We start from the raw sequence: 144,179 nt of genomic DNA, 5'->3' as shown, positions 1-144,179 counted from the left end.
TTCATTTCACATCAGGTGCCTAGCATAGTGTTTTGCATGTGGTATTGGTACAATAATTGTTCGTCAAATAAATGAATTTTAAAATGAATGAACAAATGTATTGTTATCCATCACATAGTATATGATTTGTTCTTTCATGAAAAAATTGCGTAGAAATTTATCTTTACCCTCCATTTGTCTGAACATATATGAGAGCTGTAGAAAGATTTGAATACAAGTCCATGAATTTCTGGCCCTCATTTATATGAATATGTTCATTTCTAGTGATAATATGTTAGTCATAATAATAATATCTTACTATTGTAGGGTAACTCAACAGTTTTCAAAGCACTTTCACATAGACTTCATGGGAGAAGTAGTTGGGGATCATTGTCATTATTTTACAGAAAATAAAAAATGTTCAACCAGATTGTAAATTAAATGAGTAAATGAAAGAAAGGGAAGAGTGTCCGCACGTGACTAGTTCTCAATACATGTTTCTTGGATGGATGGAATACATCTTTCACCATAACAAAACCAGTTATACATATTCTAAATCTACTGCTTTTTCTACTACATCAAAACAAAGAGATTAAAGAACTGTATCTTAGTGCTTGTATTTATTTCTAATTTTACCATCTTTTTATATGTTTATGGCAAAATTATTTACCATATTTGAAAAGCAAGTTAATCCATGCACAAATAATTTTCAGTACCTACTAAGTATTAGATATTGGTGATATAAATGTGGAAAGGAAGAACTTCTTCAAGGAGTTCATATTCTATTTGGGAGTTGGAGAGCACTGACAGGAAACACTACAACAGAAGCATAAATGTAACCTTTTCCATTATTGCTAATTTATGGAGAAGATAAAATGGAATAATATGATAGAGTCTAGAATATAGGACACGAGGTTGGGGAAGGTCAATGTTTTGCACAGTTAATTGAGAAGTCTTTTCTGAAGAGGCGAATGGGAAGAAGGCTGTTGTGAAGATGTTGAGAAAGAGTCTTAGTTTTTCTTTCAATAAACCTTTGTTTGTAAATGGCTTTAAGATATCTATAATTATATACTTCTTCATATATTATTCAACATGATTACAGAAGCCTATTAATTTATAAAATCTTCATACCTTTTTATTATTACTTATAAGCATTCTATATTAAATTTTAAAACACTGCTAATTCTCAGTACTTTTTTTTTTTTAATTTATTTATGGCTGTGTTGGGTCTTCGTTTCTCTGCGAGGGCTTTCTCTAGTTGTGGCAAGCGGGGGCCACCCTTCATCACGATGCGCAGGCCTCTCACTATCGCGGCCTCTCTTGTTGCGGAGCACAGGCTCCAGACGCGCAAGCTCAGTAATCGTGGCTCACGGGCCCAGCTGCTCCTCGGCATGTGGGATCTTCCCAGACCAGGGCTCGAACCCGTGTGCCCTGCATTGGCAGGCAGATTCTCAACCACTGCGCCACCAGGGAAGCCCTCTCAGTACTTTTAAAGCTACTTAATAATTATATTTTACAGTGAGGTTGTTTATGCATATATTTTAAAATCTCTTTTGTCTCTTTCTATTTCTTGCTCTCATTGGATTAAGTCGAATTTTAGGAACTAAAATTTTCCTTTTATCCTTTTTAAAAAATTCCATTCGGATCAAAACAGTCTGATAAAAATATTGGTACCAAACGATTTAAGACCAGCTGGAGTAAGATAAGAAGATCAGGAAGGCAGGAACAAATGACTGTGCCTTTTTTCCGAGATTTTGATTGGATGCTCGTTATTAGTTTTGATGTAAATAATGGTTAGTGAAATTCATGATTCAAGCAAAGCTCAAGAGATCTGGCATCTTTCACCATAACAAGACTAAATTTATAATAAATCTGAAATAGAACCCCAAGGAAAGTCTTGCAAAGAGCCTGTAACTTCACAGTTGTTGAAGATTTTTGCAATGAAAATACACAAAACAAAACAAATTGTAGCATGCATGGGATCCTCTCCTGACCAGCTTGATGCACCTCGATGGTTGCATCATGATGGCAAGTTAGGGGACAGAATCCATGGCCTGCTATCTGCTGTGTATTTCAGGCAGAGGAACAAGCTGCAGACGAGAGAACCCAGTCTGTCCAGTCCACTGATTCAATGGCAAATTTTAAGAATTCTGTTTGCAATTTTCAAACATACGTACAATATAATGCCTAAATTGAGAGTAAAAAATTAAACTACGGTGTTTCTGTGTTCAGGAGTAAACAAGGTAAAAAATATACAACAAGGATAATAAGAAGTGATAAAAGCAGCATGGTGGGAGTGGGGGGTAGGGGCTGTGAAGATGCAGACATTTATTCACTATATAACTTAAGAATTTTAAGCCACCAAACTCAGTCTTCTCAAAGGCATTTAATACAATTCAACTCAATTCAATATAATATTGAGTGCTTAGTATGTGCCAGAACTTGGATGCAGGTCAATTTTAGCAATATCTTCAAAACAAAGCCTAATGCCTAGTATATGCACCGTAAATACTTCTGAATGAATAAAAGAATGAGTGAATAAAACTGCATGGCCCATTCAAGGATCTGATTCCAAAACTAAAATCAACCATGCTTTTTCTTTTGATCTGATTCCATCTCTTATGTTCACTATCTCACTTAAAGATAGTCGTATGTTTCTAGTCACCCAAGTTGACTTTAGCTATTTCCTCACCTGGATTGGTTTTTCCATTACTGTTACAACACTTGACCACAAACTTATTGGCTTATAACAAAACCCATCTATTATCCCACTGTTCTGTAGGTCAAAAGTCCCAGTGAGCTCATCTGAATTCTCAGCTCAGGGTCTCGCAAGGCTGAAATCAAGGTACTTGCTGGGCTGGCTCTTTTTGGAGGTTCTGGGTGAAGAATCGCCATCCAAACTCATTCAAGTTGTTGGCTGAATTTAGTTGCTTACAGTTGCAGGATAGAGACCATCATTCTCTTGCTGGCTGATAGCTGGGAGTCACTTGCAGCTTCTAGAGGCAGTCCTCAGCTCTGCCATTCCATCTTCAACCAGCAGTGGCCAGTCGTCCAGTCCTTCTCATGGGTGAGTTGAGTGCTTCTCATTCTTTAAATCTTTCTGACTTTCTCCTCTGCTCCCAGGCAGAGAAAACTGTTTTTCAAGGGCTTATGTGATTAGACTAGCCCTATCTGGACAATCTCCCCTTTGTCATATAACAAGACATAATCACAGGAACAGTATCAGGGGGTGAGGGTTGTGGAGGCCATCCTGAAATTCTGCTTACTATACTCCCTATAACTTCTCACTTTGAATTGTCAAGGGTTACAGATTCTCACATTCACTCCCTTGCGTTACTACTACATACAAATTAAGGAAGTGGGCTCGTGTATTTGCCAGGAAGTGGTAGGAACTAAAGAACAGATGTCTCCCCTAGGCAGTAGCCCAATGTTAGGTTTTAAATAACAGCCTAAACATCCAGATTTGGAGAGAAAAGTAGCTATTTTAGCTATAGCAATGTATTTTTTTAAATCTATACAGATCAAAACAAACATTTTTGCTGGCTGCATCTAACCCTGGTTTATCATGTTATAATCTCCACACTAGACTCTGCACAGATTTTTAGCTGTCCTCAAAACAGGGGCTGTAAATGTATATCTCCAACATTTGGAATTTCTCTGACGCCTGTTAGGTGCTCAATTAATGTGTATTCAATGAATTAATGGTAACGTTAATCTTTTAGTTAAAATAAGGTAATGGTGTATGTCATCTGCCTCTTTCACAGGAATGTAATGAGAATCAGATATTTTTTTATCTCCTTAGATAATAGACACTGCACCTGATTTACGATCACAAGAGTTATTTTAATAAATGAGGAGTGTGGTGTGTTTCAATGTGCAACTCTATCACTGAAATTGAGATTGCTCAAGAAAATTAATTAGGCCTTTGACAATATTTATATCCACATTATTTAGAGATTGCCCAAAAGCATTTATTCTGTGTATGAAGCCATACTTTAAATACCCACAACCCCCTGAGCTAGTTTACTGGATACTTTACAAATGGACTTTTTACTCTACCTGAGGCCCAGCGTTTTGAGTACGTTATCAATCCCTGCTACACCAAGAATTTCTCACATGGCTCTTTACCAGTGTAATAGTCGTACCTAATATTATATTTAGCAGCAACTTTGATGTCTCTTCCAAAATTGAAATGTTATATGTTTTCAAAAACTAAAACGGCTCAAATGATTGAGTGGGTGCTGGGTAGGAAAGGATTAAGAGCATGAACGAGGACTTTACTGAATTATCTCAGTCAATGACATAGATAAAAGGTCCATCAACATGCAATAAATTTTGAACTCCTGGGACAATTATCATGCTTCATTTCCTTGGACCCTCATGCTATTTGTTTCCATAGCAAAGAAAATGCATCGTTGAGCTCAGAAGCTATCAACAAGGAAAGGTAGAAGAACTGCCAATGGTATTGCTACTGTACAAAGATTAATGGCATCCACTGGATTAGCCTGAAAATAAATTCGGAGCTAGAATGTTGTCACAGTGTCACTTAACTGTCAAAATTAAAGTGTATGGGCTTAGATAAAAGATTAAAAACAAAAGCTTGCTCTGGGTTCATCAATAAATATATGGCTTCACAGATGTTGTCTCCCAGCAGATACATAAAAGTGTTATTATTCTCTCTTTAATACCCAAATAGTAAGTTCCAAAGGGGCAAGGCACTGGATTCAGATAAATCATTAGCCATTTTCAGTAGGCAAGTCTTAATTTTTCATTTGAAGTTTTATGTGCTTTATGAAAAGAATGACATTTATAAACTGAAAGGAAACTTGGCATTCTTAAAAATTGTGGAGAAAGTTAATCTATACTTTGAGGTAGAACATTCTGATTTTTATTTTATGATTACCTGTACAAAACTAAATTTAGTTATCCAACCAATAATGTCTAGTATGCTATGCCAATTGAATTAATACTGAGTTCTCAGAAAAATGAATGAAACAAAATGAGTAATTTTAAGGGAAATAAATCTCAATCATATAAGATAGCTGCTTTTCAAATAATATCAGTTGGAATTTTAATATAACTTATGAGAATTTTGTTTTCTTCCTTTTGGAAGGGATGTTTTAAGTCAAATATAGTAACCAAAACCTACAGTTTGGCTTTCTTCCCTCCAGGCATTCTTATGTTCAATTCCCACTATTTTTAGCTTTCAGCAGTTGCTCCAAGAACATACCTTTTCTCAGAAAGCAATATTTTCTCCCTTCAAAGAGAAAAATTCAGGAGAAGTTCAGAAAATGCAGACGCCCTAAAAATGTACTTGGCCTGCTTCTTCTTAGAATTGAAAAACAATTGGGTCTCTTCAGTTCAGCCTCTCTAAAGAACAAAGGCAACAGCAGAATTTGTTGTAACTAACTTGACCAACGATAAACTATTAAACGACTTCAATACCTTCAAACCACTTATGTTCCCTACTGTTAGCTGACTTACCTTATTGTCACTGATTCTGACAGTCAAGACTGGTCTTGATAGTCTACAACATATTAGCCCAAAAGAGTCCACTGCCTTTTTAGATTTTCTGTTTAAGAAAATTGGGAGCTTGGCAGTATAATCATATCTGACTAGCATGTGATGATCAGGCAGGGTACGCAGTAATTGCATTTATGTCTTATTGTAGGGATGTGATATAATGATATATTATAGAGATGTGATATAACGTGGTATGTGATACAATGAGTTACAAATAAACAAGAACAGGTGATACTAGTATAAAAATACCTGGAAAAGTGTGAGGTCGGGCGTCAAGTATAATTCACAGGAATGAAAATGATTAAAAATGAAAACTGACTGTGGTGATTTCTACTTTCTAGGGGGTAGAGTAGTTGTTTGGATAATTAATAGTGAAAAAATAAATTTCTATTCTGTTCCCTTCCACGTACAGAAGCTGTTGCAGGGGCACGGGGTGGGGAGGGTGACGTTTTAAAGCCTCTGCTATATGATGAGGTCGTTAGGTGGATCTTTGTTGATTGCTGTGTATCAAGGAGTCCTTTGGAGATAAGAGGAGGCTCAGAGGTGAGTGGATTATGGAGGGTTAACTTGAAAGACACTATAAGGTGTTGGGCCAAAAAATAAAGGAGTAGAGTGAGGTAGGGGAGACCTTAAGAAAGGGATGGATCTGAGTACCATGACTAGAGTAGTAAAGGCAACCAGAAGACTTAAGAACAGAGATGGGCAATAATTAATTTTGAGTTATATGCATTCCACAGCTGTAAAAAAGTCACTGTGTCGTACATAAACTTGGGTACAATCTGAAATAAACACAGCGCCACCAGTCTGGTGAACGCAATCATTTTCAAGCATTAGCTCAAATGTCATCCTCTCTTTGTGACTTCACCTGACCCACCCATCTCCTGGGAAATCCACCAGAGAAAATTAACCGTTTCTCTTTTTTTAATCAATGTTCATTGAAATATAGTTCATTTACAATGTTGTGTTTAGTTTCAGGTGTACAGCAAAGTGATTCAGTTATATATATTCTTTCTTAGATTCTTTTCCAGTATAAGTTATTACAAGATATTGAGTATAGTTCCCTGTGCTATACAGTAGGTCCTTGTTGCTTATCTGTTTTATATATAACAGTGTTTATATTTTAGTCCCAAACTCCTAATTTATCCCTCCCCCACCCCCTTTCCCCTTTGGTAACCACAAGTTTGTTTTCTATGTTTGTGAGTCTATTTCTGTTTTGTAAATAAGTTCTTTTGTATCATTTTTTAGATTCCACATATAAGAGATATCATATGATATTTGTCTTTCTCTGGCTGACTTACTTCACTTAGTATGATAAATCTCTAGGTCCATCCATGTTGCTGCAAATGGCATTATTTCTTTCCTTTTTATGGCTGAGTAATATTCCATTGTATATATGTGCCACATCTTCTTTATCCATTCCTCTGTTGCTGGACAATTAGCTTGCTTCCTTGTCCTGGCTACTGTAAATAGTGCTGCTGTGAACATTGGAGTGCATGTTTCTTTTTGAATTAGAGTTTTCTCTGAAAAGTAACCTTTTCTTGCTCTGTGTTCTCATAGTACCTCATCCATAACTTCTAGAACTTACCTACCTGAATTATGAGGTATTGCTTTGAAAATCTGTCTCATCCATAATACCATGAACTATTTTAAGTCAGGGGCCTTTTCTAGTCATCTGTGTAGCCCTGAAATCCTAGCACTATGCCTAGCTGGCACATAATAACCATTCAACACATTGTGGCAATCTTCTACAAGTGAACTTTTTAAAAAGAAAGAAAAGGTAAAAATAAAAATCTTCAAAAACCACTTATTGATCAGATAGAGAGATAAATTAGCTTAAATAGAGAGAGAGAGAGAGAGAGAGACCAAAATTGTATTGTATTGTATTGGTACTTTAATTGTATTAAAGTACCAATTAGTGTGGCCCTCTAATGTTTGGCAGGTCATTGTCTAGGACACATGTCACTTTGTACATGAGTCCCTTGTAGTATTTAGAAGGTTGTATTGCTACTAATTGTTTTCAAATCTTTCACTAGACTGTAAACCCTATTGATGCCAAGACTGTTTTATATACCTGTAAACATCCCCAGCAGCACAGTACCTGACATATATAATAAGGGTCTAGAAAAGTTTGAGAAAGGAAGAAGGAAAGGAAGAAGAAAGAAAAGGGAAAAGTTTAAAAGGGTGGGAAAAAAAAAAAGACAAAGGGTAAACCCTTAAAACTGTAGTATAAAAATATTACAAAAGAATTTTTTGCCAGGTTGGGGGTGTCTAGGCCAAATAAGGCTCTCAGACATGTAAGAGTTTCCAAGTTGACAGTGACTGAGCCAAAAGAAAATCTGATTCTTTCCCGTCTCCTCTTTGTTCCTCAGGTGCCACATGTGTATCTGACTAACGTCAAAACAGAAAGCTGGACTCCATGTACAAAAATGTGCTGGCGAGCCATCCAGCGACCTTTAAGAATCAATCATTGCAAACGGGCATCGGGGCAAGAGGAAATGATCTTCAGCTGGGCCATTTCTCTTCTGCACACGCTGGCTGGCGAAGAGGCAAGCATACAGTTACAAGGAGCACAATTTTTGTTTTCAAACTGCCTGCCCAAACCTTCCAGTATTTTCCATAGCTTTACTGCAAAAAATAACACAAGTGTAACAGGATGTGAAAACTCCCTCCATGTCTTGAGACAATTCCCCTCCCCACAGCTCAGCCTACTGGCCTCTTCTTACGCAGCCAGTGTGATATGCGTCAATTGTTTTAGCAGCCAGATACCGAGAACAAATATTGGCCTTTCTCCTTCCTGTGTCCCTGAGTTCTCCCTTTATACACGTGCACCTGGCAATTCCCCAAAGTCAGGAGGTATTGCCTAGCTCGTATTTGCTAGCTCAGTGTGGATAAACACAGTTCATCAGTAGCTACCAGCCCTCCTTCCTTCGTCAACCCTCTTTTTTTCTTTCCCAGTGTAGGGTCCAGCTGCCTACCTGAAGCTCTTACCTGGGCCTCTTTTTAAAATACCTTGTAGAGTGGGATGATAGGCTCATACCTTTCCAGACCTCTAAAAACAGATAGAAAATATTGTTTGTAGAATAATATTACTCCTTTGACATTTGTTAAAGTTCTGGTTCACAAGCTTATACATTGTTTGCCATTGAATAGTTAATGGGAATCGTCAGTTCCTGTTATTCTTCTAATGAAGACACAAGTGCGTGCAGGAAATGTGTTTTGTTTATTTCTTTGTTTCTCTGTTGTTTGCTTTTGGAACAGAAGGAGGAGGTGAGGAAAGGAATTTGCTTTGTTTTTTAGAATACATTCTTTTAAGGTTAAAAAAAATCTGGTACGTCAGCTTTCAAAAATCATACTGTATCAGTCAGAACTTTGGTATAGGTCATTTTTTCCTAAAAGATAAATTTCTAGTTTAAGGAGGTCAATCAGAAATGAAGGTAAGCTGCTTCTGCTACTGCTAACATTTAAGAAGCAGTGTTATATTAGAATAATTCGACTTTGGATATAAGATTTTGTCAACAGCTGATGATAAGTACTTGCCTGGCTGAAGAAGTTTACATGATGTTCAGAAGTGAATCTAATATTGTAGACACAATACTGTTGATTAAAAATATTTTTCCATTTTGAACAAATCTGTAAACTATAGTACCTGTAATAGTCACTGTATATCTGGCTGTGAATAAAATGTGAAGATGTAAATGCTTGTGAAAGAAATTCATATTATATCCCCTGCTAAAAAACTTTATTAGCTTTGTCTTTTCTTTTTCAGATATCATATGGGAATACATTTCAAAATCTCTTCATCTTTGTCCTCCGCTGTTCTTATTTCTTCTTAGAAATTTTCTGTGAATGTGTCTTTTGAGCTTTAAGAATGCATTCCTATGAGCTCAAAGCCTACCTAAGCAGAGGGAGAGGTTTCTTTTCAACAAGCTGGTATAAAACTAGGTTTGTCATACAATACATTGGACATCACTCCACTGGTAGGAGACATCATTAATTAAGGAAGCTACTTTCTCCTGCAGAGTACAGATGAGACTCAACCCTGCCAAATACAGAGCTCAGACAGCTAAGGAAACCTAGCTCTTGGACTGGTTATAGAGCTGAAGGAGGTCAATTCGATTCTCTAAATTCCTTCTCAATGCCTTATACAAACATATTTTGTTTTATTCCACTTCACAGATACTGCATTTTTTACAAATTGAAGGTTTGTGGCAACGCTGCAAAGCTATTCGGCACCATTTTCCCAACAGCATTATTTATTTATTTATTTATTTCCATTGAGATGAGGCAAGCTCTTTGTTGTGACTCATGTGTATGTACAAGATCATATATTTATATTTCCACACTGTGAGCAGATCTGAATACTTCAGAAAATCAAAGAGGGAATAATAAACCCAAGATTAAAGTATTGAAATGTAATAAAATTAATCTTTTCACAGTTTGTACACGCACAGAAGATTTTGAATACTTAAAGTCTAAGTACATTAAGCTAAGCAGGATGGGTTTCCATATCAATTTATATTTTTGAATGTTGATGTTGAATTCAGTGGCGCTGTATTACTGAAATACAATATCACATATCCCACATAAAAGAGATTGAGAATCACATGGCAGTATATGCTTGTGATCTTTATGACCCGCATTACATGATGTTGCTAGATGGCAAATGGCATATGTCTATAGTCTCATTTATTTTCTTTTTTAAAATTTATTTATTTATTTTTAACATCTTTATTGGAGTATAATTGCTTTACAATGGTGTGTTAGTTTCTGCTTTATAACGAAGTGAATCAGCTATACATATACATATATCCCCACATCTCCTCCCTCTTGCATCTCCCTCCCATCCTCCTTATCCCACCCCTCTAGATGGACACAAAGCACGGAGCTGATCTCCCTTTGCTATGTGGCTGCTTCCCACTAGCTATCGATTTTACATTTGGTAGTGTATATATGTCCATGCCACTCTCTCACCCTGTCACATCTTACCCCTCCCCCTCCCCATATCCTCAAGTCCATTCTCTAAGTCTGCGTCTTTATTCCTGTCCTGTGCCTAGGTTCTTCAGAACCATTTTTTTTTCTAGATTCCATATATACGTGTTAGCATACGGTATTTGTTTTTCTCTTTCTGACTTACTTCATTCTGTATGACAGACTCTAGGTCCATCCACCTCACTACAAATAACTCAATTTCATTTCTTTTTATGGTTGAGTAATATTCCATTGTATATATGTGCCCCATCTTCTTTATCCATTCATCTGTCGATGGACACTTAGGTGGCTTCCATGTCCTAGCTATTGTACATAGAGCTGCAGTGAACATTGTGGTACATGACTCTTTTTGAATTATGGTTTTCTCAGGGTATATGCCCAGTAGTGGGATTGCTAGGTCATACGGTAGTTCTATTTTTAGTTTTTTTAAGGAACTTCCATACTGTTCTCCATAGTGACTGTATCAATTTACATTCCCACCAACAGTGCAAGAGGGTTCCCTTTTCTCCACACCCTCTCCAGCATTTATTGTTTGTAGATTTTTTGATGATGGCCATTCTGACTGGTGTGAGGTGATACCTCATTGTAGCTTTGATTTGCATTTCTCTAATGATTAGTGATGTTGAGCATCCTTTCAGGTGTTTGTTGGCAATCTGTATATCTTCTTTGAGAAATGTCTATTTAGGTCTTCTGCCCATTTTTGGATTGGGTTGCTTGTTTTTTTGATATTGACCTGCATGAGCTGCTTGTATATTTTGGAGATTAATCCTTCGTCAGTTGCTTCATTTACAAATATTTTCTCCCATCCTGAGGGTTGTCTTTTCATCATGTTTATGGTTTCCTTTGCTGTGCAAAAGATTTAAGTTTCATTAGGTCCCATTTGTTTATTTTTGTTTTTATTTCCATTTCTCTAGGAGGTGGGACAAAAAGGATCTTGCTGTGACTTATGTCATAGAGTGTTCTGCCTATGTTTTCCTCTAAGAGTTTGATGGTGTCTGGCCACACATTTAGGTCTTTAATCCATTTTGAGTTTATTTTTGTGTATGGTGTTAGGGAGTGTTCTAATTTCATTCTTTTACATGTAGCTGTCCAGTTTTCCCAGCACCACATATTGAAGAGGCTGTCTTTTCTCCATTGTATATTCTTGCCTCCTTTATCAAAAAATAAGGTGAGCATATGTGCGTGGGTTTATCTCTGGGCTTTCTATCCTGTTCCATTGATCTATATTTCTGTTTTTGTGCCAGTACCATACTGTCTTGATTACTGTAGCTTTGTAGTATAGTCTGAATTCCAGGAGCCTGATTCCTCCAGCTCCATTTTTCTTTCTCAAGATTGCTTTAGCTATTCAGGGTCTTTTATGTTTCCATACAAATTGTGCAATTTTTTGTTCTAGTTCTGTGAAAAATGCCATTGGTAGTTTGATAAGGATTGCATTGAATCTGTAGATCGCTTTGGGTAGTATAGTCATTTTCACAATGTTGATTCTTCCAATTTCAGAACATGGTATATCTCTCCATCTGTTTGTATCATCTTTACTTTCTTTCATCAGTGTCTTATAATTTTCTGCATACAGGTCTTTTGTCTCCTTAGGTAGGTTTATTCTTAGGTATTTTATTCTTTTTGTTGCAGTGGTAAATGAGAGTGTTTCTTTAATTTGTCTTTCAGATTTTTCATCATTAGTGTATAGGAATGCAAGAGATTTCCCAACAGCATTATTTTTTAATTAAAGTATATGCATCATTTTGTTAGACATAATACTATCACACACTTAATAGACTACAGTATAGTGTCAACAGAGCTTTTATATACATTGGGAAGCCAAAAAATTGGTGTGACTCCTACTATATTTAAAATATGTAACCAACAAGGACCTACTCTATAGCTTAGGGAACTCTGCTTAATATTCTGTAATAACCTAAATGGGAAAAGAATTTTAAAAAGAACAGATACTTGTATATGTATAACTGAATCACTTTGCTGTACAAATGAAACTAACCCAACACTGTTAATCAGCTATACTCTAACATAAAATTAAAATTTTTAAATAAAATAAAAAGCAAAAAATATAAATAAACCACAAAAAATTGATGTGACTCACTTTACTGTGATATCTGCTTTATTGCAGTGATCTGGAACCAAACCTATGGTATCTCCAAGGTCTGCCTGTCATTGTGGTTTCTTATCTCTCACGATCACTCTGGGCATTCTTCATGTCCAATTTGAGAAATATGGTCATATTATGATTACCTACAGCTTTTCTACAGTACTGTAATGGATAGAAAAGGGTTTCTGACCTCTCCAGTGTTAAAAGTCAGAGAACTTTCCAGAATATTAATAATGCTAGACAAGACCTTCTCCTGGAGCAGCCAGTGCCACGACAGGAGGGTCCTGCAGCTGTGGAAGGAGCACATTCCGTTCCTTTCCTTGATCAGCCAGATTAAACTAGAGCAGGGCTCCCCTCATCTCTGCAGCTGCATTCCAGCATGGACTGGAGAGGTGCCCCCGGCACACGGTGTTTCCTATTAAGAAATGTGCTAAAATTACCCAGAAGTTCCTCAAGTCCTGGCTCAGAGGATGCCACACAATCAGCATCACTCCCTTTCTTCTTCAGCACTGTTTTCCTTGCTATTTCTGGAGCAAGTTACCTTTGGCATTTTGGAGGATTTATCATTGTTGGTCTTAAACTTGGAACTCTCCAGTAATGACCAAATAGTGGAAATGTCAGTGAACACAATTTTTGACTATATGAATTCCAGGCATGAGCTGCAAGATTCTGTTTGTGGATTTTTCCTCCACAGGCCCTACCTGGCATTTGCAGCCTGAGTCCAAGGAAACCTCATGAAATAAAAGCTCCTGATGGTCACGTGTATAATCTATTGGGCCACCCCTTTAGTATTGTCTCTTTGGGCCAAAGGTGCCATTCTTTCCAATAAACCATCTGGGGGTGAGGGGGCCTGCTCCTCTGAGACCAAGTCAGAGGCACCACACACAACATGGCCTCATGCAGCTGAGGCAGGGAGCCTGCTCCCTGTGAGAGCAGCCATGCTTGGGCCAGCCCCCAAGCCCTCCAAGTGAATGTCACCTCGTCTCCTTGTTACTGCATCTAAGCCCTTACCCCACGAGAGGCCAATCAATGGAGAGACAAGGTGTGGAGGCAAGGAATGGCAACTTTATTCAGAAAGCCAGCAGACCTAGAAGATGGCGGACTAATGTCCTAAAGAACCATCTTGCCCGGGTTTGGATACTACTTTCTTTTATGATACAGAAAGACAGAAGTAAGGAGGTAAAGTAAAAAAGGCCATAAGTTGCTGCAGCTATTTCCTGGTTCTGGCCAGACTCCAGAGGGAATGTGTTAAAATTCTTCTTTCCTGCAGCTCTTCACAGGTGGACCTGGTCAGAATGTTTCCTGTGAGCTAAACAAAGGCATTTTAGCTTAACATGCAGGCGTGGTGGGCAGGGTTCCCGGAGATGGATCATTATGTATGTTTTAAGCTATAGGCAACCTTTCTTCAGGGATTCACTTGCAGCAAAGGCAACAGAAAACAAAGGTTGAAGTCAAAGCAACAGATCCAATATGGAGTCAGATTTGCTGTTTCCTATCATAGCCTCACAGAGGTGGTCCAGGCCAAGGGAGACAGCTGAGGGCTTCCTCTACCTATCCCAGGCTGACTCCACACCCCAACACAAACACTTGTTGGATTGCTCACCTCACCCCCTCTAGCTCTCACTTCAGCCTGACGTGACTTCCCACCCTCCACTCCAGCCTGCTTGGTGCCCTCACCTCGCCATGACTAGCTTCTCTTCTGTGTTCCTCACAGACCTACAGTCCTGCCTTCCTGCTAACAAGATAGACCTGTGCTCCAGGGCCCTTTCTCTCCAGGTCTCTAGTGTCTCTCTGGAACCTTCAAATCAAGATTCTGCTTCCCAGAAAGCGGGAAGTTGGGACAGAGCCCAGAAGAATGGCTGCTGGTGGGGTGAGGGGCCAGAGAGGAGTATGGTGCTGGGTGATGAGCACGGCCTGGAGAGCATGAACTCCTTGGCTCCCAACCATTTGCAGGTCTCTTACCTGCTCTGCGGCTTGGCTTTTACATCCTAAAAACGTGATCCTACTAATAGGCAAGGATGAATTAAACAATCTCTTCAAAGCCTTGAGTCCTGGCTTGGTACATGGTGCCTCTCCATATTAGTTTTTATTATTATAGGGGTACTTACCAATGCATCTCCTGAAGAAAGGAGTCTTGTGATTGGCCACACCAAAACATGTTCCAAGTTCAAATATGCCTGAGAAATGGTATGAACTGAAACTTACCCAAGGTCAAGGGAGGTTTGTAAAGTTCAGAGTCAGTTCTTCCACAGAGGAGCCTGGATAAGTTTCTTAACTGCTCTGCTTCCATAAAATGGGGCCAGTAATAGTCTCTTCCTCCTATTATTTTGTTAGCATGAGATCAGGGACCATATATTAAACATTTAGCAAAATACTTGATAAATCATATGTGCTCAATACATGTTAACAGGGAATATTAAAATTATTCTATTACTACAACTATTTAATGATACTGAGAATTCCTCAAGTTAAAAAAAAAAAAAACAACTTGTATATGTTGTTGAACCAAGCGTTTCCCAAACTTACTTGACCACATGGATCTTCTTTCTGGCGACAAGTAGAAAACACAGGCTAAAGAACTGAACCCTTTAGAGATGTGTGGTTTTCAACAAGAACCTCTGGACCCAAAGAACCTTTCAGGCTACAGTAATATTCACTGAACTCTTCTTGGCATGGATGGTTCATGCTGCAGAAGGCGAAATGTTGAAGAGGGCACAGTAGTGGCAAAATTATGAGCTTCAGAGCCCAGATGTGAGAGCATCCTAGCAGAGTGCCAGGAGCATGAGCCTGCAACTCAGCTGGAACTGACTGTAAATCCTCAGTGAGCCATTTTTTATTCTTTCGGGGGTAATAAAGGGGAATTACTTAATCTCCCGAAACTTCAGTTTTCTCATCTGCAAAATAAGAATGATAGTGCCTACTTCACAGACCTGTTATCTAGTATAATAAATGATATATAACTGAACCTCAAAAAAACTATATCTTCGGCTTCCCTGGTGGCGCATTGGTTAAGAATCCGCCTGCCAATGCAGGGGACACAGGTTCGAGCCCTGGTCCGGGAAGATCCCACATGCCACAGAGCAACTAAGCCCACGAGCCACAACTACTGAGCCCGTGTGCCCCAACTACTGAAGCTTGCGTGCCTAGAGCCCGTGCTCTGCAACAAGAGAAGCCACCGCAATGAGAAGCCCGCGCACCACAACGAAGAGTAGCTCCACTCGCCACAACTAGAGAAAGCCCGGGTGCAGAAACAAAGACCCAACGCAGCCAGAAATAAATAAAATAAAATAAATAAATTTATAAAAAAAAAAAAAAACAACTATATCTTCTTGTTATAAAAATTGTATTATTTTTATCTTTGTTATTTGTACCCCAGGTTCTCTACAGAGCTAGTGTATGACCTTTGGCATGATATATTTTTGTTAGGGAACCATTGACCAAAACTGCCTGCCTTGGCCAGGCATGATGATAACTACTTGCCTGAGTTGTCTCACAGCAGGAGGTCCTGAGAAGGAACATCGTGCTGCTGAAAACTAATCAGGAGATTTCGGGAGGGGCCGAAAGGAGAGAGGAGACACCAGCCCATAATATGTCCTAGCAACCTCCCAGAACCCTTCGCACTGGAATCCATCTTGTCTGAGAGATGCATGTGCCACTGGGAAGGACCCTAAGTCGGACCAAATATGGGCCAAGCAGGATGACTGGCCAGAGACAACCCAGAAACTAACCTCATCACCATAAAACCTGAGACTGCAAGCCACGTGGCAGAGCAGTTCTCCTGGATTCCCTTACTTTGCTGCTCTCCGCCATGGGCACCCTTTCCCAATAAAGTCTTTTGCTTTGTCAGTATGTGTGTCTCCTCAGACATTTCATTTCCAAGTGTTAGACAAGAGCCCACTCTCTTGGTCCCCCTTTCTATAACACTTTTATGTGTTGACTTTTGAGGGTTAAGTGAGAAAATGTGCGTGAAGAGGGTGGCACTGGGAAAGTACTTACTATAACTCTGATCATTCCCCCTGCCTGTACCTTCCTACGACACTGATTTTCATTTTCTGCTGGTCTCCATTGTTTCTTATATTGAGACTTTGTTGTTGTTTTTTTTTTTTTGACCAGACTATAGATCCTGAAAAGAAAATTGTAAATTCTCTCCCCTCACTCTACTCTTTTCTAAGTGCCTAGAATGTGCTAAGCATATAGGAAAGTGTCTGTGATTCTCTGTGTGAAAGGAATAATGGAATGTCAGGCATTAAACCAGACCAGTGTGGAAAAATTTTTCAGAGTAGCATCTTTTTAGAACACTGCAAATCAAAACCAAGGAGAAAATACCTTTTCTAGTTTTGTGTTCCAAAGTGAACAGGCATCACCTCTCCTGTGGAAAAGAGCAAACATAACTCTTGGTGTACTTTATTCTTCCTGAATTAAAGTATTATTATGTTGGATATGCCTTAAGTTCAATCGCAGAGTCCCCAAGTTGAGAGAAAAAAATCTGATAAGCATTTTATTCTGCAGAATCCTATCTTCCCAGAGCTAGTCTGCTAATTTCCAGGCCCTCTGCAGCTTCCAGAAAGCTGCAGAAGGTTACCCCTAGGGTAGAGTCAGTGGCCCCTACTTTGTTCTGAAGGGTTTGTGCTAAGGTAATTATATGGAAAAGGGAGACTCTTCTATCTGAATGTCTTGTGATCTCAAGTTTCTGTGTTCTATAACTATTCAAAAGGCAAGAATGGGCCTTGTTCATAATATAATAATAATATATATAGGCCCATAATGTGAACAAGGCCCATAATAATGGGCCTTGTTCACATAATATAATGTGAAGCTTTCTATTTATTCATTAAACAAAATTCAATGAAACCAGTATGTTTTTATCATGCCAGACCCCTGCTAAACATTCAGGTTCTTGAGATAGAAAATTTTAATTTAGTAGCATTTCTCACAAATAAACATTGACAATAAATTTGGGGAAGTTTTATTGTTTGTTTCTATTTGAAGTAGCTAGAAACACTTAGCCATGTCACTATTTTTAATGAACACCAGACCAGAGAAGACAAGGGAAGGAAACATTGAGTTCAAAACCAATACTTTATAACAAATGTTTTTTAACAGGCTGTATTAAGATGAACTTTCTTGTTCTTCTTACGTAATGCTAATAGGAAATCTGAAATTCTATTAGGATTGCATTCAAGGTATCTATGCATTTCCTCAAATGCCCACCCGCCCTTTTGGCAATATTTAAATCCTTAAATTCTTCCGTTGGGAGTCCATCCAGAGAAATTTATCACTCTTTGCAAAGTGACATATCTACCACAAGAGGGCAGTGTCCTTCTAATTCAATCTAAAAGAAGCTAAAACTCGAAACAGCACTCTGTCCTAGCTTACTGGAGAAGGTTTCAGCTGTTGCAAAAGAAACACTTGCATGTGTCTATTGTATTTGAATGGAGATAAAAGAGAGAAGTCGTTATTAGCTCAATAGTTCCAAAGGCAAGAAAACAAGTGGAATGAGAACTGTTGGTTTGTCAGCACTTCTGGTCATTTTTATTCATGCTACAAGAGGGCACCTCTTCCTCCATCACAGCTGTGCTGCCAGCCCTGAGCCGGTCAGTTTCTTTTACAAAACTTTGGGTTGGCAATCAGCACTGTCATTTTGAAAAAAGAATATTTCTTGTAAGTAGAAGCTTAATTAAGAAACTTAAGCATTTTTTTTCATCTACTTATGAAAATTTGCTATTTTTCAAGGATGGGTTTCTGTCAAAGATGATCAAATGTTAGAACAATGAAATGAAGAGATATTTTCACTCTACTTGAGGGATTTTCTCCAGCCCCTGAGCACAGCCTCATTTAATACAAGTAATGCTGGTTTTCACATGGTCCTTAGCTTCCAGTACAAGGTTAAAACTCTCTCACCAAAACCAACAGAAATACTTTGTTTAAACAATAGCAATTGATCGATGAAAAAGATAAATTATTTTTTGAGGAAAATGATTTCATTATTTAGTGTTACAATTAGGTTTTCAATTCTTTTGAGTTTAGCTGGATAATTTTCTAGCTGGAATGTCTGCCTTCATTGTGCCTTTTGACTTGCAGGGTCCATTATTAAAGTCCTCAAGCCTGAGGCACTTCTGGGCTCTACAGCAGCACCTGGGACTACGGTGTCTCTTTGTCACATTAGGGTGCTGTCTGCTCTTTAGGAAGAGGAATAAAGAGAGCAGCACGGGTGCAAATGGTTTAAGTAAGAAGTATAGACTGATATGATATAACAGTAAGAATATTGATGAGCATTTTTAAGTCACTGCATTGCTTTAATGAACCAACTGTGAATGTTCTAGAATCCCTGAGATTATGCTTCAGTAGGTATGATGTGGCGACTGGGACTAGGGATCTTTATTTTTCCAAAATTCCGCAGGTGATTCTGACACACATCCAGGTGTTGGAATCACTGACAAGGCAACTATGGCAAAAAGATCAAATGAGAGATAATAAGGACTTGAGTTAAACTCATAACAGTGAGAATGGCAGAAAGCATTCAAGGGTCTACAAGACATAGGGACAGACAGACTGTGAGGACTGAAGAAATGGGTGAAATTGATGATGAGTTCAAATTCCAGTTCAGGTGAATGAGAGGACTGTGTGACCAATTCACAAAAAAGGAAATAGATAAGAACATAGACGTTTTGCAGCAAGAGGAGTTCTATTTGGGATATAATAAATTTAAGATTTGAAATTAAAAGTATATAACTATATATACCATAATATATATTATATATAATTATCATATATATAATATGTAGATATTATATATAATTATAATTGTATAATATAATTGTGTATATATATATTTCTGTTGCTATGTCTAGTCCAATATGTTTGAGGCCAGGAATTATCATCATACAAACACTCGTGAACACCAGGGAAGACAGAAACCTAAAGAGCAGGAAGGTGCTAAATCACATAAATACATTTTGTAAGGTCTGCTCAACACTTTTTTAATTAAAAAAAAAAAAACAAAACCTTTAGTTGAGTTTTGTGTTCTCCGATTTGGACACAGACCTCTTCATTCCAAGTTTTCTTACGATCATCAAGTATAATGCTTATTTATATTACCTACTTCGTCACCATAGTTATGGCATTTGCCTCCTCAATTCAAGGATTGTGTAGGGTTTAAGATAAACGTCCAGGAAAGAACAAAGAGAGAATTGTAATGCACAGCCAAGGGGGGGAAATATGAAGAAGACAGAAGGAGATCATTGTGTTAAATGCAGCAGAGACATTAGATGAGATTGATCTCAGAAGCAACCTGACTTTTTTCATCTGATAATTTATGATAGAATGCATTTATTCAACAAATGTTTATTGAGTATTTTCTCTGTACCTGGTAGTATGTTAGGAACAAGTGAGACAACAAAGTTATAATTCTTGTCTTCATGGAATTCATAAGCCAGAGGACATAGAAAAATATATAAGGAACAATAAATCCCCCAATGATGACATCTTATATAATAATAGTATATTGTCAAAAGTGGTAAATCAATATTGTTACAATACAATTAACTCAACTATGGACAATGTTTATATTTCACCAGTATTTGCATGTACTTTTTTTTTTTAAGGAGAGGGGTGTATAGTTCTATGAAATCTTATTACCGGTACATATTTGTGTAACTATCACAATCAAGGGACAGAACTATTCCATCACCACAAAGAAACTTCCTCATTTTACCCCTTTACGGTCAAATCCTACACCCAGCCCTAATTTCCGGCAACCACTGGTCTGTCCTCCATCACTATAACTGTGTCATTTTGATAATATTATATAAATGGAATCATACATTATGTAATCTTTTGAGATTTTCTTTTTCACTTGGCATATGACATTGAGAAGTATCCAAGTCCTTGTATCAATAGTTCATTCCTTTTTACTGCTGAGTGGTAATTCATAAGCTGCATGTACCCAGTTTATTTTTCCATTCGCCCATTTAAGAACATTTGGTTTGTTTCCAGTTTTTAGCTATTATAAATAAAGCTGCTACAAACATTCATGTAGGGCTTTATGTGAACATGAGGTTTCCGTTCTCTAGTGTAAACACCCAGGAATGTGATGGCTAAATGAATGAGTTGTAGGCTAAATGAATGCTTTTCTTTATAAGAAACTGCAACCTTTGATCAAAGTGGCTGTACCACTTTACATTCCCACCAGCAATGTGTAAGTTTATATATTTTTGTTTCAGATCCTCATCAGCATTTTTTTCTGTGTTTTTGATTTTAGCCATTCTAATATATGCACAGTGGTATTTGTGTGATGGTTGTTCATGGTACTGCTTTCCCTTGAGGCTGTCAATTCTACAAAATCAGGAAATTTGTCTTGTTGATGACCCGGCCAAGTTTGGTGCTCAGTAAATGTGTGCTGTCTAGCTGAGAGTTTGCAAGAGAGAATGAAGACAGGAGCGGAGAAATGGAAGGTGGAAGGGAGGGTGGGGAGAGAACACGGAAGAAAGGAAGAAGAAAGATGAGAAATCTGTGGGACCACGGTGTCTGCTCAAACCCCAGACCATTGTTCCGTCTGCAAGAGCGGACTGCTGGACCCTCCAGGATTGAGAATATTTCTGTAGCTGCCTGGGCATCTGTCCCCACAGTGGCACCCATGTCCTTTAAAACCAAATGGGGAGTTCAACAACGTGTTATTCTTTCTATTCTTTGGGAAGGTCACACCTACCACAAAAAGGGGAGAAGGAACACCTGTTATCCTTTGGCATTTCACCCCATAACCTTTTTCTTGATTAATTAAGTCCATTTCTACTCACAGAAGATTGAAAGAAAATGTAGCTGTTGTACATGGGGACCCATTTTAAACTTTGCATTAGACTTTTCCTCATGTTAAACCACAGGCTCCTATTTTACACTGAAGTAAATATCTTGCTGCTTTTATGGATGACAGGAGAGAATGCATTAAATGCAAATTTCCTTGACAAATCCTGGTTGTGTGGCTTAGGCACACATATAGTGCTAACTGCAGAAATTGGAGAGAAGGTTGTCTTAGACTCTGTTTAGTGTCCATTACTTTTTTTGCAGGTAGTCTTGTTCATTCTTTCATCTGAATACTCGACCCACTTCATCTCCTCCAATCTTCTTACCTCCACCACATTCCATTAAATTCCTTCTTCCTTAGGAAGGAATAATATTTAATGTATTAGCTTTCCAATGACCAAATAATAATGTTCTGGTTTTGAAATTTTAGGCAGCAGGCAGCTAGGCAGAGTTTTTCTATTCATCCTCTAAGTATCTGAATTCATAACGCTAGATCACATGATGGTTATCCTTTTGCCTATTTACAAAGCAAGCCCTGCGTTCCAGACGTGGCCTTAAGCTAGTCTCATAGTTCTGGTTACTGTGTTTTTCTACCAACAGTAAGATATCCCATAAAAGAACTTTATATGAAAAAGTTTGATTTACTTAGTCTGACATTACGTGCTTTATGTCACTTTTGGTACAAAACAAATTCAAAAATTTTTACGTTTTAAATACTAAACATATTTAGCCTACTGGAAATTAGCAACCTACTTTTACAAAACTTTAAAAGCATAATTGGAGATACTCTAAAACTACATATTTCAGAATTCTTTAACTAATACTTATAATGAAATTACTATAGGCAGTTCACTGTGCTAAACTGTATAGGGGTTACAAAGGAAAATGATGAAAAATTTTCAGTTAAATCACATTAGACAGTCTAACGGACATGAATTTTAAAACGACAATTTAAAGAGGATTTTAGAAAATTTAATATCTTATTCTAGCTCCTTCATTGTACTTGGGTCAACTTTAAATCAATCTTATGTTCATTGTAATGAAGTAAGGCAAAGATTTAACGTCAAGTCATCACATCAGAATAAGTACTAAAAGCTGCTATGACCCGGAGACTAAGCATTGTGTAACAGTCCCAAGCAAAAGTGTTTTTCTGTAGATGTGGAATATGAGCCACAGAACACAGCCCAAGCTCTCCTCCTCTGAGAGCTCTCTGCCCGCTCATCCTACCCTTCTTACTCTTGTAAGCAGGTGCTCACAAGTATAATTTATACATTAAAGCTGAATGGATCCAAATCACATGAAAAATAATATTCTTATTAGAGATGCAGGCATATCTTACTTAAAGGAAGCCCTTTTAACTGTTAAATATACTCATCTGTAGATAATACAGAAAATAAGTTAACAGTCCTAAAAATATCACTCACATGGAGGGTAAATACAACACTTAATTGTAAGCAATATACAGGTCAAACATTACGATAAGTAAAGCTGTAAACTCTATGTAAAAAAAAACTATGTCCCATGGCTATCAGAATTGATGCTGTATTAGCTATGCAAAGAAAAATTAAAAATAAAAGATTTGTTTAAAGCCGTACCTACAATCTGTTTTTCTCCTGAGATTTGAACTTGAGCTTTCTTGTTCACCAGTGTATTTCAAGTCTGTAGCAGCATGTCTGGCTGAAGGGTAAATGATGGATGAAAAGTTAAAATTGTTTAAAGGCTGCACACGGACTTCCTGCAGAGCCCATATGTACAACCACATCTCAATTATGCGAAGGACAGACTGCAGGAAATCTTTGTTAATTGTAAAAATGGAAGATTTTAATAAAGAAAAAAAGAAAATTTCTCCAGCTCATTAGCAATCGCAAAAAGTGACAGAAAAAAACGGGCAACCCCAGGAGTAGGCCTAGTTACCATATTTGCTCATTTCTCCAAGTGCACTGCCCATATACGGCTCCTGGCTAGGGGAACGAAAGTGTCATAGTTTACACCAAATCCTGTGCTTTTATAATTTGGAGACTATGGAGTTGTAAAGAACAGAGTACTTCATAGGAGCACTAAATGGTCTGTGAAAAGTAACACTATCCTTGCAAATCCAGTGTGCCATCTGAGCGATAGGGTTTATGACTCTAGAAAGATTAAGCAATGACTTCAAGCACTGAAGACTTAGCCTCATCTGCCCTGGGAAACCCTTTACAGGGAGCCAGTGATGTAGATGGCAGAGAGTTCCAGGGCAAAATTTCCTCCACTTTTCCTTGTTTACAGAGTGCATTCTCGCTACTGCTTGCAATCCCACTTAAGGGCATCAAGCTATTATTAAAGAAGTGTATATATATATATATTTTTTTTTTTTTTGATAGAGAACTAATGGACTTAATAATAAAGAGATTGGGAAGAAATGATTAAGATGGTTAGATCAGAATTGAAACTGAGAATTAAATTTAAAAAACGAAAAGAAAACAGTGAGAGATGAGAACAGAAAGTTAAAGATCTAAATAATCCCAAAATCGAAGGTGAAGTATAAAACACAAGCTACAGTAAAATGACAATTTGGAAATTTTAGAAAGAGGCTTAGAATCATCACAGTAAAAGGTTAAGAAACTTAAGATTGACCTTCGAGCTAAACCCTCAAAAAGAAAGCTTAAACTTTAGGTAACTGAATTTAGAATTAGCAAGAATAAAGGTAGTATGGAAGGAAGTAGGAAGAGTCCAACATGTGAAGCCTCAGAGCAGTTGGAGGAATCCAGCATGTTTAAATCCTGCTCCATAGCTGACACGATTGACGAGCAGATACACAAAGCGCCCTCTAGTGGCGAATAGAAACACGTTCCTTGTTTAATATGGATATCTCTCTCACCCCACTCTTTTATTTCCCCCATCTTTCCTTATTTTTGGTTAACAGAGTACCATTATATTTAGTAGTATTATTTAGAAGAGTCCATTTTTCCAGAAATATCTTAATAAGAGAAGACAACTTATAAAATAATTTCTCAAGGTGAGGTGAAGGTACTGTAATCAAATGTGGAAGAAAAAGTCTCATGAAGCAATAAAAAATAGAGAACTTTAAAGCTATTCACATAAAAACTAATCATATAAAAGACAAGAAACATAGTTCATTTGAACTCTGAAATATCATTCGTTTCAATGAGAATAGATTATTTTCAAGAGGAAATAAAAGAGCAAAACAGTATTTTACCTCTTTGGAAACATAAAACATAACAAGTAGCCAGTCATTAAAGATTTTTTTTTTTGAGGGAGTGATTGCCAAATTCACTCAGACCTAATATTCATTTGATCAAGTATCATTCACTCAGTAAAAGTGGTTCGGTTAAAGTCAAATTTCAGTTGATTATGTCTGTAAGGTAGGCGAGAAAATCTGCATTTGTTATCAGATACTGTGCACCTTAAATGTGAGATCTTGCAAAGGGAGGAAAAAAACTAATATTGACAACTCATTGTGCCAGGTGCTATACCTTCATTATCACATTTAATCCACAAGCAATTTTATTAGGTTAGAAATTATTATCCCTACTTTACCAATGGGAAACAGAAGCTTAGTAAATCCAAGTAATTTGGATCTAATTTATACACATGTAGTTTGTAAAGTGATTGAAACAGGTCTGCTATGATTACTGCAGTACAACATGCTGTCTGCTTAGCTTTTCTGAATACAAATGCTCACTTGTAAAAGCAGTTTTAAACACTGAGAAATGTGAAAGCACTTTGCAAATTCCAAAGCATTGTATAAATATATGGAATTATTTTGGTTGTCAAGATTTAATGGGCTTATTTAAAAATATTAAAGGAGAAATTGGTTCAATTCAGGATTGCATTCTACATTTCTAGATGGTTATTCCCAATTTTCATTTTTTTTTCATTACATCAATTCCACACCATTAGTTTGTGTCTATAGGTCTGAAACTTTCCAAAAATATAGTCTTATTTGTCAACACTTCTCAGATACCTTATTCATGCCATGTAATTCATTTTAGTGTATTTTTTTAATTAAAAAAAAAGTAAATTCCCTTTTCTTTGTTCTCCGTAAATTGTACTAAGTCTAGATTAATAAAAAATAGTGTTTGTTGGCAAAAAGAACAGCAAATAAGGAATAGACCAGTGAACACACGTGGAAGGCCTGTGTCTGTTGGGCTATGCTTTGCAGCTAGCCATGAACAGGTTGCAATCTTCAGAAAAATTGTTACATAAACCTGGACATGCTCTGCGGGGAAAAGTGTGTGCCCCAAAGCTTGTTCCTTGGGGAACATTGCTCCACTACAACGTGGTAGAGTGGTCAATGAGTTCGGGAAATGTTTCATACTATATAGCTTGGACTTTCAAATGCACATTCATATATTCAAGACTCTGAAAAGTGCAACAGTAACCCTCTTTAACTTTGTATCAATTTTCCACCGCTATTCATATTTTCCATGGAACACACCTCTCGCCAGGCAGTAGGGGATGCTGCCATAAGTCTATTCAATTGACCATTTTCTTCTCATAAACCACCAGTTTGACTATGCTGGATTTGGATATAACTGTCAATTAAGATCTTGTAAGGCTAAGATGACCAAAAATAGATAAAACTATATAAACTATGTTTGTGGTCCAAATAATCTATGGAAAAGGGATGGTTCAGGATGAATAAGCATTTCATAAAGCTAAATTTATTCAGTTTGAAGGAATGACATTTATTCTGAATCCTTCCATTTAAAAAAAAAATAGATAGGAGATTTTATTTGGCTCAGCTATGAGCTTTACAGTGAGGCTATAATCTCCATCATGGCAGAGACAATATCTGTTTTTACTCACAATTATAAGCTCAACATTCTAGTAAGAGCCTGGCTCCAAGTAGGCTTTCAAAAAAATTGTTAAATAAATACTAATTATCCTGTTTAGTGACCTAGTTGACAAATATATATAGTTGACAACACTATACTGGTCTGATAATTGTCTCTAAAACTCAAAACTCTTGGAATTTACTGGATTAGATGGACGTCAATTTTGCCAAAAATATCTATTGCAGCAGAGCTTCTCTTCTGTAGTGCTATCATTAGGAGGCAGCTATCCAAACAGACATTTCATTCCCAGCCCCTTTCACATTCCAGTGAAGCCAGGTGACTAATTTTAATCAGCAGAGTGAAAGTGGAAGCCATTTATGTCACTCTAGTTCAGGTCTTTCTCTGGTTAGCTGGCTGAATGCATAGGACCCCCAGGCTCTAGGAATGATGGAACCGTAGGATCTTGGGTCCCTGAATCACCACAGAAAGGAAAGCCTAGGGAGATCTGCTCGGTGCTTTGTGACCACCTAGAGGAGTGGGATAGGGAGGGTGGGAGGGAGATGCAAGAGGGAGGAGATATGGGGATATATGTATATGTATAGCTGATTCACTTTGTTATAAAGCAGAAACTAACAAGCCATTGTAAAGCAATTATACTCCCATAAAGATGTTTAAAAAAAAAAGGAAAGCCAATTAGCAAATGAACCACACACATCAAACTAGTAAATGAATATGAAATAAACTTTATTGTGTTAAGCCATTGATATTTTGGAATTTGTTTCGGAAGCTAGTGTTATCTAATATCAAATATGGATTCACATAAATATATACTTTCACAGACACATACTAGAAAACCTCTTCCTTTTTTGTTTTGGGATCCTTTCCAAATCCCTAGATTTTTCAAGCCCTTTGTTCTGGACCTCTAAACTGGGAATATACTCCATCCTTAGTCAGAACTGGCAAATTGCCAGTCATCCCTGCCCTCACCCATGGGCATCTGAGGCATAATCACATTCCAACTTCTCTCTTTGCCACTGTCTAGGGAAGATCACCTGCCTGGATCACTTTACTATAGGTGGATCTTTCATTATTGCATTTGTAACTTTTTATTCTGAAATAATTTCAAATTTTAAAAAGTTGCAAGAATAGCATTAAAAAACTCCTATATCTTTCACCCACAGTCCTCAATTGGTATCATTTTACCATATTGAATTATTATTCTCTCTCTGTGGACAGATGATAGATAGATAGATGATAGATAGATAGATAGATAGATAGATAGATAGATAGATAGGATTCTTTTTTGAACCATTTGAGAATAATCTGAACAATAAGTTGAAGGCATCTGGCAGTATTCATCAAAATTCTCAAAAATATGCAATTATTAATATGTAACTCCACTTATAGTAACTTATAAGGCAATACTTATAGAAATGAGAGTTTTAATTATAAGAACGTTAATCACAGCAATGTTTATCATACTGAAAAACTGGAAATGGCCTGTATGTCCAACAATAAGAGTTTAGTTGAGCAAATTGTACAGTGCGGTTGTATCCTGCTTCCAAATGTCCTCCTATTTGCTATTCATCATTGGCCTCCGTAGCCGTTAAGATAAAAGTCCAGAACTCTTAATTCATCTGCCTCTGTTGACTGCATCACTCTAATCACTCTTATCACCCTTGACCCTCCTGAGACTACTCCAGTAGACCCTCCTGAGACTACTCCAGTAGACCCTCCTGAGACTACTCCAGTAGACCCTCCTGAGACTACTCCAGAAGACCCTCCTGAGACTACTCCAGAAGACCCTCCTGAGACTACTCCAGTAGACCCTCCTGAGACTACTCCAGTAGACCCTCCTGAGACTACTCCAGAAGACCCTCCTGAGACTACTCCAGTAGACCCTCCTGAGACTACTCCAGAAGACCCTCCTGAGACTACTCCAGAAGACCCTCCTGAGACTACTCCAGTAGACCCTCCTGAGACTACTCCAGAAGACCCTCCTGAGACTACTCCAGTAGACCCTCCTGAGACTACTCCAGAAGACCCTCCTGAGACTACTCCAGAAGACCCTCCTGAGACTACTCCAGAAGACCCTCCTGAGACTACTCCAGTAGACCCTCCTGAGACTACTCCAGTAGACCCTCCTGAGACTACTCCAGAAGACCCTCCTGAGACTACTCCAGTAGACCCTCCTGAGACTACTCCAGAAGACCCTCCTGAGACTACTCCAGAAGACCCTCCTGAGACTACTCCAGTAGACCCTCCTGAGACTACTCCAGAGAAAATGATCACCCAAGATACTTTCAACCTCACATGGCCTTGATGAATTTTGGTTTTATCATGGATGCCTCTCTGACCCTCCCCACACAGAGGCTCAAACCAGGGACCATTGTACATGGAGACTCTGTCCTCCCTTGAGTCTCAGGCACTCCTCCCTGATAGCCTAGGAAACAGGTACTGTGACTTGATCCAGGGCAGCAGAAAAAGCCTGGGCTGTTCAGGAAGGTCTGCTCAACTAAAGAGCAAACTAACTTAGAATATAATCAGAATCCTACCAAATATTCAACAGATAACCTATCCCAATTTCAAAGAAAGAGTCAATGCCTCAAAATTATATATATTCATGAGAATTCCTACGAGAAGAATGTCAGCTTTATTCTTAGCAACATCAAGTAGAAAAATAGATTCCCCTGGCTCCAAAAATTTGAGTTTCCAAAAGCTGTGTATCCTTTTCTAGCCAGTATGTGCACCTTCCTTACTAAGAACAATGAAAACAAATATAATATTACACAATTTCCAAAGGAAATCATTTTACTTTGATATCTCAGATTCAGAAATTCTGAAGTAAAAATAAACATGAAATTTCAAATAGGGAGTGTTTGGGATGATCATATTTCTTACATAAATATTTGGAAGGAAAATCATAGAATCTGATATAACACTTATGAAATAAAAAGAATTAAAGTTAACAATAAAATATTCCTCATAAACATTACAAATATTTCATTAGATGGACAAATTCTGAGAATCAAGAAGGAAAAACTCCGAAACACAATATTTATTTAAAAGACGATACAGTTTGTGTTGAAGACGTTGTTTGCTAGGGAGAAATGGCTTAAAAATGGAATGGAAAAATGCAACATTCTTAATTGATTGGACTGGCAAATCAAGCGGTATTGAACCACTTGCTTCTCTCAAGGAGTATGCAAGATACCACACAAAAATTTAATTTTATTTAGTTTATTAATATGATCCAAACAGAATTAGTTTAAGAAGTGAGCAAAAGACACAAAACAAGATTTGGCTTATCTATACTATACCAAGAGAACCAAAAAAGGTGACAAGATTTTCAGTTGGTGACAATTTTACGATGGAAAATTAGTTTATTAACTAATATAAAAATACATCTACAATAGCAACTGTGACTCTGATTGAGCCAGTATGCAAACACGTGTGACACCCACCATGGTCAGGGAGGTACTACAGGGACTTCACACCCTCCTCAGCTGGTTCACACTATCTGGCCTTTGCCCTGGAGCCCCACGAAACACCCCTCACAGCACAGAGTTTGCAGCCAATTACATTTTCTCCTCAGCCTACAATCAGTTGTGTACCATTTCTCTGTTTCCCATAGCCTCTTTCTTTTTAGATAGTGACAGAGCTCAAGGAAAAAACTCACCTGGCCAGTGCTAGCAAGGAAGGGGGAAAAAAAGTACTTTGAGATGGGTTCAGGGTAGTTTGGGACTCAGACTCAGATAAATGAGGGGACTAGAATGGGCACCATCAGAAAGCACTGAGGTCCGTGGGTAATTCACAGCAAAGGACAGAACCAGATAACGCGGAAGGTAGGAAGGACCACTGTTACATCTGGGAAGTCACACCAAAGAGCAATAAAGAGGAAGAAAACTGGAATGGAGAGTACTTCCTTTTACACCTTTATGATGAAAACATTAAAAAGAAAAAGGAATATAGAAACCAAATCAACAATTTTAAAAAGTAAAATAACAAAGAGTATTTCAATAAAATGAAATACAGAAGGAGATAAAGAACTCTTTTACTTCCACTTGACTTCATCCATAGTTTTTAAGAGGTTATATTAAATCAGGCCAGCTTTGCTCTATTTGGGGGTCGATACATTCTATCAGATGTTTCTGAGGAAAAGACGAGAACCCGACTGACATCTCTCAGGCAGCCTGGGAGGAGGGGGAGGGGAGGAAGGGAACGTGTGAAAGGAAAGTCTCCAAGAGCTTCACCCTCACCCTTCATGCCCAAAGTGTCTTTAACCTGCATGTTAAATGTCAGGTTCGGATCTCGGAAAACCATGGTCACGGGGCCCGACAGGATTACGGGCACAAGCTCGTGGTGCTTAGTGTGCCGCCCAGAACCATGAAGCACAGGAGCAGCTCGAGAGACACGTTTCCATGCAGAGAAGTGGAAGAAGCTCCACACACCAAAGGCTCTGCTTTATAGGGTCTTTCTATATCTGGAGGTAATGCTGTCATCCCTTGAATCTGCAAAGGAAAGAGCAGACATTGCCACTGAGTGTGTGATTTAAGAGCAGGACTGCGGCTAAGCTTGCTCGGCCCTTGCGCCTCTGCGGGGCTTAAAGGGGCGGTGGTATGGATGCTGAAGTTGTGCACCGTCCGGGTGTCAGAACCTTAAGGATTCCCAGCGAGGGGGCGAAGAGGGCCGGACACGCCTTTGGGAAAGAAGAGATAGAAAACACGCTCTTTTTTTGAAGCTCTCATCCCATCTTACTCCTTCTTCACCCCAACTTTAGTTTTAGAGTAGATTGCCTTCTTCGAAGGAAGTGGAATCAGGAGTTTTGGGCCAATCTAAGTAATCACTGAATAAATTCGCAGACAGATCAAAAGACAGCTGGACCACTGGGTTTCTGGATATCTGTCTGTTCCTTTGATTGTATCTGTTGTGGATTCAGGTAAGATGTAACATCCGGTTTCCCCGAAGATTAAAACAAAGTGGGGCTTACCGACCACTCCGCGTTGTCTGTCTTGGAACACCTCACGTTCACCGGCAGGCTAAGGACAAGCTTATTGAAGGCAAGACCTTCCTTTTTAGTCCATTTAAACTTATTCATTGCATCCATGAAAGAAAGGTTTTTATACTGCTTGGGGCTTTTAATAATGAAAGGCCAGGTCCTGAATTTAAAATAAATAACCATAATTAGTCATATTCAGAACAAAAGCATTACATGTTTCCATCACTTTTCAACATTCTAAAATAGACTTCATACTTGTTCATTTTTACACACATAGATAACCTAATGCAAAGCACTGATGAACTCTTAAGCAGTTGCTAGAAGAAATACATATAAAATAAGGAGTCTTTTAAAAAAAACAAAATTCCTCGGTTTAGTAACAGACGGGTATTACTTTTAAACAAATCGTTTTGGCTTAGAAAGCTTCCCCAGAGCCTCACAATTCCTCACGTACTTGTTTTGGTTCTAGTTAACAATATAACTGGTAAGCATTCAGTTCTGACGAGTATAATGCTAATGGTGTAATGAAGAAACGTATAGAATCTCAAAAGGTACTGAACAACGTTGGAAATTTCAATTCCATACTGTTGAAAAGTCTGACCCCTGCTGGCTGCCCTGTTTTAGCTTGCCTAAGTGACAAAAATTTTTTTTTAATTTGAAATTGAACCAGTGTTTTTAATATTCCACTGAGAAAAAATACTCTACAGATGATACACTCTGCTTCTACTTGCTGCTCTAAAAAAATATATGTTAAATGTCCAAGAAAGAAGGACGAAATCACAGAAGAATGACATGACCAGCTTCAAGAGGTACTCTTCAGGTGATGTCTTTCATTAAATATAAGTTTGATATTATTGATTCTTGAAAAAAGGAAAAGTGTAAGTGTTGGCATAGCTCAGAAATTTACATAAACTACTCCACGGACCTTCCAGGAGATTATCATGGGTAATCAGTAGGTATTTGGCTCCCTTGATACCCCAAGAGGAAGTTCCAGTGATTTTCAGTAATTAACAATGAATTAACCTCCAGCTGAGGAATCTACATTTTTAATATTTGATCTTCACAATTTCTTCATTTAATTATGTCACTACCGACTCTCTCTCTTACACACATAACCTACTCAGGCACATTGAATATTACCTTTTAATTAAATTAAATGTCCTTTATTAATCTTTTACAGTTACGAAGATACATTTTTAATGTTTAAAATAAAATCATTTCCTCTGTACTCTAATAAGTAAGACAATGAATAATACAATAGGTCATATATGAGAATCTTTATATTCTTTATTCCTAACCTTCTTTTTCCTTTAATTAAAGTCAATATATCTTTGTTGAGTTTTAAATGTACTATTTTGCACAGAGACCTTCAAGTGCCATAGAGAGCAATCACCATGATACTACATTAAACATATCTAGCAATGACCTTAGATCTATAACATTGCAAATTAAATACACTGTGAAGACTTGTAGAGATACAATCCAGAATTAGTATAAAATAAAACTTGTACATGTAAAAACTTGTATAAAGTAAAAATCTGACTTGAAAGGGGCCCATTATATTTACATACAATGTCCTTTTAAATACACTAAAAGCTTTATATTTCATTAAATATAAAATAACTTTAAATCAAATATTAAAAATCAAATTTACTTTTCAAAGAGATAAGGTATTTGTCTTGAAATAAGGAAAATCAACTTCATCACCAGGGAGATGCTGGGGGTTAGGGGGGTGGGAGTGGGGGAGGCGTGGAGATCATCAGCCTGTAATCACCTAAAACACCACAAGGTGGCAATGGAATCTCTGCTAAAGCGCTAAGGTGGACTAAATGCCCTAAATTTTCTGCAGCCTTGCTGGTAAGAGTGAATAGTGTATTACATACATAGATGAAATCTTAAAAAGTTTTACTGCTAAAACAAATTAGTAAACTAGTATCTGTTTGAGATTTCACAGTATAAAATGACAGAAGAGGTATAAACACATTTATTTACTTACTATAAATATATGGAAAAGGATGTAGGAAAGGGCAAACCCAATGAATCCTATGTTGGAGCCAGCATGACAGGCTGGGTGAGGAGAAGCATGTCACAGCCTCCCTGACCTGGCATCTTGTCTCATTTTTATTGTCTCCTTTCCCTTCCTACTAAATTTGTTCAGGCTCCTACTCTGTAACATCGCACCAACTAATCTCCTAACCTTTCCAGCCTGTCCTACACCACACTTCCAGATTACCATTGGAGAAAAGAGAAGGAAAAGACAGAATGAGGAGAAATCCTGGAAAAGTAAAGATTTATCCTGAGTATTTTTCCTTAAAAGACTAAGCTGTAAACCAGAAACAGGTAACGTTGAAGTAGCAAGTACTTCTGCTCTCACTGGGACTGGGACTTAGTTATTAGAAACATTAGGAATGTTCTAGAAATTAAAACAGTTACATTTCTGCACATCTGGGCAGTGTCCAAATGACTACCCAGATAAACATATAAATAGAAGGGTATTATTTATATATCACTATAGTTGATAAAAAGGAAGGATTTAATATTGATGAGTAATTTTCTTTTGTAAGCTTAATTTAATTGACTAGTTGATTTAAAAATACACAAATATGGAATAAACTTAGACTATCCAAAATAATTTTGGAAAAAGAAAAAGAAGGACAAGTTTGGAGACTTTTACACATTACACACTCTTATTTCAAGATTTACTATAAAACTATAATAATAATCGAGTGTGGTATTATAGTAAAGCTAAACATGTACCACAATGAAACAGAACTCAGAGTCCAGAAATTGTCAGTATATGGTGAAATGATTTTCAGCAAACCTTCCAGAGTAATTACATAGGAAAAGGGTAGTTTTTTTCATCAAATGGTTCTTGTACAACTTGATACCTGTATGAAATACAATGAACCTCAGCATATACAACACACAAAAAATTATTCAAAATGGATCATCAACCTAAAGCTAAAACTGTAAAGTTTTTAGGAAAAAAACCAGGAGAAAATCTTCACAACCTTGGGCAAGCAGCAATTTCTTACATGGGATATCAAAAGCACAAAACAAACCAAAAATGATAAAACAGACTTCAAAAAATACAGTTGAAAAAGTAAAATCAAGCCAGACTGGGAAAAAATTATTTGCAAACATATACCTGACAAAGATTTATATCCAAAGTATAAAGAACTCTTTAAAATTATGAAGGACTCTTACAACTCAATAATTTTTTAAAAAGTAACCCAATTAAATGGACAAGAATTTGAACCATTATGAAAGAACATATATAAATGACTAATAACCATGTGAAAAGGGGCTCTATATCATGCGTCACAGGGAAATGGAAAATAAAACTACAATAAGATACCACTGCATACACATTAAAATAGATAAAATTTAAAATATGGAAAATACAAAATACATTGGGAAGATTGTTAAGCAGTAGGAGATCTTATTAATCTGGTGAAAATGTAAAAAGGTACGCTATTCTGGAGAACACTTTGAGAGTCTTACGCAGTAAACATAAACTTAGTGTACACTCCAGGGATTCCACCACTAGGTGTTAACCCAGAAATTGAAAACATACGTCCATACAAGGATGAACACAATCATGTTCATCGCAACTTTCTTCATAATAGCCACAAACTGGAAAGAATCCAAATGTCTTTCAACTGGTGAATCGATAAATGAATTTGGGTATATACACACTGGGGAATACTACTCAGCAGTAAAAAGGAAAGGACTGCTGATACATACATACATATATATTCATATATATATGAATCTCAGTATAGATTCATCAGTGTAGATGAATCTCAGAAACATTGTAAGTTAAAGAAGCCAGGCACAAAATCGTATATACCATCTTACCCTATTTTCATAAAATCTAGAAAAGATCAAAGCCAATAGATAGTGACAAAGCAGTTTCATGGTTTCCTGGAGCTTTGTGTGGAGGGGGGATTGTCTCCAGAGGTGTGAGAGAAGTTTTGGCGGTGATGAAAATGCTCTATATCTAATTTGTGATGTGGTTAAATAGGGGTACACATCTGAGAAAACTTTAGAACAGTATACTTAACCATAGGGGCATTTTATTGTAGGTATGTTCTACCTCAAGCAATTTGACTTAAAAAAAAAATAAAAACATAACAAACGGACAAAAAAGACACAGCGTATACTTTACCAATCAAATTGTTAAAGAAGGAAACCAGGAAATCTGACTTAACAAGGCACAACTCCTAATCCTCTCGACACTCCCTGAGCCAGTGAATGTTGCGAAGCACCCAGTAAAGCTGAATCTCCCTGATAGAAGCAAAAGCTTGAGAGCTGCAACAGATTTGACAGCATGATATAAGGCCTGGGACATTCCCTCATGGAAAGGCATTCAGCCCTAACCACTTGTAAACATCCTCTAATAGATTTTTAATAAAATCTGAGGAAGGAATAACCCATGCATTGTGATATAGAGTTCCACCTCTACACACACAGCCCTTTACTCTCAAAATATAGAAGAGGAAGTACATAAAATACATCACCCAAACTTCAAACTGTGGTGTGGAGAGAAAGAAAGCTACTCTCAGATTTGCTTAGAAGGTAGTAAAAATTCACCTATATTTTACCAGAGCAAAGAGAAGTTTTAAACAGAACTGGCTCAGCGTAAGCAAGAAATGACAAATAACCATGCAAACTTAGGGTGAAAGGAAATTATATCACATTTCATATAAAGAGACAGAAAAAATCAATTCTAGAAGAAGATATAAATCAATTATGCTGGAGAGAATTCCCACAAGTGTTTCACGCTGTAAGTTTATTTAATAAGAACATGAATTCAATTAAACAAGAGCTCAAATAAAAGATGATAAAACAACACAATGAGATGAAAAGAGGGATAACAGACTAAAGGAAATAAATTTAAGACAAAAAAATTAATACCAAATAAGTTAGAAAAAACAGGAAGCAGAAGAGCACTTCTGAAAAATTATAGGAAAATGCTTGAGAAAAATCCCAAATAGATTAGAAAAGTTTGTAGATATAAGATAAAATTTCCATGAAGTGAATATATGTACTGAAAGAACACTTTGTGTTTCGGGAAAATTTGATTCACATGCTCAACACTGAAATATGTTCAAGAATTCTCCAGGTAGAGGAAGAATGAGCCCATTCATCCAAAGACATCTCCAAAGGGGGAAAAAAAACCCTATGACCCCAAAATATTATATCCAGCCAAATGCTGCCCAAATATAAATGCAGAAATTTTCAAACATAAAAGAACTCAGGGCATAAAGCACGTGGAAGCCCTTCTTGATTAAGCAACTTGAGGACAAAACCCTGAGGAATCAAATTAAAGAACTCAGAAATGCAGAAATCATATAAAGATTAGGGGTTATCACTGAATCTATAAAAGTTGCACTAAATATTGTGGAAATTATGTTTTAGAATTAAATGTGAAAATTAAAAATCTTGAGAATACAAAAATTCTAATATAAATAATAAATATTTGGAGGTACAAAAGGGAGGTTGGGAGAAAATGTGAAAGTGTGAATGTCCTCATCTTTATGATCTAAAACTGAAACATGTTTTTAAAAAAATGTGTTAATATCTTTTATGATCTATTTTCTCAACACTTGAGAGCTCCTTTATACAATATTATCTCTTGTAGTTAAAAACAATAGCAATGCTTATTTGTTCAACAATTATTCAATTTTGATTTAGTTTCTTTTTCTTCTGATAAATTAAAACAAAATTAAATTTTAATATTTTTGTTTAAAGCAGTGCACAAATTACAATCTTTCTAACGTTACTCTATTCATCTTCATATAAATACCTACATAGAAAAATGTCTGTAATGACATTCCATTAATGTTAGTGTTGCTTATTTCTAACAGAATTTGGGGTGATTGCTTTCGTCCTCTTTTTTTTTTTAATTTATTTATTTTTGGCTGCGTTGGGTCTTTGCTGTGCATGGGCTTTCTCTAGTTGCGGTGAGCGAGGGCTACTCTTCATTGAGGTGTGTGGGCTTCTCACTGCGGTGGCTTCTCTTGTTGCGGAGCACGGGCTCTAGGCGCGCGGGCTTCAGTAGTTGTGGCATGCGGGCTCAGTAGTTGTGGCTTGCGGGCTCTAGAGCGCTGGCTCAGTAGTTGTGGTGCACGGGCTTAGTTGCTCCGCGGCATGTGGGATCTTCCCAGACCAGGCCTCGAACCCATGTCCCCTGCACTGGCAGGCGGATTCTCAACCGCTGCGCCACCAGGGAAGCCCCATCCTCTTTTTTATAACCTTTTTCTGCATTACCTAAAATCTTTATAATAAAGCCTGTGTGACTTTTACACCTTATCAACATAAAGTAATTTTTTTCCTGCAAAGAAAAATACAAACACCTCTCTTGATTTTTTTTTTAAGAAAATGAACAAATAAGGCAGGAACTTTCCATCACATAAACCTCACTGGAACCACACAGACAGTGGTGATGTATGGTGCAGCAGAGAATACAAATTTATCTGAGCTCATTGTCTACTCTGTTATCTGATCTTTGGGAGTTTTTTGTTTTTCCTTAAGCCTTGCCAGATCTGTAGGAGGCACAGAAAAACTGCATCCCCCAAAACAGACAAATCCTGAGACAGGATGTACTTGTCTCTATCTTTCCACCAATGCACCCTTTAATCCTAGAATTGCTGCAGAATGTTTAAAACAAAACTGGACACCTAAATAGTCCTTACATTAAAAGCAAAAATAGGAGATTCTAGGTTATATGTTATATAATATTCCTGTTTAGTATGTGTCCTAAAACCAAATTAGCGATATTCTTATAAGCAAAACAGAAAAAAAAGCACTAAAACCATTTCTCTCTTTCTGATCTTTTCACCAGAACCTTGTTGGTTTGGCCTTTAATGATATTTATGTCAGTGTGATGATGAACTAGACTTGGAAGTCTGATTTAAAGTCCAAACATGTATTTTATAACAGAGGCTCTTTTTCACTCATATTTTTGAAGAATAACTATATTTAACCAAGTAGTTAAATGGTTTTATGTGGGCAATAACATCTCAAAACTGGCCTTGTTCTTTGAAGCAACTCTCCCTGTCTTTCGAAGTGATGAAAACCCCAACTTCAATATTTCCTGAAGGAGACCAAACGTGCGGACACTGGCAGAGCTCGTTGGGACACAGGAGCTGAGCGTTTCAGAGGCTTCACGCAAGTTGAACACACAAAAAAATAACTGGACCACAGAACACATTTCATTCATCTTGTAAATACACGGCTTTGAATGTTCATCCAACATTCACTCCAACATTCTCTTGATTAGGAAATGTTTCTAGTCAATACGTTAAAAATATTCTAAAGGGAAAAAAAAACTACTTAAGTCTTAGTAAGAGACAATATAATCTCAATATTTTAAAAACAAGACTACATCCTAGTGTTTTTAGAATGACGTTTTATGTGCTGTTTTGATTTTTATTGATATTTTATTTACTTATTTGCAATGTAGTTATTGATTGTGAACAAAAAGGCACATATATCAGCAACCACAATACAAACCCCAGCTCCCCCATTTAGTGTGTACTCTATGAGATTGAACAGATTTTTAATCTCTTAGCTTCCATTTCCTTCTCTAAACTGGGATTGCAAATACTGCTCTACCTATTGGAATTGTGTGAAAATAAATTAAATGAAATCATGTATGTGAAAATACTTCATAACCTACAACCTAATTTACACCAGCATTTTGTTATTTGTATTTTAGTAGATACAGACTTATTGTCTAGTGGTCATTGGGTTGTCTGGATAAGAACTCAGTAGAACATATCTATGAATAGCAGGTTTAATTTAAAAAGAAGAGTGTTTTTAGTTCCTAATTTATAATCCCTATAAAATTTTGGAACAAAAAGGAGACCATAATTATATTCTCCTTCAGAGCTGCATTTTACCACATCCTCATTAAGAGTTTATTTAACCTCTCCTTAAATACACCCCCTCAAAAATCTATGTGTATCTTTTGCTTAATTACATCAGTCCTTTTCATTTTGAAAAATCCTAATCATTAGAAAATTCTTCCTTGTATTAAAATAAAATCTACACTTCAAAATTTCTACCAGCCACCCTAATTCTTCTTTGTGGCACTATTAAGAATGGATAAAATCCTTTTATTCTACATCAACCTTAATATTAATAATAATAATTAATTAATAATAATTCTCAATTTCTTCTTCAAACATGTTTCCCTGCACCATTCACATATCATTACTTTCCCTTTACTCTTCTCTTTCCCTCACCATCCCCCAGAGATGCAGTCAATCAACAAGCCCAGAGAGTGCTACCTTCAAAAGCTAACCTGATTGGAACCATTTCTCATGAACATTACGGGCACCATCCTGGTCCAAGGCACCCTCACCTCTCAACTGGACAATCACAAGTCTCCAGGTAGATATTATTCTTTCCAATCTTGCCCTCCTAGAGTCCTTTCTCAATGCAGTAGCTAAATTAACATTCTTAATACCCTATACCCTATAATAGCTTCTCTTCGCACTTAAAACCCAAAGTCCTTATGTTGCCTATAAAGTTCTACACTATATGGTCCCACTTGCTCTTAGACCTCCTCACCTACTCTCTGCCAAATTTCACCCTGCTTCAGCCAAACTCACCTTCTTGCTGTTCTTTGAACATGCTAGCCTCATACCCGCCATCCATTATACTGGCTTTTCTCCCTGAACAGTATACTTGCATATCTTTCCTTGGCTGGCTCCAGATCACTGAGGTCTCTGCTCAAACATCACCTCCTGCTATGGTCTGAATATTTGTGTTCCGCCACCCCCCGAAATTCACATGTTGAAATCTTAATGTCCAGGGTGACATTATTAGGAGGTGGGGGCTTTGGGAGGCTCTGTCCTCATAAATGGGATTAGTGCCCTTATAGAAGCAGCTTGAGAAAGCTCCCTTGACCCTCTGCCACATGAGGTCACTGTGAGAAGATGGCTGTCTGTGAGGAAGTGGGTCCTCACCAGATGCTGAATATGCCAGAATCTTGATCTTGCACTTCTCAGCCTCCAGAACAGTGACAGATAAATTTTCTGTTGTTTATAAGCTACCCTGTCTATGGCAGTAATAAGAGTCCAAATGGACTAAGACACCTCCCGAGAGAAGCTCTCACCACCCTACTGAGAACAACTATATACTTCCTTCACTGTCTTGATTATTTTCATAACATCTTTTAATATCTGAAATTTTATATTATGTTGTTTATTTGCTTATTACGTCTTCCCCACTCTAGCACACAATCTCAAGGGAGCAGGAATAATATTTCTCTTGTTTATAATTTTATCCTAAGTCATTTCTATTATATGCAATTGTGCAGAAAGAGTTAACACAGCAGGCCTGAGACTGCCATCCTTAGGAACACCTGCTTGGAAGGCTGACCTTTGGCTGGCATCAGGGAACTTAAATAGCAAACAATTTCCTATAGGACATAAAACTTTCTCCAAATGATAAGAGTAATTTACTGTACCTAGACTGTCTGTACGAATGATGCTGTTTATGTTGAACACTTGCTTTCCTTCTGGGAGTCTGGAATTTTGGTATTTGCTAAGCAGAGGGCACCTATGTGACCAGCCCCCAGTAGAAACTCTGAGCACTGAGTCTCTAATGAGCTTCTCCAGTTGACAACACTTCATATATGTTGTCATAATTTGACATGGGTGGAATTAAGCACACTCTGTGTGACTCCACTAGGAGAGGTCTCTTGGAAGCTTGCACTTGGTTTCCTGTGGACTTTACCTCATGTGCCTTTTCCTTTTGTTCATTTTTCTTTATGTTCTTTCACTGTAATAAATATTAGCCATGAGCACAACTATAAGCTGAATCCTTTAGGTCTTCCTAGAAAACTACTGAACCTAAGAGTAGTCTCAAGGGCCCTGGACATAACAAGCAAGAAGGTCCCTTGGACTCCCCAATTGAAAATAATCAAATAGAACAGCACATAAAGGAATCCCATAACATGGTGATGAATCTAGTATGAAAATAAAGCCCATCCTTACCCCTACCATGAAATCTGTTTACTACTTACGTGACTGGCCTGTAGATCTCCTTAACACCAATGAACTGAAGTTGTTCCATAATGTCTGGGATACTTGCACATCGAGTAAGATTAATTCGTGGGTAATAAAGAAGGTATGAGAGACACATTTCATTCCTGGTGCTTAATCCTCCCTGAAAATGGAGACACTTTATTTAGAAAAGTATATGCTCCACCGACTCTGTTACTTATAGCACACAAGCTGCAAATGTTATGCAGTTTCTTCCCATATTGAAATGTCATAAATCTTAAAGCTGAAAAATAATCACTTAAAGGCCAATTTGGTTTTTCAACAGATAGCGGCACATTTAAAAATTAATAAAGTTATTTCCATCTGTTTAAAAGCTGCCTTTCTTAAATAACTTAATAATCTCCTCAAAGTTCAGTGTATGTGATGTAAACTTCTCACCACAGTGAACATTCCAGAGGATGTTCAGTAACAAGATACCAATCGGTCAGTTTGATGGAATCTTTGCCTGATTGATTGCACTGAATTTTCCATAATCTTGATGTCATGTATATAAACATCAGCAGCTGCATACCACAGGGGAGGCACAGGTCACAGTTTGAATCTAAGTAGTAAATTATGTACTAATTAAAAAAGAAGAACAGCATCTGGAGTTGCTACAACAATGTCCAATTTTCAACCAAAAGTTATTAAACATGAAAAGAAACAGGAAACTATGATCTGTATTCAGGACAAAAAGTTAGTAGAAATTAATTGTGAGAGGACATGGATGCTGGATTTAGCAAAGACTTAAAAACAGACATAAATATATGTAAAGAGCTAAAGAAAGACGTTCAAATAATTAAAGGTAAATATGTTAAAAATGAGTGAACAAATAAGGAATGACATCAGACAAAGGAAAACATTAGAAAAAAGAACCAAATAGAAATTCTAGAGTTGAAAGGTACTATAACTAAATTAAAAATTCACAGGATGAGGTCGACAGCAACTTGACATGGCAGAGGAAGGAAGCCGTGAACTTGAAGATCAATCAATAGCAATTTCCCAACCCAAAGAACAGAGAAAAAAAGACTAAAGAAAGTGAAAACACCTCAGAGATCTGTAGGATAATATTAAATGCTCCATGTATGTAATTTGAATTCCAGAATGAGAGGGAAGAGAAAAAAAGAATAGAAGAAAATATTTGAAAAAAATGATGGAAATCCTCCCAAATTTAGTGAAAAACATTAACTTACAGACCCAAGAAGCTCAATAAATGCCAAAGATAATTATGAAGACAGCCATACCTAGACACATCATAGTCATATTGCTGAAAGCCAAAGACAAAGAGAAAATCTTGAAAGCGGCAAAGAAAAACGATATATTGCATACAGGGGAACAGTAATACAGTGAACAACTGACATTTCATCGATGGAAGTAACAAAAAGATATTGGAATCACATTTTCAAGTGCTCCAGGGAAAAAGAAATTAACCAAGAATTCTGTATCCAGCAAATCATCTATCTTTCAAAAGTGAAGGTGAAAAACATAGTAGTGTTGTTCATAGTTATACATTAACGTAGTGGCTAATATGCAATGATTTTACAAATTGCAAAACAGAATGCTTCGTGCTTGATGCAAGACTGGGCAAAAGGAGAAGCTGATCTGCAAATGAGGTGCAGGTGACACCTCAGTAAATATATTTAATCTGTCCTTGAGCTGGGATGGCTATTCAGAGTTATACCAAATTGTAGGAAAGGAATTGGGCTTTTGTATTCTCACATCAACCAGTCATTGGCTGCTGGCTGCCCCACTGAAGAGAGTATAACTTTAAGTGGGTCATTCCTTGACACCGATGGCAATGTCCAGTGAGGGACACACTTCTGCTTTTTTTCTATTGTATGTTTGTCTTATGTTATGGACTTATAGAATTTATTTTATATGCTGGATACTAATGCTTTATGTATTGCAAATTTTTTTTTCAGTTTAGAACTTATCTTTTCACTTAATAGTGTTTTTTGGGTAACCAAAAGTGTTAAGGTAATCGAATTCATCAATCTTCTAATTTATAGTTTGCTTTTTATGTTCTGTTTAAGAAGTTCTTACCCCAAAGTACTAACGTTATATTTATATATATTTCTCCTAATGGTTTTAATATTTTGTTTTTCACATTTTAATGTTTAATCTACCTGGAAATGATTTTTTGTGTATTGTGGGAGATAAAGATGTAATTTTATTTTTGTCATCTGGATACCCAACTGTGCCAGTAATTCTTTAATGAAAAAGTCCATCCTTTCCACTTCTCTGAATGCCATTTCTATCTTAAACCAAGTTTCCATGTAGGCGGTTTGTAGGTCTGTTTCCAGGATCCCTATTCCGGTCCACTCTTCTAACCCTGGACCCAAACCACACTATTAATCACCATAGCTTTAAAATAAGTCATCAAATCTAGTAGCTTGTTTCCCATCTTGTTCTTTTTAGTAGTGTCTTGCCAATTCTTAACCCTTTGCTCTTTTATGTAGATTTTACAATCAACTTGCTCCGTGTAAAAGCTAAAACTGTAAAATTTTTAGAAAATTTTTTTTAAAAAAATAGGAGAAAACCTTTGGCTAGGTGAAGATTTCTTAGTTAGACACCAAAACCCCAAATCATAAAATCTCTCTGATCTTTCTTTACTGGAATTATATCAAATTTATAAACCAATTTAAAAAGAAAGATTATCTTTGTTTCACTGAGCTTTTCTATCCATGAACACAGTATCTCTTAATTTCTTTAGGTGATCTTTAATGTCTTGCATAATGACTAATAATTTTCTCCATAGAGATCAAACACATCTAATGTTATTTTATTTCTATAGGATTTATAGCCTTAAATTGAATTTTCTTGAGATAATTTATTGTATACTAAAATACAATTAACTTTAGATTTATCAGTTTGGGGGAGGTTTTGATGTGGAAAATTACAGTATCTGTAAATAATGTGTTTTACTTCTTCGCTTCTTCCTTTCTGATCTTTATATCTCATTTTTTTCTTTTCTACTACGATATTGAATAAAACCAGTGATAATAAATATCCTTGTCTTCTTCCTGACTTTAAAGAATTACTTCTAGTATTTCACTTAGTTTGATATTTGCTATAGATTTTTCACAGCTAATCTTTATCTGGTTAAGGCAATTCTCTCCTATTCCTAGTTTGCTAAATGTCTTTTATTCCCCCCATGACTGAGAAATTTTATGAATGCTTTTTCTGCCCCTATTGAAGTGATCATAAGTCTTTTTCCTTCAATCTCTTAATGTATAATGGCATTAGTGTATTTTCTAATTTGAACCAATTTTACATTCCTTAGTTAAGCCCAAATCAGTACTAACGTTACATTTTTATATAATGCTGGATTTGGTTTGTCAATACTTTGTCAAAGTTACTTCCCTCTGGTTCATGTTGCGAACCTTTCTCGTATTGCCCATATCAAGTTTCAGTATTAAGCTTATGCTAACTTCATAAAATGAGTTGGTAGAAGGTGTTCCCCCTTTTTTTGTGCTCCCTGGAAGAGACCGAGGAAGGCATGAGTGATTTATTCCTCGAATGTTTGGCAGAACTCCCCAGTAAATCTGTTGGGACCAGATTTCTCTTTGGGTCAGAAGCGCTAAGGTCATGGAATTTATTCTTCCTTTTGAAGTCTCGATTCATCTAAGTCCAGACTCACGTGCATGGTCATTAGTGACCACAGGTCTTTATTAATAATATTTGGTTTGGAAAAACCGAAAGACTAAGGATAGCTTTTCATGAAAGGGTCACTAAATTATACTGCAAATATTACCAAAGTATCATTAGTTAATCTGATAAAATGCTAAAACAGCTCTGATTTCACTTTTATGATTCATGTTCAAGACATTCAGGAATTTTGCTTCCAAATGTGAATGCTTTTCACTTTTTTCTCTTCTAAAATCAAAGTTTATTCCTTCTCCTCCACAAAAAAATTTTAATAATAATAAAATTCTTCTTACCCAAGTCATCCGGGATCTATCTTTTGTGTTGTAGCGACACTCAGTAATTAGATTATCTCCCTAAAACATAAAAGTAGAAGCTTTCAGATTGGAGTTTCATGCTGTTTTATTTATCTAATACATTTGTAGACAGTTTAATTTGCTATATGAATGCATGCATTAAGTAATTTGATTCATAAGAAGACCTTTGATCTATTAAATTCTAGGTTTGCTAGTATAATAAGCAAGCAAACAAACAAATAAGACTCTCTTTGTTCAGGCCAGACTCCACCATGTTCTAGCTGCATGACCTTAGGTAAGGAAATGACTCAATTGGGCACAATTTGTTCATCTAAAAAATAATGATAAAAATAGCACTTATCTTGCACAGCTGTTGGGAGGAGATTACATGACAGAACACACATTTAGTTCTTAGTACAGAAGAAACACTTCATAAGTGTTAGCCACAGATACTAGTTATTGTGATTATCTCCTCATTTACATTATTTTCTTGAAAGGTCCTTAGGTATTCATTTTCTTAAAACAGATTTATGAGGCAAATTACTAGTAATTTATTTTTCCCATACTTTCCAACCTTTTGAACAGTTCTGCACGTAATGAAAATAATTTTTTATGGCTCCCCAGTCAGGTAAGTGGACAGGCTATTCATCAGAGGGAGTGAGCTCTGGGTAATGGCCCCCAGATTTGTCCTCCCTGCCCGGATATTCAGAGAGCCCAGAGATCAGTATCTCAACATATTAATACCCTACTTATGGCACACCAGTTATGTGTCACAAGGAGTTCTGAGATAACCCAATAAAACTGGTTGGAGAGTCCCAAGACAAGACAACACCATAAAATGGAGGGTAGTCCTTAAGAATCTTGAGATCACTGTTTCTCAAATTTCATCTTCCTACTCTCAGGGTGAGTCAGGGGATTTCTGCATGTAGAAAAGATATTGCTATTACTCTCACTTCATTAACTAGTATAAGTATCTGACTTTTAAGAAGAGAATAAGGGGCTTCCCTGGTGGCGCAGTGGTTGAGAATCTGCCTGCCAATGCAGGGGACACGGGTTCGAGCCCTGGTTCTGGGAGGATCCCACATGCCGCGGAGCAACTGGGCCCGTGAGCCATAACTACTGAGCCTGCGCGTCTGGAGCCTGTGCTCCGCAACAAGAGAGGCCGCGATAGTGAGAGGCCCGCGCACCGCGATGAAGAGTGGCCCCCGTTTGCCACAACTAGAGAAAGCCCTCGCACAGAAACGAAGACCCAACACAGCCATAAATAAATAAATAAATATTTCTAAAAACCAAAAAAAAAGAGAATAAGGGTAGGAATTTATATAACTATTGAGCTTGATGGCCATTAAATTAAAAATTTGACAAAATGAAGCATCATAAAATTTTTTAAATTCTTCATTATTATAAAGCATAAAATTCTCTTCTGTGTCCTTCCACTAGAACCCCAAGTACTGTTGCAAGCTGGATTACACACAACAGAATAATTAGCTATGTCCAAATATCTTTGTCAAATGAAAGAATTACCTTATATTCATTTTTACTGAAATGAAACTTCCAAAAACTATCTTATGTTGAAAGCAAACTTCTGATCTTACCATTACCTGAACTGCAAGCCAACGGATTGTTAACTGGGGAGTCAAGTAAAAAAAGAAAAAAAAAAAAAAAGATGCTTACAGCACAAAACCCAAGCTTTTACTTTCTTTTTAAATCAACAACTTGAGTTGCCCCTGGGAATAGTAAGAAAAATGAGTTTCAATTTGGGAAAACAGATCAAACACATTCCATGTGGCTTGTGCAACAGCCATGGTGGGTGGCTTTGAGGATATGGATGAGCGATTTATTTCACCAATAGAAACCTGGCTAATTCTCAGCAGACATATGTCTCAGGACTTTGATGACATTCAGTGAAAAAGAACAAAACAATCATACTGGTAAGATTGTTCGTTCTTCCTTAAGGTACTGAAACTCCTGGAAATTGAAGTCAAAATCATCATCATAAGCGAGTAATCTCATTTCCTCCCCTTTGCGAAAATGACGCAGCCTGATGCCTCTGCCTGCCAGGTGAGCGTGGAGCAGAACAGCAAACACGTGGATGCCACTTGGCTTTTCGACTTCCAAAGCCTGCAGGGGACACAGGGGACACAGGGGAGGCCTGATTAGCCCAAGTAAGCTCAGACGGTTCACCTTAAAACACACTTGTAGGGGCAGCTGAGAAGAAAAGCTTACACAATTTAAGTGAATGCATGAGCTGCCAGACATTTTGAATTTGGATTTTTCCTGACTTATACCTAGCAGTGTTATCTTTGTGAAGCAATACTGGCTGGGAGAAAAGAAAAGGAACTAATGCTTGCTGAGGACCAACTGGACCACTTCTAAATATTACCTTTCTTTTTTCTTCTTTTAGTAGGTAAGAAAGCAGTCAAAGCTCCTGGCAAAAAGATTCCAGTATGTTGGTAGCTTGCACACTGAAACTCTTGAAAGGAGAATCTATTCCCACTTTTCCAGATAAGAAAACTGAACTGGGAGAGTGAAATTAAATGAAATGCTCATGGTCCTACAGCTAGCGGTTGATGTCATGGCAATTTAATTCATGGTCTAAATGGCTTAAATAACTCAGAAGAGCACAATCTTTCCACTCCACCAGTCTGCCATACTGTCTACAACCACAATATCCTATAATTCATAAAGAATACTATCCATGTCGAAATACTTTAATTCAAGAAAAAAGAACTATAAGTGGAAGCAGCCATTATGAAATACTTATATATGGTTTTCTCTTATCCAATATGTATTTTTATATTAGTTATTCTTGCTCTTTGGTTAAAGAAGGGAAGGCAACTATAAATCAGAGAAAATGAGAAAAAATGAAAATGAATCATGGAAAAAACAAATATGGATAAAAGATAAAGTTGAGAAAGGAGAAGGGGACTACACAAACAAAGGTCGAAATTGTAAAAGAGAAAGTGAAGTATCCACTATGAAACAATCAAAGGAGGGGAAAGGAAGGAAAACACCCTGAAAATTATTCCTGTCTTTAGAATTCTACACCTGTAGTCTTCAAGATTTAAAAAAGCAATAAAGGTCTTGCTAAAATTGTAAATAATTGTTTTACAGCATGACAACAAGAAAAAGATTAATAATAAACTAACTTGGAATTTTCCAAATATAGTTTCTAAGAGCATAGATGAATCTGGAAACAACAGCTCATAGACTCAGACATAGCATACCTCTTCCAGGCATTCCAGGGTACAGTGACCCTCAGACCGGAAATCAGGCAGGCCTGGAGGGATTGTGTGGAAGAGGCTTACCCAGAGGCCAGCCTCAATCACCCCAGCGTCGTATTTCCTTATATCTGTCGTGTGAAATAACCTCAATCCAGAATTATCTATTAAGCCTGGAACGAGCATTTAAACAAGAATAATTAAAAGTGAGTTTAAGTTCTTAAAAAAGTTTTCCATATTCAGTTGAAATGGGTTCATTGGCTTTTCTTAAAAATCTCACAAGGGAAAGGAATACAAGCAAAGATTAATGGACGGCAACATTCAGCTTCACAAAGAGGAATTAAAAGATGAGTCACCATATGGTCCACAACCATTCTTGACTTACACAGCATACCATGGGAGACACATTTGTGTTGACTAGCTGATATATTCCACAATTACCTAACATGAAGACAGAATGAAAATTCTAAAGTCATTCATTAGAATATAGAATAGCTCAACAGGAGTTTTATTTTATATTGTTTTGAGGTGAAGTTCAGTAACATTTACATAGAGGTGAAAACCCCTTGGTCTAGAAACCACCTGGTGATGGAGAAAAGTACTAATGGTTAACTTTCTTTATAGTTTATTACCAGTCTTTTAATAATTCATCAGTCGTTCGATCAACAAACAGTTATTAAGAATCTATCATGTGAACAGCACAACAGCAGGCACAGTGGGGAGGAAAGATGAATAAGACACATCTCTTGCTGTGACATAGTTATCATAAGGACGGACAGTATGAGCCCCAAACACTTCATAAATCCGTTCCACTATAAATTGCTTCTTCTCTGCAGTGGTGACTTACCTACCTGTGACTACCGAACTGACCTTTGGATCAATTAACATATATATAATTTTGTATTAATTGTTGTGATTATTTTATTGTTTCTCTTTTCCACTACACTATAATGTCCATGAGGGTGGGGACATTATGTTGTTAAACACAGATCCAGCACATCATTGGTGCTCAGTATTTGCTGAAAAATTGCACGAATCAGTGTAAAATAATAACTTTAAGTTTCTTCTGTTGATAATTTCATATTAAAACCTTCAATTTTTTGGCTTTGGAATATTACATAGTGAATTCAGGCGTAAATACTTAACTCTCTTCATTCCAACATCATATTACACAGTGTCACTGCATAAATATTTTTGAGTATATTTATGGTTTGCCTATCACACAACAAAATGCTTAATATTTTCTAGTGTGATGAACGATAGTTTTTTATATATGCTTTTAGAAAGAAAATATTTTGTAATCACCATGTATTTGGGACTAATTGACATCATAAAGGGAAAAGTCTATTATTCTACTTCCTGGTAAGTAATATGCAAATTGCTTTTTAAAATTAGTGATCACATGCGCCCATTTGCCTGGTTCATCGCTGGTTAATGACTGTTGTCCCAGTGTAACTATTAATAGTGCCCTTTTTCATTCTAAAAAAAGTATCCTAATTGGATGACAAATGTATAGGTTAATTCTTTCTACCACTGGATGTTATTTTATTTTAAGTCTGTTTAACTCTGTTAAAATTAAAAGTTACAAAACTTTTAAAATCATAGGTAGAATGTATACAGAATACACTCACCTTCCTTATATGTTGGATTGTCGTAATGGACTTCCAGGAGCACGTAATGAGGGTCTAACGGAGTGCCAAGGGATAATCCAACATGAGGTGGATAGGAAAAACCCTAAACAAGCAAAATTCCATGACATACTGTCCTGTGAAAGTCCCTCAGAGCTCTCCTCCACCCAAAAGCCAACCATTCTCAACGATATTTCAACGTTCTTCAACTCCATTAATCTATAGTTGATCAAATAAAATGGCTTAAGGAAAGAATTACTTCCTATGGAAAGAAAAATAAACCACCCTCATATCAAAAATAGTATATAGGGTCTCCCTGGTGGCGCAGTGGTTGAGAATCTGCCTGCCAATGCAGGGGACACAGGTTCGAGCCCTGGTCTGGGAAGATCCCACATGCCGCGGAGCAACTGGGCCCGTGAGCCACAACTACTGAGCCTGCGCGTCTGGAGCCTGTGCTCCGCAACAAGAGAGGCCACGACAGTGAGAGGCCCGCACACCGTGATGAAGAGTGGCCCCCGCTCACCACAACTAAAGAAAGCCCTCGCACAGAAACGAAGACCCAACACAGCCAAAAATAAATAAATAAATAAATAAATTAAAAAAAAATAGTATATAGAGTTTTACATGTAAGTGTTAGACTCGTAGGGGGAAAAATGATCAATTAACTTCATTACATCTCAGTAATCATTGGCCCACCTCTCCACCAATGGCCCACGCAAAAATGACAGTCTCGCAGGTGAGGAAGGCATCGGGCATGTTAGGGTGGTAGCACTCGTGGCCGTGGTCCAGGACGCTGTCGCTGAAGTTGCTGCTGCACTGATAGAGCAGGATGTGATGGACCAGACTCTCGTGGCCTCTCTGTATCACGGGCTTAACCTAAGCAAGCACAGGTGAGAGGGAGGATGCAATGAATAAAAACACCCTACAGTAAGCATGAAACTAGCATAAATGATTATTAGTTTTTCAAAGGAATAGTTTTCTCAACTATGTAACGGTTATGTGGCTGAAGCATAATTTGTTCTGGAGATGACGACAGTGATGATGATGATGATGACGGCAGTGGCAAAGACAATGGCAACAGCAAAGATGCGATAACCATTTACTCCGCCAAGAATCCTAGGACTTCACTAATCTGTTGTTGGCTTTTTAAACTCACTGTTGTTTCCCTTAACATTCTGCATAGCAGCTGTTTCAAAACTTGCTTGCTCTCTTCCAGGTTTTACTTTGCCCTGGCACTCTCTGTCTCTCTCTGTCTCTCTCTCCATCTCTCTGTCTCTGTCTCTCTGTCTCTCTCTTTTTCACATAGAAAAAAAAATCACATAGGCATAAACGCCTTCAGTCTCCCTCTCCACCACCTCAAAATGTTATCTTTACCCATCCCTACTGGCAGTAATAGATCATGTATCACCTATCTATCTATCTTTCTATCATCTATCATCTATCTATATGGTACAGAGCATAGTGCTAGGCACAAAGGAGGGCTCAATAAAGGATATTTTTATTTTAGTGATTAAAATCAAATTCTAACATGAATTTTACCATTAGAACTTAGGAGAGAAAAAGTCACTGTAGCGATGCGCTCCTGTGACACTGCTCAAAGTAGAAGAAGGAAACTGGTGAAAATAGAATAAGTGGTAAAGTTTGTCCTGAAAGCGTGATTTAGGTGACTATGCTCCTTCCATTGTCCCTTCTGTAAGTTCCCTTCAGAACATGGTCCAGGAACCCAGAATGAGCTAAGCACATCCTAACAACCCAAAGAGCCTTATATCCAGAGGAAGTGGACGAGCCCTGTACTTAGCTTAGCTCGGCTATAGGTGTTGCCATTAGTTACAGGGTTCTTTGAACCTTCTGTTCATCTGCCAAAGAAGGCCTGGTGTGTTCCTAAATTTCCAAGAGTTTAGCTGTCTTAGAGCTCATCCACATTTGTGCTTTTAGCCCTAACTACTCAAATGCAAACAATTCATTTTAAAATCCTTGCTTTAGACAGTCATAAAGATGAAGTGTTTTCAGCTATTTTCCCCTAAGTGTCTCCATTTTGATTTTCTACATAGTTTTCTTTATATATATATATATTTATATATATGAAAATCTAAGCAGCCAAAGAGAGAAGCAGTAGGCAGTGAGTAGAGATCTGAATGGGCAGCCAGGGGTTCAGGTTTTTAAATCCAGCTTTTCTTTTGTGCTGCATAGAGTCCTGCCACACCTAACGCACATGTACATTTTTAAAATCACATTCACAGAAAATGACGTTGCACATGGTTTTGTTTGCACTTGCCTCATCTCTAGAGGATCGTGTGCCCTGAAGACAGAAACTATTTTCTATTTTGCTTGAAAATGACAGTTATTGTTCAAGCATGGTTGCGTAATATATAACAAGTACACAGAAGGACAGCCCAGGATTTCTACGAGATTGTAGTTTCCACATTTAGTTTGAGCTTTTTTGCAAGCACTTATTTGGGCGCCTCAGTACTCCAAGGGGGACAGGAAACTGCTAGTATGTCCATAGTAAAATATTCAGGCACACGTGAGATTTTTGCTCTGTGCCTTCTAAGTTCAGGCAGAACCTGTAGGTTGTACCGAGCTCTACGAGGTAGGTCCTGGATAGGAGCCCTTAGGGCAAATGAGGGTTGGCTGTTGCCAAGGCAGCTACATAAACTAGAGGCCTTCATAATGGCACAGCAAGAGGGCGCTAAGAGAGTGTGGGGGGCAGAGTATGTGAGGCTGGGTGGTGCCTGTCTTAGAGGAGCTTCAAATAAACTTCTTAAAAAAGAACTCTTTAAGAACAAGTCCCTTTTGTATGTATAAAGGAAGTGCTGAAGCCAACACCAAGTTGCCAAGCTAACAATGCATTCTAGGAACAATAATAGTAACATCTGTCTTTTATTTAGCACCTACTAACTACCAGCCACTATTGAGTCATTTCACATATTTCATTTACTATTTATAACAAATCTATAAGGTAAATGTTATTGTCTCCATTTTACAGATGAGAAAACTAAGACTCAGAGGTTTAGGCAGCAAGTTCAAAGTACCATGGCTAGGAAGTAGTGGATGGGGATTTGAAACTAGGCTGGTCTGATCCCAAGGTCAGTACCCTTCTGCTGCAACACGCTGTTGAAGGAAGATACGTTGGAGATGCACCAATGACCTTGGGGGTTGCTACCAGTGAGCGGGCGGATGAAGGGTTTCACATAAGGCAAGTTGCCGACAGCTGTCAGGCAGATGTCAATGCCAGGAGGTGCTTTCAGAGCCACTGCTGAAAATCCCCATGCAGTACTGCCATCAGGGGAGCAGTGCCAGACTGGGAGGGAGCGTCATGCCTGGGGAGTCTCCTGCCCTCCTTGTCACCCAGTCCAAGTACCCTTAGCCTCTAGGGAGAGGAGACAGACTGTGACCTTTAACTGTGCTCTCTCCTAAGGAGAGCAAATAACAAGGTCTCTCCTCGAAACCCAATGAAGGCTTTAAGGAGAATTAAATTGCAATCCAAGCCCCAGGTTACAAATGGATAGTACAGCCTAGAAAATGAGGATTTCCTAAGAAAAATACACTCATAAAACAAGAAGGAAACTTACTGCAGGCAAACCTAGGTACTGATCATAAGAAAGCATAAGAAGCCTTGGAAGAAGTGAAGCCCTTGGAAAAAAAGAATTTTTTTTCTACTGTGAGACGAAAGAGACAAAGAAAGAGAAGTGCCTGAGAATGATTCGTAAGGATAACTACTGAATGAAGAGGCCACAGACGTGGGAGGAAAAATATGAGTTATCAAACTCCTGAAAAGAGGAGAATTTCTTGATAGAGAATTTTAAGTTGACCATGGGGGATAATTAAGTGAGACACCAAGAATATCCCCATGGATGGGAACAACCCGGTAGTGCAGGGTCCAAGTTCCAGGGAATGTGAGCTCCTTGATGAGAGCGGGACAGGGCCACTGGCTTATGGTGCCCAGCACAGGAGAGAATTTCCCACAAAGCTTCCTGTCATGCTTAAGAGCCTAGTGACGTCAGTGCACGGCTACCAATCACCAAATGACGGCTGCACGTTATCTTCTGCTGCCACGACCAGTTCCACAAACATCTGAAGCAGTCATAGCACTTGAGTTTTATCCCCTGTTGTGATATCCTTCTCTTCTCCCAAGTAAGGCTGAGGCAGAGACCAGCGAGTACATCTGAGGAAGGAGAGTGAGGGGCACAAGGGGTCCACGCCTCACACTGCTTGCTGGCCGAATGCAAGCACTCAACACTACCCTTCCTTGCACTCTTGGTTAACAGACCCCAGGAAAGAATCTTCCTTTTGCATCACTGCCTTGTTTGAAACAATGGTGGAGTTCTATACTTTTGTATTTAAATATTTCGGAGACAAATAAGGCTGTAAGGCTTATTTGTCTATCAGTGCTATAAGGGGCAGCACTTAAAAAGGATTTCCTATTTTGATTACTGCTTCATAGGTGTCACGTTATTATCACAATCAAAATGGGAATGCCAAAAGTTGCCTCTATTCAAAAAAATATTACAATGATAGAAATTGTCAAAGAAGGTCATGGCAAGATAAAAGTACACAAATATAAATAAATTGGTATTCCTGAGACTGTAATGAACATTTAATTGAATTTTGCTTTTAGTTGGCTATATGCCGGCAGAAGAAATAAATAAAAAGAAATATTTTTTTAAAGTGCCTGTGGAAGTGGGTGGCAATGACACCCACCTGATGACATATTAAACTGTGTGATTGATCAGTGTTCTTGCACCCAAATGGAATTTACAGACCTAGAACAGATGGTAGGCCTGTATGCCCACCTTCATATGCAAAAGAAGCCAGGCAAGGATGGCCTGGCAGCTGCGGGTTATCTGTTAGCATGGGTGAACACTAAAACACAGCCAGAGAACAAAAACGCAGATGAAAAAGAGAGGGAAGTCTTCAACCTGAAGGATTTTAGCAGGTAAAACAATCCCTTCAGTTAGTTCAAGAAACTGGAACTTTGGGATACTCTTGAGAGGACTTAGCAGTAAAAAAAGAGAAGAAGAAGAAGAAAAAACAAGAGCTGCTAAGCATAGCCAAGACAAAGATGAAAATTAACACTGATGGTAAAATAACCTAGACATTGAAAAGCCCCAGATATTTATACTGTTTCTCATGACCCCATCTTTTCTTGACCTCTTTAGTCAGGTCAAAGCAAAGTCCCTGCAACACACAGATTACTTCATAACTACTTATTGAATGGAAATGAAGTGACTACTACCTTTTTCATGAAGCCAGCATTAAGGAGGCTGAGTCATCAAACGCAGTGCCTCCTAACTTCCTGATCATCTCAACTCCAGTGACTTATGCTGCATCCCACTTCCCTCACCATCTCCCAGAGATGCAGTCAATCAAGAAGTCCAGTGAGCGCTACCTTTAAAAGGTAGCCTGATGCCAAGGAGCAACTAAGCCTGTGCACCACAACTACTGAGCCTGTGCTGTAGAGCCCGCGAGCCACAACTACTGAGCCCGCGTGCCACAACTACTCAAGCCCACGTGCCTAGAGCCCGTGCTCCGCAACAAGAGAAGCCACTTGAGAAGCTTCTCCGCAATGAGAAGCCCGCGCACCACAACGAAGAGTAGCCCCTGCTCGCCACAACTAGAGAAAGCCCGCGCACAGCAACGAAGACCAAACACAGCCAAAATAAATATATTTATTAAAAAAAAAAGGTAGCCTGAATGTAACCATGTTTTCTCAACTTTCAAATATCAATTACCTTAGTACTAACACTTGCAGAAAGAAACCTATTTTTTGCTTAATTCCCCTACACTGGGTTGAGCAATGTTCCTCCAAAATTCATGTCCACCTGGAACCTGAGAATGTAACCTTATTTGGAAATAGGGTCTTTGCAGATGTAATTAGTTAAGATGAGTTTCCACTGGCTTAGGATGGGTCCTAAATCCAATGACTAGTGTCTTAATAGAAGAGAGAGGAGAAGGAGATTCAGACTCAGACACACACACACACACACACACACGGAGATGGCCATGTGAAGACAGAGGCAGAGACTGAAGTCAAGTTGCCACAAGCCAAGTAACCCCAGAAAGCAGCAGAAACTGAAAGGGCCCAGGAAGGTTTCTCCCTTAGAGCCTTCTGAGAAAGCATGGCCCGGTCAACACCTTGATTTTGGAGGTGCCAAAATCTCTGGCTTCTGGCTGCCAGAGCTCTGAGAGAATAAATTTCTGCTGTTTCACGTTACCCAGCTTGTGGTCATTTATTATGGAAGCTCTAGGAATCTAATACAGCCCCCCATCTCTATTTTTTAAAATAAAAAACTAACAATTCTCAGATTTTTACACTTGTACCTAGGCCATGGTTGTCTCTACATTTGTTTGTGATGTGAACTTATCACAAATATACATTGTTTCCTCTTATTTGAATAGATCTGTAGATTAGTTAATAATATTGTATCAAGGGTAATTTCCTGGTTTTGATCATCAAACTAAGTAAATGTAAGATGTTAGCATTTAGGGAATGCTACTATTTCTACAACTCTTTTTGTAAGTCTGATATTATTTCAAAATAAAAAGTGTAAAAAGTAAAAAAAAATAAGATTCATTATCTATAGCTAAATATATGTGTTACCTTGCTTTTGTTTTTATTTTTGGCGGGTAAAAGAAAGGGGGATAAAATGCCCTTCTTGACTGGTCTAAGTATACCGAGCTCAGTGAGAAAAACAGGAGGTGATTAGAGCTCTTATGAGCAATTTTCCTATACTTCTTCTTCCAAGTCTACCCATTTAAGATGTGACTTGTTGGAACATGAGTGGAACATAGCTCTCCAAAACCAACTTGCAGTCTAATAAATTAAAAATTAAAACAAAAGGAAGGAGGTGATGGGTGGAATCTGTAATGAGCTGGAAATTTTGTAAATCCCCATCACCACTTTTCTGCCTGCCCGTTCTTGTTCCTGGCATCCCTCTTTTTATTTTTTTTTTTTTAAACATCTTTATTGAAGTATAATTGCTTTACAATGGTGTGTTAGCTTCTGCTTTATAACAAAGTGAATCAGTTATACATATACATATGTTCCCATATCTCTTCCCTCTTGCATCTCCCTCCCTCCCACCCTCCCTATCCCACCCCTCTAGGTGGTCACAAAGCACCGAGCTGATCTCCCTGTGCTATGCGGCTGCTTCCCACTAGCTATCTATTTTACATTTGGTAGTGTATATATGTCCATGACACTCTCTCACCCTGTCACATCTCACCCCTCCCCCTACCCATATCCTCAAGTCCATTCTCTAGTAGGTCTCTGTCTTTATTCCCATCTTGCCACTAGGTTCTTCATGACCTTTTTTTTTTTTTTTCCCTTAGATTCCATATATATGTGTTAGCATACTGTATTTCTTTTTCTCTTTCTGACTTACTTCACTCTGTATGACAGACTCTAACTCCATCCACCTCATTACAAACACCTCCATTTCATTTCTTTTTATGGCTGAGTAATATTCCATTGTATATATGTGCCACATCTTCTTTATCCATTCATCCGATGATGGACACCTAGGTTGCTTCCATGTCCTGGCTATTGTAAACAGAGCTGCAATGAATATTTTGGTACATGACTCTTTCTGAATTATGGTTTTCTCAGGGTATATGCCCAGTAGTGGGATTGCTGGGTCGTATGGTAGTTCTATTTTTAGTTTTTTAAGGAACCTCCATACTGTTCTCCATAGTGGCTGTATCAATTTACATTCCCACCAACAGTGCAAGAGTGTTCCCTTTTCTCCACACCCTCTCCAGCATTTATTGTTTCTAGATTTTTTGATGATGGCCATTCTGACCGGTGTGAGATGATACCTCATTGTAGTTTTGATCTGCATTTCTCTAATGATTAATGATGTTGAGCATTCTTTCATGTGTCTGTTGGCAATCTGTATATCTTCTTTGGAGAAATGTCTATTTAGGTCTTCTGCCCATTTTTGGATTGGGTTGTTTGTTTTTTTGTTATTGAGCTGCATGAGCTGCTTGTAAATCTTGGAGATTAATCCTTTGTCAGTTGCTTCATTTGCAAATATTTTCTCCCATTCTGAGGGTTGTCTTTTGGTCTTGTTTATGGTTTCCTTTGCTGTGCAAAAGCTTTTAAGTTTCATTAGGTCCCATTTGTTTATTTGTGTTTTTATTTCCATTTCTCTAGGAGCTGGGTCAAAAAGGATCTTGCTGTGACTTATGTCATAGAGTGTTCTGCCTATGTTTTCCTCTAAGAGTTTGATAGTGTCTGGCCTTACACTTAGGTCTTTAATCCATTTTGAGTTTATTTTTGTGTATGGTGTCAGGGAGTGTTCTAATTTCATACTTTTACATGTACCTGTCCAATTTTCCCAGCACCACTTATTGAAGAGGCTGTCTTTTCTCCACTGTATATGCTTGCCTCCTTTATCAAAGATAAGGTGACCATATGTGCGTGGGCTTATCTCTGGGCTTTCTATCCTGTTCCATTGATCTATGTTTCTGTTTTTGTGCCAGTACCAAACTGTCTTGATTACTGTAGCTTTGTAATATAGTCTGAAGTCAGGGAGCCTGATTCCTCCAGCTCCATTTTTCGTTCTCAAGATTGCTTTGGCTATTCGGGGTCTTTTGTGTTTCCATACAAATTGTGAAATTTTTTGTTCTAGTTCTGTGAAAAATGCCAGTGGTAGTTTGATAGGGATTGCATTGAATCTGTAGATTGCTTTGGGTAGCAGAGTCATTTTCACAATGTTGATTCTTCCAATCCAAGAACATGGTATATCTCTCCATCTATTTGTATCATCTTTAATTTCTTTCATCAGTGTTCTATAATTTTCTGCATACAGGTCTTTTGTCTCCCTAGGTAGGTTTATTCCTAGATATTTTATTCTTTTTGTTGCAATGGTAAATGGGAGTGTTTTCTTAATTTCACTTTCAGATTTTTCATCATTAGTATACAGGAATGCAAGAGATTTCTGTGCATTAATTTTGTATCCTGCTACTTTACCAAATTCATTGATTAGCTCTAGTAGTTTTCTGGTAGCATCTTTTGGATTCTCTATGTATAGTATCATGTCATCTGCAAACAGTGACAGCGTTACTTCTTCTTTTCCGATTTGGATTCCTTTTATTTCTTTTTCTTCTCTGATTGCTGTGGCTAACACTTCCAAAACTATGTTGAATAATAGTGGTGAGAGTGGGCAACCTTGTCTTGTTCCTGATCTTAGTGGAAATGGTTTCAGTTTTTCACCATTGAGGACAATGTTGGCTGTGGGTTTGTCATATACGGCCTTTATTATGTTGAGGAAAGTTCCCTCTATGCCTACTTTCTGCAGGACTTTTATCATAAATGGGTGTTGAATTTTGTCGAAAGCTTTCTCTGCATCTATTGAGATGATCATATGGTTTTTCTCCTTCAATTTGTTAATATGATGTATCACGTTGATTGATTTGCGTATATTGAAGAATCCTTGCATTCCTGGAATAAACCCCACTTGATCATGGTGTATAATCCTTTTAATGTGCTGTTGGATTCTGTTTGCTAGTATTTTGTTGAGGATTTTTGCATCTATGTTCATCAGTGATATTGGCCTGTAGTTTTCTTTCTTTGTGACATCTTTGTCTGGTTTTGGTATCAGGGTGATGGTGGCCTCGTAGAATGAGTTGGGGAGTGTTCCTCCCTCTGCAATATTTTGGAAGAGTTTGAGAAGGATAGGTGTTAGCTCTTCTCTAAATGTTTGATAGAATTCGCCTGTGAAGCCATCTGGTCCTGGGCTTTTGTGTGTTGGAAGATTTTTAATCACAGTTTCAATTTCAGTGCTTGTGATTGGTCTGTTCATATTTTCTATTTCTTCCTGGTTCAGTCTTGGCAGGTTGTGCATTTCTAAGAATCTGTCCATTTCTTCCAGGTTGTCCATTTTATTGGCATAGAGTTGCTTGTAGTAATCTCTCATGATCGTTTGTATTTCTGCAGTGTCAGTGGTTACTTCTCCTTTTTCATTTCTAATTCTATTAATTTGAGTCTTCTCCCTTTTTCTCTTGATGAGTCTGGCTAATGGTTTATCAATTTTGTTTATCTTCTCAAAGAACCAGCTTTTAGTTTCATTGATTTTTGCTATTGTTTCCTTCATTTCTTTTTCATTTATTTCTGATCTGATCTTTATGATTACTTTCCTTCTGCTAGCTTTGGGGTTTTTTTGTTCTTCTTTCTCTAATTGCTTTAGGTGCAAGGTTAGGTTGTTTATTCGAGATGTTTCCTGTTTCTTGATGTAGGCTTGTATTGCTATAAACTTCCCTCTTAGAACTGCTTTTGCTGCATCCCATAGGTTTTGGATCGTCATGTCTCCATTGTCATTTGTTTCTAGGTATTTTTTGATTTCCCCTTTGATTTCTTCAGTGATCACTTCGTTATTAAGTAGTGTATTGTGTAGCCTCCATGTGTTTGTATTTTTTACAGATCTTTTCCTGTAATTGATATCTAGTCTCATAGCGTTGTGGTCGGAAAAGATACTTGATACGATTTCAATTTTTTTAAATTTACCAAGGCTTGATTTGTGACCCAAGATATGATCTATCCTGGAGAATGTTCCATGAGCACTTGAGAAAAATGTGTATTCTGTTGTTTTGGGGTGGAATGTCCTATAAATATCAATTAAGTCCATCTTGTTTAATGTATCATTTAAAGCTTGTGTTTCCTTATTTATTTTCATTTTGGATGATCTGTCCATTGGTGAAAGTGGGGTGTTAAAGTCCCCTACTATGATTGTGTTACTGTTGATTTCCCCTTTTATGGCTGTTAGTATTTGCCTTATGTATTGAGGTGCTCCTATGTTGGGTGCATAAATATTTACAATTGTTATACCTTCCTCTTGGATTGATCCCTTGATCATTATATAGTGTCCTTCTTTGTCTCTTGTAATAGTCTTTATTTTAAAGTCTATTTTGTCTGATATGAGAATTGCTACTCCAGCTTTCTTTTGATTTCCATTTGCATGGAATATCTTTTTCCATCCCCTCACTTTCAGTCTGTATGTGTCTCTAGGTCTGAAGTGGGTCTCTTGGAGACAGCATATATATGGGTCTTGTTTTTGTATCCATTCAGCCAGTCTGTGTCTTTTGGTGGGAGCATTTAATCCATTTACATTTAAGGTAATTATCGATACGTATGTTCCTATTCCCATTTTCTTAAATGTTTTGGGTTTGTTATTGTAGGTGTTTTCCTTCTCTTGTGTTTCTTGCCTAGAGAAGTTCCTTTAGCATTTGTTGTAAAGCTGGTTTGGTGGTGCTGAACTCTCTCAGCTTTTGCTTGTCTGTAAAGGTTTTAATTTCTCCATCAAATCTGAATGAGATCCTTGCTGGGTAGAGTAATCTTGGTTGTAGGTTTTTCTCCTTCATCACTTTAAGTATATCCTGCCACTCCCTTCTGGCTTGCAGAGTTTCTGCTGAAAGATCAGCTGTTAACCTTATGGGGATGCCCTTGTGTGTTATTTGTTGTTTTTCCCTTGCTGCTTTTAATATGTTTTCTTTATATTTAATTTTTGATAGTTTGATTAATATGTGTCTTGGTGTGTTTCTCCTTGGATTTATCCTGTATGGGACTCTCTGTGCTTCCAGGACTTGATTAACTATTTCCTTTCCCATATTAGGGAAGTTTTCAACTATAATCTCTTCAAATATTTTCTCAGTCCCTTTCTTTTTCTCTTCTTCTTCTGGGACCCCTATAATTCGAATGTTGGTGCGTTTAATGTTGTCCCAGAGGTCTCTGAGACTGTCCTCCGTTCTTTTCATTCTTTTTTCTTTATTCTGCTCTGCAGTAGTTATTGCCACCATTTTATCTTCCAGGTCACTTATCCGTTCTTCCGCCTCAGTTATTCTGCTATTGATCCCATCTACAGTATTTTTAATTTCATTTATTGTGCTTTTCATCGTTGCTTGGTTCCTCTTTAGTTCTTCTACGTCCTTGTTCAATGTTTCTTGCATTTTGTCTATTCTATTTCCAAGATTTTGGATCATCCTTACTATCATTATTCTGAATTCTTTTTCAGGTAGACTACCTATTTCCTCTTCATTTGTTAGGTCTGGTTTGTTTTGACCCTGCTCCTTCATCTGCTGTGTGTTTTTCTGTCTTCTCATTTTGCTTATCTTACTGTGTTTGGGGTCTCCTTTTCAGAGGCTGCAGGTTTGTAGTTCCCGTTGTTTTTGGTATCTGTCCCCAGTGGCTAAGGTTGGTTCAGTGGGTTGTGTAGGTTTCCTGGTGGAGGGAACTAGTGCCTGTGTTCTGGTGGATGAGGCTGGATGTTGTCTTTCTGGTGGGCTCGTCCACGTCTGGTGGTGTGTTTTGGGGTGTCTGTGGCCTTATTATGATTTTAGGCAGCCTCTCTGTTAATGGATGGGGCTGTGTTCCTGTCTTGCTAGTTGTTTGGCATAGGGTGGCCAGCACTGTAGCTTGCTGGTCGTTGAGTGAAGCTGGGTCTTGATGTTGAGATGGAGATCTCTGAGAGATTTTCGCCGTTTGGTATTACGTGGAGCTGGGAGGTCTCTTGTGGACCAGTGTCCTGAAGTTGGCTCTCCCACCTCAGAGGCACAGCCCTGATGCCTGGCTGGAGCACCAAGAGCCTTTCATCCACACGGCTTAGAATAAAAGGGAGAAAAAATGGAAAGAAAGAAAGAAAGAGGATAAAATAAAATAAAATAAAACAATTATAATAAAAAATAAGAAAAAAAATTATTAAGAAAAAAAATTTTTTTTTAATTTTTAAAAATAGATTTATTAATTTTTTATACTAAAAATAAGAAAAAAATTATTAAGAAAAAATTTATTAAGAAAAAATTTTTTTTAATTTTTTATAAATAGAAAATAAGGAAAAAATTATTAAGAAAACATTTATTAGGGAAAAAAAAGTTTTCTAAGTTAAAAAAAAAAAAAAAAAAAAAACGGACGGACCTAACCCTAGGACTAATGGTGAGAGCAAAGCTATACAGACAAAATGTCACCCAGAAGCATACACATATACACTCACAAAAAAAGGAAAAGGGGAAAAGTTAATATATCCTGCTCCCAAAGTCCACCTCCTAAATTTAGGATGATTCGTTGTCTATTCAGGTATTCAACAGATGCAGGCACATCAAGTTGTTTGTGGAGCTTTAATCCGCTGTTTCTGAGGCTGCTGGGAGAGATTTCCCTTTCTCTTCTTTGTTCGTACAGCTCCTGGGGTTCAGCTTTGAATTTGGACCCGCCTCTGCATGTAGGTCGCCTGAGGGCGTCTGTTCCCCGCCCAGACAGAACGGGGTTAAAGGAGCAGCTAATTCGGGGGCTCTGGCTCAGTAAGGCCGGGGGGAGGGGGCGGTACGGAGGAGGCGGGGCGAGCCTGCGGCGGCAGAAGCCGGCGTGACGTTGCAGCAGCCTGAGGCGCGCCGTGTGCTCTCCCGGGGAAGTTGTCCCCAGATTACGGGAGCCTGGCCGTGGCGGGCTGCACAGGCTCCCGGGAGGGGCGGTGTGGAGAATGACCTGTGCTCGCCCACAGGCTTTTTGGCGGCGGCAGCAGCAGCCTTAGCGTCTCATGCCCGTCTCTGGGGTCCGCGCTGATAGCCGCGGCTCGCGCCCGTCTCTGGAGTTCGTTTAAGTGGCGCTCTGAATCCCCTCTCCTTGCACGCCGCGAAACAAAGAGGCAAGAAAAAGTCGCTTGCCTCTTCAGCAGCTGCAGACTTTCTCTCGGGCACCCTCCCGGCTAGTTGTGGTGCGCTAGCCCCTTCAGGCTGTGTTCACGCAGCCAACCCCAGTCCTCTCCCTGGGATCCGACCGAAGCCCGCGCCTCAGCTCCCAGCCCCCGCCCGCCCCGGCGGGTGAGCAGACAAGCCTCTCGGGCTGGTGAGTGCTGCTCGGCGCCGAGCCTCTGTGCGGGAATCTCTCCGTTTTTCCCTCTGCGTCCCTGTTGCTGTGGGATCCGCGCTGATAGCCGTGGCTCGCGCCCGTCTCTGGAGCTCGTTTAGGCGGCGCTCTGAATCCCCTCTCCTTGCGCGCCGCGAAACAAAGAGTCAAGAAAAAGTCTCTTGCCTCTACGGCAGCTGCAGTCTTTTTCCCGGACTCCCTCCCGGCTAGCACCGAAGCCCGAGCCCCAGCTCCCAGCCCCCGCCCGCCCCGGCGGCTGAGCAGACAAGCCTCTCGGGCTGGTGAGTGCTGGTCGGCACCGCTCCTCTGCGCGGGAATCTCTCCGCTTTGCCCTCCGCACCCCTGTGGCTGTGCTCTCCTCCGTGGCTTCGAAGCTTCCCCCCTCTGCCACCCGCAGTCTCTGCCCACGAAGGGGCTTCCTAGTGTGTGGAAACCTTTCCTCCTTCACAGCTCCCTCCCACTGGTGCAGGTCTCGTCCCTATTCTTTTGTCTCTGTTATTTCTTTTTTCTTTTGCCCTACCCAAGTACGTGGGGATTTTCTTGCCTTTTGGGAGGTCTGATGTCTTCTGCCAGCGTTCAGTGGGTGTTCTGTAGGAGCAGTTCCACGTGTAGATGTATTTCTCATGTATCTGTGGGGAGGAAGGTGATCTCCGCGTCTTACTCTTCCGCCATCTTGCCCCTCCCCCCCATCTTGCCCCTCCCCCCCCTTTACATACCCACCCGAGGCACAGGTTGCTGTCCCTGTAATAGCAGGTAAACCAGCTCTGACAAAGGTTATCCAAAGGGCACCTGGCTCGTAAAGTGATGCAGCCTATGAGAACATTTCAGCCAGAACTAGTAGTATAGATAGATGATTATAATGTCATGTGACTATTTGCTTCCCTCTCTCCCTTTCTCCCTCTTTATCTTCATCCCTGATGGGGAGAACTCTTTGAGAATGACAATATATCTGACTTTTAAGAGGCAACCAAATTGAGCAAGAGAATGATATCACTGTCCCACAGGTAATCCACTCTGAAAAAGTTCAGGGTTCAAAGTAAAACCCGACTTATTGATATGGCATCAAGAGGTCACAGCTTGAATGGACTTGGCAGCTAAAGCCCAGGAAATCATGTTCAAATCAGATGGAGACGACTAAAAGAAATGAAGAAAAGGGAAAACCTGAGGGAAAGGAGATCTCTGGGAAATAATTCACTCCGTACTGCAATCCTGAATTCTCCTAGGAACTACCATCTTCATGCATGACCATGCCCGTGCAGCCACAATTGACCAGTTCAGGGATGGGTGCCCAATGCATCAATCCTTTTTGGGGATTTTCAAACTATGAAAAAGAACCCACTGCCCTCTAGAAGGTGGAGATTGTGGAAGAAGCCAGCCTGTAGTGAGATACAATAAAGTCAGCACACAGAAAAGTGCCAAAGACAAGACAGTCTTTGAATACCTAACTTAAGCTGTTCCTGAAACCAGCTGCATCTCTGCCATTCTGTGGCTTATTTATTCAACCTTTCCTCTTATTTCATGAGTCAGTACATTCCTTTCTATTTCCTAAGCTAGTTCAAGTTGGGTTTCTGTTACTTGCAACCAAGAGCCCTGATTAATAATCACACAACTATATATCATCAACTTATCAATATGTTTGTGCATTTATGTATGTGCTATCTGAAAATATCTTTTTTTCTCTTAGGAAACTTGCCATATAAAACTGCTTTGTTTTTGTTTTACTCTTTTATTTTAGTTATTATTCTTAATTGGATCTGGGTAAGTTAATAACAAAGTTACTTCAATAAAATGCCCTTAATAGGCAATATGGGGAAAAAAATCACCCCCTCTAACACACATAAATGTCTCTCTCCCTTGCTTATTGATTCCTGAAATTCCACATAGGCACTTAGTACTAATGCTGTTTTACTTGGTGAACATGCAAGTACCCTTGAGCAAGGTAAAACATTATGATTTACAGTCATTAATTTCTGCATGTGAATTAATGAGGTACTTTTGCCAAACACTTCAAGCATACTTAAAAAAAACAAAATAAAACAGAAAATTACCTTTAAGAAAGTTCATCACACAGCATGCTTAGTATATGTATTGTTTTTTGAATTTTTAATAGACTATTCATGAACTCTAAGATAGCTTCTGGCCCTATATTTATATATTAATTTTTGGTTAACTGAGATATTTAATAAGCTAGAGATCACCTACCTACTCTAAGAAAATTTAAATTAACACCTATATGCAAGGAGTAGTGGAATGACCTGGAGGTTTGGAGACCAAGTTCACTTCCTGCTGTGCCACTAACCAGCTGTGGGACATGACCTTGAGCAAGTCACATCACACTAGTTCTTACTTTCCATCAGGCTCTAAGGCTCTAGTTTATATACAGACTAGACATATAAACATAAATATTACATTCAATAATCCTCAAAACAACCTAATGAGCTTAGGTAATAGAATTTTCACACATTTTATAGAAATGGAAAGTAAAATACATATAAGTTAAGAAACTTGCCCAAGTATCAGAGCCCTGATTTGACCTCTGGTGGCCTGCACTGGGAGTCGGTGCTCCTAACCACCACACTGATGTACTGGCCTCTTTATTGGCAGGGTAGTAGATGGGGCAGTGTCTACTCCACCCAGATCACTTCAGGTCCCTGTAGCCTTTACTGTGTACCCATCACCCAGGTTCTGGTGCCTAATTTCTAGGCACCAGAGGCATGATTCTGGATTCACTTTGCAAACAGCAAGAAATACCAGAAAATGTACATTCCTCTAGGGAAGGTGAAAGGTAAGAGAATATAAATGTCTGGTAATCTTGTGTTAAATAGGACAACTCTAAACATACTTTATATTCTTCATGGGTGCTATGGACTGAATATTGGTGTCCCTGCCCCCCAAATTGATATATTAAAGTCCTAACCCCCAAGCTGATGGTATTACATGTGAGACCTTTGGGAGGTGATCAGGTCATGAGGGCAGATCTTCATGAATGGGATTAGTGCCCTTATAAGAGACCCCAGAGAGCTCCCTTGCCCCTTCTTCCATGTGAGGTCACAGTGAAAAGACAGCCATCTCTGAGGAAAAGGTTCTCACCAGATAGCAAAGCTGCCAGCACCTTGGTCTTGGCCTTCCCAGCCTCCAGAACTGTGAGAAATAAATTTCTGTTGTTTAGAAGCCACCTAGTCTATGGTATTCTGTTAAAGGAGACCAAATGGGCTAAGACAATGGGATTAAGTTAAACCTGGAACTACAAGGCAGTCACACCCTTGCTTGGCTTCTTCCCCTTCCCTAGCCTTACTCTGCCCCCTACTGTTTTCTCCTGGTACTTCCTTAATCAATCCTTTGTACATAAAACCTTGTCTTAAAGGACTGAATCTGGGAACCCAACCTAAAGCAGGTAGCATAATGGAAGAGCATTTTTGGACCACATTTTCTTGGGTTTGAATCTTGCTCCATTACTTTCATATTTACTTATTTTCCTTGAAATATATTTGACATATAACATTGTGTAAATTTAAGGTGTACAACATGCTGATTTGATACATTTATACACTGTAATATAATTGCATCAAACTTGTTAAAGACTAGATTTTAATTATTCCCACCACAAAAAAAGGAATTGATAATTACGTGACTTTCTATCTCTGTTTCCTAGGTACTTAACGTCTCTATCTCAGTTTCTTTATAAGAAAATCAGTGATAATGAGAGTTACTCATAAGATTACTTGAGAATCAAATGGCTGGTACATATAAAGCAACAGACACCTTGTAGGTGCTCAAAAAGTGATGTATTATTATAAATTGGGTTCTGGGTTTTTAAATACATTTTTAACATTGTGCCCACATAGATAACAAGCAAAACTATGCAAATAATTTATTCACAAATGCCAGTATTTCAAAATCAAAATTTAAGGCTTTATGTTATAAATATTCAAGCAAAAAAATATCACCATGGTCAAATGTTTTATTGCAAAATATGTCATCATATGAAATACAAATTTATGTGTGCCTTGTCTATTTATTTAGGATTTGAGTTTCAAATTTGTAGATATAAGACTGAGATGTATTTTCTCGACAGAGATCTTTTTCTGAATTACGACCACCCTCCTTTCTCCAAAAGAAACTTAGCTACATTGACACTTATGTGTGTTGATGTATAATTTTGAATATAAACGTTCCTTATCATTTTGCTCTGAAAATCTTTTCTCTCAAAGAGATGCCCTCCATTCATTCATTCATGCACTCAACTAATCAACTAAAAAACAAAAAAACAACAAAAAAACCCACACACACCTATATCTACTCTACTGTTTGCTCTTTGTTAGGTGCCAAGGGGGGAAACAAAGATGCATCATACATGAATCTGACAGTCATATGGTTCATATTCTAGAACGGTAGAGAAGCAAAGGCCAGAGAATGATCATTTTTGGTTGCTTTCCAGCACTGATTCCCCCAGAAGACTTTCCTACCAGAATCCTGAACTGCTTAACTACACCATTGGGCTAAGAATGATTCTTACTTCCCCTGAGTGGCCTAAACCCATTTATGTGATCCCATCCTTGACATGAACTTAAATTTGTCAAATCACAGGGACTTTTCCACGGTGGCTGACAGAAGAGCTGTCCTCTCCCTTCCCCAAGATGTGAAAGAGAAAGTGTTACATCAGGAATTGAGGCTGCCATTTCCCTACCATGAGGGAAAACAGCCTAAGCCTGAAGACAACACAATGGTAAGGGCCAAACTCAAAATGAAGCTGCAGCTCTTGAAACATCACAAACCTCCGGACTAACAGATTTGCCTGAAATAAACGCAAGCAATGCTCAGTTGAAATAAAAATGGGTTTGATGCTGACAGTAATTATCAATGACAATTATTTTCTTCAGTCACCCTTCATTTGTTTCTTCCCTCGCTTTAGACAAACAATGCAAACTGAGATGAGCACCCAAATCTGGATAAAGTCAGAAGCTTTGTTAATTAAGACTTCTGAAAAAAAAAAGAGTTCCCCAAATATTAGCTAATGGCTGAGTCTCTGGTTCTATAACATATTTGAAAGCTGATTTTTTTTCATGAGAACACTCAATATTTAGAATATGCCACAGCAATATGGCCTATCCTATTTCATATTTCTCATCTTCAAAATATCCTTCAAGCTATTTTCCAGTCACAGCATTCATCCTACTCTACACCTCCTACACATCCTACCTGAATTATACCAATAGCCACATACTTATCTTCTTAAATGTTTAGGAGCTTGCTTTCTGGACCACACTCCATATCCCAGCCAAACCATCTTCACAGATTACTACTTTTCACATTGTAAATCTGAATAACATTCAATGGCTCCATACCACCCATCTGGTAGCTGATCAAGTCCACACTTCTTTTTCTGACATCCGGGGCCCTCTGTCATTGGCTGCGTGTTAGTTACACAGCCCTACATGCATGAATTTCCATCCATAAGAATCACTTCTCTTTATGCATCATGTTCGTTCTTACCTCCATGATTTCATTAGCACTGTTTTCTCCACCCAATACATTCCCCTTACTCAACTTTGCTTGTTAAAATCGTACTCATTCTTGAAAGCCCAGCTTTTGTTTTCCCTGGATTCCTTCTCTGATTATTTTGGCTCACATTTGCCTTGTTTCTCTGAACTTCTTTTGGGAGGCAATACTCTGTGGTAGCTTGAAGCCAAAGACTTGGTTTAGAAGCCGGTGTCCAGCGCTTACCAGCTGTGTGACCTGAGGCAAATTGCTTAACCTTACTGAAACTCAGTGTTCTTATTTATAAAATGTAAATACAAACCAACTTTTAATCCATTATAAAAGTAAAGGAAAATATGTGTCTAGCACATAATAATTCATAGTAAGATGTTGAAAACTCTACTCAGTTCTGTATAACTTAGCCCATCTATCATTTTTTCCTTATTGGATGCAATAATTTCATACATGGGCTTTTTTCTCCCTACTTGGAGTAGCAACTCATTGTCCTACCACTTGCTGACAATTCATTACATGGAGCAGGCTTCTTCAAGGTCTTTATTATTTCTGTGCTTTAGTTAAGAAAACAGAACATCAAGACTAGTTATTGCTAGTTACTCTCTGACATGCAATTTCTAACTTACTTGTAAGTGTGAGCTGTTTTTAAACAATGAATTGAAGTTTTAGGTAAACTTGCATTTCAGATTCTGGCAATTCATGGAATCAAAAGTACATACTGTTTATATAAAATAGATATGATTTGCTGTTTCATACCGCAGAAAAACGGTTCAGAGAACTTATCCAACAGTGCTATTAGTCAGTGCAGGCTATTCAGTGCAGCAATACATATATCAAACGTACGAGTAGATCTGGATTTCTGCCAATCCTATGCAGGGTAGAGAGACACACGCGGACCAACACGTTTCATGAAGGATAAAAACTGCAGAAATGGGGGGTATCTGATAGGAACATAGCGCAACATCACAGAATGACAGGGGAGACAGAACAGTGCAATAAAAATGCATGGACACTCCAACTTTATCTAAAGTGACCCATCCTCCTACTGTGGAGAAGTGGACTATAGGTTAATAGAGGAAAGAACTGGAAGCAACACTCAGCTGAGCAAAGATAAGTAAACATTAAATTACCAAAATAATGAGGAAAATATTCGCAACATTTATGTCAAGCCAAGGGCCAATTCCCTTGATATAAAAAAGCTCTGATATACAAACAAAAAGACAATAGTAGAAACAGGCAAAGTTACATGAGTGAAAAGTATATAGCAAAGAGATGCAAGTGGTTACAAATAGAGAAAAAGAGGTTAAAAGTCATTCATAACTAAAACAATGGAAATGAAAACAATGTACTCTTTCACCTATCAGATTGGCAACATGTTAGAAGTTTGTTACAAGGCAATGTCGGAGAGTGGACTGAATGCTGTATCCCCCAAAAATTCATCCATTGAAGTCCCCATCCCCAAAGTGACTATATTTGGAGAGAGAGCCTTTATGGAGGTAATTAAGGTTAAATGAGGTCATAAGTTTGGGCCCTAATCCAATAGGATTAGTGTCTTTATAAGAAGAGACAGGAGAGTGCTCTCTTTCTCTTTCTCTCTCTTTCTCTCTCTGCCATGGGAGGACACAATGAGAAAAGAGCCATCTACAACCCAAGAGAAGAGGCCTCAGAGTGAAACTTACCTTGCTAGCATCTTGCTCTTGGACCTCGTAGCCTCCAGAACTGTGGGAAATAAATATCTGCTGTTTAAGCCACCCTAGTCTATGATATTTTGTTATGGCAGCCTGAGCAAACTAATGCAGACAGGAAGGATGTAATAGCAGAAAACTGAAAATATTTAACGTTATTAATTAAATTATATTAAATTCAGACAATGGACTACTACACAGTCATAAAAGAATTAAATAGATCTGTACATACTGAAGTGAAACATTTTCCAAGAGATAGTTAAATGTAAAAAGCAAGTGTCAAAATATATAGTTTAATTCCTTTGAAGTCTAAAAATAAAAACAAGAAAAAATATGTATGTAAAGAGAGAGGACTTAAAATGTAAACAGAAATAGACATAAAGGTGTATGATTGCATATGTATAGGAAATTTCAGAAAAATACAAGAAAACATTAATGATGGCTTATGAGAAGCAGAACTTGCATGGTAGAAATTAGAACTCTTTGCTTTTCACTTTATGGCCTTCTGTATTTGAGTTGTTTACACTGAAGAAATATTAATTTTATAATATATTTTTAAAATTCTGGGTTCATCACTTATTAGCTGAATGGCCCCTGACAAGGTAATTAATTGAGTCTTTTTTTCCTACCTCATAAGGTGATTGTGAGAATCACATGAGATATTAGAAACTCCTACACAGTGCATGGTATATACAAACATCATCAAATATTAGTTCTCATATTTCCTATCCATAATCTATCTAGGATACTTCCTTGAATGTTACATATATATCGCATTTGTGTTATGCTATTACACTTGAATATATAATACAGAGTCCCCAAAAATGTAAAAAATGTTTATTTCCCTAATCTTGAGTCAGTGCAACAATAGTTTGTTTCCTCTCATGATTTTTTAATTTAAAATTAGTTATTTACAGTAATAATTGACCAGGATGGAACAACATACTGTTCCTCTGAAAACCCAATTATAGCGTCCAAATTTTTAAGCCCTTAGAATAAAAGCGTTTTCTTCCCCAAACCTGCTGTTAAGACTTTCCAGCCCACTGGCAGATGTCACTGAGTTGGCTTCACCTCTGAACAGACACAGATCCTGCTGGGAGGGTCCCAGCAAAGACACCGAGACCTTTCCTTGGTTCTGCATCAAACATTTCTGTCTCCCTGGATTGTTTTTGCTTTTTGGTCTCCTTTGAAGCTACAGTTGCTGGTCTGCTTTTTGTTTTTGTTGTTGTTGTGTGTGCGTTTTTTTTTTTTTTAATGGTTTAAAGGCCTAATAATTCCATCCATGAAAGGACAGAACTCAATTACTAACAGATGATCCACATGATAAAATGCCATAGCCCCAAATTAGGGGAAAGAAAAAGTTTAGTTTTTCATTTAGCCCAATACAACTGACATGTAAAAATAACTGATTTAATTCTGCATATTTTAAAACTAACTCTTCAAGACTTGTTTCCACATCCTGAAACTTCTAGTACCTGTGTTTATATATAATTTATCATAATAATTTTGGCAGATTTAAGTAAAGTGTACTATTTTAGCATTGATTCATCATAATTTAAGGATTGTTTTTCCTGGAGAAATTTAACAGATGGGCCAACTTTTTTTTTCCTCTAGGAGTACAGAAATAATCATTACATGGCATTTTTTATTCCTTCAGGCATAGTTTAAAGATTAGATGTAATTGTAAGCAATACAAATGAATAACACTGCCTCGTGCAGAATTCTATGTTGGCTTTTATCCAGAGGTGTAGAATTCACTGCTCTTTAAATTTAAATTAAATTTAAGTTTAAGGCATAGTCTATTTTTTTATCTTGTAATCAAAGTAGGAGAAACTGATGTTAAGTATTTTTCTCTAAGATACAAAATAATGTCGCTTTAGAGCTGGTAGTAAATGTAGGTTTCCAAATCATAATTCACTTCATTGAATTTTGGCCCTTTCTATGAAGTGTCTACAAGTAGCACAGCAGAACTGTTCAGTTCAGCCTATAAATTAGATACATAATCCACAGTGCCACACATTCAAAGCTCATTTGTTTCAGGGATAAGAGATACTTTACTGAACATTGTTTATAATTCACCATCACTGACTTGAATTTAGATTTGAGTCATTCATCCAACAAGCATTCATTAAGCACCATTGTCAGGACCTGTACCCAGAACTGAAGGTCTAAGGATGAGCATGGCACAACTGTCCTGGGGCTTAACTTCTAAGGTCAGGTAAAAAGATGCGTCCCATAGGAAATATATAGGTGCTATAGCATCAGTAATAGCTATCATTTGTATTTATGTGTACCAAGCACATTACACATACTATCACATTTAATTTCATTTCATCTTCATACCATCCAGAGACAGGTATTATTGTCTCATTTTATAGACAAGGAAATTGAGGCACAGTTAAGTCAATGGAACAAACTCACACAGCTGCTGAGTAGCAGGCTTGAATTTGCACCCAGGGCTGACTAGCTTAAGTCCCATTCTCTGGGGGACAGTTCTTGTCTCCCTTTCTTATCCACACAGACTGCAGTGGGGATCTGAAGGGGGAGCTATGGTTAGAAAAAGAATTGGAATAAGGCTCAAAAATAATTTTGTACTTTAACACTACAGTACTGTTTCAAAGAGTCATTTGATTTTATTTATGGAACTTTGCCCTCTGGTTGGAAAAAGGATGATAAAAATAATAAAAAAGAAGGTGAGGGCTTCCCTGGTGGCGCAGTGGTTGAGAATCTGCCTGCTAATGCAGGGGACACGGGTTCGAACCCTGGTCTGGGAGGATCCCACATGCCGCGGAGCAACTGGGCCCGTGAGCCACAGCTGCTGAGCCTGCGCGTCTGGAGCCTGTGCTCTGCAACAAGAGAGGCCGCGATAGTGAGAGGCCCGCGCACCGCGATGAGGAGTGGCCCCCGCTTGCCGCAACTAGAGAAAGCCCTAGCACAGAAACGAAGACCCAACATAGCAATCAATCAATCAATCAATCAATCAATAAAAATAAATTAAAAAAAAAAGTTTAACCTTAAGTCAATATAAATATGAAAAAAAAAAAGAAGGTGATCTCACAGAATTTGTTATTAGCCATCACTACAATTAAGAAATACATATGGGGACTTCCCTGGTGGTCCAGTGGTTGAGACTCCGTGCTTCCACTGCAGGGGGCATGGGTTCCATCCCTGGTCGGGGAACTAAGATCCCGCATGCCATGCGGTCAAAAATTTTTTTTTTTAATTTTAAATAAAAAAAATTTTTTAAAGATTAAAAGAAATACGTATGTATAGTCTTTACATTTCAGGAAAATTAAACAAATACCAGCGGATGGCTTTTATAATTCTGGCTCCCCTCTTTGTTTCTTTCTTATTCTCTACATGTTTAAACATGAGGCCTCCATAAAAAGAAGTCCTCATTTATAGGGCAATTCCATGAAAAGGGGAAAACAACAAAACGAAGAGTGTCTCACTCAGGCTATGGCTGAGTTAACACAGCTCTTCTGTGGGTGAACCTCCACTCTAGATGGATAACCCCTCCTCCACGAAGCCTTCGCTTGGCTTAGTAAACAGGATCACACTGAATTCACCTTTTCAAAGCCCTTCAGTCTCCTGCTGCCTTCTAGCTATTTGAATAAATAAGTCTTCTCCTCTAGATGTAGGTTTCTGGAAAGCAAAGCAAGTATCTCATTAATCTTTTAAGTTATTTGCTTGCTTCTGATTTTAAAAAGTTTATACCTATAGAAAATAACATCATTTATAATAACCACCCAGAATTAATTAGCATATTGTCATTTTTACTTTGTTGTTCCTCTTTGCCCCCACTAAATCCAGCATATTTCTCTCTTCTCACTAGGCACTCAATGGTGACCTGAATGACAAACTCAGGCATTCAGAGTCTCAAGGAATAACTCACGGGTCATTAGTCTTAACAGGTCTGATCTTCTTTTTCCTAAACATGGTCTCCATCTTCTTTAAATTAAATCTCAAATAACTTTTGCAATCAATACTTTTTATCAGAGCTTAAATATTCTTAGGTCTGCTGTTATAGTAATTACATACAAAATGGATCTATTTATGAGAGAAACATAAAAAGCATGGGTGATTTATTCCATATTCTTCTCAATCAGATAAAAGCCACACTCAATCTAAACTTCATTATTCACAACCTTCATAGGTATTCATATGAGAGGAATGTGCAGTTTCAGAAATGTGGCCAATCTCCTTTCTTGGCAGTTGAAAGAAGAAACCTAAAAATGATCTGATAAATCGAGTTATGATAATGGTTCCAAGAAAGAACTCGTCATCTTCTCTCCCCCATGAACCATCTCTTCCTTTGGATTTTTATTAATCTTAACCCCTAACATCAAGTGAGCTGCCAAGTGTTTCAACTTCCACCTCTACAACAACACTTGTGTGTATTCTCTCCTTATTTCCCAAGCCACTCTCCCAGTGGAGGCTGTCTTTTCCTCTCACGTATACTTGTCCTAGATTAGAGGCTAAACTCCTATCTCTAATCTTCTGTATTCTAAAATCTCAACAAATCATGCCATTCCTCTAGTCAGAATGCAACACTTCCGCTCTGCCTCAAGAGAAACTCACTTTTCAACCTCCTACCCATGCTCCATAGGATTCTGTCACAAGATCCTCAAACATTACTAGGAAGATCTGTTCTCTGCGCCTGTGGTCATGGCATTCCAGCCTCCTCAATCCTGAATCTGGCAAAACTGAAATGTATCCGTCAGAGCTTGAGCTTTCAGTAGGATAGCTAGCTGTTTTAAACACCCCTCAGTTGGAAAACATCTGGATTCTCAAAACTTAAACATACCTTCAAATGTACTGATAAGCTCGGTAAGAAATTAAGGGAAATTTCTCAAAGGTAAATTTATATGTATATATGTTTGGAATCAAAGTGATAAACAAAAACAGAAACTGAGGCTCCTATGAGAATGTATGTCTATACTATGATCCTAGAGTCTCCAGGAATAACGGTGACAGGATAGGCTAATTGAATGATAGGAGAGGGGAGCCTGAACTTGACACATATCTCTTCCCCCTCCCCCATTTAGACATAGAACCTGGACCCCTCAATTTGATACAACTCCAGTGAAAGGTAGGCTAGAAAAATCTAAATGCTACCAAAGGCAGCCAATGAAAAAACCTGCTTCTGCCACAAATCTGGGTTAATATGTCCTCCCCAAATTCATATGTTGAAGTCCTAACCTCCAATGTGATGGTATTTGAAGATGGGGCTTTGGGGAGGTAATTAGGGTTAAATAAAGTCACAGGGGTAGGACCCTCATGTTGGAATTAAAGGCTTATAAGAAGAAACACCAGAGAGTTTGCTTTCTCTCTTTCTTTCTTCCTGTGCTTGCACAAAGAAGAGGTCATATGGGCACACAGTGAGATGGCAGCCGTCTACAAGAGAAAAGAAGAGGTCTGGGAATGAAACCCACATTACTGGCACCTTGATCTTGGATTTCCTAGCCTCCAGAACTGTGAGAAATAAATTTCTGTTGTTTACCAGTTTTCTATCACACATCTATATGAACAGCTTAAAATTAAAGGGTTGGCAAGATGTGAAGTAACTGGAATTCTAATACACTGCTGATGGGAATATAAAATGGTACCACTACCTTGAAAAACTATTTGGCAGCTTCCTAAATAATTAAACATACACACCATGCAGTCCAGCTATTCTACTACTAGATATGTATCCAAGAGTAATAAAAACATATGTCCATACGAAGACTTGTAAAAGAGCGTTCGTAGTAGCTTTGTATGTGATAGCTAATCCCAGTGTGGTTTTAATTTGCACTTCCTCAATGAGTAACGCTGTTGAGCAGTGTCTCAAGACATTGGACATCAATTATACCTCAGCAAACCTGTTAAAAATCACACCATGCAACACCACTATACTCCCTCTAGAATGGCTAAAAATGGAAAGCACTGGTAATATCAAGTATTCACAAGGATACAGAGCAACTAGAACCATTACACACTTTGAAAAACTGTCCTGTATCTAGGTTGAAACTGTATTCTTGGGGCAAGAGTAATGGTATGCCAATCCCAAGGGCAGACATCAAATGGCCTTATAGTTTCTACTTTCTTGCTTGGAACATTGCCACCATCTTTGAACAAGCTCAATCTAGACTTCTGGAGAACATGCTACTATAAAGGAGAGCCCACGTCCCAGCTGAGGACTCCTAGACCAGCCTACAAAGAGCTGACTCTCAACCACATGCGACAGCCCAGCCACCATTAAAGAACCACCTACACAACCCAAGCTGGTTACAGACCTATGAATAAGCAAAGCAATAAACAGAAGAACACCTGCCAGCTGATCTGTAAACTATAATAAATGTGTATTTATTTAAAGCCTTTGAATTTCGGGGTGGTTTGTGACACAGCAATAGCTAACTGAGACAAACAAATAAAGAATCTGGAATATACAGACAAACACTGTATCACACAAAGATGAAAATGAACACATGATTTTCTACACGCAAAAGCATGGCTACTCACACAGCATGTTGAGGAAAAGAAGGCAGACACAAACGAGTCTGAATATCTGATTCTCTCTGCATGAAGTTCAAAACAGGCAAAGTTAATAAACAATGATTGAAGTCAGAATAGCGGTTATGTCTGGAGAGAAAGAGTACCTGGAAGGGATCTCAAGGGCCACTTCCAGGGGAGAGGTCATGTTCTCATTTCTTGATCTTGACTCTGATTCCATGAGTCAGTTCACCTTCTGAAAATCAAGTGAGTCATATACTAGTGTTTGTACACTTTTATATATGTAATTCAGTAAAAGTATTTTTTAAAAAGGAACCTTTTTTTAAAAGGTAAGGAATTGAACAGCAAATTCACCAAAGAGGTAATATAAATAAAAAGAGCATCAGTCTCTCACTGAAAAAAGCAAGTTAAAGCACTCATAAATACTAGTTTTCATCCATTAGTAGGCAATGAACTTAAAAGACTGAAATATTCAGTACTTGAGAGGGAATGAGGAAATATCGGCACATTGCTAGTGTGTAAACTTTAGAAAGTGATCTAATGAATAAATTAAAATTTGTAATGCAGATAACCTTTACTCAAGGTTAAAGTTTATGAATCTATAAACTCATTTATTTAATCTATAAACTATTTAATCTATAAAGTAGTTAAAATCTATAAAATCTATAACTATTTAATCTATCTATAAACTATTTAATATACAAACTCATTCATTTATGAATCTATCCTACAGAAATGAAACCACTAATACATAAGCATATACTTACAAGAATATTTATTGAAGCACTGTTCATAGCAGCAAAAAAAATTTAAATCGCCTTGAATGCACATCAATTGTGGATCGCTGCAAGAATTGTGGTTTATACGTAATAGGGAACTTAATTATATAAATATTAAAGTGTATGTATTATTATAGTTTGACCTGCAATGATAAGGGTGGTAATTTGAAAAAGCAAATTTCAAAGTAATATATATATATAGTGATCCTACTTTTGTTTCAGAAAAGAAGGGATATTAACTCAATAAAATCCTATATAATTCTGTAATTTTTTCCTTGAGCATAAAGTTATAGAAATTAACAAATAAGTCTGTTAACATTGGTTACCCCAGAGAAGTGGAATTTGGAAGAAGGGGGACACCGCTATTGTTTCTTTTATACAGTTCACTTTTTTCTTGTTGTAACAAGTTTTCATTACATCAAAAATGAAATATGTACACATGTTAGAAAATACTTTTTTAAAAAACTCCCAGCATTTAAATTAAAAATAAGAACATCTATTCACTTCATTAAATGCAGTTTTCAAATTTTATATCCAATCAGCACAGGTAGACACAAACATTATACAAAATAGACCCCCAAAAAGAAGAAAAAACTAAAGCATTCTCTTGAGAAACAGTGCACAGAACAAACTCCTTAATCTTTCAACTAATGAGGGATAAAATTTTAACAGTTGTGATCTCTTTTCAAGATTGTTAAATGTCAGTCCAGGAGGACATCATATCACATACAAATTTCATATGATTATTAATTCAAGCTGAAGAAGAAATAGTCTTTAAAATATCTTTTAGCACTTGGAACAAATACACTTTGAAATAAAGTGACCAACCCAAAAATCCGTTGGAATTATTTGCTATATGAGTGGAAAATATTACTCAGAGTACTGACATTTCCTGTTTATCATTTAAAAAAAGAACTTAGTTCTCTAACCTTGTAAATTTAATTCAGTTGTGAATCCTACAACTTCTTGCAATGAGAGCTTGCCTTACATAACAAATAAGATACGTTTGGCAGGCTAGTTCTTAGAGGAACCAAGCTTTATCTTAAAAGTGAATATAGAAACAAAAAGCAAAGATAGTAGAAAGAGTGAACGGCAAATTATAAAGAGCTAATATACCATATGAAATCCAGTTGGATATAAATATATTTCAATGTTTCCCTCTTTTTTTTTTTTTTTTAATTAATTAATTTATTTATTTATTTATGGCTGTGTTGGGTCTTCGTTTCTGCGCGAGGGCTTTCTCCAGTTGCGGCAAGCGGGGGCCACTCTTCATCGCGGTGCGCGGGCCTCTCACTATCGCGGCCTCTCTTGCTGCGGAGCACAGGCTCCAGACGCGCAGGCTCAGTAATTGTGGCTCACGGGCCCAGTCGCCCCGCGGCATGTGGGATCCTCCCAGACCAGGGCTCGAACCCGTGTCCCCTGCACTGGCAGGCAGATTCTCAACCACTGCGCCACCAGGGAAGCCCCAATGTTTCCCTCTTTTTAATGTCTCAGAAAACTCAATGAGATCAAAGTGAGTTTCACAACTGCTCTAAATTACTGGACAATTACATTTAAGTAATTTAGAGCTTTTCCAAAAGCTCTAAAAGTTCTTTCATTAGAGATTATTAAAAGATGACTGAGTAGAAAGAGATATAACTCTTGGGTATATTTTTTACCTTAAAATTGTTTTGTATTTCATATACTGAAAGACGCAGATAAATAACAGCAATTTGGGATTTATGACCTAAATTGGAATCATAGTTTCAATTAATTAACTGGATGAAGAAGGCAGTTTTTTTTTCACAAGACTTCATTTTCTGCAACCATGAAATAAATGATGACAAAAGCAAACAGAAGGTTTAGAGTGTCAGAGTAAAATATATCATATGCCTTTAGAGCAGATGCTGTACAAGCATTTTCAAATAATTAATCTGTGAATAGGTAGTGTCTCCATTTTGCCAATGAGGAAAGTGACATGCAGAGAAGTTATGTTTAAGTCACCCAAGGTTTAAGTCACCCAAGGTCACACAAGTGGCAAATGGGAGAGCCAGGATTTGAAACCAGCTCTAAGTGACCATGAAAACAAGGTCCTCGATACTTAGGTTCATATAAGTTAAATAAATTGTGTAAGCTCCCACTGCTAGACTACAGGAATATATTTTACAATATTAAATCCTCTGGGACATTAGGAAAGTCATCTAATTTTTCTGAGCCTCAGTTTCCTCATCTGCAAAATGACATAAGTAGTAAGTAAAGCACAGTGCCTGGTACCTAAAGAACAATCAACAAATATTTGTTTTCGAAAATTCAATACTCTTAAAGCACTTTCAGAGTAATCTTGAGAAGACAGGAATTATTACTTCCATTTTGCATATGGGTATATACTGATACCAAGATCATAAAAGGTAAGAGGGGCATATTCAATAACAGGCCACGGTATTTACTGCTGTGATGAAACTGTGTTCAGTTTCCATTCAAAAGGACTAATTTGCCTTGAAGCCATGAAGTTAAAATCAGCTATTATGGAGGAAATATCCAATTTCATTAATAAAGATAAATTTGGAAAGTCTATGGAATATTTTAATAATTATGAGAAACATTCATCTTTGGAGGGTGGTTTTAAAGAAATATTTTTTCAAAGCTCAGGCAATAAATAAATAAACTATCTCTTGAGATCTTTTCTGGGTCCATGATTCAACAAAATGAACAGCTAAGTGATACAAACCGCTTGTATAAAGAAGGCCACACACATTACATACTTGTATACTTCTGGGAAAACTCGACTGATGTTGACAATGCGAATGGATGTCCAACAAACTCAATAGTCAAGTCACCCTACAGTGAATAGAGCGCTAGGGAAGACCTCTCACTTCCATGAGAACTGAAAGGCCATCACTCTCTTCTGAGGAAGTGTCTGCAGCATTTCTTTAGAGAACTAAATGGTTACATGCATATGTGTGCAATTAAGAGGTAGCCTTGGTTTCTATTTTGGAGTACATGATGCAACTTGCCAGAGTTCTAACATTAAGTAAAACTATAAGTTCATGACTGGGGATAAAGCTACACAATGGTATCATTCAAGATAAAATCAGTGACCCCATTTAGGTAGTGAAGGCCACAGTCTACAGTCCCTTTCAATATTTGACACTAGGGGCTTTGGTGTAGTATGCCTAAGGCATTCTCTGATCAAAAAATGCAGTTACCCTGACAACAAGCAACTGCAGGGATTCTGCATTCTAATCTGACATGACTATGAATTTAAAGTTCAGCCAGCCGCTGCTGGTTAGCTCTAGCATAGGCAGATGTTGGCTGGAGCATCAAGGATTCTTTGAGACATTTCTTCCTCGGGGAAAAGTATACAAACAGGAGAATTATCAGCAATGAGTAAGTTATGCAACTTCTCTGGGTTTCAGCTTCCTAAAATGAGGATAATACTACTACCTACTTCCAGGGGTTTTTTTAATGAGGATTGATGACTCACAGAATGTACAGTGTTCTCAGTAAATGTTGTCTTTCATCTAGTTTTATGTTGGCGCTTAAGCACATCAACAGGGAGGCTGCCTCCTAGTCATCCTCACCACACCTGGATCCTTACCTAAGATCCATCTGGCTGTACTTTCCCCAAATGATTCTTTCCACACAGCATGGGACTGTGCCCAAAACTTTACTGCTCTCTCCCTTCTTTTTGCCTCAACTGCCTGTACTTTGTAGTTTGACACCATGTTCGCTTGCCAGCTCTGGGGTTTCTCTGTTATGCATGTGTGCATCTCTTCTCCCCATCTAGATTGGAAGGTCATTGGGGTGAAAGGTTATGTCTTATATTGCCTTGTATCTGACAAAAGACATAGAATTTTCTGAAGTGGACACTCACTAGACACTCATTGATTCTTCTTTGCGATTTAGAGGATAGTATGAAGGTATATTTCTAGCTGATTAAGCATATTGTGTATTAAGTACACATCTGATTTCTGAAACATATCACAAACAAAGTGCCTCTCCTATATTCTCAGGACTTCTCAGGTCAAGGTAAAAGGCTGAAAGGCTCTAGCATTTATATACTCAATAACAGTTATTTACATGGTCTGGCCGTTAGTCAATATTTAAGATTCCACATAGAGCAATTCAGTGGGATTTCAGTGATGAAAAGATGTCTCTTTGTTGGTAGTGGAATGCATTCAAAAGTCAGGAAGGTGGTCTTCCGTATACAGTTTCCAAAATGGATCCATTACATTATAAGCATAAATGTATAGAGTTAACTTCGAGGTGTATATTTCCCTAGAACATAAGTCTTTTTTCCTTCGTAGAAGAAAGTATCCCTTATATCTGAATTAGTTCATGTTGAAATTTTATAATGAACGTCAGCTGTGGCTCCAGGAAACAGCTGGTGTTTTCACCTCTCCACTTCCACAAAAAATGTGCAATGCATCAGGAATAAACTATCTCAAAACCATAAATTGCTTAAATCTTCATGTGCAGACAACTAACAGTGCATTTCAATAGTAGATGTTTGATGTGTGTTCAATTTTTACAACATTTGTTGAATAAAACAGTGTATTACTATAAAAATATGCACCGATGCTATGTAATATGAAGAGCATTTTACTAGGTGCTATAAAATATAATTTAAGTATGGTCTCCTGGGAAATTTTAATACATATAAAACAGTGATTCTCAACCACAGAGATCTTCATATCAAGATCATTTAAGGAACTTTTCCAAATGACAGCAACAACTGCCACTAACGTAAGGGCCTGGACTGCATCCCTAAAGATTCTATCCACATGGTTCTAATGTGTACCCTAGGTTAGGAATCAAGAAAAATATAATTATTCAATGAAGCAAGACTCAACCATAACTTTTTTGATATGTGAGTGTAATATTCTTCTTCATAAAATAGATATATTATTAAACTCTTAAGTATAATCTGAATTTTTGATGTAGAAATACATTCATTTTAAATGCACTGAGAGGCTTGATATTTTAAAGAACACAACTGTGCAGCCTTATAAACTTGAATAGTAAATAACTGATTTATTTAAACTAAGTTTCTACCACATATATACTTTTCTCTACTAATTACTAAAAGCTCCATTCATAAAAACTATAAGAAATTTCAGTGTTGCATTAAAAAGGAAATAATGGATGTCATCCTGTTTTGAAAAGTATAGAATTTTTTACATTGAAAATAGACATCAAAATAAAATTGGCATGTTATATCCCATGAGAACACACACACACACACACGCAAATTATCTTCATTCCTTTTATAATTTTTAGTATAACTTTTTATTAGTTTATTTTATAAATTGTATGAATGTGTCGATTTATTTTATACATTTCCAGTTTTATCAATTTCAATATTTCACTAAAGTCATAGAATTTTAAGGGTTAAAGATCACTTAGAACAACCTCTTGGTTACATAGATTTATAGTCTTTGAATTGTGTTATTAACATGAATTCAATCTCTTGAGAAGCACTGTGGTGCAGCCACATGAATGATCAGCTGACCAATGGTTACTGCAGGATTAGAACCCACACTCGGTCTGGTTCTTGGGCCACTCGGAGATATCAACACTTCAAGACCTCTCTCCAACAACATGGCTCTTCTCGTTTTTAGGGTACTTTTCTCTAGGCACTTTGCCATACATTTAACTTCCAAATGGAAATGTTAGTATTTTTTCTCACATTGCCAGTGAAGGGCAATAAAATAGGTCATTGCTGTTATTTTCACTTAACTCCAAAGAGGATTGTAACTCAGCTTATAGAGAAGGCTATGGGCTTGTTTCCAATGATCCTTATGCTACAAGACATGTCCAATAAGATTAGCAAGCTACCTTCTTTCCACTCAAGTTCCTGTCTCCCTAACATCATCTCTGAGATCTAACGTTCCGTGCCCTTTTGTATCCATATGCATAATCTTTCACCTAATCAGCCTAACTCGAATCTTATTTAAATGACTTCCTAAATCACAAATGAAACTTTATAGGTGTCATCTCTTGTTCGTGAGCATTTCCAATCCCCAAGAGTAAAAACAGTAGGCCTCTGTGTACTCAAATGCCATCCAACCAGGTCTAAGTCAGTTCCCAGGATCTTTATACTGACATTTCTGGAAGGTTCCAGTGGGATCTGCTCATGTAGCCCTCTGTCTATGCACTGATTCTATAAGACATAAAAGTAGCCTGGGTACTGAGGAACTTATTCAAATTATGTTTCCTTGATATATATCACCTAGAAAAATCATAAGTCCTGGGCTAGTAGTATTATAGAGAGAAAGATCCACTAGTTTTGCTATAAAGATCTGTGTTCAATCTTGGCTCTGCTTCACAGAATTTGTGCAATGTTAAGGAAGTTACTTATGCCTGCCATGCCTCACTGCGTTCATCTGGAAAGTGGTGGTAATTCAACTTACCTCAAGGGAGGCTGTGAAAAATCCAACAAGATAATGTATTTAAAGTAGCAAAAAAATAGGTAAGTATTTTGCTTACATACTTACCTGTATGTAAGTAAAAGTCATTCATATCTTAATATTACCATACTTCTTAATCCTATAGTGCCATCAACATCTAGAATCCAACCTAAACATCTTAGTACTCTTTCAATAGAAGTGCTATTATTTACCAATTTTTATAGCCAATAATTATCAATAGATGGGCTAATGCTTTTCAATTTTGTCATCCAACCTTTTGAACTACTTAAAAAAAAAAGATGTACCAGATTGGGGGTAGAGTTGGGTGGTAGAAGAGCAACAAAGAAGAATAACTATCTTTTTATGTCTGCTGAAAATTATTTAAGGCCATAGAGAGGAAGGCTAATGGGTGATCTAAGAATGTGAAAGAATATTTCCCAGAGGTTAGTCACCAGCTGGTTTTTATCCTTACTTAGCCAGAACAGGAGGAAATTAGCTTAAATTTCCTTTGGTTTAGAATAATGGAAACAAGCTATGAAATCTAATTCCCAGGGAATCTTTTCGTCAAAATAAAATAGAGACTTACTGCCTACCGTGGTTTCAGTGCGGTCCTGACTTTAAGTATGAGAAAATACTAGATGAATTTATAGTCATCCATCTCTATAATCCCCATCAAGAGAAGAAAACAAGCAATTATGAGCCGATTGTGCAACAGGTGTCTTCACTTGTAACCATTTCATCTTCACTGGAAATTGTTTTTCCTACCTCACAAGGGAAGATGCACACTGAGAGTTTGGTTTGCCCAGGGTCACTGAGCTAGTGAAAAGCAGAGTTAGAACACAACCCCTACCTGTCTCTAGAGTCCATCCTGTGTGCTGTGCCAACCTACAAGCCTTCCTCACCCTGGCACTCTTAATTCTATCCTTATTTTAAAAGGACATTATTCCCAAGATTTAGAGTTATTTAGTTGTTTGTCTGTTTATTTAGATTTATTTTATTTGGATTATATCCAAGATTTAGAGGTACCTGAACACCCATGTAAATTGGGAATATAGCTAGTACTTATTAAGCTATCTAATATATGCCAAACATATAAGAACTCTACAGATATTATCTCATTTGATAATGACAGTTACCATTTGAGACGAGTACTATTATTATCCCCATTTACAGATGGAAACCTAAGCCTCAGAATGTATGCTAAGACAGCCTATGACCGAGGGACTAAAGAAGGAGACTTTTAACTTCAAGAAGGAGGACTTTTAACTTTAAGGGAGGCAGTGGGGTCCTAAGCATTTTCACCCTGGCATGCCCAGGGATAGTGAGAATGAAGCGTATCAGGAAGTCACACCACAGGGCATCCAAACCCCAGCACAGATTTCACTTTTAGTTTTCAGCAAGTCATAGATATTTAGAAGTAAAAAAGAGCCAACTGAAATCATCTGGTCCAATCCCTTTATCTTACAGACAAGGAATTTGAGGATCAGGGTGAGGTTAAGTGCTTTCTCTAGGGTCAGAAAGCTAATTAGTGACAGAGTTAGCAATAAATCACTTCCATGAAAAGACATGCTTTCAAAGTGAATTCAATTACCTCCACTCTCAAGCGGCTACTAAGAACACCCATGTAGCTAGACAATCTCCAATGTTTCAGTGAAGTCAGTATGACCCAAGAGGATCTAGAAAGAACTTGGCAGCACTGAACAATCTAAGTCAGCAATTTTTAAAATGTGCTAATTTGAATCAACTCATTATTGTTAGGGGCGGTGCTCCTACCAACTTCTCTTCTGTTCAAAGTTATAGTTTTAGCCACAGTAAATGCCCAAGTAATTTCATCTCTTCTCTGGTAGATAAAAGCTGTACAACATTTCAGATATTCTTAGATATACTTGGACATAAGGGTAAAATTATTTTGGTATTTTGGTATTTATAAATTTTGGATGACAAATTCCCAAAGAAGAAGATTCTTATGTTTTTACAGCATGATTTTTTTTCTAGAAGGTCAAAAATCATCCGTTTTGTCAATCAGTGATAAAATCCACAGGTGCCAGTGGTCATGCACTGGTATTAAGAATTTAAGAACCACATATAGTGTTGCAAAGTATTTAAAAGGAATGGAAAGTATTTTTACATGAAGCATACTTGGAAAGCTAATTTCTTTCAACATACTAAATAGATCTACCGGAAGAGCTAAAGTTTGCCTTTAGGAAATATGGTTGAATTAGTAAAAGATAAAAGGGAAACATCAGGAAACCCAAAAAAGTACTATAGAGTTGGAATGAAAATGGGTGAAAATACAAACAACTGTTCAGTCAACAGTCAATAACAAACACCTACTAGTCTGCCACAGAGTAAAGTGAAACACACAATGAAAGAATGAGAACTAAAAAATGGAGTCTGTGAAAACGCATCCTGATGACAAACCAAAATGCTATTTCCATCAGGGGGCAAAAAATCACATCAACTAAAATATATTTTGAAATATCATTTCAGGGAAAAAAGGAAGAAGATACACTGACCGAGAAGAGATCATTCTAATAGTTGTCAAATCATGTAGTTTGACACTGAGAATTTCCAAGTTTTACTAAATTTAATCCTGAAGTCTTACACATTTTCAGAAATAGAAACCCGCTATCACACTTGACGTTTCAGAATGTGTTAATGCTAAATTTCTGCATTTGATGGCGTCCTTTTATTTCAAAAAGAAGAAGGAATGAACATAATAGGGAAACTGAACAGCAGTGTTCATTTAATTTAGTATATAAAGTCAAAGGTTCATGCCGTGTGTCTAGCATAGGAAAATCAATTTCTGAGTGACTATTTCACGGCTATACAGTACTCTGGCTTCAAGGACATTTCATGGTTATTCAGTGTCAATTGTGCTTAGATTTTCTTACCCTAGGAAACATTCCCCAAATTAAATCACTCAGATTTATGAATGCCAGCAATGGAAAAGAACAGCGGCATCTAATTTCATGGCAGGAAAGATGTTCTGTCCAGTAACAAGTATAAAGCACAGCATTTCACTTCTTGTGTAGATTGCCGAAGAGGAGAATGATGAGTGTTTTTTTCACTCAACTTCACGTTTCTCCTGAGCAGAGAGTTCTCAAGGTGGCCTCCCTAGATGAAATGAGCAACAATCTCTGTTTTATTTGGAACTCTGACTGTCTAGAAAGGGTTGGGTGGTTTGGAATCCCTCAGAAACTCAGAAACCTAACAAGATGTTTAACAGATTAGCAACTGTGTATCACTAGTGATCAACATAATTTTATTTAGTTACTTTATTTAACAAACACTATGTGCCAGGCCCTGTTCTAAATTACAAATATTAAATGCCTTTGATTCATTTAAGGGTCATAACAACCCTATTAGGTGAGAACTATTATACCCATTTTTCCAGATGAGGAAACTGAAGTACAGGACAGTAAATATTTTGCCCATGATCACACAACTAGTAAAAGTAATCCTCTCTTAAAACTCAGCAATAGTCAACCTTCTAGCATGATGTTTGTCCTTTTCTGGGCCTTCACACAAAATAGTAGTTTTCAATGAAAAGTCATTCAGAGAGCAAAACTGAAAATAAATGGACTGATAAGAGTAGTTGAATTTATTAAGACTCTTCTGTGTTAGATACTGTACTAAGCGCTAATAAAATTTTTTTTAAACCTGCTATTTAATCTTTAGTCTAAACAATCCCATCAGGAAAGTATCATTCCCATGTAAAACTGAGTTGCACGTGATTAATAACTTTCCCGCCGTTCAGTGACTAATAGAAAGAAGGGATTCAAACCTGGCCCATCAAAGCCTAGAACCCACCTACTGCCTCCCTATTAGGGAGTCATCTCTTTTAAGGGGAGATGACTAAGGATGGTGATTCAGCCTGGCTGTTTTCCTTTTTCCTCCTCTTTAACATAATAAGCCATCAACAACTATTTATTAAATTGATTAAGACACATCAGATTTAACCAGATGAATCAGAAGTTTAGTTCATCTATGGGGAAAATCCCCTGACACTAAAAGCTCCTCAAGAAAAATAAAAAAGTGTGTTAAACCAACTGACAGCCCCAGCTTCTAGCAGAGTATATCCAAGCATTACTATAAGTTGGGATAATGATATTATATTGACTAAAGAGAGTGGAAAGAATCACTTTCTCTAAAAATTTTAAATTTGGGGTAATATCACATATTTGGCAAAGCTCAAATAGGGTCATGCTTAAATATGAAGAGATAGGCTGGAGGGTGGGTCTCAAGAGGGACTCACAGAGATGATCTCATGTGAGAAGTATGGTTTTAATATAATTTACCAAGAATTTTCTTTTCCACAATCTCCATATCTGTCATCTGACAACATCAACATTTTCAAGTCATAATTTTAGACATTTTTTGCAAGCATCAAAATACAAATCAATAAACTGGAATCACAAGTAAATTGGAATGACCAATAATTTATATCATAATCCCATCTTTCCTACAGATAAAATTATTTATCTTTGTTATAATTTTAGAAATTATTTACCTTATTATTTTGTACTTTAGTAGTAAATCATTTTTATCATTATATGATTAAAATTTAAGCTGTAATTAGTATTTTGAATTTTAGTCATTTCTATTAAATGTATTCATTGATCAAACCACCGATATATTTTATTTACCTGCTTAGTTTTATAGTTATTACAACTAATAAATGTATACTAGGCAATACTATCAACGTTTAAACTTCAATTACAAACATTTGCTTTGAAATAGAGTCCAGAGAATACAACTGATTTCTCATAATACTAGTGTAATCAATATGTTCTTAAAACTCATTGCAAATGACACACAACATAATACAATATACAAGCAATGTTCTTTTTTCTGAGAAAGCACTTTTTGTTTATATCAGAGAAGGACTGAGGCTTTTTCATGCAGCCAATGTGTGGGATATAAAATAAGGAATAAGGAGAAGCACTTAGCCAATGGATTTTTGAAATATAGTAGTCTTTGGTTCTATGAAAAGAAGATACACTTTTCTTAAATTATTAGAAATCATCTCTGCTAAGGAAAAGAGAATGGAAATTAGATAATTTCTTAAGGTAAATTAGAAATCTATGAATTCTACTTTAAACATTTATTAAAATTTTATTGTAAACTGGCAGAGGCTGCAAATTAAAACTGTTTTTGAAAGACTATCTCAAAATTTATACAACCTAAATATTTTCAATTTATTTTCCAATAGAGCTTTCTCTTGTTTTTGTGTTTGTTGTTTTTTGTATATTATCCTATTTGAGTTCATTTGCGAGTTAAATGTTTCATAATACTTAATGACTTAAAATATTTTAGGGATTACCAACAAGCTCAGGAATCTAGTCTATAAGTGGTATTCATGAGTAATAACAGAGTTTAAAATTTTAGCCACCAACCCTCTGCCCTGCAACAACGAAAGTCTGTATAAGCCTTGCTCTCCAACCTGCCGCCCCTCCCTCAAATCCCCTCTTGTTCAGGGTAAAGACCTTTTGTCATCTTACAGATCTCCAACCACTGCAAAAAAAAACCAAAGCAGAACAAAACAAAAAAAACTCCAAAGCCTTTCCAGTCACTGAGATCCCTCTTGATACCTATGAAGACAGCAACGTGAACCCGAAAGTACTTAATTCCAAACACACCCTTGGATAATAGATGCACACATATCTGAGTTTTACTATGATATGCTTGTGACGGGAAAGCTAGCTAAGACTTCTTAGATGAGGTCCTAAGCAAATACCCTACATAGAGGGTCAGAACATATACTGCCATCCCTTAAGTGTAGACAACTGTTTTTATTTCATTCAACTTAATTATTAGCATTAATAAAAACAAGAATAAAAATGCATTCATGTAAGTGGTTAAGGACTTTACATCCTATCAATTAACATTTGCTGAAAAATGAATCAAGGACCTGGTTTGTGAAACATTTGCTTAACCTACAGTTTTACATTTGACCCTTAAGCCAGGTTCCAGTTAAATTTACTGCAAATGACACATAGTAATGTATGACACACAGTATATATAAATATAACATTCTCTTTTCTGAGAAAGACTTTTCATTGATTTAAGGGAAGGACTCAGGCACTGTATTAAGTATGTAAGAATAGAATTTGCATTCCCCTTTCACATGCAAGAAATAGAAACTAACATTGCATGGAGGGGAATTGACTCATCCACAGTCACACTGTTGGTAAATCTTCTGATTGTAAAAATATCCTACAAATATTTAGGACTACTTATTAATTCAATAAACATTCCCTCAACCTACCCCTCTTGCTTCTCTAAGTAGTTTTGAATCATTGTGTAAACAAAAGGCAGATCTATGCCACTGGAGAAATATATTAGAAATTAACTAATTTAAATCACTTTATAGAATGTGCTCAGTGTTTCCATCTTTACCAGAATGCTTTGAGGTTGGTAGGAAAAGTGGGACGAATAACCCTCTTTTACAGATGAGGAAACGGGGCCTGCAGCGTTACCCCAGAGTGACTTATCTGAGACCACATAGTTAAAGAGCCAACTTGCTATTTGAACCTGCATATTTCCCTCTAGATTTCAGAATCTAGAAGTTTCCCCCTTTCTCACATCCACACTACTTCATTACGTAGTCTGGGGGAGGACAAAAAGCAATGTCTGGCCTTCTGAATGTCTGCAGTATTTTGTGTGCACTATTTAATTCTATCTTATTCTTTCTTGTGTCTTGGTCATGTCTCCTACAATTTCACTGTAGGTTCTTTGAGAGCATGAAACATATATTCAGCCTCCGTGGAACTGCCCAACAATTCCTAGCACAGAGCCAAGGACCTGTAAATTTTTTTAAATACTTGTTCAGTCACTAACTAGATGCAAAAGTTTTGGGAGACCTATCCCTAGAGGAGGTGGGAGGGAATTAGATGCCACAGGCAAATTCGGCTTTGTTTATTACTCCATTCTGTGTTTTTCAACTCTGTAGAAATTCACTACAATTTTCTTGTTTTCCTGTTTTCAAAAATATACTGTAACAGTTATTTTTATGACAATATCCAGTATTTTCAATGAAGCAGATATTCTCAAACAATATAGGGGAATGTGAACTTCCCAGATAGAATTTATTGATACATAAATATATTATTTTAAATTGCAATTCCAACCATTCCAAATGTTGAATTGTTGCCTACGAAATAACCAGAGGTATACAAATGCATCCCAAAACTTTAACCTTTAAACATATAAAATTAGGAGACAAAACACAAAATACTAGCTACAATCCGAGCTTCTCACTAAATTCAGTGACTTTTAGGACAGTGTGTGGGTCAGATAAGCCAGTTCCTTGTTCTCTAGGTAACTTTTAAATAACTGAAAATCATTTCTATAAATTTTATATTATTTTCATTTTAAGAACAACAATTTCTCCTCTGTTCATACAAATTAGGTTTAGCCTGTGAGTGAGTCACATACCTTTACTACATGATGCTTTTCCTGGAGCATAGGAATCTTAAACATTTGGCACCAATATGTTGTACCTTTGTTTGGGATGGGGACCTGTCTTAAAAAAAAAGAGAGGGGGACAAAAGTCACATTCTCTTGACATTCTATTAAAAACAATAATTTTAAAACTATTATGCACTTTCAATAAACCCACCCCTAGAACCATAAAAACCTGAAAAAAAACTTACGTTCTGATTTACCAGGTCAAAGTATGGTACGGCTGTAGACAACACATTGGTTTTCTCAGGATTCAATAACCGCAGACTCTTGGTACCACGACTGGATTCGTGGTACTTGGGACCCGCTTCTCCCACATCTTCATGGTGGTAGGCCCAGATCACCCTCACCGTGCTCTCCTGGTGATCAGACAGGGGCATGATTATGTCTCATGAGAGCACTTTCCTTACCATTGAATTGAGTTTAAAGAACTCTATTCAAAGCAGGATATAGAAGCTCAAAAAAGAGAATAATGACATTTGGAGTTATCAATATGGTCTCTCACATGAACTGTGTAAATCTGATTAAGTCATTAAAAATCCAAATAGATGAGTTCCTTTTTGGAAGAAATCATCTCTCCCATGCAAGATTATGTGTTCCAAAATAGAATGAAGGACAACTGATTTAGTAGTTATGCTTTCATGCTTATGGCAACAGTAAATCATTGTCATGCTAAACCTCCAAACTAGCAAACTAGTAGTTACCAGGCAAATACTCTTGTTAAGCAGCAGGGGTTTGGGAAAATTAAAACCTATTTTTATGCCATGGAACATTTCAGGGAAAACAAATAAATACAATGAAAATTAAAATGACTTCCCAGGTCAGGATTTTTATTTTCACAATAGATTTTTCCCAGACACTAGCCCACTCACATGTATGAATTTACAGAAAGTGGAAATACAGCAGAAACTTCTGATTCTAGGTTTGTTTATTATCCTAGAATCTATCTATGGTCATTTTATGAATCCTGGGAATTTCCTAGGGACTGGGGTATCCCAACTAGAGAAAGCACTGTCAAGTGAAATCGGTTTCCATTTAGTAAATGAGAGATTGCCCAAAGGGCAGTGGGGCAGTGGGGCAGTGGGGAGGGTTTGCTGGGGTATAAACAGTTCAGTCCCCCCACAGATAAAGATGATTTTGCCAGATCTTTGTAATAAGAACTTTGAAAATAAATAATAAAACAAAAGCTATTTATTTTAAAAGCTATATTCTTTCTTAAGTCAAACAACTATAATTATTACTCCAATTAAAGTATAATTGCACTGTATATTACATAAAAAAGTGGTCCATGTCTTCGCATGTGTTTTTTTTCTTCCTCTTTTACGCTTTATGCTGAATGTTAATCAAATTTGCTTCAGATTTTTACATTTCCATTTTTAAAGCTTTGACTTACCAAATAAAAATGATAATTTTGTTGGTCTATACAAAATGAAATTGATTCAAGAAATTCATGGAAACCTTCAAAGTACCACATGAATTTTAGAACCTCTAAATACCTAATTTGCATATGCACAAAGATGTTAATTTTTGCATGATGTCTGACAATAAGAAATCTTGTTTAATATGTTGACAGGCAATTTTCATCAGTCTACTATTCATCTTGACTTTAGAAATTTACAAAAATGAATCAGTTACAATTCAGATGAATTACAGCCTAATATTCAGTATCATAATTCTCTCTTGTGTAATACAATTTTTTCCAACCTTTATCTATTACCTATTTTCAAACTTTATAAAGAAGCTAAAACCTTTTACAGGTAAAATCTCACACACTTTAAACAGCTCTTCAAAATTTTAGATTCACACAAAAATTGCCTTCATTGAAATTTATAGCCTTAGATTTTTCTGTGGCTTCTAAAGAGAATTCAAAAATATTCCAAAGAAGACTATGCGACTTTGTTGTTAAAGGTTATTTTAAAATATTTGTTTCTTTTTATTCTGTAAAGTGTTTCCCAATTGTAAATGTACAATCTATTCATGCATGCATTCACTGATAGACTCCTTACCGTTATACTCTTGTCATTTATGTCACATGTATGCAGTTCTCTGGTAAATTCAATTATTGTGTGTGTACTATTTTCCATGGCATATTCTAGGTGGTAATCTTGCTGAACATCTTTTTTCAATTCTCTATTTGCATTTGTAAAATAATCCTGTGGAAAATATGAAAAAGAAAAATTAGGATGTCCTAAATTCAGGGTGAAAATAATTTAGATTGAGTGCACATATATCACCTTAAAAAATTAATTCTCAGTTTGCTTATTACAAAACCCTGTATTTATAGTCATTTTTTAAGTCCTGGGAATTTCCAAGGGACTGGAGTATGGGATACTCCATAGTTGGGACTAGGGACAGTTCCCTAGGAAACTGGTCCATATTTGAACTTCTGGCCCTTCAGGAAAAGGCAGTAATGGATTTATAGTATCACAGAACATTGAAAGAGATGGAATGAATGAATATTCGCAATCGCTGAGTACTTTTTCCTCATTCTGCAAATGAAAAGAACTTCAACACTGGGAAATGGCTTGCTCCAAATGAAATAACTAGTTCATGGCAACACAAGGACCAGGGCCAGGATCAGCACTTTTCCACTGTTATACCTTGTGGTGCTTCCCTTCTGCACTCCTAAAAGCAAGGAGACCCATCCTGAGATTATAGGTTGTTTTAGTAGGAGCTTTAATGGTATATGTTTATTAAAATGAAATGCAATGGGAAAATATGGAAAGAAATGACACTAGTTGAATTATAAGATATTGAAAAGCTAGGGACGTTTTGTTTTGGTGGTTCAGCTATAATTTTCATACTAAGCTTGTTCAATGGTGTAAGATCACTTCCGGGAGGCAGACAGATGCAATGGAGAGGGCATGGGCTTTGAGATCAAATGACTAGGATCTGACCCACAGCTCTACTCTGAAATGTCCTGACGAATTGTTGAAGTCAAACTCTGAACTTCTGTTCTAACATTAATAAAATTGAGATGATACACGCTTATTTTGTGGATTTTGAAAGATAAATAAGTGAAATAGTATATGAGGGAAAAAACTGCCAACCATGGTTAGAGCTCATTCAATGCCAATCTCCTTCCCTCTTCTGCAATTAGAGTTTGGTTTTTCCCGAAAATATTCTCCATGCTTTTTACCATTAGCTCTCTATGTTGAGAGTTATAAAAATCGCATTGTTAATTTTTATTACTTACAGAAGACACAAAATTTGCCATAATTATACCGGTTTTTCAGTACATAAGGGGATTTTATTTTTGATAATCACAAAGACCTGATTTAGAATATACATGTTGAAACATAATTATAATTAGTTTTTCTAACATTAAAATTACATTTGAAGAAATGATTGCATGCTTGACAGAGAAAATACAGTGTACAAGAGAAGAACTTTAAATTGTCTATAACCGTCATACTCAAATGGATGGCATTTGGCATTTCTATTCCTAGCATCTATTTTCTTTTTTTTGGCCGTGTGGCATGTGGGATCTTAGTTCCCCAACCAGGGATCATACCCGTGCCCCTTGCAGTGGAAGCGCGGGGTCCTAACCGCTGGACCACCAGAGAATTCCCTCCTAGCACCTTTTTAAATTAGTTATCAAGTGTGTGTAAATTTGATATCCAGGGTACCAGATCTAGATACTGTTCAGACCCCACATTATCGGTAATGCACAGAGCCTAACTAACCTCTTTCACTCTGGTAACAACTACAACTTACTGTGTACATTCTATAGTTTAATCATGTTACACGTATTAACTCATTTAATCTTCAGATCAAGTGTATGAGATAAAATGAAGCACAAAGAGGTTAGCGTCTCGCCCAGGGTCACACAGCTGATAAGTGGCAAAGCCAGTATTGAAACCTAGGCAGTCAGATCCAAGCCTGTATCCTTCTTTACTGTTCTACATCATAGCAGCCACTGCTGGAAAAGGACAGGTTAGTTTATATCTTTCTGGCTACAAAATCATCTTATCAAGTTTTTTTCACATAAAATGTTACTTTTTCTACTGCTGAAGTCAGGGTTTGTCCAAAATTTTTTTCTGAGAACCAGCTGTAATTGTGAAAGCAATTCAAATGAAATATTCCTATGATACTATGGTTTTCCCACTTTTGATCATATAGATTTCAGTATGTAAATGAAATAACAATGCCTGTGGACAACAAGGGATTTAGATAAACTAACTGTGCCTTTACACCAAGCTCACATTTCATTACGTGATTCAAGTAGTCACAGTTTTTGCAAACAAAAGGAATACAGTACAAAATGTAATCAGTTCAAAGAGTAGAATAATTATCCTAGTCTTGCAAATATGTTTCCAAAACCTTAGTCCCACAAAATATCCAGCTGGCTTGCCAATTTTCCATTTGTTTTATTTCCACTAACCAAAACCAATTCCTTTCAGCTATTCCACCTTTTTCTGGCTTTTCAGATAACTTAGCTATGAGAAAGCAGGAGAAACTTCATTCAGGACTTACTGAAAATCCCTTGAGCTCATCTGCCTCATGTAAACCACTGAGTGTTCAATATTCAGAAAAGACAGATGCCAATTATGTCAAAGTTCTGGACTCCTGGAAAAATGTGGTTGTCTAAAACAAGCTGATATCTTCAACCTCATTGAGGGAAAATATGAATGGGTTTGAATAAAACTAAAATTGAAATGTGAAATAGCCTAATCACCACTGTAATTCCATAAGTGTTTCTTTGCATTCTCCAATTTTTAGGGTCTATTTGGAGACATCTTCAGATTTGACCATTGTACACCTTAGCTATCCAAATAGTGTTATCAGTTACCTGTTTAATTAGCTGTGCCCTTACTAATGCTTGGAAATCCACATGTTAATCTCTTGCTTTTCCTGGGAGACCTCCCAAGACAAATATTCTAAACCTTCTCTATATAAGATGCCAACATTTCCCCACCCTCAGCTTATGATCATACTTCTCCCTTCATTGAGAGAATTTCAGTTATGATACATGAGAGCTCACATCTTGCCTTCTTTCTAGTCTAAATAATGTTACTTAATGGAATCATAAAAAAATCAATCTAAAATAAGGCAGGAAAAGAGAAATATAAAACAAAGAGTAAATGGGACCAGCAGAAAACAAATAGATGTAATTGAAATGAACAAGAAATATTACAGTAGATCCTACAAACATTAAGAGGTTAATAATTTTATGCACACCTTGATGTAAAAAGCTTGAATAACTTAGATGAGAAACAGGCAAAATACTTGAAGGACACAAACCAGCAAAACTTAGTGAAACAGATACTTTGAATAGCCCTATAGTCTACCTATGGGTAAAAATCTTCCTACAAAGAAAATTCTAAGCCAAAGTGTTTTCACTTGGAATTTCATCAAATATTTAAGGAAGAGGTAATATCAATTCTTCACAAACTCTTCCACAAGATAAAAGAGGAGGGAATACTTCCTAACTCATTTTTTGACACCAACATTAATCTGATACCAAAATCAAAGACACTACAAAAAAAGATCAATATCTCTCATGGGCCTAGCTGCAAATTTTCTTAAAAATACATATTAGCAAATAGAACCCAATGATGTTAAAAAAAAAGAAAAAAAGATATTATGACCATGCAGAGTTGATTTAACGTTAGAAAATCAATCAATGCAATTCATTATACCAAAGTCTAAAAAGGAAAAAAATCATACAGTCATCTCAATAATGTAGAAAATCCATTTAAAACATTTATTCATGGTAAAATCTGTCAGTAAACTAGCAACAGAAGGTACTTCCTTAACCTTATAAAAGGAATCTGTAAAAACCTATAGCTAATATCACACTTAATGATGAAAGGCTGAATTCTTCCCCACTAAGTTTGGGAACAAGTAAGTCCTGGGAATAAGGCAAGGATGTCCATACTCCCCACTTCCAGAAGGTTCCATTGTTGGTTGTCTGCCTCTGACAGTTTGTCTCTGTTATTCCCATTCCCTAACTACGGTCATGGAACTTCTGTCCTTGACATTATACTACACTGTCTTCATCTTTCATCCTTTGGGAATCTCATCTACTCCAGGAGTTTCCAATCATCACCTTTATTCAGGATTACATACCTAAAAGTCCATTGGATACCTTCACTTGGAAGTCTTACCGTCTTTTCACGTGCAATGTATCCAAAATTGTATTCACCCTTTATCTATAAGGATTTTTATTTCCTGGTACTGCCATTCTCCCAACCATCCAAATTCAAAACCACAGTTTTATTAACTTCTTCCTTTACTACTCACACCTCCACAGATAATCTCTGCTCCTATCAGTTCCTCCTTTAAAAAAATAACCCAGCTTTCACTTCTGCTCTGTTCAGCTTCTCCTATCTCAGTTCAGATTCTATCACCTCATACTTTTGTCAAGGTCTTCCTTGAAAATCACTCTCAATGTGTCATTACATTTTATTCAACAGTATAGAGTGCAAAGTTCTACAATTTAGATTCAAGTTTCTCTAGAATTTAGCCTAACCTGGTTTTCCAGAGTGTCTATCATTAATCTCACCACATGGGACTTCCCTGGCGGTCCAGTGGTTAAGACCTCACCTTCCAATGCAGGGGATGCAGGTTCGATCCCTGGTTGGGGAGCTAAGATCCCATACGCCTCGTGGCCAAAAAACCAAAAACATAAAAACAGAAGATATATTGTAACAAATTCAATAAAGACTTAAAAAAAAAAAATCTCACCGCATGATCTCTATTATCTATTTATTATTCCCCTCAAATAATCTACGTTTTTCAAACCCTTTGCTTTTGTTCATTCTTCCTCTTTATCTCCCCACTCTCTTCATCCCACTGAGATATCCACTCCACTACCTCCACCCACAGAAACAACTCCACTGAAATGCTTCCTTCTCTCCAAGACTCATGATTCTATCTCCTCTACGAAGTTTTCTTTGAGCATTCCAACTGGAAGTGATCATTCCCTCTCTGAATTTTTATTCCTCTATTTCCATTCCCGTTTGCATGCAATATATTCTAGGCACAGCATTATCTTCTCAACCAGTGGTAATTGCCTAGAAATAGACAGCTAGTCCTGTTAATCCAGTTATAAATTTATACCTTTAGAAAAGTTGTTTACATTGTAAATGGAACAAAAAAAGGGAACAATAGATTATTTTCCCATTTGCTCTCAATTATACTTACATATGGATAAGACCTGGTGTGGAAGGTGTTTAACCAGATGCTAGAATGAGTTTGGGTCTGCATGACCTGTGATGCAGACACATCTGGCACTGAAATTTGGGAACGCTGTTATGACCTTTTAGCCCCTAAATGGACATGAATCTTATGCAACTGACATCAACATTTAGAAAAAGAGTTTACACATGCAACAGCTCTTTGAAATCCTTTTACACTAGGATGGTATTCCCTACCTATTTTAAAGAAATTTTTTTAAAAAAACATATCTGAGGAAGAGAAACCCTATTTTAGAATGTTTTCTGATGTTAATTTATATCCTCAGTGCCTAATGGAGGGACTTGCATATTGCAAAGCCTCATTAAATATGTGCAGTTTTGAAAGAAGAATCCTGCCTTTCCTTTTGCTAAATCTAAACGAGGGGATAATCTTGAAACTAAAAGATAAGGACCCATAACCTATCCTCCGATATTCACATCTTTGTGGTAAAGGAACAGTTTAACTTGGTGGGAGCAAAATATCCGGCAGTAGCACCTACTTTCTTCCTGCAGCCTGTATTAAGAAGATACATGAACTATAATCAAACAGGATTGATGGTGTCAATATTATACCGTAAGAAATGGCATATTGGCAAACCTTAAAAGCACAATTAAATGAGGCAAGAGGAGAGAAAAAGGCAAAACAAATCCGGGTCTCAGATTTCTTATCATTCAATTATTCTCCCTGGGAGGGAGGAAAAACGGAAAAAGGAAGGAGGAAAAGAAAGCGAGTCAGTCAGAGAACAATCTTGAGAATTTATCCTGCGGATTGGCCAAACCAAAAAAAAGTATATTTAGTGAGTTTAAGGGTTTCCTGACAGTTTGACAAAGAGATAAATGTTATACAAGGGGATAATTAAATGGAATACTTATTTTGTTACTATCATCTTCTAGGGGAAAAAAATGGAGAATGAAATTAACAGCAAAACATTGACCAACTAAGAATTTGAATACTGATAACATCACCTAGAAATTTACATTCACAAAACCATACAGTATAGTACTTATGGGCTATTTAAGGAAATTTTCCAGATCACTTTTACTATCAGATTTTCACCTTTAGAATTCGACCAAAATGGTGCCCCTCTCTCCCACTCCCCATCCCATTTAGCAAATGGGGCCAGATGCAGCTTCACTGTACATCCATGGTGAAGGCCATTCCTCAGCCACCTTGCTGTAGTGTTTGATATTCCAGGACTTATAAAATAAAAATAGAAATATTGATCACAGTGTACTCTCATTGTCATGGTCTGATTATAAAAATAACAGCCATTATAAAAATCTCATCGTATGATATATGTATTAAATATATTTATAAACTATAAATGTAACATAAAATGCTGATAAATAAAAGTAGGTTCCGATTAAATATCATTAAAAATTGACTTTATGAGGGCAAGAAGGTTGAGGAGGATTCAGAGAATCACGATCCTATAGAGATTTTGTAAGCATTTAAGAATAAAAATATGTAGATGTTTTAATTGTGTAAATATAAAAGCTGGTATGCAGAAGTCATTCTTCTTTGTACTTATTCATTTTTAATGCTCTATAAAGTGAAATGTGAAGTAATATTTCCCTAGATAAATGGTTTTATGTGGATTTCAATCAAATTCTAACTCAAATATCTGCATAAATATCAGCTTCAATATGAATTGTCATTGAGGTATTATTTTTTGTTTTTATTGTGATTATATTAATCATGTATTAACCTTGTTTATACTTTTTAAAGATAAAATATTAGCTGTTACCTTTGAAAACTGAGTTGATAATTAGACTCTGGCAATAAAATTAACCTGCAGTTGTGTCAAGAAAATATTACTTCTAGATGAACCGGTTTGCAAGGCAGAAATAGAGACACAGATGTAGAGAACAAACGTATGGACACCAGGAGGGAAAGGTGGGGTGGCAGTGGGGGTGGGATGAATTGGGAGATTGGGATTGACATGTATACACTGATGTGTATAAAATGGATAACTAATAAGAACCTGCTGTATACATAAGTAAATAAATAAAATTCAAAATAAATAAATAATATATTACTTCTGAAGCATATTCTCACAGGATATTTTTCCTTTTGAACATGTTATGCTTTGAAATAAATGATAAAGTGTATTACTGAGGTTTCAAAATGCTGTGTGGCGATAGGAAAGACAGCGTCAGCGAAGCTGGCATTAGCATTTCGCATGGTAGCCAGAGTACTGACTGCCACCTTCGAACTAAGATAACAAACCAAAAACACTAGCTTTGATAATCCACAAGATTGCTACGACCTCTCGTTAAAAAACATGATTACACAGATGTGAAATTGGTTCTCACTCATTGTCAGTCTTTTTTTTCCTCTCTTGAATAAAATCTCTGTTAACGAAAAGAGCTTTGACCGGGGCTGTGTTAAACAGGATGAAGTGAAAACTCTTATGGGTATAATAAAAGATATGAATAAACCCCGGTTCAGCCTGGGGAATTGAATGTAAGCACAGCTGCAGAGGGAACCTTGAGAAAAATGTTACCATCTGTCATCATTTTCTTCAACAGGTGCTTGTAAGTTTTTCTTCTTTTTCTAAATCACAAAAGCCTTGTTACTTCAAACATTTCTGTTTGTAATATCCATTTCTATAATAAGTGTTATGGTAGTTTAATAATATTGATAGTATAATAATAGATATTTTTGTGTTCAAGAGAATCTTTGATCCTAAAAAACCATAAAACCGTATAAACAAACTACATAAACATAATCTTCAGATTTCAGTATAAGCTGATTTTAATAAGTTATTTCTTCTCTAATCTTGGAAAATTGAGAGGAATGTCAAAACAGAAGGGGCTTGCCTTCCAGAAAGCACTTCAGATAAAACTGAAACTCTCTAAGAAGGGATCTGTTAAATGGCTGCCAGAACGCCAAAATGTGAGCCCTATTAGCTTGCGTTCCAGTGAGGGGCCCACCTGAGCACTCTGTTTGTCCTTTAAGTGCCACCTTCTGGAAATACACATCCTGAATTTTCTCCCACAGCCAATCATCTCATTTTAGTTTTCATATAGGTCATTTAAGACTTTGCTATAATTATAGAATTATCAGATAAAGTGTAAAATGAAAACTTTGACTCGATCTCTAACGATAGGCTTCAATGGAAAAAACAATTTCAAATCTTACCATTGACATACGATGTTATTTTACTTTCACCGTATTCCATCATTTTAATTTTTAAAAAAATTTGGATGACTTCTCTTAATTTTCCATGACCAGTTTATGAAAGGAATAAATTTTGAAGAGAAGACCCCTTCCTTCCTGCCTTCCCTCCTCCGTCCCTTCCTCCCTTCCTTCTTCCTCTCCTTTTTTCCAACACATATTTTATTGCATGGCTACTATTCCTCATCCCTGTTGTAGGGCTGAGAGCACACGATTGTACAGTATAGACAGTATAAGACAAAGTCCTTATTATAATCAAACTGATAGTGGAGTTGCAGGATAAGCAGACAATTTTTTAAATTTAAAAAACAATATAACCAAAAATATTTTGCTAAGTGCTTATAGGAAAATAAAACAGAGATTCTAGACACAGATTGGAAAGCCTTTGGGTTGAGGGATCAGAAAAGTCACCACTGAGACACTGAGACTTACTTTGAGAAATAAACTACAGTTAGGAGCCAGCCATGGAAAGTGAGGCGGAAATAGGTCCAGGAAGAGAGAGCAGCTATTGGAAAGGACCTAGAAGAGGGCAAGGCGAGGTTTATCCAGTTTGGTGAAGCAAATAAAAAACAGGGTGACTGAACTGTAGTGCCCAGAAGAGAAAAATGAGGTCAACAGGGATCAAATGAGGCCCCAGATGTTGTGACGCCTTATGGGTCAGTATAGGGAGTTCAGATTTATACTAAACTTATATAGAAGTTATTTGAGCTTGAAGCAGAAAGTGACATATTCTGATTGACGTGAAAATATATATATACGTGTGTGTGTGTATTACTGTGGCTACCATGTGGAGAATGAAGAGAAGAAAAAAGAAGAGCCATGGTCAGAAGACAGGAGTCACACAGTGGTCCCAGGGGTTCAAGCTTGAGTGGTAGTAGTAAAACTGAAGGGACATGGGCAGGTTTTAGATTTAGTTTGGAGGAAGAGTCAATAGAATCTGAAGAGGTGGGTTTTATATGTGGGAAGAAGGAAGGAGAAGAAACAAGGATGACTCCTAATTTTTGACTGGAGGTACCTGGAGGCGCCATTTACTGAGATGGGGAAGGCTGGGGAGGAAGCAGATTTAAGATGCTACCTAGACATCCAGGTGAGAAGGTCAGGAGGCAGAGATTATGTAGACTATTCTTAGATCAAAAAAATGCATCAACCAAGTTTCTGAAACTTACTGACTTTATATTCAGCCTTGAATATAAAGGCTCCTGAAGCCCTCCAATTCTTTTGAGTATATACAAGTCATAAGACATTCTTTTTTTCATTTTTTCGGTTTCAAAACTAATACATATTCACTATATATGATTAACACATATTCACTAATATAATTCAAATATACTGAAATATATAGTAGGGAAAGAAATGAAATATTCTCACAACTAATGTAAAGATTCAATGCACACCTATCCACAGAGACAGCAGAACTTCTTGAGGCAGGTTAAAAAACAACATAGACAGTTTCATAGTTGCTAATGTCTTCCTTTCTGTTAATTTCTAGAATAACCTAAAAGCAAGATTGTGGAGTAAATTTCTTTTTAGCATCACACTCAAGTTGGAAGACAGCCTGAAGGATACCTAATCCTAGCTCCCATCAAGAGGATTTCTCTCAAAAATGTTTTTAAGAGAGGATCACACGGTATTCAATACCTCCAGTGACAAAGCTCATGAGTTTACAATCTCACAAGGCAACTCATTCAATTTTAATACCTCTGATGGTCAGAAATGTATTTCTTATACTAACCTAAAATAGAGTATACTAATTGGGTCTTCTTTCTTCCTTATGGAACCTAATAGGTAGCATCTAATCCATATTTCTTGAGGAAGACTGTTCACTATTTCAAAGGCAATGATCATGTCTTTTCTAATTGTTCTTTTTCCAAGCAAACATTGCCAGTGGTCTCCCATTACTCAAGTACCCCAATTTCCAGAGATTTCAATCATCCTTGTAATTCTCCTTTAGAATGATCCAGTTCACCCACACATCCTTTAAAGAAGTTATTCAAGAAGGTATCTTCTGTTACGGTTAGCCTAGCACAGATTACAATGTCAGTATTACTTCCCTTGATGTAAACGTAGAGTGTATAGGCTAATATTGCATATTTGTGTTGAACAAGCACATCTTATGAGCTTAAGAAGAACCAATATTTAGACCTTTTTCATATGAATTCCAATTAAGTCCAATTTTACACATTTTGTACATACACAACTAATCTTTAAACCAAGTGTTTAACTTTATTTGTATTCTCAGTGAATTTTTAACTTTTAGTTTCCTTCCGTTATTTTAATATATCACTATCTTTTGAGTCCTTATTCTGTGGACTAATGTAGGCAGTCTGTTATCAACATGTTGTGACCTCCTAAGAGACCTGCCAATTACTTTAGAATCATTCAGACACACCATTGATTTATTACCACAACTACAGGTTCAGCAAATCAAATGCAAAAGCAAATGCAGTCTTGTGAGTATAACTTGTGTTTATTGAAACCATGCTGACCTCTAGTCACAAACCAATTGCTTAGGGCCAAGCATTCACAAACCAGTTGCTTAAAGTTTGTCCTTGAATTTCCTCAAAAATTACTATGAATCTCCCCCATCTATTCCTTCAACAGATATTTTTCCCCAAGTTGAAAATCTGGGACGTTTCTCTCCATGTAATCATCTGACAATTCTGATATTTCACTAAGTGACTCATTATAATAATACCTTGTATTTATTGACTACTTTTAATGTGCCACATACTCTGCTAAGAGCTTTACATGCCTATTTCATTTAATCCTCACAAAAACCCCATGCGTTAGATATAATTCCCTTCCTCATAAAGGGAACTGTCACTTTAGAGACGTTAAGGAGTTTGCCAAGGGCCACACAAGGAGTAAGTAGCAAGCAGTGCTGGGATTCAGAGCAGGACTGCCTGCTTTTAGCTGCTCAGCAGGTATTTCTTGAGGACCCGCCAGGCACGTGGACTCTCTCCTGGTCCCTCAGGAAGATTGTGGCAGCACTGACGTACTCATAGACCTGTAAACGTTCCATCCACACCCTAATAAAACACTAATTCTCCACCACTCCTACTCCTTTTCCTCCTTCTCCCTACTGCAACTATAGCTTTAGGGCATTTCACTTCTTATTAGTAACCTTGGAAAATGAAGGAGGGAAGGAAAAGAATATCTATTTGCGTAACTAGAAAGACACTTCAGAATTTTTCCAAATACAAAGGGAGTCCATTTTGTCACTGGTAATTCTAAAAAAAGATTTTAGAGCAGAACACGCCTCTTGAACAGGCTGAGAAATTATCTAAGACTTTCATTTATTAATATTCCTTTAATGCCCTGTGGCCATATATAACTTATGAATTTTAGACTCTGTGTGGGCAGATATTCCTGTTGCTTAGAAATACAGCAGCTAGTACCAACTGACAAAAGGTGTGTAGGAATGGTAGAGGGCTATGAGGAGGAGGGAGATTTCTGGCTCAGCATGTTTTAAAATACACCACTACCCACAGTTCTTCCATTGTTGCTCTCGTTTCAGCATGTACTTTTGAGAAAATACTTAGAATTATCACCAAATTTGTTGAACATTTCAGAAGTGTTTCAATTCTAGAAAAACCCACTTTATTTTTCTACTTAACAAAATAATCTTAAATATCTAAGCATATGTTTGCCCTTGCTTCAAACGTCAAGTGGTCACTCTGAATTGCTTTGTCCAGAATCCTGCTATGCGTCCCCATGCCCAGCGCCTGGAATCTTCCAAGCTTCTATAGGTGGACCACACAGGAGTCACCTGATTCTGATCAAAGAGCCTAACCACATAAGGTCAGTAGTTCCTGAACTTGTCTGCACATTTCAGAATTGTCTTCACAGAGTCAATTAAGAAACTTTAAAATATATTAATGCCTGTGTCCACCCCCCCAGAGATTGTGGTTTAATGGGTATTAAGGAGGGATGGGGGTTGCCTGGATGGTGAAATTTTTAAAAGACGCCCAGGAGATTCTAACGCGCAAATCTGGGAATTTCTGACGTAGGAAGTATCTTTCCCAGTTCTCAGTCTTCCATTAGCTCTGCCTGCTCACCACTGGATTCCAATCCACCGTAGCACAGATCCATCTTGGCCCTGCCCAAAGGGATCTGGATGTCCAAAGTACCAGAGGCCTTGCTTCTACATGGTTTCATCTACGAAGAGCTTCCTTGTATGAGTGGGTTTCTGTGCATGAAGTTTGCAGGGGGAAAAATGGTAGCAATTTAGTTGTATCTAAGAAACTGAGACTTCCAAGTTTTAGTCTAAAAATTGCCTGAAAGATGGAAATCTTCCCCAGACGCATGTGGTTTTGTTGCTCTAGCTTCTCAAAGTCCTTTAGCTCTCTCATATTATTGAAGACGAGAAAGAACACAGAGTATAAGAGAAAAACATTCATACCTAGTATTAAGAAAGAAACTCCTATAACATCACCGAGTCTCTAGATCAAAGCTTGAAAGACTCTAGTTGAGCTTACTAAACATCTGTGTAACAATGCCACAGGAATGGAAAAGAGAGCTCATGCGGTTCAGACACATTAATTATATTTCCTCCAGGTAGGCAGTCTCCTATATTCAAGGTCTACTGAGTCCTTTGATGCCCATGCCAGATAATCTTCTTCATAGTATATGATATTTTGAATTGTAAACACTATGGTTAATCTTGAAAGACAACCTTTAGAACTTGGGATATTTGTTTTCCTTCGTGTTTTGATTATAAGCATCCCAATCTCAAACAGCCGCACTGTTGCTCCTTATCACATCACCCTATTTTAATTCTCTGCACAGCACTTACCACTTTCTGATATTTTTGTTGCTTGTTTATTTGTTTATCCCCCATCAAAATGTGAGCCCCCTGATACCACTGATTTCATCTCACTAAATGCTATATCCCCAGCATCTAGAACTGTTCAATAAACCTTCAGTAAATATTGGTCAAGTGAATGAATGAACATTCTAACATTCTCTGCCTCTCGGTGAGTACTTTACTAAAACAGTCATATGAAAGTCCCAAGTGATTCTCATGCTGTGTGGCCTGGAGCCTCAGGTTTATACAACTACAAAATGCGAGAAATAAGATATTGACCTTATAGGGCTATTGTGAGAATTACATGAGATATCACACTTTAAGGACTTATCATAATGTATGGCATATATTAAGAACTCCATGAGGGACTTCCCTGATGGTCCAGTGGTAAAGAATCTGCCTTCCAGTGCAGGGGACAAGAGTTCGATCCCTGGTCAGGGAACTAATATCCCACACGCTGCGGGCCAACTAAGCCCGTGCACCACAACTACTGAGCTTATGCGCCTCAACTAGAGCCCTCGTGCCACCAACTACAGAGCCCACGCGCCCTAGAGCCCATGCACCACAACTAGAGAAGAGAAAACCCACATGTCACAACTAGAGAGAAGCCCGGGCACCACAACGAAGAGGCCGCATGCCTCAACGAAGACCCCACATGCCGCAACTAAGACCCTACACAACCAGAAAAAAAAACCAGAACTCCATGAATGAAAAATCACATCATAGAAATGTATATCTATGACATTCATAGTACAACAAAAGTAGTAAGAGAGATACTATGATTTTATCACTTTTTAAAAATGCATTTTATTAACATGTTTTTTCACGATTGAGGAAGAAAACTGTTAATGTTTTTATGTAAGCTACCAGTTTCTTGTAGGAGAAGAAAGACCACCAAACCAGGACTAAGAGGAAATGAATCCAGGCTACTGATCTGTATGGCCTCCAACAAGTCGTTTAACAGGTACCTAAGGCCTAGTTTCTTAACTGTAAAATTGGGGCGGGGGTGGTTTAGGAAATTTAAGGGGAATCAACTGAACTCTGAGCTCTTATGAGCAGCAAGTAAATGCCCAAAACATCAACATTTAACTTGTAAAAGCAAACATTGTTTAAAGATTTTCTCATAATTTTTGGCTACATTAGATGACTACAAAAGACCTCAGTAGTAAATTAAATTTGGTCTATACATTATTTGCACAGCACTCATATATAATCACCCATTTTTACAGTTAACAAAAAGTGATATATTTGAAGTTATTTTTATTTTTGTAGAATTCTCTGCTTATGTGTGTGCTGTATGTTGTCCTAATGTGAAGCTTTTTTTTCCCAGTCTATTTTAAAACTTAACAAGTTAAAAAGACATAGATTGGGAAGAAGTTTCCTGGAGAAATATTCTCTGCTTAAAAGTTCTGTACTAATTATTTTTTAAAAGTTACAATAAACAGCACTGTGAGGCATCCATAGGCAGAGGTGTTTTTTGTTTTTTATGTTTTTTGTTTTTACATATGGATCAAACATTTCCAGAAACATGATATATAATGAATTCACTCCTTTTGCCAGCAACTTTATTTTAATAGGGCTCTATTACAAATGATGAATCAATAAACCACCCTTCACTTTCTTTGAAGTGGACTCTTGCCTCTCCTTCCAAGAATCCAGAAACAGGCTGTTGGTTGCCTGAAGTCTTAAACCTTGACGGTCAATTCAGGCGCACTGTTCTCTTGGCTCTTACTCTGCCGTCTCCTCAGGCTGGCGCTATGAAATCATCTGCTCTTCCAGGGAGAACCGCACAGCTGAAGAGTGTCCTGGTGTGTTCCCGTTCCAGCTTACATTGGTGCATATGTACTTATTACTAATGCACAAAGCATGAAGCTTGGAGAGGTCCCTTCCTCATCTGGAAATTGATGGGGGGGGGGGGTGGAGAGGACATAATTTGAAGATTTATAAATATCTCTTAACAAAGCCCCAGCTGAGCTGTGTCAGGGTTGCACACTCTCTTCGCCTGTCCCTTACAGCTTTTCAATTTGCTTTCCAAACATTTCTTTGTTGCCATTGGCCCCGATGCACTTAAAAGAAACCCATCATTAACCACAAAGAATGCTCACTGTTTTCTGTGATTTCAAATCACAGCATAATTTCCAAGCACTTCCTCAGGGAGCAGCCCTGCAGCAATTACCCCGCTGCTGAAGACTTCCTTCTCATCACAGAAAAGTTTCAGTCATACGGACGGCCAACCAGCAAGGCAGTAACAAATGATGACATAGGTTTCAGCCTCCATTCCCCAGCGATTTACACCCCCAAAGGAAGAGTGAATCCATTTTTGTGCAAATTCAACAGGCATATCTGACAATGCTGCCCTCTTCTCCAACTCACACAAACTAGGCATTCATCAACCCGGATTACTTCCCCCAAATGGGGACTCACAGTTGCTAAGTGGCTTGGGTCGGGGTGGGATCGCTCTGTGTCAAAAAGGGGCAAAGTACAAGGAAAGGACACGAATCCGAGTGCATCAGGGAAGTGAGGGTTGAGTTAATTCATTGAGACAAAATAGTGAGGCTTTACAAAGCCGAGGCAAAAGGAAAGACCGCTTCCCACCCCCACCCCTGGCCGTTCTGTGAAACACACTGTCTCGAAACTAACCTCAGCAGCATCCCAGGGGTAACGTGTCCCCAAGTGTAACCCGATCCAGAACAATTTACCCGACTGCGTACACTGGGACGGGCTTTACTTCACAACCGCGTTTCTCTCTTTTCTTTCCCATTTTGACGGTACCTGGTTATACACCATTTGAAGAAACATCTCCAGACAGGGTCGGAGGGTTACAAAACGGGCAGGGCAAATTTCCACAATACCTCATCTCTGGGTGTGGTTTTAAGGATGTCCAAGCCAGTATACTGCCTTGAGGCAAGGAAATCAAAATCTGATTTTTCACTCCACAACTCTACAAGCAAATATCGCGCTGCCCTCCGGAGACAGTCTCATTGGGTCCAGCCCTGAATTAGTGATCGGCAGCCACCGAAAAATGTGGGTTTGTGGAGGTTTAGAACTCTTTTTCTGGGGGGAGGGGTGGAAGGAATGTGGACTAGGAGGACTAACCATTCACTAACTTCTTGTGAGTAATGCGCGCGCGCGCGTGTGTGTGCGCGCGCGTGTGTGTGCGTGTGTGCGTGTGCGCGTGTGTGTGTGCACGCGTGTGTGAGTAATGCGTGCGCGTGTGTGTGTGCGCGCGCGCGCGTGTGTGTGCGTGTGTGCGTGTGCGCGTGTGTGTGTGCACGCGTGTGTGAGTAATGCGTGCGCGTGTGTGTGTGCGCGTGTGTGTGAAGTGGGGGGGAGGAAAGAGGTGAATAAGTAAGCACTTGCCTCCCAATCCGAGCAGCGTCAAGAGAGAGTGACTATGTGGAGACAGGTACTCAGAAGCGGTGGCGGAAGGGAACTGGCAAGTTGGTGACGATGGGTGTGGTGGCATGGATTTTCCGAAGATGGCCACACTAATATCTTCCCCTCCCACGTGACCTCCTCACAGCATGATGTTGAGGTGGCGTCTACATTCTCTCTTCAATCCAGTGGGGCTGTGACTACAGCAGAAGACACAGTCCGTGATTCCATGGCTAAATTATAAAGGGCCATCCAGTTTCCACCTGGGCCTCTCAAGATGTTCACTCTTGGGACCCAGCCACTCTGCTGGGAGGAAGCCAGGCAGCTACATGGAGAGGCCACGTTCCCGCCACAGTACCAGCGGAGGTCCAGCCAACAGCCAGCATCAATTGCCAGTCAGACAAACCAGTGAGAGAGCCTCCAGATGACTCCAGCACTCACCTTGGAGCTGACACCACGTGGAGCAAAGAAGACCTGTCACCACTAAGCCCTGCTCAAATTGCAGCTTTGTGAGCAAAATAAGCCGCTGTGTTTTGGGGTGGTTTGTTACACAATGATAGATAAGCAAAAGAAGGGGCAAGGTCCCCTCTGACACTGGACATTTCTTGACACAGAGTAAATCTGGCCTGAAGAGAAATGGGACCTGCCTCTCTGTCTTTTCTGGATTTTCATAATTTGGGTTGATTCTTTATTAACTTCAGCTTTTTTTCCTCTTGGTCCCAGATGAAGCTGTCCATGGGATGTATCTCAACTGAAACTGTGTATGTATATGTGCACTACAGGGTGCTTTGTACAAATTTGAATTGTGGCTGCTATTTACTAATCAGAAGGTTTTACTTACACACACACACAAACTAAAAATCTTTCTTCTCTTGGGACTTCCCTGGTGGTGCAGCGGTTAAGAATCCGCCCGCCAATGCAGGGGACACAGGTTCGAGCCGTGGTCCGGGAAGATCCCACATGCCACGGCTCCATGCGCCACAACTACTGAGCCTGCGCTCTAGAGCCCGTGAGCCACAACTACTGAGCCTGCATGCTACAACTACTGAAGCCCGCACGCCTAGAGCCCATGCTCCGCAACAAGAGAAGCCACCGCAATAAGAAGCCTGCGCACCTCAAGGAAGAGTAGCCCCCGCTTGCTGCAACTAGAGAAAGCCCACACGCAGCAATGAAGACCCAACGCAGCCAAGAGTAAATAAATTAAATAAATAAATTAAAAAAAAAACTTTCTTCTCTCAAAAAAACAAAAACAAACGGAAGATCTGGCAATACTCGATTTGCATTCCTACATAACAGTAATTCACATGCAAAAACTCAGGTTTCTTCTCTCCCCTCTACTCTGCTGCATTACAATCCTGCCTGTTCCACTCAAGACTAGTCACTCTTTTACATTTGCTGCTTGATCTCTACATGAATTTGGGTTTATGACATCTGTTTCAACGACAATTCTCTGCCTGGCTGGTTAGGATTTATTCTTATATAGTTATCCAGGAGTTAACATTCTATTGAAAAGAAGAGTTTAAGATCATCAGTTTAATAATAAACTGAGTTTAATCATCATCATTATTAAAAGTCATAATAATAAAAGAATAAAAAATATGTAAAGGTCAAGTTTTTTTTAATTAAATAAGAAAGGATGAAATAAAATATATGGAAAATAGCCACAAGGGGCGGTGACTAGGATGTCAACTTAGGTTGTTATCATACACTCTGATGCCATCCTACATTGTGCCCCAGAAGCCAATGCTTTTTGTTGTATTGTTTCATGCAAAATTTGTTCTTATTGGGAGTAAAATTACACAAAATTCAGTCTACTAGTGGAATCACATATACAATGTTTAACAACCCTATTGACCTTTTGGTATAGTTGCTGAGGATACCCTTATCACACCATTGCATGAAGAATCTCAAGTCAATAGTTTCTAGGGGGAAGATACAATTTCAAGAGTTGGAAAATGGAATCACCCAGCCTGGATGATCCAGCTGGAACTGATACATTTCTTTTTATTTTTAGTGTCTGGGGTCTTTCATTTTATTAAAGAGGTTTTTAATAAATTTTCTTTCTCCTTAACTGATAAGCATAATTTTTATTGTATATTATATGTCCTAAAATGAATGGGATGCTTAAAAAAATGGAATAGTAAAGGCTGTCAGTCAACTAAGAAAATGGTGATCCTTTATACATGAAAATAAAGATTTCATCTCCTTAGGAATAAAAACAGAGGGGAAAGTCCTACTTCGTGCTCATTAAATATATTGGGAAAGGATCCATTTCCAAGGATTATTTCATAGTGATATGTGTTCAGTAATTACTTTAAGAGAAGTTCTATGTTTCAAAACCCATCTAAAGAGCACTTAATTAATTCTTATGTGATCTTTATGAAGAACCACCAGCAGTGTGAAAATACTGTAGTTTAACAAACCCTATGTTTGTGGTGTGCCCATTATGGCATGTTGAAACAGAATTCTACTCTTAGTCTTTCATTTGATATCAAATTGGATGGGCTTTCTAGAAATGCTACTCTTCTGGGGAAAACAATATCAAGTTATCTTTTAAAGTACACATGCTCTGTTTTGTGATATCACTATAGTAAGACTTGCCCCCTTCAACAAAACATGCAAGGATAGTTAAGGGGCATTTGACTCTCCCCACCCTAAAAAACCAAACAGACAAACAAAAAGATGTGGCTCAACAGGTGTTTAAATAAGGTATTGTCTACTTCGTATCAGAAGAGAGCTAAGTTATTCAGCTAGTGAGGCCTGTGCTTGGGGTCAAATTCTTGGTTTACAAATTTAATGTCTGAGATGCTCCAGGAGGAGAAAATTTATACATCAATGACTTCAACAGAGTGTAATCCTCATATAACTTTACTTTCTTGGAGTTGTCCTTATTTTGGGGAGGAAAGGACTAATTTATGAAAATATAGACAACAGAATGGTTTTAAAGTTTTTATAGCTGTCATTTTTTAAAATTTCTAGCCGGAGTTAAAAGCCCAATGCCAAAATTAGTGTTAAAAATTAATTGCAGAATGTTGTGGAAATCAAACTTAGAAGTCAGAAATAAAATTACTGAGAAATGCTCTTCGAAATCCATCGTGCACATCGATTTTAACATCATCAAAGCCTTAACACAATGCCAGAACAACTAGTTTTCATCTGGATCAAGAGACTTTTGGCAATGGTCAGCATTTTTCGATGAACTTTGATAAGCAATGCTGTATTTACCACGATGTTAGGTCGTCGTGGAGAAGTGTCCAAATGTCGGTCAAGATCGAACAAAGATGTCCAGAAAACCAACCTACCTACCTAATCGTTCTGGTCATCTCATAGTTAAAAAAATTGTTTCCTATTCATAAAAACATCTGTGAACAGGCAACGACTCTACTCGGGCTCTTTCAAAGCAAAACGGTAGCTGTCAAATTAATTTTGTTAGCTATTAAAGTGAGTGAAAAGTTTTGCCACTTAATAGGGGGTTTTGCCTGGGGACTCCAGGTTTTGTAGGTTTTGCGGCTTCCTAAACGGCTCTCAGAATAGCAAGCTCCTAACGATTCTTGGGGGCCTTTCATTCATTTCTCGGGTAAGGTAGCCGACCCGGCCCGCGAGCCAGGAGGCTTCAGAATAGCCGAGATGTGGGAAGTTCTGAGATCCCCGACCCTCGATAGCAAGACAGCAAATGCTCCAGCTCTCTGGTCCCTTCAACCCTGAGAGCTGTTCCGTTAGGCCCCCAAAGCCGGGGTCCCTCTCCTTTCCTGTGAGGGAGGGAGGGGGGTGCGTGGCAGGTGTGTACCTGGGGGATGTATTAAGTGGGGCGCTGGGGACAGGAAAGTGTTCAGAGACGAAAAGCTGCCTGGGGTCACCGTGCTCAGCGGTGAAACCTGGGGGCCGGAGGGCGGAGCTGGGGAGCCCAGTCGCGGGCGCCTTCGGCTCCGGGGCGTACAGGAGAGGACGGCGAAGGAAAACGGGTGCCGGGCACGGGCGGCGGGGCTGCGGGGCGCGACGGCGTCCAATCTCGGCCGGAGGGAAAGCCGAGTGGCCCGGGGCCGGGACCGGCCGGGGCGCGGCGGGGCGGCTCCGGGAGGGGACGCGCTTACCTGCAGGTAGGGCCGCCCGCGGACCACCCCGCCCACGACGATGTCGGCCGCGGCCATGGTCCCGGTGGGCGAGAAGCCGAAGCCCACGTAGCCGGCGGTGCGCACCTCGAGGCGGAAGGCTAGCCGGCCGCCCCGCGGGCCCCAGCTCAGCCAGTACTTGCCCTCGGAGTCGAGGAGGGTGCGGTGCGGGAAGGGCCGGCCCGAGCCCCCCGCCGCCGCGCCGGGGAGCAGGCCGCACAGCAGGAGCAGCGGCCAGCGGCACATCCTCGGGCGCGTCCCGCCTGGCGGCACCTGGGCTCCCGCCGCCTGGAACGCGGAGGGCGCACGCCGAGCGGCGGCCGAGAGCCGGCGGCTGGGCACCGCCCCCCGTCCCGCCCGCCGGGAGGGGCCGGACCGTACCGCTCTCCCTCCCAGGCCCGGGCCGCCCGCCAGCCCGTCGGCCCGGGTCACGCCGCCTCCAGCTGCGTCCCGCCCTTGCCGCCCATCCACCTGCCACCCCGAGCCCCTGATTTGGTCCCCGAGGTGGGATTCAGTGGGGAGCGGAGCGACGGGCGTCCTGCAAGGAGAGAGGAGGAGGCGGAAGCCGAGGAAAGGGGGTCGGGGGCAGAGGGAAAAGGAGCGGGGAGAGTGGGCACGTCTTGGGGACCAAGGGGTGGGGATCGCAGAGGAAAGAATAAGAAATTGCCGAGAGAGGGTAAGTTTAGCTTAGCCGAGGAGGGGAGGACCTGAGTAATCAAAGGGATAATCCTGGGTTTGCTGGAGGGCAAGTAAGAGAAAGTCCCGTCCAGGGTTAACCGCTTAATATTTCGCTGCCGTCGATTTTCCGAAACCATTGTACACAGCGATGCCTCTACCCCGCCGGGAACACGGTTCACCTCGTCCAGCGCATCTCCCTCACCCGTTCATCGGGTCTGGGGAGATCTGGTTCCTGACGGCAGGAGTCAGCACCTTAAGGCTGGGCTCCTTCGGCCTCTGGTTTTCGTTTGATTTGGTTTGGCCTTGAGGGGACACCTTCTGCCAAACCACTCTGCCATCAGCAAATAGGTCAGGGTTGAAGCATCATTTGGGAGTTAGATTTTAATTTGATATCCTCGTTTCCTGCTATTTCAAGTTCTGGCTATAGTCATGTTTATCAAAAAGTGTTTTTGTCTCTACCTTTGACCACATCACTCCTGTCTTCAGAATGCTAATTACTCCGTGTGGCAACTGCAAATTACCTTCTTTATTTATTCATTTATTTATATTCTGCCATGTTTCAAAAAAGTTCTAAGGTGGCTTATAAAATACAAATAATACAAAATATAAAAATAAGAGAGGATATCAGATAAAAAAAATATGGGTAAGAAGAATACTACAAATATGTAGTATTTACTTTGGATTTGGATTTGGAGGCTCCACACAAGCTGCTTATATTAATTCTCTCTTTTCGAGTCATGTTTCAGCCTGTTTTTTCTTGCTCCTATTTTCTCTTCCCATTCCTTTTCCCATAACTTTTCCAGAGTTGCCACCATGCATCAAAACTGTGCTCTCCCAGAGATTCGGGCATATTTGACTAATTCTGGAAAGCAACCTTCCAGCGGATCTGTTTACCAGGGAGTTCAGGGAGTTGCTTGAGAAGGGACTCATCCCAAGGAGAGAGGGGACTGAAGTCTACAGGTTTAGTCAATGACAACAGACCACCATCAGAGTAGAGCAATGTTGAAACCTTGGGATAAGGCAAGAAATAAAAGAGCCTGTGAAGCCTTTAAAGAACTGAGGCATTGAGAGTATGAACTGCCAGCAGCCACAGGGCTCCCTGGGCGGACATCAGGAGCAGCAGCAGCAACTTTGGCAAACTAAGAATCGCATCCTTAGAACTGCATTTTTACAAGCACAGGGGCATGGCTACTGCTGTTGCTGTGGCCAGGAAGAGGAAGGGAATGTGGAGAGAGAGGAACAAAATGGTGGACATGGAGGCCAAGAAGAGTGGGTCTTGGTACCATGTGAGGCACAGGCATTTCAGGGGAGTTATATTACTCCAGAGTGATCAAAGGCAAACTTCCTGTTTTGTGACCCCACTTTTATCCCTAGCATAGAGGAGCCTGGAATACATGGTTACATCTGCTTCCTGGGGTTTGTTATATAAATCCCAAATTCACATCTGGAATCTGCCCCCTGTATACTGTTCCAGCTTTACCTTCCATCACTGCCATGTCACTCACCCATTTCCAACCGGACACATAAAAGCTGCCTCTAGAATCCTCAAAAGAGAGCCCTGCTGTTTCCCATCACTGTGCCTTTTCAGATGGCTCACACTCTGTCACACTTGCCTTTTCTTCCCTCCATTCTTCGAAGTATTTTCTGATCCTTCTTCCCACGTGTCCGTCAGATTGCATTGACCCCTGCACAGTGGTACCCATGCCCATGCAATGTTCTGTCCAGACCTCATGATGGCTCCCCTAACATTTCAGTGTCTGTCCATATGCTTGTTTTCCTCCAGGAGCCTTTTAAGTCAGGAACAGATTCTGGTTCCTTGTTCTAGCACATTGCCTAGAATATGGATGAACATGCAATAGTGCTTAATAAATACTTGTAGGAAGAATAAATAGATGCATTTTCAGATTCCCCTGCAAGCATCCTCTTAACAAAGATGGGCTGTGGAGGGAAAGCTTGGCCCCCAGATATGATTGAATGTTCTGCTCTGCCCTGGTATTGAGGCAAAAATAGAAAAGAAGACCATACATGAATACACAAAAGAGAAAGTCTTAAATGGTCTTTATTCTTTCATAAAGTCAGAATGTTGAATGTGAAGTTACTGCCCTTTGCTTGTCTGTAACTGGCATTGCATCCAAAACACCCTGCTTAAGAACTATTAAAACTAATATAATCATGTTGAGATTAGGTCAACAAACAGAACATCATTAGCATAACTCATCCTCAAGAGACCCATTCTGCCTTGGCTTGAATTACCCCAGTAAATGAAGACAAAAGAGACAATTTTATCTAAGTGTGCTTTATAAGCTGCCTGAGTTCCCTAGATCAAAACCATCTCCCCGCTCAGTTGCATAAAGTCACAGTTTCCCAACTGGGAAATTAATTACTGTACAACTGCTTGTCTTAAATCTGTAAGGAAAGCAGGAAGAAAGCACAGGTCCATTAAAAACTCAGGGTATAAAGCCGAGAAGAGAATGAAATCAGTGGCAAGAGGTTTCAAATTTACTTTTGTAACTACTGTTTTTGTAAAAATGATACTTGCTCCTTATTTAAAGCAAAAGATCAGGAAATGCAAAAAATATGAATAAGAAAGTAAGCTAAAAAAACACCTGAAATTCCACCATCCAAAAATAACACTTGTATGAATTCCAAGAAACATCATTCCAGAACCTAGTGCCATTAAAACCTGGAAGGAAGAGCCTGTTGAATAAGAATTTGCAAAGAAACAGGTGAATTACTTTTGTAAAACTCCTCTTGAAATAAACAGAGTGACTCTAAACCTGCTGGTTACAATCACATTTTTTAGGTTTCTTCTCTACACATGTATCTAAAAAAGAAACAAAATACAAAACTAGAGATTCAGTGAGGTCCTTCCTGAGTTCAGAACATTCAACCAAATTACTCATTCTTAAAAAATGAATCATTTTTTCACACTTTTCAATCAGGAATTTTAAACGTGATGTGTATTTTGAATCCTCACCCATTCTGATACACAGCTTGCCATCAGCCAGCGTGTCTGCATCCATGCTGGGCTTCCTTACCTTGGAACCCTCGCTGCTGTGGAAGGTTTATTTATATTTCCACGTTTGTCAACTGCAAGGGCTGAGGAGGATGGAAAAAAGAAAGCTCAAGAGACCCTAACAAGCCAATGCAAAGTCCTTGGTATGAACCAGGATTATCTGAAATAGGTATTTCTTACTTAAATATGGGAGTATAATTTCCTGTCTCCTTGTACCTAAGGTGCAACAATAAAACTAAATATTTATAAAGTTCCTGTCTTCTAGGGAGCTCAAAGAAAAATATTTATATAAGTGATCTCGGCAGTTCTCCAGCATTCAAATAGCGAAGCTGAAGCATTTCTCATTTTCATCGGTTAACTAAGCCTCTTGTGTGGATAGGCTTAGCTAGTAGACGAATGTTGGCCTGGTTCAAGTTAATACTGTGAGTCAGTGGCAGAAAAGCCAAAAATAGAACTTTGGTTTCTTTCTTTTTTTTTTTTGACTACATACTTTCCTTAGCTCTCACCTCATATCCACTAAAAAAAAGTAATTTTTAAAGCTACCAGGTCATCATCATGAAACTTTCAGCTGGGCTGATATTTTTCACATGAGCAAGATGCCGTGATCTGCTATTAGCCCAATATTATACTCCTTATTTTAATTATGGATGATACCAATGATGATGGTGGCACGGATGAAGAAGTGCATTTATTTTTATTATTAAAAAACTGAAATGGGCTTAACTGAGTCCTTGAGGTTACTTTGAAGATAAGTGCCAGTTGGCATTGAAAATCCCTCCATATGAAGATAACAAGCAAACCACTTTCTCTGTGCAAATCCTGCACTTTGGTATTATCTATAAACCGTGCTCTGAAATCAAACTGTTTCAACTAGAAAAAGTAATAGAATTTTCTTAGAAGAAAAAAATAATACTGTTTTTTTTTATCACTAGTGACCATCTGTTAGAATTTTCATTTACAAGTAACTATGATGTGTATCAATACCGTGGTAGGGAAGAAATTGATTTATACCAGCACTCAGCCTATAGTATTGTAAAGCCTTTTTAAAAAGGTGTTTGGGCGTTGATGAGAGCAATAGACCCCGGAATTGTGCTCTTTATCAGAGTGATCTTTAGATGAAGAAAAATAACCATGTTCTCTAAATTTAGTTTCTATGGCAATGAAGCAACTGAAGCTGTCAGTGATTATGGGAGGAGAAATGAGGGGTGATAAAATGTGCTGAGTTAGTCCTAGGAATATCCTAGGACTTGCCTTGAAAGGAACCTCAAGGACCCTGCAGTCCATACTCTCATCTTGCAGCTGAAGCTAGCAAGTCTTAGAGAGAAGTGAATTGTTATTCAAAGTTACAATTTTTTAATAGATACAAGCAGGAAGGGTGGCTGCCTGACAAAATTAACAATGTTTGGCTCTTCCCACATCCTCCTCTTAACGGTTATTCTTTTGGATGTCTCATGTTCACCACTGGTATTGGTTTACCAAATTTTAACTTCTGTAAACATGTTGGGAGAAAGAAGTCATTGTGAGTACAGTAATATTCTCCCTAGATATTACCCTTCTGGTTATACAATAGATTTGGTATTTTAAATGCTTGTGCTTCTATGGGCTTATGCTTCTATAACCATCAATTTCAAGAAAAGTCTACATACTTAGTCAAAATGAGCAACCAGCATCAATTCAAAAACTGAATATGAATGAGATGATTCAGTACTACTTGATTTCAAAATTCCATATGAGGTTTTGGAAAAATTTAAAGAAATCTATACTCGAATGAAAGAACATAAAGACTAGAAATATAAAAATGTAATTATTAAAAAACACAATGGGGGACTTCCCTGGTGGTCCAGTGGTAAAGAATCCACCTTCCAATGCAGCGGACTCGGGTTCCATCCCTGGTAGGGGAACTAAGATCCCAAGCCCGCGCCACAACTACTGAGCTCCCGCGCCCTGGAGCCCGCGAGCCACAGCTAAAGAGAAGCCTGGGTGCCACCGCAACGAAAGATCCTGCATGCCTCAATGAAGACCCTGCGTGCTGCAAACAAGACCCAAAGCAGCGTAAAACATAAAAAATAAAAAATAATGAAAGTCATTACAATCATTACTAAGCATAATAAATAATGAAAAGAGGTTCCCTTAAATGCAAAACTGGAATAATTAGCAATTATTTTTCCATGTGGAAACTGGCAAATATAAGACATAGTCTGGGAATGAGTGTTAAACTAGGTTTTGAAGCTCTCTAATCAATTCTTGAATAAAAAAGGAAAAATGTGTGTGTTTATTTCCTACGCTGCAAGATTTTATTTCTTTTCATTTTTAAATCTAAGCTCTAGTCTCAGTTCTTTGGAAATTTCCACGTTTAAATATCCAAATTAGAAGTTAAAGAAATTAAAGATTAATTAACTTAGAAATTAAAGATTAATCGACTTAGCCTTACATAAACACAATTGCGTCTTCAAAAGGCATCTTTTTTTCTTTAGGTAATTAAACAAATAAAACAAATAATCAGGTTGACTGTCACTGTTAATTGACCAGATAATTGATGGTCAATCACCACACTTACAGCAGAGTTTGCCCAAAAAGAGCCTATCAAAACCCCAGGCCATTACAAAATCAGCCTTAGGAGTAAAACCATTAATAATAATGAGAACACAGGAGCATGACCAGAGGGTAATTTCTAGGGAGCCCTACACTTGAGGAGAATTTCCCTGTATTCATGACCTCTTCATCTCTACTCTTTACCTTCCAATGTGTTTATGGAAGTTAATATTTGGTAAAACTAATTCCAACAGTGAGCTTGAGACACCAAAAGAATAAAGAATAACTGTTAAAATGAGGATATGGGGAAAGCCAAGTATTGATAGCCTTAGAAGTAAAATCATAATAATGATAACGATCATCACAATAATACCAATACGTTTATTAAGTGATGCAGGCATGTTACATGAATTGTCACATTTAATCTTTAGAGTAACTTTATGAAGTCAGTGTTTTTTTTTCTCCCTATTTGAAGGAAACTGAGGGAAAAAACGTTTTTCAACTTCTATAAAAGCAAAGACAACAGGATCTTCTCTCAACTGTAAAGGAAGAAATTTCTTATAATATTAAATATTTATTAATAACCATAAACTGTTACATGTCTTAGAAACTTCTTTACACCTCTTTGTTTTTCTGGGGAAACCATAAACACAATCCCCCAACTGCTACAAATTATGCAGTTGAGTTTCCCACACTTGGGGAAATCGCATGGGTCAGCACATCCAAAGGGCAATGGATAAACCTCCCCCTGGGAAAACTACCTTTGAGATCATGGTACCTCCCCTGCCAGGTATGTATTTTTTTTACATCTCTTATCAAACAACTCTATTGGTAGTATTTTTATTGAATATAAATAAAATAAACAAAAACCCACAGGAAATCAATTTGCTACAAATATTTGGAGCTTTTCTTGACACAAGTTTCTAAAACTGTATGTGGTTACTGAGTTCCTTGAGGAGTGTCTATATACTAAAATTGGTTCAATGGCAATGGAACATATAAAAATTTTATGTTAAAAAGTCACGGTGAGGGTGAAGAGGGGAAGTGAAATTTTGAATGAAATTGAAGAAAGTCAGTCATCTTTTTAAAATAGTATTTCTCTTTTATACTCTCTCCTCTCTCTCTCTCCACACGTACACTCAGACACAACTTAAAGTCACTCAGTTAATCTTGTTAGGCAGAATGGTAATTGTCAATCCATTTTTTCCTCCACTTTTCAGACGTTAGGAGAGGAAAACTAAACATATTGAAAATTTAAACTTCATGTGATATAAAATGAGAGTTGGTGTCTTGTAAGGAATAACTTAGAAAAAAATGAGTAATCTGCTCTCTTCCTCAAGTATATAATCAGTGTTTAGAATTCACAGCAGCAAAAAGTTATAGAGAAAATTGCCATGGTCACATTTTGTTTTTCAAATTGTAGGTTAATTCTATGACCCCTAGTGACATTAGGGAGTGGAGGCTTTTAGGTAATTTAGACCATGATACAAACATTAACCAGTTAGTGGGTGTAAAATCGTTTGAAAATCTAATTTTAAAAAGAAAATTTGGGCTTTCCTGGTGGCGCAGTGGTTGGGAGTCCGCCTGCCAGTGCAGCGGATATGGGTTCGATCCCTGGCCCAGGAGGATCCCACATGCCGCGGAGCAGCTGAGCCCGTGAGCCACAACTACTGAGCCTGCATGCCACAACTACTGAAGCCCACGCGCCTAGAGCCCGTGCTTGGCAACACGAGAAGCCACCGCAATGAGAAGCCCGCGCACTGCAACGAAGAGTAGCCCCTGCTCACCGCAACTAGAGAAAGCCCGCACACAGCAACAAAGACCCAATGCAGCCAAAAATAAATACATTAAAAAAAATAAAGAAAGAAAGAAAAATAAAGAAAAAGAAAATTTATTTTCTTTTTAAAGAAGAACTGACAAATAATGTTTTATTATTGCTACTAATACTGCAGGACTGTTAAGTCAGGGGAAAAAAACCTAAGGGAGTTTTTAAAAAATCATGATTTGGGATATAAACCAGAGAAATCAAAGTATCATTTCTGTATCTCCAATATTGTTAAAAATCTTTTTTGACTAGCATAACCAATGTTTTGATTTGAAAATATTTTTTAAAATATACCTTTGTAAGGTAGGTTTATTTGTGTGAAGAATATTTAGGAGGCCTAAATATTCCGGGAAAGGGGTTTGACCTGACCTGTGAGATCAACTTGATCCGCCTCCTACAGAGAAGAGGCCAAATATCAGCCAGAACAGACCATCTCCTGCTCTATTCTTCCTTCCTCTTTATTTTTTTTAAGATTTTTTTTTTTTTGACGTGGACCATTTTTAAAGTTTTTATTGAATTTGTCACAATACTGCTTCTGTTTTATGTTTTGGTTTTTTGGCCATGAGGCATGTGGGATCTTAACTCCCCGACCAGGGATCGAACCCGCACCCCCTGCATTGGAAGGCAAAGTCTTAACCACTGGACCACCAGGGACGTCCCCATTCCTCTTTAAAAATGATGTTTTAATTCAGTCTTGCAGATCTTCCTGTAACAATATATTCCCCCAAGGAAATAATAAGTACTCCCAAGTAAAGAACATTAATTTTAATTCTTTGATTCACTGTGAACAACAGCAAACACCATGTGATAAAATGCATGTTATCTGAGGGGGGCAAAGTTAGGCAAACTGTTAAACTATACGGTAGCCACTTCTTAAAGCATATTTATTGTCAATTCTGAATTACCTTTTATATGAAGGAATTACCTGAAAAGTGTTTGTCTAAGGTGGTGTGAATGCTGTATGTTTCTTTGGTGGCCAAGAATGCAAAAAGAGAGATTAGAAAAAGCAACAGACCGAATCCCACTGAATGAGTCAGAAGAGTGAGAAATGCGTAAAAATAAAAAGGACAAGGGTGACAAGGGGCATACCAGAGTCCTGCCAACATCAGTCTCATGGCTTCAGCCCACATGATCACCACCTCTGTTGGATCACCCATTTTAAGGTAACTCTCCATCAATTAGAGCCATTTCCCCGACTTGGCTAGTTGGTGGTATTTCACAACAGAGCTTCTAAACCAGGAGAGCCGAAGCTTGGAATGTTCCAACAGAAAACAGAAACTTAACTAGATGATCCAAGACAGCTCTGCCCAGCTAACATAAATATTGATGAGAGGGAAGATGAGCTGGGGCAAAGAGATGATTGCAGGAGTAGAGTTTATTTAAAGACCCAGCCTGAAAAGGAAAGTTAAAGATTAAAACAAAATTTAAGGTATATATGATATATGACATCAGACTTGTGAGGAGTCTTCTATGAAGTTTTGGTTAGAAGAAAGATTTCCATCTATAGGAGAAATTTTAGGTTGAGGAGCACCAGAAAAATCAGAAAGTTTAAGAATATTGTGATTTTTACGGAAGGAACATTTTAAAATTAAGAAATGCTACTCAAATATTTAATAGAAAGAAATGTTCACAGCATACATTCTCTAATGGAGAAGTTTGGTTTTTTTTACTCAGCCTTTTGTCAATAGCCACTAGAATTTACAAGTTTCTGGATTTTTACCAATGATTAAAAATTATCAGAGCAGCTGGTGTTCATGAGAACTTCTAAACAAGCAAACATAAAGTTTTCACATGTATTGTGAAACAAAACCTTTCTAAGAAATCATCATGGTTACACAACGCTATGAAAGAATATTTCCTTAGTTTGTTGGGATTAATCCCTTTAAATATTTTTTTATTTGAAATTTGTGAATTTTTTATTTAGATTGCATTCCAGGATGTTATTTTATTCATTTATTCATTATACTTTTGATAACCTATTGTGTGCCTATACTTCTAGATGCTGGAGAAGCCCCATTAAAAAAGAAAAATCCATTTCCTCATGGAGCTTGCATTTTAGTGATTTAAGTAACTCAGGGAGCATTAGAAGAAGAATCAAATTACAGTTAGTCAAAAACCTGACAAGATTTCCTCTTTTGAGGTGGCTACAGCACACATTTTTCTTTAATATAAAATCATTTTTGAAATATTGTCACTTTCTTATTTTGAGCTCCATCAAAAGAAAGAACAAAATGAGGGCCCCCATTCTGAATAAATAGTGTTGAAATGTTTTGCTCCATGTGGTAAGAATTATCGGAACATGGAGAATAACTAAAACAAAGCAAAAATTTGGGGGAAGAGTATTTATATAAGAGAGAACTGCATCAAGATACTCTTAGTGGAGCCAAGACACAAAGTTTAAACCACCATAAAGAAATAATGCATCCAGGCTCTAAAGAAACAAATGGAGATGTGCCATTCTGAGCAGGACTAGCGTAGAGAGAGGATGAAATGCCAATGCATTTCATTACGTGATGCTCCAAAGCAGAGCTGTTTCAACTTATCAAATTAATTTATTAGGAAGCAAATTCAGTCAACCAAATGAATGTTTAGGTATGACATTTTGAATCATTAACTGTGTAATGTAAATATTTTTATCTCCTCCTGTCTTATATTTCCTCAAATTGCTTGACACACAATCACTCTTTGGATCCCACTCTTTCACCTCACTTCTGAAGTCTTATTTCCTCTATGTCCTGACATCACCCTCTAGACTACTGCCCCTGCAACACACACGCACACACACACACACGCGCGTGATTAAAATACATCTCCAATTTCATCATATATTTCATAACCACATGTTTAAGAATATCTGTATGTTGTGGGAGAGCTGTATTTGCCCAGAAAACATAAATCTTTCTAATATCTATCTAATCAATTTATGCAGAAGTTAAAACTCAGTTATTGAGTCAACATTTGAAAACAGAATACAATTTTTAGGAACACAGTAGAAATTGAAATCTTTCTTTTGATACCCATATTCTCCCTAGCCAGTTATTGTGAATCTTCTGAATACTCTGAAAAGTATGATGAAATAATCTCCTTATTCCCCTACAATCCTTGTCTACTTAGAAAATTGAAACGTTTGATTTAAAGCAGATTCAGATTTGAATGCACTATTTCAGTGTTTTCAAGTACAGGTACACTTGGCTTCGCAGCATATAGAAGATTACCTTGGAAGCATTTTCAAATGGCATGTACTTTAAATGTATGGTACTGAATTAAATAAACCCAGCTTGTGATGTAGTGATGAAAGTGACTAATCATTGTCATTTATGATTCTTTCTCACTCTGTCCTTCCTCCTTCTCCACACCTTTTGTCTCCCCCTCTCTCCCTTCCTTTCTTCCTTCCTTGTTTAATTTCTACAAGCAGAACACACCTGTAGGTAACAAGGTATAGTTTCAGTATTTTAGAAAAAGAAGAGCATGGACTTTGGAGCAGAGGACCACCTGGAGCTGAATCTCAGCCCTGCCACTTGCCAGCTGTGCAACCTTAAGGAAGTTAGTTAACTTCTCTGTGCCTCATTTTTTATCCCTTATAAAATGTGGATAAAATTAAAGTTATCTCATAGGATTGTTAGGATTAAAAGAGCTCATACTTATAAATTCCTTAAAGCCTGGCACTAGGAGGTCTTATTTAAGTACATGTTAAATAAAATAAATAAATAAGCCTAAAGACAAAACTGCTCTTCACTTAGAAATAATTTCTCTAGAAGAAAACTATGGAAAGTTAGTCAAGCCACCCAGTTTTTGTTTACCTCCTCCATTGCACCAACCTTGCCCAACAAATATATTCTATTTCAAGAAACTGAAATTGATTCCTTCTTGTCCATTTAATTTACATTTGTAAATAAAAATTCCAGAAGTTATTGTTTTCACTCCATTGGTCATTCATATAAGGCAGGATTCCTTCAGAAATTAAATGATGTTAGAGCAGCAGAGGGGAAAGAGAGAAAAGTATAGCAGAAGTGACTAAAAGTGAAATATAGGAGTGCAGAAGAAAACATTAAAAACAGCCTATAATTAAAAGCATGCAAAGAGTCCTGTTGCCCTTGGCTGACTCCAAAAACACGGTTCCAAGAGAAGTGGTCTGCTCTTAACCATAAATACAGAGGTGAAGAGCTCCAGGGCAAATCACATCAAAGGCAAAGGGAATGAGTTGGTGGGAAGGGGCCCCACCCAACCTCCCAGGATGGGCTGGGTTTAACGTCGTCCAGCAGACTAACCAAACCAGCAGCTTTGACCGTAAGTGCAAATTTTCACCAACTCTGGCAGATGAGCCTCTAAGTGGAGTTACCGGCGGTTACTCTTGAAGATCAAGGAGCACACTGAAATTAGACCTTGCATTCCCTTGTCTCTTGAGTGGTGACTGCTTGGGACCCTTGAGTTTGACTGGGATGAATAAAGCCCCTCTCAGACTTGCAGACTCCCCCTGAGGCTTTTGACATCACCCCACAAGCACTCGCTTTCTATGAGCTGTGTCATGTTGCCCTCTGACCTGATGGAAAGATCTAGTGCCTGAAAGTGTTCTGAGATAGCTATTCATTTGTAGGAAAGTTAAAATGTGAGTTTTGGGGTTTTTTTTTTTATTGTTCCTTAATTCCCAATTTACTAAATCACTATTCAAATCTATGCTAAAAAAAAAAAAAAAAAAAAAGAGTACAATATGTAGCAAGAAACAAGCCCGAAGTATTTTTTTATTTACATTTACCAAGAAAGGGATAGCAATTTCCTTTGAGGTCAGGAGAAATGTAATTTCTCTGTGTAGTAGAGAAAGCTGGTTTCATAGGGTTCTTCTGACAATACAGTGCCTGTCATTCTTGGGATCAGTCCCCTTACCTATAATCAATCACCAGCTTTGTTCTGAATGTACCTATTTCAGAGCACAAAATCCTTCTAATTAATTTAAATTATGAAAACTTTCTGGCACAAAAAGACATAAAGAATAATATAACACACATTTAAGTAAAGATGGTTAACTGAACACTTGATTTGCCTGGCCTCTCTCTCTCCTGAAATGCACTAACATGGTTTTTCAAAGCCCTAAACCCACAAAGATAAAGAGAATGTTAGGGGAGAAAAGAACAGCATACTTTTGGAAACCATAAAGCATATGGATCGATGGTAACCAACTTAGCAAATCTGAGAAAACTAAATCCTAACCTGGCAATAAAGTCCAGGAGAAAAGTGACTTAAATCCCAGCATCTCCAAATGACCAAGCACAGTGAATTCCATATACCTCTGCAAGTGAAGGTGATGGGCTGGGGAGTACAGTGAGAATAGCAAGATTTTGAAAATTTAGGAAGTAGTTGGATAAAAAAAATCCCCTCTCTTCCACTCACCTGGGTCAATGACCCTCATCTGTTCCAGCCCCAAACTGAAGGTTTATTCTCCAGAAAGGGTAACAGAGCAACTCGAATTGGGGAAGGAGGTGAGGGCACCAGGCAGCACTGAGGGCAAGAGCCCTGGAAGGGAAGAGGGGAAATACATAAAGTACAGATGGTCAGATTACAGTTTTGTCTCCACTAGCTTCTAGAACCCTGAGAGCTGACTTAAACTCACCAGACAGAAGATCATTCACTGGAGAATCTACTCAGCCTAAGGATGTTGATATTGGGTGCTTCCCAATAAAACTGCCGAGTCAGGTCACCCCACAGTATACATGTCCTACTAGACCCTAGAACTTCCCATTCACTCCCCAACTTTCAGTATGAATGAACTGCAAAAGATCACAAGGTATTTGAGGCAATTCTCTACTGTTCTAAAATGAAAGTCAGAGAGGGAGGAAAAAAAAAAAAAAGAAAACAAATCATCAAAAAAATGCAACTTGAGGAAATGGAAACTCTCAGAAAACAAAATAAAATAAAAATTTGTCTTTAATATCCTCAGAGAGCTAAGAAATAATATAGCATCTGTGAAAACTGGCAAGATGCCGTAAGAAACAATCAGATAATAAAAGGAATCTGAGAGATTAAGAATAAAATACAGTAAATGAAAAGCTCAAAAGAAGGCATAGAGAATAATGTCAAAAAAAACCCCAAAACAAACAACAACAACAAAAAACACACAAGAAAGCAAAGCAAAAAAAAAGAGAGATGAAAATAAGATGCAAAATAGCTATTTTTAATAACACCAAATTAGTAATGAAGCTTCTATCCAAATAACAGAAGTTCCAGAAAAAGAAAGCAGAGTAACTTGACTGGAGAGGAGGGGAGAGTTATCAAATAATCCAAGAAAATCTCCCAGAACTGTAGAAATGGGTCCACTGGGTCCAGGATGAAAATAAAATTATACCAAAGAACATCATCATGAAATCACTAAAACATGGGATGAAAACAATCTGAAAATTGCCTGAGAAGGGAAAAAAATTGTGTAAAAAAAGTGAGAATTGGATTGAGTCAAATTTCCCAGTAGCTCACTGGCATGAAGTCATCAGAGCAAAGCCATCAAATTTCTTAAGGAAAATTATTTCCAACCAAAATATTTACACCCAGCCAAATGACCAATTAAGGATAAGGTGACCAATAAAGAATTTCCAGATTTGCAAAATCTCAAAAACTTACCTCCTATGCATCTTTTCTCAGAAATATTCTGGAGGAAATAAAGCAAGAGCCATGAATCAGGGTCTCAGATATGGGAGAGACAAAGGGAGAGCCCTCCAAGACTTGGATGGGGAGAGATCCAGAGATGATGATTCTGTCATAGAAAGGAATCAGTCCACATGGGCGTGGAACAGAAGACTCCAGGAGAACTTCCAAAACTCTGAAACTGATGGGGTACCTGTTGTGTTGGAGGTTTTGAGAGAAAATTTGGACTTCTGAGAGTTTAAAGATAGATATGTGCCATATACATAGAAAACTAAATGAATAACACACATAAAGCAAAAGTTAAGAATTTTAGCTTTTACAGTTAGGTCTGTGATCGATCTGAATTAATTTTTGTGTATGGTGTGAGATACGGATCTAAATTCTTTTTTTTAATTATTTATTTTTAGTTTTTTGGCTGTGTTGGGTCTTAGTTGCGGCATGCGGGATCGTCTGTGAGGCACGTGGGAGCTTTTTTTTTATGTTGTTGTGGCGCATGGGCTCCAGAGAGAGTGGGCTCTGCAGTTTGCGGCACGCAGGCTCTCTAGTTGAGGCGCCCGGGCTTAGTAGTTGTGGTGCATGGGCTTAGTTGCCCTGAGGCATGTGGGATCTTATTTCCCCGACCAGGGATCAAAACTGTGTCCCCTGCACTGGAAGGCAGATTCTTTACCACTGGACCACCAGGGAAGTCCTAAAATTCCTCTTCTTGCATGCAGATATTCAATTGTCCCAGTATTGTTTATTGAAAGGCCTAGCCTTTCTCCCCAAGGAATTGCCTTGGCACCTTTGTTGAAAATCAATTCACCATAAGTGTAAAGGACACTACATTATCTTGATTACTGCAGGCTGATACTACCTTTTGAAATCAAGAATTCTAAATTCTCCAACTTTCTTTTCTTTTTCAAAATTGTTCTAGCTATCCTGGTCTTTTGCATTTCCATATATATTTTAGTATTGGTTCATCAATTTTTGCAAATCTTCTGCTAGGGAGAATTGGGAGAGAATTGCCATCTTAATATTAAGTCTTTCAATCCATAAACATGAAATGTCTTTCCATTTATTTAGATCTTTTGTAAATTTTCTCAGCCAACTTTTCAATTTTTTCTTCTACCTATCTTGCTGTTCTTTCATTAAGTTTATTCCTAAGTATTTAATTCTTTTTAATGAAATTATGAATGAAATTGTGTTCTTAATTTTATTTGCAAATTGTTGGTAGTATATAAAAATAAAATCGATTTTTATATATTGATGTTGTATCCAACATTGCTGAACATGCTTATTAGTTCTAATGGAATCCTTGGGTTTTCTGAATACAGAGTCATGTCACCTGAATAAATAAAATTTTACTTCTTTCTTTTCAAACTGGATGCCTTTCATTTCTTGCTAGAACCTCCAATGCAATGTTGAATAGAAGTAATAAGAGTGGATATCCTTGCCTTGTTCCTGATCACAGGGAAGGAACATTCAGTCTTTCATCATTAAGTACAATGTTAGCTATAGGTTTTTCATAGATGCCCTTTATCAAGTTGAGGAAGTTTCCTTCTATTTCTAATTTGTTGAGATATTTTTATCATAAATGGTATTGATTTTGCCAAATATCTTTTCTGTAACTATTGAAAAGACCATATGGTGTTTTGTCCAGCTTTATGGTTGCTTTTAGGGAGAGGATTTTTTTTTTTTTTTAAGATTTATTTATTTATTTTTTGGCTGTGTCGGGTCTTAGTTGCGGCACACAGGATCTTTCATTGTGGCATGAGGGCTTCTCTCTAGTTGTGGCGTGCAGGTTTTCTCTCTCTAGTTGTGGCGTGCAGGCTCCAGGGCACGTGGGCTCTGTAGTTGTGGCGCGCAGCTCCAGAGTGCATGGGCTCTGTAGTTTGCAGCACTTGGGCTCTAGTCGAGGCACGCAAGTTCAGTAGTTGTGGCACGCAGGCTTAGTTGCCCCAGGGCATGTGGGATCCTAGTTCCCTGACCAGGGATCGAACCCACATCCCCTGCATTGCAAGGCAGATTCTTTACCACTGGACCACCAGGGAAGTCCCTAGGGAGAGGATTTATTTATCTACTCATTCTGACATGCTACAAGTAGGAGATCCCAATGAGATTCTAATTTTGATTATTATATTATTTATTTGTAGTTTATAGTTGTTATTGTTCTTATTTATTTTCAAATCTGTTTTTATGTGTTTATTTTTTATTTATTTTACTATTTTAAAAATATGTTTTTAATATATTTCAATGTATTTAAAATATATTTTTTAATATATTAGACTTTTATTTTCATAATCCTTAAATCCAAACTTCTGGGTGTTCAATTCTGTAGCTTATTGTTTCTTTTGAATCTCACTTGTAATGCTTTGTTCCCTTGTGTGCTTTATAATTTTGTAATGTATGCTCATATTCATTAAGCATATATTACATGGGAATCATGGTTTGAAGATGTCTTTCTCCAGAGAGGATTTATAATTCCGCCAGACACCTCAAGGCTACCAACTCAGGACCACTTTCTGTGAATTTTCTTAGTTTGGGATTCTTGGTTCCAAGAAGTATAAATCCAAACCTGAAGCCATGTGAGGGTCCAATGGTGGTTACAAATTCTTAGTAAACAGTTTTTTTTCCACCAGAACTCAGGCCAATTCAAATGGCTCTTGTCATTTTCCTTTCTTGGTGGGCAGATTTTTCTAGTCCCCCTTTTGCTAAGGGTGTAACACAGGGATCCAGTTATACTGTTAGGTTTTCATTCCAAATTCTTCTCTTCCTGGGTCTAAGCCTTAGTTATTAAAAACTGCCGTGCTTATAAGATTATGCCTCAGATCCAAGAAGATGGAGACTGGCAAATCCCTTGAGGATATTAATTCAGTGCTGCTTAGCACGAAGGTTTTTAGCTTCTACCTGCTTTTCCTTATTTCTTGAGTGTATACCTGTGTACATGCAGTGGTGTTGTATCTAGTTTCCAAGATGGCCTTCAATGATCTTTACTTCCTGGTATTCACATCCTTGTATAGTTCCCTCCCACACTGAATCATAGTTGACCCATGTGCCCATTTAGGATAATGTGGAAATGACAATGTGTGTCTTAAGTATAAGTCATAAAAACATTGCAGCTTCCATCTTGGCCTCTCTCATGGATTGCTTGCTCTAGGGGAAACCGGCATCATATTTTAGGTACACTCAAGCACACTGTAGAGAGGGCCCCATGGGGATGAACTGAGGCTTCCCACCAACAATCAGCATCCACTTTCCAACTATGTGAGGGAGCCATCTTGGAAGCAGATCCCGGCTAGGCTGCTCCCGAATTCTTGATCTAAAAAAAACTGTGAGAGATAATGAATGTTTACTGTTGTGTTAAGCCAGTAAGTAATTTGTTATACAACTATAGAAATCTAATATTATACCATATCCAGCATTTAAAGATACTTTCTAAAGGGAGTGTTCACATTTTTTAGTCCATCATATTCCCAGAAACAGAGTATTGGCCATGAAATAAATCCAAAGATACACTCTTGTCTCAAGGCTTCTTCACTTGCTCATTCCTTCCCTGGTCGTCTGATCTAAAATTTCACCCCTGCATACTTTCTATGTTCTTTCCCTGCTTTTTTCCTCTCTCCTTAGCACTTATCACCATTGAACATACTACTAATTTTATTTATTTTTAAAAAATTATCTATATTCCAAGTAGCCAAAATGATGGAGATTACTGTGAACAATTATATGCCAATAAAATGGAAAACCTAGATGAAATGGATAAATTCCAAGAAACAGACAATTTCCTGAGACTAAATCATAAAGTAAAAGAAAATATGAACAGACTGATTACCAGTAATGAAATTTAATCAGTAATTTAAAAAAAACTTCCCCCAAACAAAAGTCCAGGACCAGACAGCTTCACAGGTGAATTATACCAAACATTTTTAAAAGAGTTAACATCTCTTCTCAAACTATTCCAAATAATTGAAGAGGAAGGAATGCTTTTGAACTCATTCTATAAGGCTAGCATCACCCTGATACCAAAACCAGAAAGACACCACAGAAAAAGAAAATTACAGGCTAATATCATTGAAGAACATAGACACAAAAATCCTCAACAAAAAATTAGCAAACCAAATTCAACAATACATTAAAAGGATCATACACCATAATTAAGTGGGATTTATCCCATGGATGCAGGGGTGGTTCAATATCTATAATTCAATTAATGTGATATACCACATTAACAAATTGAAGAATAAAAATCATATGATCATCTCAATAAATGCAGAAAAGGCTTTTGACAAAATTCAACATCCTTTTAAAACTAGCCACAAAGTGGGTATAGAGGGAACTTACCTCAACATAATAAAGGTGGTATATGACAAGCCCACAGCTAACATCATACTCAACAGTGAAAAGTTGAAAGTATTTTTTTAATATCAGGAACAAGACAAGGATGCCCAAGAACAAGGATACCCACTCTTGCCACTTCTGTTCTACATAGTACTGGAAATTCTACCCACATCCATCAGACAAGAAAATGAAATAAATCCAGGTTGGAAAGGATGAAGTACAACTGTCACTGTTGGTAGATGACAAGATACTATATATAGACTATACTAAAGATACCACCAAAAAACTATTAGAACTCATCAATGAATTCAGTAAAGTGACAGGACAAAATTAATATACAGAAATCTGTTGCTTTTCTATATTCTAACAATGAACTATCAGAAAGGGAAATTAAGAAAACAATCCCATTTACAACTATATCAAAAAGAATAAAAAGTCTAAGAATAAACTTAACCAAGGAGATAAGACTTGTAAAACGATATGACATTGTTGAAAGAAACTGAAGATGACACAGACAAATGGAAAGACATACTGTGTCATGGATAGGAAGAATTAATATTGTTAAAATGACCATACTGCCCAAGGAAATCTATAGATTCAATGCAATTTCTATCAAAATACCAATGGCACTTTTCACAGAATTAGAACGAATAAAATTCTAAAATTTGTATGGAAACACAAAAGATCTCAAAGAGCTAACACCATTTTGAGAAAGAAGAATAAAGCTGCAGGTCTTATACTCCCTGATTTCAAACTATACTACAAAGCTACCATAATTAAAACAGCATGATACTGGCACAAAAACAGAAACATAGATCAGAACAGAGTCCAGAAATAAATCCATGCTTATATGATCCATTAATCTATGACAAGGGAGGCAAGAATATACAATGGGGGAAAAGACAGCCTCTTCAATAAATGGTGTTGGGAAAACTGAGTAGCTACATACAAAAGAATCAAACTGGACTACTTTTTCACACCCTATACAAAAATAAACTAAAAATGGATTAAAGACTTAAATGTAGGACCTGAAATCATAAACCTCCTAGAAGAAAACATGGGCAGTATGCTTTTTACATTGGTCTTAGCAGTATTTTTTTGGATATGTCTCCTCAGGCAAAGGAAACAAAATAAAAAATAAAATGGGACTACATCAAAATAAAAAGATTTTGCACAGTGAAGAAAACTATCAACAGAACAAAAAGGCCACCTACTGAATGGGAGAAGATATGTGTAAATGATAAATCCAATAAGAAGTTAATATCCAAAATATACAAAAAACTTATACAACTCGGTATCAAAAAACCAAACAACCCGATTACAACATGGGCAGAGAATCTGAACAAACGTTTTTCCAAAGAAGACATATAGATGGCCAACAGACACATGAAAAGATGCTTAATATCACTAATCATCAGCGAAATGCAAATCAAAACCACAATGAGATATCATCTCACACCTGTCAGAATGGCTATTACCAAAAGAACAAAAAATAACATGTTGGCAAGGATGTGGAGAAAAGGGAATCCTCGTGCACTGTTGGCAGGAATGTAGTTTGATATAGCCACTATGGAAAACAATATGGAGGTTCCTCAAAGAAATTAAAAATAGAACTACCATACAATCCAGCAATTCCACTTCTGGATATTTTTCCAAAGAAAACAAAAACACTAATTCAAAAAGAAGTATGCTCCTCTATGTTCATTGCATCATTGTTTAGAATAGCCAAGATATGGAAGCAGCCTAAGTGCCTATTGATAGACGAATGGATAAAGAAGAAATGGTATATATATACAGTGGAATATTACTTGGCCGTAAAAAAGAATGGAACCTTGCCATTTGCAACAACATGGATGGACATGGAGAGTATAATGCTAAGTAAAATAAGTCAGACATAGTGTATAATTTCACTTATATATGGAATCTAAAAAATAAAACAAATGAACAAACATAACAAAATAGAAACAGACTCATAGATACAGAGAACAAACAGGCAGTTGCCAGAGGGGAGGTGGTTGGGGGAAATGAGTGAAATAGGTGAGAGAGATTAAGAGGTACAAACTTCCAGTTACAAAATAAATGAATCACAGGGATGAAATGTACAGCATGGGGAATACAGTCAATAATATTGTAGTAAATTTGTATGGTGACAGATAGTAACTAGACCTATTGGGGTGATCATTTTCTAATGTATATAAATATTGAATCACTATGTCATACACCTGGAACTAACATAGTGTTGTAGGTCAATTATACTTCAGTTTAAAAAACTGTCTATATTCCAACTAGAACATATATTCTACTAAGAGCCAGGATTTTGTTCTGACTAGCTCACTGCTATGACCCAAGGACAGCAGTTAATGTCCTGGCAAGCAGTTAATGTCCAAGAAATATTTGTAGAATTAGTAACGGAATAGATGAAATTTTAGCCTGAGCTTCAGTCACATTATCTTGATAAGATCTTCCTCTATTATACTCTATCTCCCCAAAGCTTTTGTAATTCCCAGTAGTATGAAGTCCCAGTTCTCCATATTTGGAGATGAAGTGTGCCATGCTCTCCCTCCAATTCATTTCTATTCCTCTTAACGTCTATAGCACTATTCTAGCTCTTTATCATTAAATTTTTTGGCTAGTGAAATTCCCTGAGTTTCCCATTTTTCTAGAAATAGTTTGTTTTGGCCCAAGTTTTATCTCTTATTTACTTCTTAAATCTTATTTTGATAGAAAAAATCCTCCATATTGGAACTAACACTTTTCAGGTCTCTGAAACCAGAAAAGGCGTATAAATTTCACAACTTCACCCATTTATTTGGGCTCAGCATTTCCTCCATCACCTCACCTAATTTTTAAACTTAGGCATTGTAAATCCTGTTCCTTATAAAGTTAAATTTGAAAACACAGACTCCTACACCTAGTAACATTAGAAAACTCCAAAAAGAAAACTAAATACAAGGCTTTAAAAGTTTTTATTCCTCCTTACATATTTAGCCAAAATGGTCTTTTAAAGTTCCACAAAAAGATTATGTTTATTTGGCTATTCTTCATTAAAAAAAGTTGTGTTTGTTATTATAAGTATTAAAGTGAAGAATGCTCATTTCCAAAAAGCAAGAATGTGACCTAATTAGACTTATTCCTTGCTTTCGTCTTACAGATTTTTCTTGTGCCAGAGAACACCAATTAAAGCATGTCCATTTATTGTGTTAAAAAGAATACAAGGAACAGTTGGTTTTTCACTTAAGCAATATTGCCCTGAGAAATGCTACCAGGAAATATTTACTTGAACAGAGTATGGAGAAGAAGGTTATTTCTATCCCTGGAGCATATGGATGTTTTAAATATGTCATGAGACTGTTATTTGGCTGACTAAAGTCAGATCTCCACATGGCAAATGCACCAAGCCAATTGCACTAGAAAATGTTTGCTGGTTTTAGATTAATTCAGCTGTCAGGGTGGTGGAGAGATACAACAGAGAATCAAAAATTACTTAGAATCAACAGTATGCCTACCAAAATAGAATAAATTTTTAGTTCTCCAGGGTTTTTTTTATGACAATACAGAAAATATACAAAGAAAATATGAACCCATTGCCCACAGTATATTCTAATGATGAGGATACTATTATTGTTATTGTCACTTTCAGTGGAACAGTTGATATAATTCATAATTACATATAAAATATCCAAAATTCTCCTTTCCTTGAGATAGTCATATGTTGTTTTATTAAAACCAACTCACCCCTTCTGAAATGAGTTTAAACTGTTTTCAGTTCACTAGAGAGGGTTTTCAGGTGCACACAGGGGCAAATGGAAACATGTACGTAAACATACATGGAGGGAAGGGGGAGGAAGGGAGAGTAGATCAGCGCACCTTTCATTCCTCCGTCTACCTGCAGCCCGGAGATCAGGCTGTCATTCGTGTATCTTTTCAGCACATGGAAGAGCTTTCACTGAGTTGGTACAAAACCTAAGTGTATGTAGTTCTCCTGGAGGAAAGTTCCCCAGCGTACCTGTGCCTGCAGATGCCATTCCAGTAGGTTTTCAGGCTACTGACCTCCAGGAACTATGAACTAAATTAATTTTAGATGAGCTAATGTAAGACTTATACAGAAACTAGCGCAATCAGCAATGTTTTGGGGGCCAGTAGGGTCAACAGCCACTGAGAAGACAGAGACTTCCAGGTCTCAGTGGAAGTTGAGGAAGGAAAGTCTGTGTTGATCTTTAGAGAATCCCTAAACTTGAAGGAGGAAGATGAACTCGGGTTGGTTTTCTTTACTTATTCATTTTATATGTACTATACATATGTATGTGTAGTATATAATGAGAGATAGCAAGGTTATTGAAGGAATGGATTATTGCAGCTGAAAAGGGAAAAAGGTCATAAGACAAGGCCAGGGACACAATAGGACCGTAAACCCTTTTACTGAGATATCCGAACACTTAGGTCCCTGGGCTCCTGCCTCCACCAAGCATAAGCCTGAGGGCATCGCAAGATGTTTTTTTCTTAGGGTATCTTTTGACACACAAGAGAAAGGGGTTAATTTCCTGATCCAAGGGGTATAGTCCCTTACTCCTACCCATATTTGTGTCCAACAAATCTTTCTCGTAGCTCTGTCTCCCCTTTTAAACTGGGAGCCCTGGAACATGAGTGCCCGTTGAAAACACTTCTTCACTAATTATACTCACTCAGCTGCTACCTTCAACCTGAAAATCATAAATATGTATCAACTGACTACATACTGGTCACTCAATAAATGTTTTGGGGATGAAGAGTAAAGGTTGAAGGATAAAAATACAAACATGAAACTCAATCCCTAACTGAACAAACTCATTCTGTTTGGAATTTTTTAAATTCCAAATGTTTTTGACTGGTAAAACATCTATATCCATAATGTGTGCTGTTGTGTACAGGATTTAATACCATATTCTGTATCAGAAAGCCAACAGATAACTGGATAAAATTTTTTTTGTGTTTCTTTTGTTTCTTTCTTTTTTTTTGTATGTTCTGGATACAAATTCACAATCATTAGTTGTTCTATTCATAACTTGTTTTCCAATTATGAACCTACCAACTCTTTCACCTTTTGTTAGCTTTTAAATCATTTGTAACTGGGGAAATGTCTTGAACTCAAGTATAATATAAAAGAATTATAATCAGTGCCTGCTCTGGACATATGCCTTCATTTAGAGTGCTTACAGTTATTAAACTTTAGGAAAAATATAATTGAAGGAAAGTAATATGAACATAAAATAAAGTTTATATGAGTGTTTGTAAATCTCTATAAATTTATTAAAAACAACCTATAGTGATTTTCTCAAATGTAAACGTTGATTTTCAAATGTCAAAAGTTGCTCTTACAATCATGTTCTTTCTTCAAATGGAGCCAAATGGTGTAGTAATCAACACTGTGCAATATTATTTTAAACAAAATCTAAGGCTGCAAACAGAAAATATCTTATTATTTCTGTTCTTCTTTAAAGGTTAAACGTCTCTTAACTCTGTCATTTATTGGTTTAAAGTACGCATTTCAATATTTAGATATATTATTTCTTGGACTAGTTAACTGATTGTTTTTCCTGTGAAATCTCTTCTTTACACATCATCAACTGAATCAAATTAGATATCAAATAATGTGGCCTACAAAATTAAAAAACGATATAATTCTGAGGGTTTTTTTTACTAGGAATAAATAAGCACATCATTTAATGTTTGGGGTTCTGCTTTGGAGAAAAAGCATGTTATTATATTTGAAACTAAAATATGTATTAATTCTGTGCCAAGCTTATTCCATTTATCCTATATAAGCTTGATTTTTAAACATAAATATATTTAAGAACAATAATACCAACAAATATCCTCAAAATTATAAACCACTTAAAACAAGTTTTCTAATCTACCAATGCTAAGATTTAAATGAATCTCTGTAAGCATGGCCAAATGTACCCATAGGCACATACTTCTACAGGAGCCAAAAAGCATAGCTCAAAGGGATTTAAAATGAAGGCGGGCATCATGGCACATAGGCTGTTGAACTGATGTCATCAGGCAGGTCTTAGGACTGAATGATGAGTCATTCTACTCGCTGAAGCTTTCCACTGAAACAATCACCTGTTTTCCTGAAAGATCCTTTACTGAATTTAAGAGAAAGCAATCCCTTTCTCTGCTGAACACACTGGGGAAAGCATGGTCCACAGAAGAAATTCCTGTTTTGAAGTTTTGGAGCCAAGAAAACCAGAGGAAAGCTGGAGCAGTCAGCAGGTGTAAAGAGGAGGCAATACAAAGCAATAAGCAATTGAATTCAGAATAGGATCCAGAGCAAGAGGAATACGCAACCACTATATTAGCATCTTCCTCAGGAATCATTGAAACAACTGAAGAAAATGCTAGATTCCCCAAACGACCTAGGATGGGGACTCAAACTATTTTATTTAGAAAACATTCTGGAAGGGTGTAAACCAAACTGTTAAACACTTTTTATTGGGAAGGGGGATACTGTTTTTTACCTTCTATATTGTTACATCATTTAAAAATAAGCATGAATTATCTTTATAAACATGAAAATCAGTAAAGATATTTTCATGATCATTATTTTTATGTATTGGTTTAAAATCATAACATAGTGAAAACTTAGCTGATGGTGTTGTTTAGAAGGTATAAACTTTGTCATTCTCACTCCCTCTGCTGGCTGGCCAACAGGACCAATGAAGCAACCTTCATCCCTGCCACATATTCTAGGAGACTCTGGTGGGGAGCAGAACAATAGCATCTCTTCATTAGAGACTGTCAATTGCAGAGGAAGGACCATATTGCTGGTCATTTCTTGGTCTGGAGGGAATCAGGTGACTCTTGGTAAAGACGGTTCTTCCTGGAGAATTCTTAGTGTGAAGGCACTCAGAATATGTCACCCAATGTTCTCCTGAGGCCCATCAATGGTATCTCATGTATGGTTGTTTTGAACCTTAAATTTGATAAATGGATTAAGAGCCTCAATTTACCAAGTGACAAAGTCTCAGGTCTTCCCTTCTTGTGTCTGTCTGGAATTTTCCAGGAAACAGAAGAGTGTGTTATGTGCAGTCAGAACCAGCTCATTGGTCACTTAATACTAGCAAATGCTTTGCCTTCAGGAAAGGCATCTGCCCCACAGCCATGCTAGGAGACACACGGGGTGATACTGACTCCAGTGTGATCTTCTCGGGGCCCACTTTCCCCTGCAGATGCCAGAGCTCTTCTTTCCTGCCTCTTGGTCCATGGAGTTTCAGTGGTGCTGGCTGCCTCAGCTAAGGGATGCCCACAGCTGTGTGAATCAGAACCTGGCTTCTGCTAACCTGGGACAGATTTCATGCTCCCATTTCTGCCATCTCCTGTCTGAGATCTTCACTCCCTGCAATATGCCTCCTGATACCCAGTGTTGACCGCTTTCTCTGCCATTTGGAAAGCACTGTCCTCTCCCTGTGTCCAGCTCTTTCAAAGAGAAGTTCTCACAGTCGAGAAATAGCCCCGGTGGCAATTCATACTGTTCTTCTTTTGTCCCTATGGCAGCCCCACGTTGTAAAATAAACCAGTCAAGCACTGTTACTGAGTCTCACTGCCACACAGTTTACTACTGGATATTTTCCCCCAAAGGCTCCTCTTGTGCTTTCCTGCCATCTGTCTCCACTTCTACACTCACCATCCCCCTCACCGTACTCCATCTGTCCATTGGCATATCTCCACTTGACTAAACCCAAATTCTGAACTAACTTTAAGGTCTTTGGTAGGGGTGTTATGTAAATGAAAGCATGTGGCTAATTGCCTTCTGACATTCCGTGACAGAGAAGCTTTGAGGATCTGTTTGGCGATGTACAAACACACCCTCCAGAAAGATGTCAGCTGTGGTCAGAGGTAGATTTATAGATTTACCATGTTGTTAATGAATCTTAATCTTTAGGGCCTCTCACTGTACCCGTTCTAAGGCTTGCTGTGTTCTCTGGATGACTAGAGAAGAAGGAGTGGCCCTAGCCATGAGCAGGAAGCAGGAAGTACTGCCCAGCCTGGTGGTCACCCTCTACAACCTGATGGTGGTACTGGGACTGCAGTGGTACTAGCGGCTACCAGGAATACTACTGTATCATCCTGGGACTCCAGATATAACCTCAGGCCTCTGGACCCTATCTTTGATCCCAAGGAGATGTCTCCCTGCTTATGGGCAACTATGACCGAGAATTCAGGAATATTTTCTGTCCATCATTTCAGGTACTGCCCACTGGGAAGAGGGAGCAGCAAAGACCTAATAAAAGTGAACCATCTGCTGTGGCAGGGGTTATCAGGGTCCATATCCAGTGATATTGGAGTTTTCTTATCATTTTCTTGACCAATGCCTGAGAAAGAAACTCAGATGTGGCATTACCGGTAATGAGTGAAGAAATTGCAAGAAAGCTTTCTGATCACTCAATTTCCATCAATCATGATAGAGGAAAGAATGAATTACATTTCTAGTCTTTCTAGAAAAAGTATTACAAAAAATTTTCATATGAAGAGATAATCAAAGTGTATGCAGCCTGAAAATGCAGGAAAAAAAGTTATAAAAGTGTTAGGCAGATTATTGTCATCATAATCATCATCATCACTTACTTTGTTGTGCTATTTGCTTTTTAAAAAATAGTATTTTTTTGTGATTTATTTTCTCATTCTAAATACTCACATTCACAGCTTATTTTTGTATTCATAATTTTGTGTTCTTGTTCTTAAAGAAGGCCTATCCACCTGGCACTAGTCTGTTCAACACAAGCTGTTGTCTGGTTCCCATTCAGGCTGGAACTTAGCAAGGGCTGACCCTGCAGTGACAGATGCAGAAGACAGAAATGTTTTTAATTTTGATGAAGTTTAAATTAATTAAGTCAATTGACCACAAATGTAATAATTTATATCGGGACTCTCAAGTCTCTTCCACTGATCTATATGTCCATTCTTGAGTCAATATCACATTGTCTTGATTACTGTGCCTTTGTAGTAAGCTTTGAAATCAGGTAGAAGTCCACCAATGTTATTTTTCTTTTTCAAAATGTTTTGGCTACTCCATGACTTCTGCATTTTCATATAAATTTTAGGATCAGCTTGTCAATTTCTACAAAAATTCCAATTGGTATTTTGACTGAGATTGCATTGAGTTTATAGATACATTTGGAGATAACTGCCATCTTGCAATATTGAGCTTTCAACCAATCAACACAAACTATATGTCCATTTATTTAGATATCTTTAATTTCTCTCAGCAATATTTTATAGTTTTCAGTGTACAAGTCTTTTATATTGTTTGTTAAATTAATTCCTAAGCATTTTACTCTTTTTGATGCTAATGTGAATGAAATTATTTTCTTAATTTGTAGAATGTTCACTGGTAGTATATAGAAATACAATTGATTTTGTACATTGACCTTGTATCCTCCAACTTTGCAAAGCTCACTTAGTAGTTCTAGTAGCTTTTTTTTAAGATTCCATTTAACTTGCTACATAAACGGTCACATCATCTGAAAGTAATGACAGTTTCACTGCTTCATTTCCCATCCAGATGCCTTTTAAAATAATTTTTTTCCGGATTGCAATGGCTATTAACACCAGTACAATATTAAATAGAAGTGATAAGTATAGGCATCTTTGTCTTATTCTCAATCTCAGGGGCAAAGCATTTAATCTTTTACCATTTTAGATGGTGTTAGCTTTTTTCGAAGATGTCTTTAGCAGGTTGAAGAAGTTTCTTTCTCTTCCTAGTTTGTTGAGAGTTTTACCATGAATGAGTATTGAATTTTGTCAAATGAATTTTCTGAATCTACTAAGATGATCATGTTGGTTTTTTGCTTTATTCAATTAATATGGTATGTAATATTAATTGTTTTTAGATGTAAACCAACCTTGCCTTCCAATGTTATATTTTTAATACCAAGAATGTCTTTCTCAAGGACCTGGGAGCCATCCCATTAAAACATAATCATCTAGAAAGACTGCACCTTTATCTCCTAGTCTCTGTGAAAAGGTAGGGAACTAACCTCAATAAGCACCAATTAGCAAACAGAGATGGCCTAATGGCATTGACCAACCTCCCCAATAATGCCCAACAGTACTTTTCACCACCTCACTTCAGTGCTTAAAAATTCTCTTACCTTTTGTTTCAGTGGAGGTAAGTTCAATCTCTCTCTCCTTAATTACAATAGTCTTTAATAAAGTCTCCCTTGCCTGTTTAATCTGCTCAGTGCAGTTTTCTTACATTATGATGGCTTTCATAAGGAGAAAGGAGCATGGGTTCTCCCTTTGGTGGTTTCAGCTGTGGAACTGAAGTCACTATCCACTGAAGAGAGTCTTAATAAAAGGAA

General features: G+C 37.8%; 1 protein-coding gene and 1 non-coding gene across 2 annotated transcripts; both read right to left on the bottom strand.

The window, feature by feature from the left end:
• Positions 1–29,432: 29,432 nt before the first annotated feature.
• MOXD1 (monooxygenase DBH like 1) lies at positions 29,433–115,156 on the bottom strand. The gene is made up of 12 exons (XM_061206957.1): positions 114,821–115,156; positions 94,192–94,338; positions 92,377–92,544; positions 92,159–92,242; positions 50,719–50,898; positions 50,026–50,128; positions 48,401–48,567; positions 47,103–47,294; positions 45,174–45,233; positions 41,214–41,356; positions 31,163–31,331; positions 29,433–30,683 (listed from the first exon to the last, which is right to left on the bottom strand). Exons 1-12 carry the CDS (start codon positions 115,082–115,084, stop codon positions 30,516–30,518), a joined length of 1,845 nt encoding a protein of 614 aa, XP_061062940.1. The 5' UTR covers positions 115,085–115,156; the 3' UTR covers positions 29,433–30,515.
• A 6,541-nt stretch (positions 115,157–121,697) lies between these two features.
• Positions 121,698–121,862, bottom strand: LOC133102707 (U1 spliceosomal RNA). The gene has a single exon (XR_009703058.1). It is a non-coding gene; the product is annotated as a U1 spliceosomal RNA (small nuclear RNA).
• Between the last annotated feature and the right edge of the window lie 22,317 nt (positions 121,863–144,179).

The sequence above is a fragment of the Eubalaena glacialis genome, chromosome 12, assembly GCF_028564815.1.
Source record: "Eubalaena glacialis isolate mEubGla1 chromosome 12, mEubGla1.1.hap2.+ XY, whole genome shotgun sequence".
NCBI lineage: Eukaryota > Metazoa > Chordata > Mammalia > Artiodactyla > Balaenidae > Eubalaena > Eubalaena glacialis.
Note: the sequence above shows the minus strand (reverse complement) of the source record. Positions and strands in the feature narration are given on the sequence as shown.

Excerpts from the sequence above, each read along its gene's own strand:
- MOXD1 (XM_061206957.1), bottom strand. The coding sequence starts at position 115,084 with ATGTGCCGCTGGCCGCTGCTCCTGCTGTGCGGCCTGCTCCCCGGCGCG. Across the intron at positions 92,545-94,191 it reads TAAATGACAAGAGTATAACG|GAGAGCACGGTGAGGGTGAT; the intron begins GTAAGGAGTCTA and ends TCTGATCACCAG. Across the intron at positions 45,234-47,102 it reads AAGAACGAACAATCTTACCA|GGAGATAATCTAATTACTGA; the intron begins GTATGATTGTTT and ends TTTATGTTTTAG.